Source organism: Corvus moneduloides, chromosome 16, assembly GCF_009650955.1.
Source record: "Corvus moneduloides isolate bCorMon1 chromosome 16, bCorMon1.pri, whole genome shotgun sequence".
In the NCBI taxonomy this organism is placed as follows: domain Eukaryota; kingdom Metazoa; phylum Chordata; class Aves; order Passeriformes; family Corvidae; genus Corvus; species Corvus moneduloides.
Genome location: NC_045491.1, coordinates 3,436,763 through 3,554,720, shown reverse-complemented (window position 1 = coordinate 3,554,720; position 117,958 = coordinate 3,436,763). Strand labels below are relative to the sequence as shown.

Here is a 117,958-nt window from a genome sequence, read left to right as displayed (position 1 = left end):
GGACAGAGAGGGGAACAGGGACAGACAGCGGGACACGGACAGACACCGGGACACGGACAGACACCGGGACAGGGACAGACACCGGGACAGGGACAGAGAGGGGAACAGGGACAGACAGCGAGACACGGACAGACACCGGGACACGGACAGAGAGGGGAACAGGGACAGACACCGGGACAGGGACACGGACAGACACCGGGACAGGGACAGACACCGGGACAGGGACAGAGAGGGCAGCAAGGACAGACACCGGGACAGGGACAGAGAGGGCAACAGGGACAGACACCGGGACAGGGACAGACACCGGGACAGGGACAGAGAGGGGAACAGGGACAGACAGCGAGACACGGACAGACAGCGGGACAGGGACAGAGAGGGGAACAGAGACAGACACCGGGACAGGGACAGACACCGGGACACGGACAGACAGCGGGACACGGACAGACACCGGGACAGGGACAGACACCGGGACAGGGACAGGGACAGAGAGGGGAACAGGGACAGACACCGGGACACGGACAGACACCGGGACAGGGACAGAGAGGGCAACAGGGACAGACACCGGGACACGGACAGACAGCGGGACAGGGACAGAGAGGGGAACAGGGACAGACACCGGGACAGGGACAGACACCGGGACAGGGACAGAGAGGGGAACAGGGACAGACACCGGGACAGGGACAGACACCGGGACAGGGACAGAGAGGGGAACAGGGACAGACACCGGGACAGGGACAGACACCGGGACAGGGACAGAGAGGGGAACAGGGACAGACAGCGAGACACGGACAGACAGCGGGACAGGGACAGAGAGGGGAACAGGGACAGACACCGGGACAGGGACACGGACAGACACCGGGACAGGGACAGACACCGAGACAGGGACAGAGAGGGCAACAGGGACAGACACCGGGACAGGGACAGACACTGGGACAGGGACAGACACCGGGACACGGACAGACACCGGGACAGGGACAGAGAGGGGAACAGGGACAGACACTGGGACAGGGAACAGGGACAGACACGGGGACACGGACAGACACCGGGACAGGGACAGACATCGGGACAGGGAGAGAGGGGAACAGAGACAGACACCGGGACAGGAACAGAGCCGAGGGACGGAGACCGGGACGGGGACAGACACCGGGACACGGAGAGAGACCGGGACACGGACAGACACCGGGACAGGGACAGAGCCGAGGGACAGAGCCGGGGAATGGGATAGAGCGGAGGGACATGGACAGAGCGTGGGAAAGAGACGGGGACAGAGACAGAGAGGGCGACAGGGATAGAGCGGGGGACAGGGACACAGAGGGGACAAGGACAGAGATAGAAGGGGGGGAGCGAACCGGAGTGAGGGGACAGGGCTAGGACAGGGGACGAGGGCGGAGCGGGGTGACAGCCGCCTCCGCCGCGTCCCGGGCCCCTCGGCTGAGCGCAGGGAGGCGGGCGGAGGGCTCAGAGGGCTGAGCCGGTACCGGCAGCGGGGACCCGCTGCTGTATCACGGGGAACGAGCGGTGCAAAGCTGGGAAAAGCCCGCGGGTGGTGGGAGGGCTGAGGGGAACGGGAAGGCAGCAGCGCCGGAGGCTCCGTGCCCGGCCACTTTCACATGTATCACTTCCCCTGCTTCTTTTTCTCTGGAGGGATCAAACAGCACGGGCAGGAAGTCGCCAGTTTCTGTAACAGCGTTATATACTTTTTAGAGTTTATTTATGTTAGCTAATGTGTATATACATTGTGTTCATATTGTGCTTACATGTACTTTACACAACCTCATGTTTTTGTTCTCTATCCTGGTGACTGCAAGGAACACACATCAAACCAAAAGGATTCTCAGGGCCCTTTTCTTGAGTGATCACACCGAATCTGAAGTGCAATAAACTACAGAACTAATTCAAATTATTCTTTTAAAATAGCCCTTTGTTTACCAGCAGAGTTTATTCTCTTGTTATGCTTCTCCTAGCTTGACTGTGATCTTTCGGAGTCCCGTTTCGCCCTTTATTCTATGGGAACCACGGATGTGAATTTCCTGGGAACAGAAGGAATACAAGCGTGCATCGGAGTATTCTTGACAGCACGTGCTGGTCTATGGCTGAGTCCCAGCTGTGACCACACTCCTCATGGCCTTGCATAGAGGTGCTTCTGGGTGTGATGGCTTTGCTCTAAATACCCACGGACAGAGCTGGTGCGCTGCCCTTCCCGAGCTGTGGGTGCACAGCAGGGCTGGCGGCTCCCGTGCCACAGACAGCGCTGCGGTGTGCCTGCCTTGGCTCAGCAGCCTGTCCCTGGCGGCCAGCTCATCATCCATGATGGTCAGGACATGTTTCATGGCCAGGTTGTCCTCTGTGCCCAAGCCATCCTTCCTGGCCAGGCCAGATGTCATAGCCAGGCTATTGTCCTTCATGACCATGCCCATCCTTCATGGCCATGCCCATCCTTCATGGTCTGGCCACTTTACACATCCAGGCTGTCCTTCGTGGCCAGGCTTGTACTTAATGGCCAGGCCACTGTCCATTGTGGCCAGGCCCGTCTTCCCCGGCCAGCCTGGCGGTGCGGAGCAGCCAGGCCAGGTCCTTCCATCCCCTGTGGGTGCGTGCGGTTCGGAGCGGGTCCATGCGGTGCGGTTCGGGGCGGAGGGGTCCGTGCGGTTCGGCGTAGAGGGGTCGGTGCCACTCGGAGCGGAGGGGTCGGTCCGGTTCGGGGCGGAGGGGTCCGTGCGGTTCGGAGTAGAGGGGTCGGTGCCACTCGGAGCGGAGGGGTCGGTCCGGTTCGGGGCGGAGGGGTCCGTGCGGTTCGGCGTAGAGGGGTCGGTGCCACTCGGAGCGGAGGGGTCGGTCCGGTTCGGGGCGGAGGGGTCCGTGCCGCCTCTCGGCGGAGGCGGCGGTGGAGGCCGCGCCCGCCGGTGAGTGACGGTGGCGGCACTTCCTGCGGGCGAGCGGCGGCGGAGCCGGAGCCTTTGTGCGGGAGCGGGAGGAGGGTCCCCGCGGCGCCCCGCGGCCCCGGGCGGGCGGGCAGGAGCGGAGGCGGCGGCGGCTGCAGTGCGGATACCGGCGGGGGAGCAGCTTCCCCCGCCTCCAGCGCCAGCAAGGACAGAGGAGGCGCCGCCGCTCAGCCGGCTCCGGTCACCAGGTATTTACCGGCCCCTCCGTTCCCCGGGCCCGGCCGGGCGCGGAGCGGTGCGGCGGGACCGGGGTAGGGACAGGGACAGGGGCGGCAGAATGGCCCGGCCGGGCTCGGAGCGCTTCCCCGGAGCTCGGAACCGCCCGGGGCCTGCCCCGCACAGCCCCGCACAGCCCCGGCCGCCCCCCGGCATGCACAGAGCCGGGCAGAGCGGCCGGGGCCGGGGTAAAGCTGCCCTGGCGTTCTGGGCTCGTAACGGAGCGGTCACAACCTCGCTGGGGGAAAGAAGGAGGGTTTGGGGCTGTTCTCTCCCCGTGTCACCGAACTTCCCTTTGGAGGGCTCACTTCCCTTCGGGGGGCTCTGCCCGCTCCTCCCCAGTTTCCCCGGGGCCGCGAAGGGTCGCTGGCTGGGAAAGGGAGAGATGCTAAAATTGTCCAAAAATCTCTGTAGCAGAAAGCTGGGTTTCTGGTGACAGGAGGGGGTCCTCACGGGGAGAGAAAAGCAAGGCTTTACGCCGTCATTTAATAGTGTCTTTGGAACTCCTTACCTCGTATGGTTAATTTCACCGGTTTGTTGTTTTTTTCTAAAGATTGATCACTATCTAGGAGTTAAAATCCTCTTTTTTGTACTTAGTGGGATGTTGACCATACAAAGATGACACAGTTCAGCATTTCCACGTACAGCCCCAGAACATTAAGACATTCAAATTCAATAGGTCCTGAATAGGCAACAGGCAATATTAAAATGTTTTTCCTCCTTCAGCTCTCTCTGACAAAGGATTTGGGAACTGTCTCTTATCTCTTTCTTGCACCATTTTCTTACCTAGGTCGTGTTTTCTGTTTACAAGCCTGAAGATGGCTGCTGCTGCTTCCTGCAATGTGGAAGAAGATGAGAGCCTGAAGGGATGTGAACTCTATGTTCAGAAACACAACATCCAACAGATTTTAAAAGAATGCATTGTAAACCTCTGTATAGCAAAGCCAGATCGACCCATGAAGTTCCTCAGAGAACACTTTGAAAAATTAGAAAAGGTCAGTGGTTTTCAGGTGACTTTACATTTCATTTATAAAATGAAAAAGATTGTGTAAAGATTTCAAATGTTTTGGTACATTTCTTTCTTTCAAATTTTAAATGATCGCGCAACTGTGAAAATGCAAAGTGTTAAAAGAAAAACCCCCAACCCTTCATTTGTGGATGTCTAACCTAACATTGGCTATTGTTTAGAAATTTTTGTGCATAACACCAAGATTATAATATCTCATCAAACTGCACTTGTTAAAAATGACCCAAACTGTGAGCATACTTTGTGTTGTGAGACATGGTATCCTGAACTTTCATCTCTTGGAAGAAGCTGCCTGTGCGTGCAAAAGATGTTGTTCCCTGTCTATTCCGGTGTCAGGTGGTGGGGTTTTCCCTTCCCCTAAAACTGAACAAAATCAGGGAACCAGCAAGTTGTCAAAATCTATTTAATTTCACTGCTCTTCCTGTCTGCAGTGCCTATCCTGTGATTCTCTGATGAGGGATGCATTAAGAGAGACCTCACTTACTGTGACTGTTTTCAAAAGCACTGTAGAGAAAGGGAAATATTTTAGAACGTTCCCAGACAAATTCTTTCTAAAGCCTGCAGGTGTCTTTGCAGGAAGAGCACGTTGTGTGAGCAAGTGTTGTTGTAAGACTAAGAGATAAGGTTTAGTAGTTTCTTCCTTCAGGAGTGAATAATACCTAAGGCTGGTATATTACCAGTGATGTAAAACATTTAATACATCCCACTCTGCTTTTCAGATGCATTTTTCTATAGGTAAGTATATGCCAAATTCAGGTAGTTTTAAAAAAATGCAAACATTGCATTTTGGTGGCAGCCTGGGATATCAGAGAGGGGCACAAAGTACAAGATGGTTTTTAATTGTAATGCTTATTATGGAAAAGAAACATTCTCTTAATTCTCTATATTCTAAACTTCTGACAGCTAAGGCCCATTTCCAGAGAGTTGAAATTGTTGAATTTCTGTTATTGAGTTGTGAATTATTATCCATCATAACCTGGAATTTTGGACTTCTTGAAAAGAAGGATAAACACCATTCTTGAAAAAAAAAAAAAAATTAAAATATGCTGTGGTATTATGGAATGTGCTCCATTCCTAGAGGGATTTCTTCAGGAGTTGTACTGGGAGAGTTTGGCTTTGTTGATGTTAACACAGTATACAGACCTGAGACAGGGGAGCAGTTCCTACCCTTGAGAAATTACACCTTCTTTCATGTGATCTCCTATTATTTCCCAAAGAACAGCAGATACCAGAATGCTGTAGGACATCAATCAGGATGCCAGCACGGGAGCTGATGGATGTCACTTGTCTCAAAATGGAAGATGATTTAGAAGCATCAAGGCATCAGCTGCAGGGAATATTGTGCTTGCTGTGGGAGGACACAATCTTGGCACTGCCTCTCTAGAGCAGCCTGGGGGCCAAGCCTGCTGAGCCTGGAGGCTTTAGGCTGCTTCTGGAGGTTTCCAGCACTGTAATTCTTGCTCCTACAGAAGTCTGACTCTCTTGCTGCCCAACCATCTCCGAGGACTTCCTTGGGATGAATTGCACTGTGAAGGATTTTCTGCTGTAGGATAATATTTTGACTTAGTTGGTTGCACGAGAACAGTTGAAGGAAGACTTCTAAAGATAGAGAATTCTTTCAATAAGTTTTATCCTGTTTTTATGCACTTGTCATATACAGGTAGTTTGAGGAATCCTAATGGAATTGTGAATTTAGCAACTGTTCATTAGATTTTTGTAAATGTGCAATACTGACACATCACATTTGCTATTAGCTCCTTGAATTTTGGTCCTTTGTAGGCAGAGGAGTGAAAATCTTTGGGTTTAAGCATGATTTTCTAAACAAAGTCATGCATTTTTCCACCTAAGTGTCATATTTTGGGATTATTTTCCAAACTCATTAAGCTAAACAACACGTTCCAGTGAAGAGAGCAGTAGAAGAGCAGTTTATCTGTCAAAAAATCATGTGGGAAGTTTAGAGATGAAGTGTAGGATATTTTTCAAGTGGTTAAAAAATGGGCTTGTAGAAAACAAGTAGAGCTTGATCCACGTCAATGTACTGGAGCTACCTCAGAGGTTAATAAAAAAAAAAGTGTGTTTAATTTTGCTAATTCTTAACTTCATCTCATAAAATCAACTCATAAAAGCAAGATTTATTATGATATGCAAGATCAGAGCAGATCATAAATGCTTTTCACCTTCTGATGACATCAGAGTTGGGTCCACTGCCTCCTTCAGCCTGCTGCTAAATGAAAATGGGCTGGGGACTAACCCCTGACCCCCACACAGTAACTGGCTCCAGGTATCATTCTTAGGTCTAACATGTCTGGGAGCAGGCTTGTTTTGGCAGGAATTGGTACGAGCAGCTGAGAGCAGAGCCAGGGAATGAGGTAATGCTTGAGGGATGGGGATTGTCTTGGGCTAATGTTCAGCTCCATGGCTGGGCCACTCTTGATTCACAGCATGGACATGGCCTGAGGGGGCTGTAAAGGGAGAACATGAATAAATACTTGTGAATAAAGTGCTGGATACTGAGGTTTGATGCTTAATGTTTGATTCTGAAGGAGTGCCAATGTTAGACACCCCCCAATGCCTTTCTAACTTTGCAGCTTATTTGTATCAAGTACAATATAAAAAATCATAACTCTTAAAATAATTGTGGGAGAACTTTAATACACATTTTCTGTTCACTTAATACTGGCAGGACCTGCTTAAGTTGCCAGTAATTGCTGGGAAGCAGCCTATGTTTCTATATTCTGAAGTTTGCAAGTCACTTTTATATGCTGTGGCCGATGGACTTCAAGATGACATCTACTCTGATCACATTAACAGTTACTTTGTGAAAATCTGTAACATGCCCTTGAGCACAGAAAATAGTTCAAAACAGTTTAGATAATTTAGATTTTAAAACCTGTGATGTTTCCTTTGAACGATCTGTTTTACGTTTCCCTGTGACTGTGTAGACCTTGGTGGATGGAGTGAGGAAAACCTTTCCCTTAGGGATTGTAACTGGGTTTTTTGGGAGTGAGGGAATAGATGTTAGCTAAGAGTCTGTGGCATTATTTTAACAGCTGTAATTAAGTCCTGTTTACTTGAGGACTAAAGAAGGCATAGCAGAAAAAACACGGAACCCATATTTTATCTCTGGTTGTTGTTTTATGTGAAAAAGTTAATTACTGAGAGGTTACTGGCAATGCTTCTGTGTTTTCAGCCATACCGAGACTGCAAAAATTTCATAGTGTCAGGCTGTTTAGAACCATGATTATATGATCAAAGGTGGAGTTGTCTTGCCAGGCTAAGCTCAACTGTTCCACAGCAGAGAATTAGGACAAAGAGCAGAACTAATGAAGAAAATGGCACAAAAGAAGAGGAAGCAGCAGGAACCTGCAGGATGTGTTTAGGCATTGCCGAGGGCTTTGCTGAAGCCATTTGCATGTGAGATATTTCAGAGCAGGGCTGTGCTGGCTGAGCTGGGCTTTGCTGGTACCTTCTGGACCTGAGCTCCCTCCCGGCCCCTTCTGCTGCGCTCAGCACGTTCAGGAAACACTGCCTTGCTCTAAAAAAAGTACAGTCTGTAGATCGGCAGTGTTCTTATGGATCCGGGCTGACGCCGCATTGTCTTACGGTACCATGGGAAAGAGAATTTGGGGGAAACGTGAACTCAAGAATCCGCAATGAATTAATGCAGAAGGCGCTGCCCCTGGCGGCCCCGGGCAGGACAGCGCAAGGCGTGACAGCTCTGCCGGGAGCTGGCCTTGAAGAGAAAGTGTGTAATAAACCACAAATGCGTCCTCGGTTAGTAAAATACACTTTATTTCCTTTCCATAGGGAGTTTCAGAACTAAAGGTGTTCGAGCATCAAAATCGGAGCACCAGGCTTTTCTTCTGCAACAGTATTCTCTCCTAGTGTTTGTATTTTATCACAGAAAGGAGCTCTTCAATCAGTAATTTCCACCAGAACCTGTCTAAACCAACGAAATTTATTCTTAAAAGTATGGGTTATTATTATGCAAAGTATAGCTCATTCCTTTCAGATAAGCTGGGGAGAGGCTAGAGATTAGAAGCAAAATCACATGGAGAAACAACTACAGAAAAAATGCATTAACTAAGCAGTTTTGTAGAGCCTAAAAAGACAAATATTTCTGTATTGTTTCAAGCTTGCAGAGCAGTTGGGTGGTATCTCCTTGGTGGTCAGAATTGTTGGTGAAGCATGCAGGAACATACCTGAGATGCTGATGGAAACAACAGTGGGAGCAGCAGGTGCCCTTGCTGTGTGACTGCACTTCTGAGCAGGCTTGTCCAGCCTCTGCTCCTGCCTCTCCTGTGATATCAGTACTGGGAAGAGCTGGATGAAAATCAGCTCAGGTGGGACCTCTGTGATTGCCAGAGTCAGCCCCAGGCAGTGTTGTGAGAGGTGACAGTTTTCTTGGAAGAGGCAAAGGAAAACGAGGTGAATTTTTAAAGTCCCCTCAGGCAAACTTTCCTACATGCAGGAGGCTGAGGGAAGGGTTGAGGATGAAGGGAATAAGAGCAGAAAGAGAAAAAGCTTTTTCCTAAGAAATAAAATTAGTTATAAGCAAGCCCATGCTCTTATGAGCCTGTGTGGAGCATGTTAGAGCTGAGATCCCTGCTTACTTTTTGTCCACAAGTGTGAGTAGCTTTCCCAGTCCCAAAGTCAAAACCTAACAAAAACAGAGTGCAATGATGGAACACAGAGGGAATTCTGCTTGGAAGCTGTCTTTGTTTCACATCTCAAGCTCCCCTGTCTTACATTCATCAGGTTACTTAATCCACTCTTCTGTGGGCTTGTCTCTTACACAAGCTATGTGTGCATACATTGTTACTTGGCTGGATTTTAATCAGAAGTGTTGGCTATGATTCTCTTTGATTATATAAGCTTTTAAGTATCAAAAATAGGGTCTGTGTTTTGTAACATAACCTCTCACTGCTATGAGGCATATGTAGGGAAGAGGTGGTGATGGGTTGAGATGCTGAAGACGCTGGTGGTGGGGAAGACAGGAAGTGTGAACAAATTGCAGGAGGTAAAACAATGGCAGTGAAGGGTATGAGGAAGGTCAGCGATGCAGCTGAGTGTCATCAGAGTAGGCAGAGCTTTGGCAGGTCAATTTTGCCTAGACTGGAAATTGGGAATGAACTGAGATGGATGGATCTGGGAGGATGCAGAAATAGTAATCTAAGTGGAGGATAACTATGGAGTGGGTAAATACCTTGGCAGGATTGTAGGGAGTGGATGGTAAGAGATATTTCTTAGAAGTGCTGTGGAAGAAAGCATTGCTCATGGTGCATGGTAGCATGTACCAGGGGGAAGGCAGTGGAACAAGAGTTGGGATTGTGTGAATAACAAGGCTGAATGATCATAAAGATTGTCAGTTGTGGCAAAGATAAGACTGGAAAGAACATTAACATCTCCCAGATTTTCCCTGCTTTTAGTGATGGCATCAGTCACTCCTGTGCTTCCAGCAAAGCAAAGTACTTTGCCTTTGGCCTTTATTGGTTGCTATAAATCATCAGCCTCCAGGAGTAGTGCGGGGTGTTAGAAACCCTGCTGGATTGAGAGCATCTCCTCTGGGTCAATTCCAGTGCAAAGGGAGATTAGTTACCTGTGCATGAACTTTCCTGCGCATTTTCTGTGAATAATCCAGGTCTGTCAGTCAGAAAAGTTTATGAATGTGCCTGAGGGGAAAAAAAATCATTTAGAGTGTAGTTGGTGGTGTTGTTTTTGAATTCAATGAATACATTGTAGGAGGCAGAGCAGAGATACTGAGCTTTGATATCAAATGTCTGACTTGCTTTTAAAGGTCTTCTTGGGATGTTGTTGTAAGGCTGCACAGTGATTTGGAGCCTCCTTAGGTGCTTTCCTTCCTTCAGCTCATCTGAGTTTTCAGGTAGTGACAAAGCCTGAAAGGAGAGACTGAGAGAGGAAGTGAACTTCTGTTTAGAAATGCCCCAGCTGATAGGGAAAAAAGCTTCTGGCTCAGGAAGTGTGTGTGCTCTTCAGCAGTGGTCTGAAAGGAAGGGTAAACCTAAAAACTGTCTCAGCATTGTGGCTGCCTCACTTGCAGTGCTTAAACTCATAAAGAACTCATGGAAACATAGTCTGAGAGAGATGCTGAAGACAGTATGCTAAATTCCTGTGGTTTATACCTCAGCCTCTTGTAGCTGAAAGCAGACATTCAAAAGATAAATTGGTCACTGCAATTGTATTTATTGGTTCTTCTTCCTTTCAATTTGAAGCAATGATCAAAGGCAGTTACACTGTCTTGCAGTTGTGTCTTCCATGTGTTTTCTCATTTGAAGGTGGACATAATTGGGCAATATGATTATGGTTTATCAGTGCCATCCAAAGAGAGAGAGAAAGAGATATCACTTGTTGTCATGACAACAAAAGATGATGAGGTGTTTACTTGAATCTGAATTCTGCACAGGGATTCACATCAAGCCGCGTCTGAAGATCAGTGTTTGAAGAACTCTTCTTGAGACAGTTCATTCCTCCTTTCAAACATTTGCTGTGTTTGTGCAGTTTTACCCCAGGATATGTGGAAGACGTCTCTCTGAAAGCTCAGCCCAGGACAGAGCAAATGCTTTTATTTCCAAAAGGCACGCTCTAGCTCAGGAATGGGGATCCTTCCCAGACTACAAATAGCGGCGTGTGGAAAAGCCAGCCAGTCAACTGCCTGCTGTTTATATAAAAGGAGTTTGTAGTGAAGAGACTTCCTTTTAAAATGAATCACACCGTAACTCACTTTTATAATCCTTTAATATCTTTTTGGCTTCTAAAAGTATTTAAGAGCATGCTTTGTAGTATTAATTTTATCTCACTGAGCTTTCTTTTGTATATAAATCTGTGCTGGGGCAGGGGAGATATTATTTATTAATTCCTTGGAAGTGGCTTTTATGCAATGTGTACTGAAAAAGAAGAGTGTGTTTTATATTCAAATGGGCAAACTACTACTCTTCTCTCTGAGTAAATATGCTGTGTATAAAAAGACCTGTGTAAATGCTGCACACCATTAGTTACCGGACTGCCCTCTTGTTGCACTTGCCTTTTAGTTAAATTTCAGCTGTCATTCTTCAGAAAGGTCTTCACTACTTTTCAGTTAAGCCCATGAAGAAGGTGCATTTGGTTGTGTTCATTTAATGTAATCAGAGACCATGAACACTGTCAGGGATGCATAAACTGCAATAGTCAGTAATGTTATTTGAAATTCTTCAGTCATAGCTTTCATTTTTAAACACTAGATATTAAATATAATGGTAATATATAGCACATGTTTTTATTTGAAATATTTTGCTTGATTGTAATTAAGGAATCTTGAGACAGAGAGAAGTAGGGAAGAAGTTGATGAGAATGCTGATTTGCAGTTCTTACACAATAGGAAAATCTAGCTGAGTAATTTTTTACATATCTAGTGCTGTTATTTGAAATTTGAATGGGAAATGAAAAAGTTTCAGTAAGGATTCAATACATCTGAAATTCTGTTTTTTGGTTACAGCACCGAGCTCAGCTGTATTGTGGCCTGGGGATTTTGGAGCTGTAAACCAATTTTAAAACCCAACTGATCTCAGAAAGAACTTGGCACTTTTTGAGGCAGGTCAGGATCTTGAGAAGTCAGATCTTTAGCCAGCCCTCTGCATTTTATCTCTGAGCTTGTCTCCTAAATATTTCAGTGGTGCCTTCTTCAAAACAAGAATGTGTGACTTGTTACTTTGAGTCATGCAGCACGGGAAATACTGTTCAGTTATTTATTTCAAGTAGCAATAGTGCACCAAAGACTCGTGTCAGAGGTTAACGAGAAGGGCAGTGTCAGTGATGGTGCAGGAAGAAACTGGAATAAGACCAGAAAAGGCAAGTGGCATGACTAGATTTGCTGTAAACATCAATGACAAAACATATATTAATCATTCATTTTTCTTGTAAGCTTAGAAGTTGTAAGCTTGTGCCAGTTTTCTGTAGTGCCCTTTTCTGGTGCCATACCTCATGAGCTGTGGATAACTCACTTCCTCTGTCAGTGAGACCAGCTGGTGATGTTGGTGATCTGCCACTCGTGCTGGTGCTCCCAAATGCTCCCTCCTCCACTGACTCCTGTCCTAGCTCTAAATGGAAAGTCTCACTGGAAATTTCCTGTAGGACAGAGGCCAGGTTCTGGCATCCCTGTCAAAGGAATGTTGGGTTATGGGGTTTGCAAGGATCTCAGCGTTGCTGTGTTTTCTTTTGGGTAGCCTGCAGTGCTGCTGAGCTGAGTTGTCTGAAAAATACTGGGGTTGTTCAGGGAGTCGTGGGATGATGGCCATGTGTACATCCCTCAACAAAACACTAGGGTTACCAGGCTGTGGGGTTTGCCTACACAGAGGAGATGACAGCAGATGAAACACCGGGCTGCTGCTGCACCAGCCAGCTTGCCTTCTTGCAGTGCCTGTGTCCTCCTGCTCATGCCCTCTGGTTTCCTGTGCCAGGGAACAGAACATATGGCCCACCCCATCTCTGGCTCTCCCCTGAGTGAGTGAAGATTGGAGTGAGCCAGCCCAGAAGGCTCTGGTGAAGCAGCAGAGGCAGTGTGTTGTGGTGTGGCTGAGGGGTGCCAGGGGGTGAGAAGGAGGTCTGGCTCTGAGCAGACAGGCCCCCGTTCCTCTGGCTGACAGACATGGATGATGCAAAGGAAATTTTACTCCTTTATGCTTTCCCTCGCATCCCAGGAAGCTGAGGGACAGAACGTGGGGCTCTGGGAATATACTATAATTATGGGTAATCTGGTTTGTCTCTGTCCTTTGGAAGTCAAAATCAGTGTATGAATTGACAGTTTTGCAACTCTGACCTCCTTTCTTGAAGGTTTTCTGTACTGTTTCCTACTCTTGCTACTCTCTCTTTAGGGATTCTCCTTCCTATTTTCTTTTCTGTTCCACAAGCATGAAATTTGGAGAATAACCTCCGTATTGGCCAGCTGGTGCTGTGCCAGCAATCATCTTTCATAGTCCTCTGGAGCCCACCTTGGATCTTACTTGCTTGGAAGGAGTCCCTTTGATTATAAATCAGTTGTATGGCAGAAATTCTGGAGTAGGGAGCATCTTTGTTGTTTGTGGTGATAGTAAGCTTGCAAAGCAGAGCAAGATGAAGAAACTTACCTAATACATCAGCGTGTGACTTCTGTCAAGTTGTCTGTACAGGAGACAACGACATGTACAAGCCAACTGAGAAAATAACAGCTGTGATGTTGGAGAGTAAGCAAAAGAGGTTTGTTCTTCTATCTCAGCCAGGAGTAGCTGCAAAGATACGCCTGCACTTTGTATACAGTGGTTGCCATGATGTGTAAGAAAGAGTTGAACAGGTCGAGCCCTGGGGTGATGGTGCTTGTACACACATTGTAGTTGATGCTACTCTCATTAAATTTGTAATTTGCTTTCAGCAGTGCAAATTGACAGTCACCCAAAGGTAGAAGTGAAGGGGTTGCCGATAGTCATAAAAGAAGGGCAAATTGACTGTATCCGTGGGTAAGAGATGCTTTACTGTCTCTTTTTGCCTTGCAGGAAGAATGCAAGCAAATACTGGCTCGGCAGAAATCCAGCTCCCAGTCGGATTCTCACGACGATGAGATCTCCCCTCCGCCTCCCAACCCGGTGGTGAAGGCGCGGCGCAGGAGGGGGGGGGTCAGTGCTGAGGTGTACACTGAGGAAGATGCTGTTTCCTACGTCAGGAAGGTAACGTGGGACCGATCTCTCTGCTTCTGAGATGTACAATACGATCGAGTGACTCAGATTTTGTCCCTAATTTGGACTCCTGGGCCAGCCTGGAGGATGGTGTCTTAATGCTGGCATGAGCAGGGCCTGAGCATCTTCACACTCAAGTTCTTTCAGTCTCCTTGACTGAGGGCTTTCCCCAATGGGATTTCAGCAGTCGCTGTTCCTTCCTTTTTGAGATGCGCTGCTCATCTCTTTCCCTGTCTAACAGAGTCAGTAATTCTCATTTTCTTGATAGCCACTGACTTCAGCATCTTCTGAGTTGGGCCAGAACCTCACATTATTGGAAGACAGCTTTTCTATTGCTCCATTTCCTGTTTGTTTGGGAGTTTTTTTGTTTTTGTTTTTTTTGTTTCCGAAAGTCAGTTCTGCCTCAAGTTTTCTTTAATCTAAGTCATTTAGGTTTCCTAGACCACTCAGGCACGTTTCCCTTGTTGATTGGGTACCACTTAACCCACTGAATTTTGGAAGTCTGTTGACCATACTTGGGTGATTTTGTGTGACCATTGTCTTTGAAGAAATACTATCCCAAGTTAGGTGATTTCTTCACTAGGAGCTCTAATTTGGGCTTCTCTCTTTTTAACTGCCTTTTTCACAAAAATATCTAGCTATGTTATATCTTTGATATCTCTTAATAACTCTGCAATTTTTTTTGAAACTGGCTAAAGCTTTCAAAGATTATTAAAAGAGAGACATTACAATAGCATATGTCATGTTTGTTTAGGAAGCCAGGCTCAAAATATATTTCATAAGGTTGACAGATGCTACTAATGTGCTTTTGTGCACGCCTGGAGTAGCTTTAACTCAAAGAGCTTTTTCTTTATGGCAATGCATTTTGTCAGTCACTGCTTTTTGGCAGAATGCTTCTTGCCTTTGCAGTCAGATGTGCTTTTGTCATCTGCTTATGATACAAGTTCACTGGCTGCTCTGGGGATTTCTGTCCCGAGAAAAAAAGAGTTAGGAGAGCCATTCATCCTAAGAACAAGCGTGTAAGAGTATTCTTGTGCCAGTTAGATAATGTTTGCAAGTGTGTGGTAAATTTTAACAGCACTGTGGTCAAGCTGTTAATGAGTGCCCTGCACTGTTAAAAACTTGTGTGAAACTTCAAAAGCTACTTTAAAACCCTTTTCTTTCTGTGCATTTTGCAATATCCCCCTAAAAAACTTCCATGAAGAGATCACTTTTGTTTCTGCTTATTATGGGTTCCATCTGACTCTTCTGAAAATCAGAGGAAACATCCCTTCCCACCCCCTGAGTAATTCTTTAATGTTTATAATGGAACCTGAAGTAAACTTTGTTTTTTTCATTTCTCAGCAGTGATGTCAGTGAGTCCTGACAGTAGCATGAGTAGGCAAGAACCAGAAGCAGCAATACAGATCATGCTCTGTGTGTTCTGTGACTAGCCCTGTTACGATTTTAATTTCCTAGGAACTGACTGAACTTAAATAATAATAATTTAGGGGATAGTTTCTTGTAAAGCTACAGATGCTGGAAGGAATACAGAACTAGCACTGGGAGGATTTGTGTCAGTGCTTTGTTTTCTGCCATAAGCAAATGAATCCCATGGTGAATCCCATGGATGTGTGTTTGTGACAGATTTCTAGAATACAGAAATAAAAGGAGACACTGAAAGGACAAATTATGGAGCAGATTTAAAAGGGCAAAAAACAAGGCAAAAGTTTTGTTAGACTATTGCAAACAGATGGAATTTTAGATGGTAGTCAGAACCTCTGGCTTGAATTCAGGTGTTGGATAGAAACACATCTGGGTCATAAGCCAGTTTGAAGGACCCCTTGAAGGGGTGAGCTAGAGCATGAGTAGTGCTAGAGGCAGTGAAATGAGTTATGTCCCTGGAGAGAAAATCAAAAGAGATTTAGCTTTGTGATTTGAGCAAGCACATGGCACAGCTCCATTCTGGGGAAGATCTCTGTGGAGGGTTAGTTCATCCTTGATCGAGAGAAAGCAATATTTGTCAACACATCTTGACATAAGACAGTTAACAACTAACAGAACAGGAATCTAGCTCTAAAGAGAGTTATCAGCTTGAAGAGAACACTCAGTGATTATTTGGAAGAGTGATGTAAGAAATTGTCAAGTGATTCTTCCCAGCATTTGATTTCGGTCAGATGCCTGGTTACACCTAAAGAATCTCTCCTGTGTTTTCTGTGTCCCTGCCCCAACAAACCCACAAAGCCTTGTGGCTTTCTCTGCTGCAAATTTACACTGAGAAAGGCTAGTCTGTGCTATTTCATAATCAGACAGGAAGGCTGGAGTTGAATATCTTGGTGATCTGATTATTTACCCTTTTGGCTCATCTGCAGTAAGCTGAGCAGCTGGGGTATTCTTAATAGAGCAAGGGTTCAGGCCTGCAGTTCAATCCTGTGTTCCTCTGATAGGGTAAAAACCAAGACTAAGATACTGGCTGAATTTAATACTGAGAAATTTAAACTTTTAGATAAATTTGGTTAGGTTTCACTCTGATACAAACATGCAGTTTGTACATGTGTACTTCTCTAGACTCAATTTGAGTAATCTAATGACTGCAGCAGTCAGTACAAGTGAGGTCTGAGGCCAGAGTTTAACTTTAGATCTTCACAGTGCAGTGTTTTCCCTGTGACATAAATGTTGATAATTTTTTGTGAGAACTGGTTCTACATCAGCTTTCCCCTTTGAGACATCCTTCTTTTGGTTGGATGGGTAGTACCTTGCCTTTCCAGGATGAGGGAAGGAAAGCCCCTACACATCAACATATGTAGTAACTTAGACAGATACACTATTTCAATCATAAGAAAATGTGAAAGATAAACGCCCCTTACCAGACCTTTGTTGTGGAGTAATTGAAAGACAAACAGATGTTGATTTTCAGATTGAGTAAGGATTATTTAACCCTTAAAACTGCTGTGCTTGATTCTGTCCTGTTACAATGAAACTATTAAGGAAAATCACATTACTAAAGACAATGAATATCTTTGACAGGTCATAATTTTGTTACAAATTTCTTGTGTCTCTCGTAATCTTGGAGTCTCTGATAGAAGAAGATACTTGGCAAATACAGAGATACATTATCTATTGATATTTTACCTAAATTCTTAACAAAATGGAAAGCCTAACTTTCCAAAGTGGAAATACTCCTGAATCTCAACTTTTATTTTGAGCAAATTCCTGCACAACAGGACTTTTAACATCTCTCCAGTTAACAATTAAAGACCTCTTCATTCTCAAATGCAAATTCTTCTTGTCTGCCATGAAACCAAGGCACAGGATTTTGACTCAAGTGGGCCTATCAGGAGCTTGGTTCCTTATACCACAGCCAGTACTGAAAAATATGGTGTAATCAACACATTTTTACCTTTTTCCTAAAGAAATGTTGCTATTTCCACAGTTTTAAAAGTAGGTTGCTTTTGATGTTGTTTGGAGGGAAGAGTAATACAAAATACATTTTCCTCAGTCCAAGGGATGTGAAAGGAGGCTACACAGTTGCCAGTACCTGCTAATTATAGTATTTGATGGATATCCTTCTCCCCAGTCATCCCTGATCTTATATTTCCTTTCTGAGTGTCATTTTGAAAACAAAAATTCTTATCCTCACATTATCAAACCTGTAATTTATTACTTTCTTAGTGGCTTTATATTATAGCCTAATCCTGTCTCAGTGCCTGAAATCAAATTGCATCCATTTTCTAGATTAGTGGAATTTTCTGTAGATGTCACGATTTGTGGAGAAATACAACCAGGCATGTAATTAGCCTTCATTCTTTTCTCTACAGGTTATTCCAAAGGACTATAAAACTATGACTGCTCTGGCAAAGGCCATCTCCAAGAACGTGCTCTTTGCTCATCTTGATGACAATGAACGAAGGTATGAGGTGCTTTATGATTTAAGGGAATCCATAGCTTGGTGTGAGGACAAGAAATAAGATTCCATTTCAACTCAGGGTTCAGAACTGCTCTCACCAATGCATTTGAGTCACATTAGATGCACCCTCCAACATGCTCATGGTATTATGACAGAGGGTAAAACCACAAGGTAAAAAAGGGCAAGAACAGGTTAGAATGTATTCAGACATATTTAATATTTGCAGAACAGTTGGGCCTGATAAAATTTATTCTATTCTTTAATTAGCTAAAGCAATCTCAGAAGCATTTGTCATTAAGGAATTAGCTAAAGCAATCTCAGAAGCTTTTGTCATTACTTCTGAAACTCAGGGAAGACAGGCCAAGTGCTGAATAAGTGGGAAAGAAAAAGCATAATGTCTGTAAAGAGATGAAAGAGAATGACAGGTAAATTATTTTGTTCTTGGAAAAGCTGGAACAAACAAATGATGTATAAGCACCCGAAGGAGACCGAGGAGTTCAGTAACAGCCTATGTGACTTTTAAAGCCTTGAAAGTGTCTTTCTAGAACTGATAGCAAGTTGTACAGATGGGGGAGGCACAAAGAAGGCCAGACAGCTCAACTTCCAGTAATGTTTTTGACATTAATGTTTATGATGGTTTAATAAAAAAATCCAGGGAAGTGTGTCTTCGGTGAAACCAGTGTGGAGCCTGTGCAAAACAGAATTGTACCAAACAGCAGTTATCAGTGGTCCATCATTCCAATGGAAAGGTAACTTGAAGGGGTTGTTCTGCTTTCCTCATTATTGTCATTAGTAGCCTCGGTGGAACAGACTATGAGTGTTGAATTTTTAGCTGACATGAAGATGGGAACGGCTGCTAAAACAGTGGGAGACAAGGGCAGAATTCAGAATTATGCTGACAGGTTGAAGGAATGTTCTAGGAAAAGCAGGATGGATTGACACTGAACCGAGTGCAGAGAAGTATTCCTTAGGCAGGAAGAACACCTTTGTAACTATAAGACAGTTTTGCAGTTTTGGTAGTTCCTTGAAAAACTACGTGGAGCTTATTGTGACTCATGGTCTGAATAACAGTAACTAATGTCAAGCTTTTTTTGAAAATACTAATGTTTTACTGGGGTAACTGAACAGAACATGCAAGATGTCCCAGTGTTGGAAAGATTTCAGCTGGAACACAGTGTCCAGTTTGGGCACTGCACTTCAAGGATAAACAGATGGAGGAAGTTCATGGAAGAGCAGTGGGAATGATCACAGACCTAGACAACATCACTTCTGAAGAAAGAATGGGATTGCTTGGCCTGCAGAGTGAAAGCTGGAGCAGAGGGATGCAATAATAGCTTATAATTGCATGTGAATAATGCTGTATGAGGGTTAAACTGCTCTGTGGGCCAGAGGGTAAAGAACAACAAATTTAAAGTGCAGCAGGAGAGAGTCAAGTCAGATCCAAGAAGAGGTCTCTGACTGCTTGGGTAGGTTGTGGAGTCTCCACCACTTGAGGCCATTAAGGACGGATTAGACTGTGGTCTGCCAGGAATGACAAGCATCAGTCCTGCCTCGCAGCAGATAAGGCTCAGGAACTCATCACCAACCCCACTTTTCTGTACTTCCATGGTTAGAAAGGACAAAAACTTTCTCTACACTGATGGTTTTAGTCCTGGCAGAACATGAGCAGCACAGTCCTTCAGTCCTACTCAAACACTTGCAGCCAAAGCATATTCCAAGTGCGCAGATTTTGCTCCCTCTTGCAGATGTTTACACAGTTTAATTACTTTGCAATCTTAATGATATGGTAACATGCAGACTTCTGGAGTAATTAGAAGAGGATGAACTTTGCACATTTCTTCTAGCTTTTTCAGAGGAGAATTCTTGTACAGAACTGCTGTAAATCCTGATTATACTGTCAGCATGCTGATGTGACAGGCACTGAAAGGAGAGGTTTTAGGGCTGGAATAAGGACATTTCTGTAATATGTTATCAAAGTAGGGTGAGAGACAAACACTGAAGGGCAAGTGCTTTTTCTTGCACTGTGCTGATTGTACATCATGATCATGGTCTCTCCTATCCATTCCCTGTGTCCCATTTTCCTCTGTCCTGTCATGGATATGTGTTAGGAGTGAAGACACATGTGCAGGCTCCCAGGTGTGTGCTGCAGGTGTGTTGTAGACTCTTTGCTTTTGCAAACTATGGCTTGACCAGGTGTATTCTGCCTCTGCTGTCAAAAGATTTAGGAATTCCTGGATCATGTTCAGGTATAGACCATTTCCCTGCTCAGGGATGTGGCCAGGGGCCTCACTTGAGCCTCATGATGTGCACAGCAGGCTGTTGCTGACATGGGGGAAAAGAAAAGGAGCTCACCAGAAGGATGCATATTCTGCTCTGCAAACAAGATTGCAATGAAGGAATGAATTGAAATCATGCTCTTACCCTTGTCTGGTTGCATTTGTCAAGTGTGGAGAAGTCAACAAGTCAGAGCATACCATTGCCATCAGTTCCAGTCTGCATCTTCTTAATGTACATATGTAGTTGAGTAAAGCAAGTGGTAAATTACTTCATTTGGGCTCTTGGAATGGTGGAAAGATAGGTAAGGTTATTTTATTTTATGTGCTGCAGTGGTGCTGTTTATTGGTTTGTTTTCCTCAGTGCTTTTTACACTGAAGATATTGTCATTGTTGCATCTAATTTCATGTTTGACCAAAATGTAGGAGGTGTTCAGGTGGGGGAAGGATGGACTAGCAATTTCTCATTTACCATGGATGACTCCTACATTTTCTCTTTCTTCAAAAAGATGTTTATGTTAGCCTGCTCTGACCTGTGTTGCACTTGCTGCTTGGCACCTCTGAAACTTAAACCCTTATTTATAAAGGCAGAGTGTAGCATATTATCTCTGTGCCAGATATTCCACATGAAGGGTTGATTGCATGAGAAGCCATGCTGAAGTTAAGGTAAACAGGTATCTTTTTGCACTGCTGTTGGAAATACTTTTCTTGAAGTCCTATTTTAGATCACATCTTTTCCTGTGCCATACTTTAAATGGAGCTGCCATCTATGTCCTACACACACACACAGAGTCTCTGGTGTAAAATTATAAGGAAAAATGCAATAAAAGGGAAATGCAACTGCAACAGTACCAAAAGCAGCAGAGCTAATTATCAGCAACTTTTGCCAAAATGTTCAAGAGTTGCTAATAGTGCAAAGAACAGTGCAGCTCTGCAAAGTGATGTGGCAGTCCAGTGTTTTCTCATGGGACTTGGTTAAACTCTGGAGTAAGGTCCTGGTTCTCTCCAAGCCAGTGGCCCATTACCTGAAGTGGGAATGTGGTTTTAGCTGTAAGGAGCTGCTGTTCTCATCTGAATAACCAGGAACGCACGGTTTGTCTTCAGGGGCCTGTGCTGTAGATCCTGATGGCTGGATGAGGGGAATTTCCTTGCTGATCTTATCCCTCCTGGTTCTAATGAGATCTCATGATTCAGGCCCATTCTGAAGATGATTTAGAGCTTGCATCAGCTTCCCCCCTTCTTTTGGTCAGTGCTGCTGGGGAGTTGTGCACGTGGGCGAGGCTGGCGAGGCCGGCGCGGTGCCGCCGCCTCCCTGCTGCTGCTCTGGCTCTGCAGCCACTGAAGGATTTCTGTCTGTGCACAGATAGAATTACACCCATAACTTGGCAGCCTTCTATTTCCTCTCCCACTCTTGGATATCCAGCAGATTAAAGTCCTCTAAGGCCTCCTAGTTGTGAAATGGTGTATAAAGTCAAAACTGGGGACAAGGGGCCGGTCTGAGTGACCTTTTTCTAACCTCTTCTGATGAATCTCTTCTAACCCCACAGTGTAGCTATGAAGATTTTTTGTTGTTCATCATGTAATGCTGAAGTACACCCACTTGGCTCTGCTGTGATGTAGAATAGTAAAGGGGAATCAAGAGGAAAAAATTATTCATTTTTCTTCTGTGGATAAAAATAAAAAGTAACTTTTCATCATTTCATTGACAGGATGTTGTGTCTCTACTGGACAGGGCCAGCCACTGAGAGGGGGGCAGTGAGGAAGTTCAGAGGTGAGCTGCTGTGGGAATGGAGGCTGGACCCAAAGCTGATGATTGCCAAGGAGGAGAAGGAAATATAACTGAAATAACCAGTAGGAGAGAGAGCAGGGCTGAGAGCAGCAGGAGTGTCCCTCCTGCTTCCAGGATGTCACCAGTGCCAGTCTGCTCTGCTGAGTCATGAGCCCCATCTGTCAGTCCCTGTAAGAAGCTCAGTGGCCCCCTGACCACATAAAGAAGTGGAAAGGTTAAATGTTCTCCATATCTGTGCGTAAATGCTGTGTCAAACTTGTTCATCAAGGCATAAAGAGAGTAGATAAATGTTTAGCTAATGTAATTTTTGGAAGCACTTATTACTAATGTACAGGCAGCTGTAAGGCTTGCAACAGCTTTCAGAATACTTTTGTGTATTTTATTACTTGCATTATTAATAAATTGGTTTCTTTGAACAGTATAATGGTGTGAAACGGCTTTGAAAGCAAGAGGCACTAAATGGTATTTAATTCTTTTACTAAAATGTTGAGCTCTTCTAAAGGAATAAAAAAAGCACCAGCAAATGAACTTGAAGACAAAACTCCAGTATTTATTTCAGCAGTACACAGTGTTGCATTTACTCTTGTGTGTTTCCTGCATGGCAAAGGTGGGAGGATAAAGTGCATTTTTTAATATTTGTGCTTGTTGGGACCAAGATGTAAAGATGAGTATTGGCACTTTGCAGACCAGGTTCCTCAGCCTACTTACCATTTTTGTTGTCCTCAGCTCTCCCCAGTTGCTCCATTGTCTTGCTTGTTTCTTTAAATTTTTCACAGCAATGGGATATTTTTGAGTGCTACTTAGAATGTGACCACTGGAATCAGTGGATTCTTTGCTGAAAAAGTGCTACTTTGGCCATGAATCCTCACCATGTATTTATGCAGTTGGTCACCCCTACCCTAATATTCTTAGCAGTTGTGTCTTTACTTAAGTATATTTATTTTCTTAGACCGTCTCTTCAATTTGTAATCATTTTACATCCTAAAGTTTTTTGAAGTGCTTGCAGCTCCATTGCAGCAAGGTATTGTCTTCAAATTCAGAAAACACATTTTTCATCTGGGTCAGTAGTGACTTGGGGTTTCTTTCAGTACAGGCATAATTTATCACGAGAAAAGTTGCTTTCCATAGCTACCATGTGAATTTTGGTGGTTGTCCTGTTATCTCATACTGAAATCTTCTTGAAACCTCTGGTGATTAGCGAATTTCAAGGACATTATTATTGCTATAAGCTTTATTCACTCCTACATAATACCATGTTTTATTAAAGCTCTGGCTGCAGGCCAGCTGGAAAGTCTCATATATATGGAAGAAACTTAAGATGGCACCACTCGGGAGCAAGATATTTTAGAAACAGGATGCCACAGCTATGACATATTCATTACACATCCTGTGTTTTCCTTGCATTTGTAACTTAACTCTTTTGTTAAGAAACAAACACAGATTAACTTCTGCCTGTGCTTCGTATATGCCTACAGCGTGCAGAACAGTGCAAGAAAAGTTCCCTTCCCATGATACTGCATTAGTATTTCTGTACCTCTACATGTTGTGCTGAACACACGTGGGTGTTAAGGTGGGATATTTACTCTGACTGCCGCAGGTGTCTAAGTTTGGTGCTCAAAACACCTTAAAAAACTCAGGGTATGGTTTCACCACTGATTTAAGCTGAAGTCTGAGCTGGAGCCAAAGGATGAAGTGACAGTGAGTGCCAAACCTTGGCTGCATGCTCCTGTTGCTCTCATGGCCAGGTGAGCCAGAGCAGCTCTCTGAAAGGTGATCCTCCCCTGCAGGGTTATTTCCAGTCAGAGCAGGTCCTTCCTCCTGCCCTGTGCCTGGCTGCCAGAATGCTTTGGCAAGGGGAAGGAAGGAGTGGGCTGGGCAGGACCTCCTCTTTGGGCAGCAGCAGGGGCCCAAATCAAACTAAATGATGGCAAAACTGCACCTTAATTTCCTTTACTAGTCACTGGACAAGGCCAGAGGATGGAAATAGATGTGTGGATACCTCTTTAATGAGCCTTGCCAAGAATGCCCGAGATGTTGAGCTAAACCATTTGGAAGATGAGAGATGAAAAGACAGAATAAGAGATGAGAGAGAAATTGCACAGCGATGCACGGCAGAGTGGGGGCTGAGGGCTTTGTTGATCCATAACATGGCTTCCTTGAGTTACATTAGGATTTTGTGACCAGAGTTGGACAGGATTCTTCACCTTGCTTTTTGGGAATAGCAAAAGAGAGAGGAGATGCAGCATGATCCCAGTGTTGTGCAGAGGCACCCCTTGAAGGTTTGTAAAGGTGTGAATGCCCCACCTGTGCTGGAGTTTAAGAGATTGTCAGCAGACAGTGGCAGCTTGGGGGCAGAGGAGGTGTGAATGTACAAGTTATATTATGCACATGTAGCAGGTTTGGTACCAAGAAGCTGGTGCAAAACCACACTGTGTGGGGCTTTTTTCTGATTGTCAGTGGTGTTGGATGATTGGCCTGTCCTGTGAATTCTACTTGTAAACAACTAAAAAGTGGAAACTCAAATTTACCAAGGCACGCTAAACAAAGCTTTTCCTTTTTGGGAAACACCAAGGTGTTTTCCAGGTAAACTGCCTGGTAGTCCAGCTTTTCTTTGTGCCTTTTGTGCCTTGTTTATGGCCTTCATTCCTCATGGTGTTTAAAAGTGTGTTGTTTAACTATGAGTGGTTCCATTGAGTTGCTGTGGATGTCAAAGGAGCTATTCATGTATTTAAGTGGAAGCACATTCAGTCTTGCTGAATCGGAGCTTGCCAATGAGGAATACTACTTAAACTAGAAAAAATTAGGGATTTTGGAGACAAGAATCATCTGGCAGCAGAGATGGAAATGAAACCAGGTAGAGTTGCCCAGCTGTTTGGAAAATAAATGATCCAATTCTCCGTTGAAGGGTTAGCTGTGAATTTAGCACTGACTTTATTTTCCAGTACATCCGTCTCATTTGTCCAAGAATTATTGTCTTTAATTACCATTGTGGTGCCTGCAGGCAGCAGTCTTTAAATTAGTTATGCAAAGTTGTGCTCTCAGCAGTCATAAGGAGATTGTATCTGCTTTGGTATCAATCCCCTTACAACAGCCTGACAGCATCAGCAGACTGTACTTTTTGTGATGTCAGTATTTGGCTTGGTAGGTAGGTTACTCTCTTAAACAAAACTAAGAGCACACACATTTGGTATTTATGGATATTTTTATCTCGAGAAACAAATACTGTCAGTTCGTAGCTTTTTAGGGGCTGTGATTCACCCTCAGTGTTTTGTTAGACAGTTTATATTCTTCATCACAAATACTGGTGGCTCCATGCCTAATGGTGGTTATTTTTAATTCTGCATAAAGCACTGGTTTACATATGGGCAGTATGTCACCCATTCTGAAAAACAGAGTTAAAGCAGAGAAGTTATTTACATAAATCCTTTTTAGATCTAGAAAAAATAGCCCAAGGCAAATAGTATTCATGCACACTCGTGAAACAATCTTGAGTCTAAACTTACCTCTCTCTATATAAAACAGAAAAATTATGACTACTGCTCAATTTAACAGGCCTTGTAAAATCTTTCTACTGCTGCAGTATATATGACCGTGCCTTTGTGTGCTTCTTTACACAACAATTAGCTGGCAGTGGCTCTGCAAATACGTTACTCAATGCTAAGGCTTTCCAGAATTAAACATAAAGGTTGAAAAAAAGAACGTCCACTCTTCTCAGCAAGTCTTTGTCTTCTGCATCAGAGCAGCTGGAAGCAATAATTTGTCTTTGTGCAGGGACGAACAAGGTTTATTTCAACTAAAGCTCTCTAAAATGCTGCTTCCTTTCTCCCACCCCCCCCAGAAGGGTTGCAGATAACCTGTCAACAGTTACTCTTGCTCTCATGAGTCTTCATTAGGTGACTGATTCTGCAGCCTTGCATGGCTTTGAAAGCCTGATGTCTTCAAGTGGGGTATGACCGGTACCGGCACTGGAGGATCAACTCTGTGATTAAGTTGCTTCGTTATGCATTTAGAGGAGGGTGTTCAAAGAGCTTAAAGGAACTGGATATTCCCACTGATTGATGTATAGTGGGAAGTGAATGTTTAACTCCTACAAGGTTCTCTTGAAAATCCCCACCTTGCATTCTGAATGGTTCGACCTGTGCGTTTCCATGATGAGGTGACATCTGCTTGGTAACACCGTGTTTGGAGAGGCAGCAGCTGACCTTCAAACGAAAATATATCCTATAATACTGCAAGATTCAGTGGGGGGATTTTTTTACTGTATAGAAAGAGAGAATTCAGCTCAATAACCAGATGAAATTTCTCTGTCATTCCGGTGCACTTAATGGGAATACCAAGTGTAAGTTATTTGACTGTTAGGCTGCTAACTCTCTTTTAATGAAAAAAACCCCTGACAAACCCAAACAATGACTTAGTTCTTGTTTTACAAGTTCCTTACTAAAGACTTTGACCTGAAGTACATCGCATCTTGTGAGGTAACAACTGGTCTATCATTGTCTTCGGAAAAAAGTAACAGTTGCTAAGATTTCGAGAAACAAAGATGGTCTTTGAATCAATTGGAACAGCTGTAAGAGACTGACACACCATGCACTGTCAGCTGCTAAATTCAGATATTCAGACTGCCCGAAATGGGATACTTTAACCCTTTGGCACCACCAGATTCCTTTTCTCTCTGTTTTTCTCTTTTAAAGAAGACAGAAAAAGGAATTGGGTTTTCAACTTGCTTTTTGCTTTCAGAAATTAAAAAGACCAAACAACACCCCTCCCCCCCCCCCCCCGACTTTGTAGGGATTTGGGTTTTTTTGTATTTATTCAAGTTCTGATTTAGAAATCATCATCCAAAGACGTGCTTGTTGACAGCTGAAATTTGCATTAGAAAAGTACAATGTGCTTCTCTGTGTGGTGCATTAAAATGAAAATATAATAGTGCATATCCAAAAAACAACATCAGATGCTATTTTAAGGCACTCAACATCTTCCCAGTTTTGTGTATGGAGACTTTGTTTAGTTTAATGAAGCAGAATGAAGGTGAATTTTTCATATCTGTGAGGGCAAGGTAAGTGCTAGCAACGGTCTCTTTAACAGACGCGTGTTAGATCCATGCGAGATCCAAAAGCTGGTGGCTGAAGTTGGGCACATTCAGACTGGAAAAGTTTAGTTTTTCATTTTAGAGTAATCAGGGAACTGATCCATAATTTAAATTAGCTTGGGATGTGGCAGATTTTTCCATTGCTTGAAACCTTCAGATCAAACTTGGCTCTCTGCTCTTGCTGGTTCTCGCAGTACTTTCTCAAGTGCTCCAGAATATTGTGAGGGACTTTTTTCAAAGATGGCAAAATGTGATGACATGAAAATTTATTCCACTTCATGAAGAGTCAGCAGCCATCTCTTGTGAACAAAACACTTGTATGACATCGGTCCTCCTGAAAGCCAAGCTCTTACAGCTTGGAGCCCGACTGATTTTTGGATGTCTGAAACAGGCACATACTGGGACTCTTGTTAAGCTATTGTTTTAGTTCAGTTGCAAAGGCTGGGGGTTTATTTAGGAGCCTCTGAGATTTTGTAGCCAGTGTTAGATGGTGTCAGGAAAGCTGTGCACAGCACGGCTCGTCTTGCTGCTGATGGAGAGGGTGAAGCACCCAGTGAGTGGTACCCAGAGCTCCACTGAGTGAGGAGCTCTGCTGCCCAGACCAGGAGCCCAGTGTTCAACACTGAACACAAGTGTCTCAGCACTGAGCACTCTTTTCTTGCCCAAACAGCCAAGCTTGTTCCTAAGCCATTTTCTTCAGTATTTCCCAGCAGTGCATGGTGATGGTTTCTTACAAAAACTCTTTTCCTGACCACATCTAACCTGTGTTCTTGTGCCCTGCACTCCTAGGTCCTGATCCTGTGCCATCTGAGTAATGAAAACATTGGCAATCATCATCACTGTTTGCAGGATCAAGTTTAGTTGATTCTTCTGTTTGTGGATATGACCATGTGAAAAAAATAGATTTGTACCATGACCCCAGAGGGTTTGAAAGTTCTTTGCTCATGTGAGTGAATGTCCTAAAGTAAAGGCTGAGACGTGAATTAAGTAATTTTCCAGATGTGATAATTGAGGTAAGCAGAATAAACTGCTCAGTCTAGAGCTTTAATTCTCATTAATAGGAAAACACTTTTCTGTCCTGGTAGTCTGTTATATATTTACAGTTACTACGAGGTACACATAAAGGCTAGAGCTCCTGATATCCCTCTCTGCATTTGTAATGAAAGACCAAGTCTGCTGTCATTAAGCCAAATTCCAGCTCTGTTTTCCACATCTTTGTATTTTTTGTCTGTCTGATAGTCCGAGAGATCTATTTGTAGTGAAAGTCAGGTAGAAACAAGAAATACAAACCAACAGACTTTCATATATTCTGAATTTAATTTCTTCTTATATTACTCTTTGTTGAAAAGACTTTAAAGGAGATTTTGCTGCTACCTTTGAATTGCTTGCTCTTCTTTCCCCTAGCAGAGGCACATCATTATCGTATGAGGTGAATGGGAATTACTTTTCAGTATCCAGAAATAGACTTTGGCCTTTTGACATCCTAATAATTCCCAGAACAGCCAACTGAACCTTCACCATGATAGACTGGATTTGCTATATTAAAATATTGTAGCAGTGCCCTAATTTCAAGTCCTGACAGTTTAATCACTGCAGCTGACCCATGTTCCTCATACAGCTGCTTTCTGCAATGAGGTTACAACATCCATGCAGATTTTCCTTTGCTTTTAGAAACCTGGTTTAAAACAGTGAAAAGTTGTGTTTCGTCCAAGTTTACCTACTGTTCTCTAATGGTATGAAATGTGTCACATTTCTTCTCTTATTTATTAAATCCTGTGCTTTGACTAGAACTTATTTCCAAGAATATTAAATTATTGTTCTATTATTAGAGCACAAGGTTTGATTCCTTGACAGGTTGACAAGAGCTCTGGAACACTTTGCAGGAGCAGCTCTTCCTAATCAAAACTGTCCTCAGCAGCATCAGTCAGTTTACCCTGGTACCAAAATACCAGTTGAAATGAAGCTGCTCAGTTGCTCCAGCAGCGTATTGTGGAATCTGGGACTTGATGCTCTCTTTTTTCACAGTCACCCCCCCCTCTGGCACCAGTCACAATCAGAGCAGCAGCTACCAACACTCTGCAATGCCTGATCCCTTACATGCATGTCCTGATTGAGCTCTTCATACATTCCAACATCTATCATGTTTCTTGGCCATCATATATAATATTAATATAGGCTCATGGTCATCTGTCTCCTGCCATTTGCTGGTAGTAAGTCAATTGCATTTAGACTACAAAGACAATAAACCTTACTGATTTGGTGCACCTTGGCATCTTCCTTATACTGCAGGGGTATCTTTATCACAGGCTTCTGAGTGCTTTCATTTACTGTGCTCTTTGGCTTTTTGACTTCCTCTTCTGGTTTAGGATTTTTACCAAATTCAGTACTCAAGATCACTTTAACATGCTCAGTGTCGGCTCTTTTTAATTACCTGAGCTCTATGTCAATATGTGAAAATTTAGATTCCTTTTGCAGCAATTTTCTGTGAAAAGAGTTGCCTTACAAATATGTTTATTTTGAATACGAACGATGTGCTTTTAGAATAGTTTCATTTTCAAAGGATGCTTTAATGGAAAACAAGATGAATTTGTGTGGGAACAACAGACATTCTGCAAACAACTCTAATAGGTAGTTCCTTTCTTCCTTTGAAGACTTAGTGTTAGAAATCAGATCAGAGCACCAGAGATACAGGGGAAAAAAAAGTGTGATGTTGTACCCTGACTCCAGAAGCACGTTCTGAAAGCCCACGGGTGAGATGATGAACAATTCATGTGAAGGTTACATAGAGCTTGTTTCTGATAGATTTCTCCACATTTCTTGTTTATCTGTTTTGTTTGTTTTGTTGCTTTGTCCCAGTGCCGTAGTGACACCCTCTGGCAGTGGCAGGATAGTTTCATTGCCACTAGGGAGCTCTTCAGCAGCAATCGGTGAGCAACCTCACGGGACGGGCATTGGTGTGCCCTGTCCTTCCTTCACTCAGAGCTGGTTTGGCTCAAGATTAAAATTCACACATGTAAAGTTAAAGTTAGTGTTGTACGTGATGGCTAATTGATACAAATTTAAGAACTATGTAATAATTATTGTTGGAGATTTTGTTCTGCTGAGTTCGACTTTTCTTCTGGTGAGCAGCTTGAAAAGTTTCCCTTTGTACTTTAATTTGTTTACATCAACTCTAAAGCACACTCTTCTCTTCTGGAGTGCAGGCTCTGAGCAAAGCCTTACCCATGCCCTGGCTGTGGTGTGGCTCTCACCAGAACAGAGATGCCTCACTGATCTCTTCTACTGTGACGTAACACAGGTTCTTAAAGATGGAAAAGCTACTGGGAGTTGTCTGCCCACTGTTAATTTTGTATATTGCATTGGTGATGCTTTTATTTGTGCTGTCCTACCTGATGGGTCACAAAATGCAAACTTCTCACAGCTGACATTTTTCTGGGCGGTATAAAGAAAAATCAGTGACCTGTTGAGGCAGCTGGAGCAGCAAAGTGGGGCAGATGAGGTTTGGAGAAAGGTATTAAGGTGCCTAAGTTCTATTAAAATCAAGGTGTTGGAAAATACTTAATGGTTTTTGTCATATCTAGGTCTGTGTCTCGTTTTGATAATCAACCTTGTGCATGTCTGCAGAGCAAGCTGGTAATACAGAACTATGAGTTGGGGCAAAGCAGCTGCCTGGCTGTGCCAGATCCTTCACCGGGCCTCTCAGCAGCCTCAATGAGCCCAGACACAGATCTTTGTGCTGCTGGGCTCAAGCAAAGTTGAAGACTTGTTAGGGAGACCTCCATGGGTCAATGAGGAGTGAAGGTTCTGAGATTAAAACCTTTGATTGCTCTGTCCCATAGGGGCTTTTATTGACTGAGCCCTCTCCAGTACCATGGCAGCATCTGAGCTGTCCTGGACTCATTCTGGGGACTCTGGGTTGGGACACGGGGACTTTTCAGCATCACGATGAACTATGAAGGCCTGGCTCAGCTCATGAGAGCAGCCGGGGTTGTCTCTGCCACCTGGGGTCACTGTGATCAAGGTTATTAAAAAGGAGAGGTACGAAGTAACAAAGAAAATAGAAGCGGTAAAAAACGTACTTCCCAGCCCTAGCCCCTGGAGGCTAAAATGGAGATCACCACAAGTATACAAATTAGTTGAAATTCTTATTGTGTGTGAAAAAACGAAGCCCTATACTTCAGCGTGTAAACAAGTCTGCGTTAGCGGGTCAGGGATGTGTATAAAGCAAGACATGGACTATCACAAGAGAAGTGTTGCCTCTTTTACACTTTTCTAACTGCATTTTGCCTCAGCTCCTTTACCTGTTGGCTCCTACAGTGTGTTACACCTGACTTTGGAGGTCCTTGTAGCAGGTGTAGCTTTGTGGCTGAGAAATTTTCTGTGGTCTTGGTGCTTATCTTGTTTGAAACTGGAATTGCTTCAAAATCTCGGTGGCTGTTCCTGTTATTTACCCATGTGAGATTATAGGGGAATCTAATAGATGTTTTAAATCTGCACCCATCTTACAGAATTTCTTAAGTGTGCTATTAATGAAACCTTTGTCTCAGCTAACCCCACATGATATATTATGTACCAGCAGTACTTCTTAAAAGCACTTTAGCCGAATTTTCAAGCTGGCTGGGCTTAAAGTTGTCAAAATATGTATTTATGTTAAAACTCCCCCAAATGCTGTGTGGATGTAAATCTTTCTGTGGAGGTGCTGCCTTGTGAGAGAGGAAGGAAGGGCTGTTTGTGCCCTGGCAAAAGAGGAAAATCCAGATGATGCAAATGCAATTTCCAAGCCCATTTCTTGTCAGAGAAACTGCAGGGTGTGAGCTGCTCAGAGCTGGACATCGCTGGTGCTCTCTGAGCTGCCTCTAGCACAGCTGCAAAATTGCTGCCTCGTGCTCTGAAAGTCTAAGCTAAAGCAGTAAGACCTGGAAACCCTTTTTACACTGTCTTCTGTTCACAAATCCTTTTCTAAAGGCCTGTAGGCACCCAGAGAACAGACTTCTACTGCTGTACCTGCAGTGGGTGGCCACCATTGGAGCTGAAGGAGCTAATGCACATCTGTGGAGTGCACTTTTTTTTTTCTCTTAGCTAAATATTGCTAGAACTTCTAGACAATGGGAGTGTACAAGACATCACATGGAATTCAGTCTGTTCCTTAGTATGAAAAATTGGTAAATCAGGTTTTTTAACCTTCTTTTGTCCTTACTAAATGAAAAGTGTATCATAGAATCACAGAATGGTTTAGGTTGGAAGGGACCTTAACTATCATTTCATTCCAACCCCCCTGCCATGGGCAGGGACACCTTCCTCTATCCCAGGCTGCTTCATGTCCCATCCAGCCTGGCCTTGGACACTTGCAGGGATCCAGGGGCAGCCACAGCTTCTCTGGAAAACCTGTTCCAGTGCCTCAAAACCCTCACAGAAAAGAATTCCTGTATAATTTCCTTGTACTGTGTGTAATTTTCTTAATGCTTTTGTTGACATATCTGTGCATTTGATTAGATAAGAAGTGCTTCAGTTACAGGTATAGTTGAAGGAGAACAGGGTGGAAAAAACAGTGGTAGTGTTCATAGTAGTGTTCCTTCATAGCTCTTTGCAAGTGGAGAACATCCATTCTTTGCAGTGCTGGAGGGCTGTACAGTCAGAGCTGCCTTACTCCTGTGCCTTTTCAAATGAACTTTGCGTCACTGGCACCACCTCTAAATAAAACTATTTTTTGCATCTTTTGTAGTTACATGATATTCAAAGCATCTCTCAGAAACACATTTTACTCCTATTATAATCAGTGTTCTTTGGAGTAATTAATTATGTATCCCATCACGAGGTCAGAATCAGAACATTATGTTTTCCTCTCGTGTAGTGAGATAGCTCCTCGTACAGGCTACCATGCTGCTGTACACGTAATTAGTACTATATGAAGAATATAAATTAACATGTTAGTTTCGATGGGAATGTTGATGAGGTTGGAAAGGCGTCATTAATATGCTCAATAGTGCAAAATAATACTTCTGATTTTAGCTTCCTTTGCTTTTCCTTTCAACTAGTTAAGCTAAAAATACAGCACAGCTGCTTTCCCTTTACACATGTGAAAATGTGTGGAATGCGAAGTAAGGGAGAGAATTGCAGCCCTTTGGGTGAGAAAACATGAGGTTCAGTGCTGAGGCACCAGCCTGTGCCTCATCAGGGAGCAGGGCAAAAGGAGGGCGCGGGGGTACCACTGTGGCTGCAGGGATGGACGGGCTGCTCCTCCTGACACAGCATCCCCATGGGGCTCCCAGCAGGGTGGGCTCTGTCCCTGGCTTGCTGGGTTCCAGATAAATTGATTCCCCGTGGAGATGCCACTGCACTTCTTCCTTTTCTAAGGCCCAAGCAGTTTTAAGCACTGTAGAACTCGAGCAGTCCCTCAGATGCACATGGTTATTCCACAGTTAATGCTGCTAATGGGTCAGATAGAAGATTGAGGCAGTAGAAGATCCTTGCAGATGTAAATCAATACTTATCAATGACATCTAACTGTGTCAGCTCTCAGGGCAGAGGAGAATCCAGCTGTAGGATGCGATCTGCAGCTTGATAGAAACTCTATGCACCAGAGCAGTGGAAAGGATGAATGGCAGCAAAAAAGCAAACGATGGAAAGCTTTGTGAAGTGTATTTATTTTAATGTTAGTTGGCTGTTAAAAGGTGCTCTCTGCCTGTTGTGCTCTGGGCTTTTTATTAAGAAGGATAAGCAACCATTATCTGTGTTGAACACTTTTTGAATATGCTTTGCTATTGTGGCTGATGAATAAAATTACAAAGTGAGTATCTGATCCCGAAAGTTGATCTCTGCAAACAAGCTTTTATACACTGGAGGAGCTCCTTGGACATCAGTGGGAGCTGCTACAGGAAGGAGGATTAATCAGTATTAAATTGGTGGCCAAAGTAAAGGAGCTGTCGACAGGGAGCAAAGCAACAGAAAATATTGGTAGGAGGGAAGTAAATTGTGCTGTTAGGTAGCTCTTTTGTGAAACTAAATCAGAAAATCGCTGATTAGTTTTTACAAATTCTGGGAGTTGTTTAAACTTGGCTGCCTTTCATAGTTACTAGAAGTTTCACATAAAGTCAAGTAGATTTCTAATGTGCTTGAATTAATGATTTCTCGTTACTGGAGTCTGCTTTTTCCTTTCCTTATTTTTGTTGATTTAAAATGCAGGAGTATAATATTGCTTCAATACAACATTGCATAGATTGCAATTGTATGACTTTAAACTCAGTAGATTTTCCTTACTGTTATTTTTGAAAATTTCCATCTTTCCTTTTACTTTTCTTGGTGTTTTTTAGTTCATTGCTCCCAGATTCAGCCTCTTGGTAGTGACCCAGCTTTCCAGTTACAGAGGCATGAAAAATCAGCATAATTAAAAACCGTATATTAAAGCAACTTTATAACAATTTTCTTTTCTGAAATGCAAATGAGAGACAAGAGAAGACTCACCCATGTTTGCTCTGTGTGTTGCTTGAAAAAAATCCATTTACTGCACTTGGAGATGTGGTGCTGGTAGGATATTTATTGGTAGTTATTTTTATTGAAAACTCAGGGTTTAACTCAGACAACGCTCTTAGCTCCTGAGTTGCAGTACTGATTATAATTTCTGGTCAACTTGGATTCTCTTCCTATCTGCCACTTTGCCTTTTTCTCTTAAATCCATTGGGTTTACATTCTGGTAATTTTCCACTTTTCTTCTCCTCCTGGCCCTCGGCGCCCTGCCTCACAGCTCTCTTCCACTTTGCAATTTCTGATTTATTTCTGGCATCTGTTCAATTTCAGAAGAAAAAATAATTCTATCCCATGAGTCTTGCAAGGAAATATAAATTCCATTTTTATCAACATTCGTCAATTAAAATCCGATGCTGCAAAGCCTTTTTATAAATAACTTGACTGTTCCAAATTTATGTTGATAATACCTTGCACCATTCGTGCCATATATATAACACTTTCATATGGCAGATGAGGAGAGGTGTTTCTGTGAGACTATATAAATTTGCAAGTACAGAAATAAAATCCATGGACTACACCCCAGTGTCACACTTGCTGCATGTACCTTCACACTCACACACTTGTGCATCTAAGTTGCTTTCAAAGATGAACTTGTATGTGATTATCTGATAAGATATAAAACTGAAGCCTGAAATCTGGGCTGATCTCTTGAGTTTTGGTTCAGGGCCAGATTCTGGAAAATGATTTGAGTTCCGATTCAGGCAAAATCCCCTGAATATGTTTTTCTGGCAATATTTTTGAGAACAGCTGATCTTTTCACATTTTTTCCATTTGGGTTAGAAATCTTAAGAGAGTAACCAAGATGCCACTGAAGTACTGATGTTTGCTGCTCACTGGAAGGAAAGTACAGCCCATATACATGGAGCCGTAATTCTGGCATTTTTCTCTGCTGTGTTTCAAAGCTCTAGATGATAGATAATGACATTAAGGAGAGTGAGTTGAAGTTAATTGCAAAGCACTGCTTATTAGGTTTGAAAGAGATATAATCACAGGGCATTCTAATTCCTTAAGACACTGATTAATATAACAGCTACAGAGAAAAAGCTGGCAGGGAATACGTTTCTAGGGAGTTTGCAGGATTGCTGGTTTATGCATTTTCTTTTACAGCCTACACAGTTGGAGATAATTCAGAATCTTACTGTTTAAGAGTAAGCCAAGTATCTAAAATCTTGTGACCATATTTAGGGATGGATGAAATGTTTTTGTTAAAATAGCTCACACTCACTTACACATGCCCGTATTTCTGTCCGGCCTTCAGGCCGGTGAAAGGAAGAAACAGGAGACCTCAGAGATTTCCTTTGCCTTTCTTGTGATCCATCAGCTGGGTGTTAATGATCTCACACTGCTTATTCCAGTACCCAAACATCTGCCTTCCCTCTGGGCTCAGCTGAATCACCCAGTGCCTTTACCAGTTGCTGTGTCCGTCTGCAACTCTGTTTTGGTTTAATCATCCCATTAGTTGGAGCTGAAGAAACACTTTGTGGCAAGTGGCACCAGTTTGTTCTGCATTTCATCCACGTGATGCTGGGCTGTGACATGTTGGGTTGTCTCCTGGCAAGGGTGGAAGAGAAGGGGGGAAATTCAGAAGTTCTGGGAATGATAGCTTTACTTGGGGATGACATGTTCTTTTCTTGGTACTGATCTTCTCCAATCATCCCCTGTCTATCCAGCAAGTTTGTCTGGATAAAGGCTGTCTGTATCTCTGGTGAGAACGTGAAAAATGTGGAGAGGGCTAGAGCAGTGTAAAAACAACATTTATTAGCAGAGAGATTAAAGGCTGAAGAAGGATGTTTGGGGGAACAGCGAGAAAGGCAGTCCCAAGCTACATCTTTAACAATGAAATTCTTGCAGTAGACTCAGACAATCTGTTCCCAGTATGTACCAGGACACAGAGCATTGCCCATGGCTGTGCCAAGAGCCTGAACTCCACAGAGCTCCTGAGAGTCCCTAATTCTGCTCAGCCCATGCAGTTAGACGGGTCCTCCAGCTCTAATTGGAACCTAGAGGATGCCTGAAAAACTCCAGAAGCAGGCAAATTTAGACAGGCTATAGAGGAGGTGGATTCTGAAAGCCACCAGTGGCAGAATTGGGAGATTGTTTTTGGAGAACGAGATGTCTCATTCCTGACCCCGTCACCTTCCGTGCGAGCCAGGGGGAGAGCGCTGGTGCCAATCCAATAGGCATGCTCAGCAGATGTCCAAGGCTCTGGTTTATATCCAGTGATACTAAAGGTTGTTTATAAAGGCAAGACGTTATTGTTTTGAGCATTTGGCGCTGCCTCTCATCTTTTAAAAGTCGAGAGGAACAACTCTGATGAGGTTTCCAGCTATTTTGTCTCGGTTACACGAAGAGGCTGTCAGGAATCAGTGTGTCTTCCCAACAGTGATCCTGCACTTGTTTCACTCTTCGTTGCCCTGCTAGGAAACATCTTCTTGCTTGTCCTTGGAAATACAGTCTGAAAGGGTTCTCTTGAATCACTGAGTTCAGCCATCTGATAACTGTAGAAAAACCAAGCCATATGATCCCTCATATAACCTAAATGAAGATGTTTTTGTTTTCTCCTGTTTATTGGGCTACAGTTGTTGGAAAGCTGCTGCACAACACTTCTGTTCCCATGGCAAGAGAGCATCTCACTTCCAGACTAAATGTTTATATGTGTTGATTTTTCATGCCCTCGTTGCCCATTAGTTAAAGGAACTCCTTTTCAACTCTGTTGTTCAGCCTAACTCTTGCCTCTCATCCCTATGCATTTATAAATTAAAATGATACCTATTCTTTGCTTTACTGCTGTAAGTGATTCATTCTCTTCTTTTATGAAAGATAGACTCTCCATTACCCTTATCACCCCAGAATACCTTCTTCTGCATCTTTTTTGAATCAAATACATCTTGTTTCTCTGTTTCTTTTGAACGTGGTTGATGAGAATTGTACCCAGTATTGAAGTGAGATCGTTTACAGAAGTGCTTTTTACAATGGCATTAACACTTCCTTGCTCACTTGAAAGTGACCCAGCTTATGCTGATGTAGGGTGAGTTTGCCTTCTTCCCAGCCAAGGGTAAAAAGGGTGCCTTGCAGTTACCCAGTGGTTTAATGAATTCAGGTTAAAGTAGAAATTGTTGCTGTAACTTCAACATGCATGGCCTTTCATGTTAGATTACTGAATTTCATTCCAACTTTATTACTTCGGTCATCAAAAGCATCCTCTGTGCAATCCGTCCAAATAAGCATCTCTACCTCTCAGGAGTGGGCCTTGAAATATTCTTGATAAAATGACCTCTGGGTTTGTTCTTTCACTTCCAACATCAACTGTTGTTAATCTACCTTAAATTATTGCCTTGAACACATTATGGTTCTTCTTCCTAATCAACTTTCCCGTTTTAACCAGCAGTTTGCCTCTTAGCACTGAACCTGCTTGCTTAAGGAATTGATTGGTTTATTTTGTGTAGAGTATCACTGATCAAATAAAGGGAGAAAGCAGATATTGCAGTGTGCCTCATTTTCCAATTACCTCCCTGACTTTCATTATTCCTGACTTAAAAATTTGTTTTCAAGCCTTGCATGGCCGAGGTTGGACTAATGGTGAATCTACAGCTGCCCAGGTTACCTTGAGATGACATCAATGTGCAGACATCAAAGATGATGAGCAAAGTGCCTTTCAACGCAGTCTTTTCTGAGTTGATTAATAAAAGGTCAGACATTCGTGCTGCAGCCCTGATTTCACATCAGGAAAAAGATGCCTTCCTGGGCCTTTCACGATGAGAATTTCAGATTGTGGGATGTCTGACAAATTTAGTTTTCAGCTGCATGAAAATTAACAGCTAGGCAGTCTCCCCCTCAAAATCCTAGTGGAATAGGCAGTATTTTTTAGAAATCTCTATTTCTAATTACAACAAATGAAACTGAAAGGGGTTTATGCTCTTCCATTTTTTCCCCCAGCAGGTCACTGAGTCACTACTTCTCTTAAAATCTCTTCCAAAAGTTTCCTCGTTATTTCCTCATAATCTTGCATGCTGTGAAATAATTGCCATATAAAATGTTTTGGCATATAAATGAGTTCACCATATAAAATATATATGGCATTACATTGAGAATTCTTAGCTGGATCTTCACAGTAGCTAAAAGAACTCAATTTTTAAGGGAATTTTTTTGCACCACTTCAAAGTGACATTAAATGTAAATATTCTTAGTATTGCAATTGTTATCACCATTCACTGAAAATCTCTTTTAGAGCATGCTCACAGGGGTAAATAATTTGCAAGAAACAAAACCTGCCTGTTCTGGACACAGATTTGGCTCAAAGGAGACAGCAGTCCTTTTGCTGAACATTTCAAGGTTGTGCTTACTAATTGAGTCTATTTTGGCATCGTATTTTTCTGAACAGGACTGTTCTGAAATTATCAGTTCTCCTGAAAACCCATAAATGTGGATTTTTGGCTTCTAATTTTGAAAATCTTGGCTATAAGTTTTATATAGTGGTTCTGTCTGTCGAGAGAACACTTAGCCTGAGATCTCATTTAGCAGACAGAGTACAAAGACATTTTGTCTTTTGCTTGTCAGTTTATTGTTTTTCATGTTCAAATTTTGCTAGAGTTGAAAATGGCTTTTCCTTTCTTTGCAAGCTAAGAAATAAATCCTTCTTAAGAGTGCAGCCGTTCTGCCATTCCTTGGATTACTAAGAACATTAATAGAATTCAGTGAAATACAAAGTGTTTATATTAACGAGAGTTTAGAGGCTTCTAAAATATTTGGAGCAATAATATTTCATGGATTATGCTGGAGTACTCTCTGCAGAGGTCAACTGTGATATGATCACTGAAACCTGTGGCTGTGCTGCAGCCTTAAGAAACCTGTGTGAAAATAAACCACATGGCTTTGATGGACCAAAGCAGCCAGCAGGAAATAAGGGCAGAGCTATCCACTCACTGCTGAACACTGATGGCATGAGAGAAGCCATTAAAACAAATAATATAAATGAGCCTGAGCTGGCTATAAGACCTGCAAGGTGATTAATGCCTGTGGTGACAAGTTGGAGGCATAGGAGGAGATTAAAGATTAAGTTAAAGGTAAGAGTGCTAACAGGCCTTTTCCTGCCCAGAGCTTCTAATTGCTCTTCCTTCCTGCAAATCCAGTGGCCAGCACTGCCTGCACAGCACCACATTCCTCCCTGAGACTTGTCAGGCTGGTAGATAAATGAAATACTTTTTTTCAAATACTTTCTTCTGTCTTTTCTTCCTTTTTAAAAAAATTTTGTTCTTTCCCCCTTTATTTCCTTTTTTCCTTTATTCTTTTTAGCCTGCTCTCTCATCCCTTGTGTACATAAGAAAAAATTCAGAAGTCACGAGGAAGCTGTTGCTGTTGGCTTTAGGCAGTGTCCAGCGTAGGGACTTTAAGTGTAGGTTGGTCCAAACCAGCCTCCAGCTGCCCAAACTGGTGCAGTGGGCAGAGAAGAGGCCACCAGGAAGCCTAGGCAAGGTCTGCAAATTTCTCTCACTCAGCTTTCCAAAACAATTGTTCAAGAACAAGAAAAACCTCGAGTATCAGAAAGCCCGATCCCCTGACCCGCTAAGGCTCAGTTGTAGTGTGTCTACTGCCTTATTTGCAGGAGGTTTTAACACTTGACCTGAAAAGTCAACAAAAGAATCACCATCTCCCATCTTAATAAATTAAGTTCTATCTTCTCTAATCACTTCCTACAAACACACAAAGTCATCTGTTTCCTTTTGACTTAGATCTTGTATAATGTTTGGAGGAGGAAGGTCTACTTTTGTCAGCACCCCTGTTAAATTTATTTGCTTTTCTAGTTCAAGGAAAAAAGCCTGTAACTCTGAAAGTCATCCAATGCTCTTATTTATTTATTTTGCTCAGTTTGATTGATACATCTTTGTTCTGAGCTTACACAAAATTGACCACAACTCCAGTAAAAGTGCCTCTTGTTAAAACACTTCCAGAATATCCACGTGTTCCCCTCCTGTGCTTGTCCCGCGTGGGAAGAAACTTGACCCGAGATGGAGGAACATTGATTTCAGAGGTGCTCCATCAGAAATCCTTCTGGCTGACAAGTCCAGAGGTTGATAATTATTCAGACTGCTTTACTGCATCTTGAGTTACAAGCAAGGGTTCTCAAGCTAGGATGGAAATAGGGCAGCTAGTTTGAGTTCCCTTTGTGTCTGAGAAAGATTTCACCTGGCTCAGTGGGCAAAGGAGTCCCTTGGAGAAGCAGAAATGTCACCCTGAGATATCATCAGTGCCAGCATACACAAATAGATGCCTCTTAGCACTGTTTCATAATTGTTCGTGGGTTCTTTCTGGCATAGTTTGGAGAACAAACTGTAAAAGATGAAGCTGATGATCATTTGTGTAAATATCTGTAAATATGCTGGTGTCTATGAATGTTTATATACATATATATTTATTTTTTTCATGTTTCATGGGCCACAAGGATTTATTGTCCTTTGTAGTAAATATTGACCTTGGATTTATCTCAGTCAATGTTTACCTCTTAGGCCAATAAATCTTGAGGTTCACCTTAACAGAAGTCAATATCTGCTTAGTGTTCAGCTCCATCATTAATATAAATATTTTAGTGACCTTTGCATGTATTAGTCTATTTTTTAAAGTCAACTTAGTGTTACCAATCCTATAGCACATCAGTAGTTTATTTTTCAGTTGTTTATTCCGCCAAGATTTTTTAAATAACCTCTGATATTCCTGTGGAGGTGTTGCAGAGAGTGTTTTTTGAAGAGAATCTCAGGAATGTGAGTGCAAGTCTCTGTTTCCAGTGGGAAGAGAGGTGGCCCTTAGCACCCGTGTGTATCTGTGTGGTTCATCACGTATTTACCCACTACCAGGGTCCAAGCATTGCTTTGATTGCTGCCCCTTTTCTGGCCGTTTTTCAAGACGTTCTTTGTAAGAGCAAATCTTTCTGAGATCAGCTGTTTGCTTTTCTGTATCTGTCACTGAGTTTAGGGTTAACAGGGACCTTTAGACCACCTAGACTGACTTTTTATCTCCTGCCATCTTTATCTCCTCCATTTAAGAAGCACTTTTCGCCGCCTTCCACCTCCCCTCTCTTTTGACCCTCACTGAGTGAAATTTCTCTGCGGTGTCCTTATTAAAGTTTTCCTTTTTAATTGCATTTGATTTGGTGTGATAACATCCCAGTCTAGCTTCACACTGAGGTGTCCCAAAGGAGTGTTGCTCTGTGGACCTCTCTGGGTTGCTGCCCCTCAACACATGCGGGCATTGCCCTTTCCTGCCTGGATATTTAGGCAGGAACATTGCGTCTACACGTCACCTCGAGCCATTCAGGCATGGCTGGGGTCCCTCCTGATGTCCTCCCCGTAAAAGTGAGATCTGGAGTCTAAATGCTCATGACCTTTTCTCACCTCCACTGGCCACAGGAACAGGTAAAGAAGGCTCTGATTTGGTCCATGAGTTGTGAAACCCTCTCTTTAACATAAAGCAGCCTGCAGGCTCCAGGGCAGTTACTTAATTCAGGCACCAAGCTCAAAATTTTCCTTGTTATTATTATTATTACTGCACCACAAAGCACACATATAATACTCATGATTACAAACCACTTCACCAGCACAGATAAGAGAGATGTTCTTCATCCCAGAACATTCTCACTCCAAATCCCTGATTCTACCACCCCCTTTTCATTAAATTACTCCTTTTATTCCAACTTAGAGTGCTGACTGTTGGCATGGATAAAAGCTTGCAGGGTTAAACCCTTTGTGAGCCTATAGAAAATGTTCTGTGCATGTGGAGAGGTTTTTATTTTTCGTTTTAAAGGTGCTGCTGCAGTAAATGGTTTAACAACATTGTGCTATGGAGAATTCTGATCCCTGTCACATGAAACAGCATAAATGTCAGACATGGGATTTATATGAATATTCCTTGAAGAGAAGCAAAGACAAGGAATTAGTTGTTCTCTTGTCCTATTTATTCCCTTTAATTGGATTTATTTTTAAGTGGGTTTTAGTATAGAAATTTCTGCTACATTTCTTTATTGTATTTTGGAATTTCATATCAACACAGATAAAGCCTGCTTGCCCTACATTAAAAAATATATTTAAGCCAGTGGAGGTATGTTCCTTAAAGAGCAAAATCTACTTTTTTTCAACTATTTTTTAAACCTAACCTAAATCAGTTCTCAGCTTACAGACAGAGTATTTTAAGCTGCTGGTGTTGGAGCAGTTCACAGCAGCAAGCACAGGCAGGATTCAAGATTCAGAGCAATTATAGCTGCTGATACATCAGGTCTTTGAGGGAAGGAGCCGTGAAGCATTTTTTTTCCAGAGGGATGTGTGTGCTACAGGCCACAGCGTAGCTGGTTTGTGTGTGAGACCTGATAGAGCAAGTACAGCACTTGGCTGCTTTTCGGTGCATGCCTCCAAGTCAGACTGAGGAGCAGCTTACTGTTGTCAACCTTTGATTCATAGAGTTGTGTAAATGGGCAAAAAATTCCTTTCTGTCATGCCAGAGGCCAAATTAAACTGAAATCTATAAACTGGGAGGGTTATTTAGTTGGGAGGAAGCAACATGAGTTGTGTGATAATGTACTCCTGCTGGTTTTCTTTTGCAATTTGTTTTGGGGCTCCGTTTGTCCTGGTTAATTTAATGCCATAAAATAGAATTCTTTCTGCTGAGAAATTGCTTCGAAATTATACCAGCATGAAAGCAAACACAGAGTTAGCAGAGCCAAGCAAAGGTGTTTGAAGGTTTGGACTAAGACTAAGCACACAGGTCTGGGTTAATACTGACCCACCAGCCTGCCCAGTGAATTCTTCATGTCCCCTTTCAACCAGGCATTTAAAAAATGTACTGCAGATATGCAGGAAGGCATATACAACACTGTTTCCCCCCTCTCCCATCCCAGCTATGCTAATGAAAGCCCAGCATAGCTGAGATTTCCAGATCTGCTATCACTGTGGAGAGATAAAAGTAGGCCCGTGCTCGTTACATTGCAGAATTGAACGCTGGGCACTCGTGATTTTTGTAATGTTTGCAGCAGAATGCGGAAGAAAAAGGTGAGTGCAGAGTCTGCTGGGCTGGTTTTAAAATCACACTGAACTGCTGGGTGCTGGCAGGTTGGAAGGAGCAGGTGCTGCTGCCAGGGATATTGCTGGGTGTCTTCAAGATGTCTTTGATGTACATTGCAGTGGTTAGTGAAGGCTCGGGAAGAGAATTAATAAGAAAGATGGAATGAGGCAGTGTAGTGGTGTCTGAATTTATTTCCATGGGTATGAAGAAAGCGTGCCCTTAGGTCTGTGATTGTGCATCTATAGATTTAAGCTTTTCATGCTCAAAAAGCTCCTTTTCCTTCAGAGCCCTGCAAACACAGACCACTTAAGAAAACATGCATGTTTTGCCTGATCTAATCAATCTCTATTTTCTCCTTCTTTGAATTATAGTGGAGCTGTAAAAAATGAAACTGCTTAATTGTGATAGTTCACTAAGAACTCCTACAAAAGAAGTATTTATTGTCTGGGGAAATTTTATCTCTAGTTCATTTTATTGTAGAAGATTCTATCTGGGAAGTGCTGTGAATCAGAGATGAAGGGGAGTAACGATGAACTTAAGGAAAACATAAGGAAAATGTGTGGGTGTATGAGTTTGCACGTCTGTAAGCTATAATAGATATGCAAATAGAAAAGCAAGTGCTTGTGGACATGTGGTTTTGCGTTAGATGTGAGTTTTATTCATCAGCTCTTTAACACTAGATTTACACACTTTTAAAAAACCATTCTGACTCATTCTGGAGAACCTTTATCAGCTCTTTTATAATGATTTCATTTACCCATCCAATTATAAACTAAATTGAATCCCGTCAGCTAACACAGGTTAACGTGTTTTTGTTACAGGCAGCTGTTTGATATCTGCAGGTGTGGGAGCACACAACAGGGATGGAAATTAATTAAGCAAGATGTGGGAGATGGCTGCAGCCGTTGGCTCTGAGCTTGTCAGCCAGGGCAGACGCGTGTCAAACACTCTGTGATTAGTTGCAGCACACGTTCCTGACTCGCAGCAGGCACTGCTCAGGGACTCGGAGGTACAACTCTGCAGAGCCTTGGCTTTGCTCTCTCACTGCTCCCGAGCTTTTCCAGTGGCCCCATATATTGGTATTATCAGAATTACCCAAGGAATTTCCTGATTGCTAAATTGTTTTACATGAACAACCCCCCACTGCACTTATATTGAGCATCTTGTCCTTCTTTAACATTGTGCTATTCTTTAGCATCTTCAGCATCCTTGCAGTATTCTGATTGTTATGTTAATAGCAAGGACCACCAGGCATGGAAGGGTGAAGATTTTAGCCTAACACCTAATAGTTCTTACCTATTTTTGTGCTGATACAGTTGCCAGGCAGAGGCGCTGTCTTGTGGCACTCAAGGTGCTCAAGGATAGTCACAAAAATAGTGTGTAGGAGCAGTAGGTATATGATTTGAAGAAACAATTGTAATTATCAAATACAATTTAATTTTCCTACATATGTATATAGAAAACCATTAAAAGTGATTCCTTCACAGAGTGGGGGAAAAAAGTAAATAGATTAATATCACGTTCATGTCCAAGTTCCACAATCGCAACAGGTTTTGTGTAGACATGCTCTGAATAGAAAAATTGGGTCAGTTATTAGAATAAAACTTTCTGTAGTAAAAAATTTTTAATCATAGGAGTGCAAGAAAGCATAAATCTATGTAATTTCATTCACGTTGAGGGACATCTCCACCATCACCTACTCCAAGAGGTCACATAATAGTGCATTTCCAATTGCAGCCCTCTGGCAGCTCTTTAAATCTGTTATATTTTCAGAGCACTTCAGCTGTAGTAACCACGAGACTGGGGCACAGTGGTCACTTCTATCAGGGCCACTTGCCAAGGGCTTCTTCAGCTGTGTTACCTGGTTCCTGAAGTAAGGATGAGGAGTGCACAGCGACTCTCCGGCTTCATTGGGATAGTCCAGAAGAGGGAGCTTGAAATTAAAGAGTGAAGGGATTTAGAAGTACCAGAAGGAATAAATTGCTCAAATATGGGGGGACTTTGTTGTGGTCACCCTTTATCACCGGTGGAATTTGCTTCATGTTAGTAACAACAGAGCCTTGTTTTAGGGGTGATGATTATTCTTGTGGTAGTGTGTTCCAGTCCATCCACAAGCAATTTTCTTTCAGTTACTAAGTTAAAACACTTATTTGTTCAAGTATTAAATTAAAATACTTATTTTTTTCAGCATGGTATCCTCCACTGCTTTTCCAGAATTCTGAGGAAGTAATTAATTGTGGGGAAAACGAAAAATCATAAACTCGTGTGGGACTTAAAGGGCCTTTAGTCATCTCAAATACACCAATCTCATTTCAGTGAGAGCAGGCAGGAATTTGGCCCACACTGTCTGCAGTTCATGGTTTGTTGTTGTGCTGAGCCTTCCCCTGGGTCACCTCTGTGATGCCAATGCATACAAATAACACCTTTGACTTTGTTACAGTGCCCTTTTCTGCTTCAAACAATGATGCATTTGGGGCTTCCCTGAGGTAAAAGCCTCAGCAGAGCGTGCTTGCAGCAATGCTGTGTTTTTACAGTGTATAATCTCCATAAATGTCTGTGTTTGCATTAGATCCAGTACCTGCAGGCTAAGGAAAGAGTTCCTAAGCACTGTTAAGCCAGGAAGAAGCAGTTTAGTGCTGTTTAGTATGTGTGCTTCTCTAGATCTGTGTATATATATTTGTACATTTTAAGCTAGTAGAAAGTGTATTTTATTGACCCAAGCTCCTCTGGGTTTTTGTTTTTGCTTGTTTGTTTTTCTTTTTGCATTTAAATTCGCCCCTCATCTTGAATCTTAGTTCCAGGATGAAAATCTTGAGAATGCTCACACACAGTAAACAAGAGAACAAACATGATTATGTTCAACTGAAATAGCACTTTCAACAATGCCTTCTTTTGATTTTAGCTTTTCACTAAGAAGTGTTATTTTGAAGTAATTTTGTTGTCAAAAGTAGAACCTCTGAAGTTATCACAGTAGGACAATTAGTTTCAAAACTTTTAAAACATTTTAAATGGGAAATGACATCAGCTATTTTTCACAGCCATACTCAGTTTCAGCAAACTGTATTTTTCCCGAGAAAAGTCATGTTGCCCAATTTCTTCTCCAGGCCTCCTGGTATGCACAGACTTTGTTGGTGAGCAGTGGTATTAGTGATGGGAAGTTGGGACCCAGCCTCTTTGCAATTATTCACGCAGAAGGGCAGATATTCCTCCACCAGCACACAGAGAGCATATTTTCCGTGCATTATGCGTGGGATTTGCTCCAGCTGGCCTCTGACTCACGCTCCCCTGCCTCCCCCGTGTCTGCGGCCGGGCCTGGGACCACCTCATCACTCCCACTGGGAGCCGCTCTGTGCCAAGCCCTGGGCTCCCGGCAGGTGGACGGGGCTTCCAGACATCCCTGCTCCCAGCTCCTGCTCAAAGCCAGGCTGTGCAGAGCTGGCTGCTCTCACCAAGAGCCTTGCCCAGTTTGGAAACAATCCCCTTCCCTGGGCCCCTCTTCAGGGTCTGACCACCCTCACTGGGATTTTTTTTTCCCTTCTTGATCAGGTGGTAATTTCCTCTGTTCCCATTTGTGCCTGTTGTCTTAAAAGCAAGGAGATCTCCCTGATCCTATTTTCAGAAGAGACCAAACAGAGTTCTCCCCCTTCTCTTCGTCTGCTCTGTGCTCCAGGCCCTGGACCATTTTGATGTCCACCGTGGACTTGCTCCAGTTTGTCAGTGTCTTCATTGTTTTAGGGAGCCCAAAACTAGCCCTGGTACTCCAGGCTGTCCAAGAGGGGCTGAACAGAGGGAAATAATCAACTCCTTCAGCCTGCTGGCTACACTCCTGGTGATACAGCCCAGCCTGCAGTTGTTCTTGAACTGCAGATTGTTGAAACCTATGGAACTGGTCTGCTGTGGAAGACTCTGGGGAGCTGGGGCTGCTCGATGGGGTGTCCTGTGCCTGAGCCTGGCTTTGGGCACCAGGTGGGATGGGGCTGAACATCCACATTGTGCAAGGTTCCTCCTCTGTGCCTGCTCTGCTGCAGGGCTTCTTGTGCGAGTGGTGATGGCTCTGCAGCTGGGGCTGGCTGAGGGAACTGTGGCTCTTCCCTCAGCCTTGGGAAAGGTTAGATGGAGCTGATAGTAAGAAGTGGACCTGAGTTATATTTCCACCAAGCCCTGCCTCTTTGGACACGTGTGGTACAAGCAAGGCTTGGCAGCATGATGTCAATGAAGTGATGCTTCTGAGGGGTGGTGAGAGGAAAAGAGGCCAAAGCGAGGTGTGGGATTGGGCCCTGTCCTTCTTGAGCCACATTGTTTGGCCCCTTTTTTACCTCTTAGTGCAGTAGTCCATGGCAGACAGCTTTCCAGATGAAGATCCCTGCAGAAACCCTCTCTGGAAGCTGCTGTTAACACGTGGAAGATGATGTGACCCATTGGCACGTACAGAGCCTGTAAAATGGATTGATGCTCTGCCCATAAAGTTGTGTTCTGTTCATTGGGTGTAACAATTAATGAACCTATAAAGGGACTTCATAAAACAGTAGAAATGGAAATACTTCAGAGAAATAGAAGTTGGTAAATTTTTATTTCTTTCTTTCATGTTTCGCGTGTCTGTTAGTTATGTGGAGCTGTGACTTAATACATGTTATGGAATCAGACATGGGCTTTAGTGTTAACCTGCCATTCACAATGTCCTCTCGTGTCCAATTTATATGATCATTATAGTAAAATCAATGCATGTCTTAATTGTAATAATAACTAATCATCAGCCATTACAATGAAGTAATTAAATACTCTATTAACAAAGCTATTGTTAATAGCTTTGGATGCTGCTATAATTAATTTGTTGCTGTCCTAACAGGAAGAGAAATTAATAAAAGCAGATGCGTAATGTTTTTGTTAAGGCTTCAGTACTGACTCTTTCTTAGGTACATGCCTGCCACACCACATATTTGATTATAGCAATTGTAAACTCAGGGCTGTTAATTTTAAATACCTCTAAAAAGGAATCTTTACTTTTTACCTGGTTGCAACGCTTTTATTCTCAGTAGTCAGTAAATCATGGTAGTGGCTCCTGGTGGTTCCAGTATTGTACATTAGCAAGGACTTGCAGCATTCCTAGGAACAAGCAGTATGGGTTGGAGCCTTGTACTTACACATAGCAGAGACCCTTGCGATTTATTCAGTGGTAAAGTACTGTGTTTATTCCCTCACTACACAGATGTTTATTGAAGCCAGTCTGGTTTAAATTTTGTGCTCTTCATCCTTACAGAGCAGGAGAAGCTGTTGTTAGAACAATTGCTAGAAAGATGTTGTCTTTTCAGGAAATGAATCATAAGAAAATCTCAGAAGTACATAAGAAGACCCTGTACACCCCCACCTCCCACCCCCCACTTTAGAAATCTGAAAATAGTACCCAGACAGTACCCAAAGCTACAGCTAAAGGAAGGTGGGGTTACTACCAGCCCTGTTTACTAAACTTTAAAGGTATGTAAGTAGGAAAGGTTTAGAATACTTGAATCCTGCTGCTAGGGCAGCCTCATTCCAAGAAAATGTTGCGTGTCTTTTGTTGAATTATGCCAGAACAGCTCCATATCTTTTAAAGCTGTCCTCAACAACACAGGGCTGGCTTTGTTTTGCTGGAGAGATAGCAAAAGAAGGAAAAACTGCATAGTGCAAACATTGAAGGCTTTCTGAGGCTGCCTGCACAATGAAATTGTTCTGATTGAACTCTTGACAAATTATAACCTGCAGGTACAGTGAGGATTTTCCATTTTTGCCTAACACATATACATTTTGTCTCTTCCATTTTTCCTTCCCTGCAATGCATTCAGCACAGCAAGGGCTGGAAAGAAATCTGATTGTGAAACTGATAAATTGTCTTACATAGTTTCCCTATTTTGGCCATTGCCATGGTCTGGTTCTGAAAGTGCTTGGAATTCTCTTTCTCTCGTTTTGTTTTAACAAGCTTCTTCTCAGTTGCCTATTGCCAGTGCTATATTACCCACAGTGCACATAATTTTTTTTTTCTATCTCCTATTCTACGTCGACTCCAAGAGGCCTTGGTGTAAAAGCAGATGAGATGATTTATTTTTATCACTCACTTTTTCTCGTGAGAAAGAGAACCCCTTGGCCCTGCCTTCTCCACTGGCTCCCTCTTAGCACAGGCATTTTCTTCTTGGCAAATGGGGTCCATAAAATGCTACTGGAATTAAATCAGCAAAGTGTTTCATTATATTTATTCTGCAATCACTGTGATAGATCCTTTTCTGGTCTAAATAGCTGCAGTCTCATTGATTTGAGTGCAGTTTGCCTTCTTTGCATGAGAAGGGAATTGGCTCAACCTGGCCAGGTGGCCAGGAGTCATCAGAGATGCCAGACAGCAGAGGATCAGCCCCTGTAGTTCCAGGTCTGATTGCAGTTGTTTGCAATTCCATGTACACTCATGGAAGACACTTCATGTGTTAAAACTTGCTGCAAGCCTTTGATATCTTTGACCTTTTAAAAAATAATCTTCTAAATTTTGATATTCCCTAAGCAGACAGCTGGTATTTTTTGATTGAATAGATAGAGATTTCATGTCTAAACACATTTCTTGGTTTCACTTTGCTGCATTAGTTCACTGCTCCCTGTATGTTCTCTGCTGCTCACAATCTTTTCTTGTGATTTTTGAATGATACTATCGAAAGGTTGAAAAGAATTAAAGGTGCAGAAATGCCCCTGGAAAACATTAGTGATGTCCTGCTAGTGTCCCCCTTTGGATCTAGACATGGATATTCAGGTACATACAGTCCCACCTGCAGCTACACTTCCAAGCCAAAATATTGCCCCTGATACCTTCTGACTGGAACAAATGCTTGACTCCCAAGTGCCACGAGCAATAGATAGAACAGGAGATATAGATCCTCTGGGAGGAGGTAGGGAAAGTTTAAAAAAATTGCAAAGCCTGTCAAAGTCTTTGGCTTTGGAGAGGGTGAGAAAGAGCCCTCCAAGTGCTGATGCTGAGCCTGGGACACGCTGGGTGCAGTGCAGCTCTCTTGGTTGCAGTCTCGTGAAACAACAGCTTAAATACCAGAACCAGTGCCCTATTTTCATCATCCGTCACCTGAATAAGTCATCTGGAAAGAGGGCAAATGATACATTGTCAACAAAATAAAGAAATGTCTCTGAGCAGTTCTCATTTACTGCACAATCATAAAAATCCTGGCTAAAAATCAAACCATTTCCATATCAGTTGAGCACACAGCATTGCGAGCGTGGTCGGTGTCAACAGTGCAGGGGCAGGAGACAGAGGCTGCTGTGTTCTTGGTGCTGCAGCTCAGACAGAAGATGAAATCATGGGAGTTCAACATTTGAAGACTTAACTACTGATTTTCTGGCTTTCTGTTTGTGCTGGAATAAAACCTGCATGTGCTTGAAAAAAAAAATTTGGTTGTTTGGAACGCGTTTGCATGTGTTTGGCCCTAATTATTAAATAAAACCTTCAAACCCTAGAAATACACCTACTTTTGCAGAGCTGTAGTTACGGTCTCTGCTTGGTGGTGGGATGGTTGCAGCACTGTATTTGTAAGGGCTCTTTTTGCTGTAATGGCCAGACAACGATTTTGGATGCCTTACAAACAAGTGTGTGGTACAGGAAGAAACAGCAGACCATATTTTTGGCCTTGGCTGTATTGTTTATGCCTTTAGCAAGCACCACTTACTTATTCAGAATTTAAAGCTTTTGTTTTCTCTGCACAGTGCAGGCCCAGGACACATGGCTTGAACTGAATATGCAGCATCAGACCTTTGCTGGGGAGATGGAAAATAGGTCTGGTTTTTTTTTTCAGTTTCAGATTTTGGCTTGATTCAGGGACAAATACTTCAACTTTTGGAAGTATCTTGGTATATTGATCCTTGTGACATTTTTGTGTTTATTTCAGACACTGAAGGTAAAGGCAATAAGAAAAATTTCCAAACCCATTCTACACTTAGTCTGAACTGAGTCAAAAGGCAGATTTCCTGCATGGACCTTAAGCATTTGGTGCTTTAGGAGGTGATAATTTCCAGAAGGGTGGTTTTCTTTGGTGCCATTCTGAAAGGCCCAGTTCTTGGCTGCCAAGCCTGTGGGCTGAGAAACTTTGAGGCTTCTTGTTGATCCATATCATTGGAGATCTGCTGATTAATGAATCTCAAACTGAGCATCCAAAAGCAGAAACACTTCAACTCAATCACTTTGAGACATCTTGGCCTATCAATTAAGAGCAGTAATTCTTCAGTAGAAAAGGAACATGGTGATGTGTTTTCAGTGATAGCTGTGATATTACTGGTTGCTTACATTTATATCAGAGACATGCCCTGGTTTCACCTTGGAGTTGTAAATCAGTGTCACTGTAACTTTGGGTGCCTTGCATGTCTCTGTGTTCTTAGGTACTTCAGAATAATTTTTGATGACATGTCCTTCAAAGGTCTCCTTAAAAACCCAAGTCTTGGTCTAATAAGATTAAGTTTTCACTGAAATAAGATTAAGACTTCACCCCATCATATATGGGGTGCTAGAATATTTATACTGATATTTCCCTACACAGCAGAGTATCAGGGTAAATCTGCTGTTGCTGCTGATAGACTTTGGGTTTATTACACTGTCAGCTGAAAGTTTTAGTCTGTGAGTTTTAAAGAGTTTTTTTGGTTTTTTTTTGATAAAACTAAAAGATGATGTAGAAATAAAATGAGGAACATTTTGGAGAAGGGTGCAGTGCTATACATAATTTATTGGGCACTGTTTGTACAGTCAATTGTTAAGTTATAAATAAAATAGAGGATTAAAACAAGGATGAAAGGGTGAATCTGCGGGTAGTTATGTCCTCTGTATTTCTATTTAAAAAAGGGAAAAGTTTCCCAGTTTGCTCAAACAGCACATTTTGGTTTGGTTATTGATATGCACTGTGTTGTACCTATTTTTGGATGTATCACATTGAAGGCTGCCTCACAGGGTGCCTTTTCCTCAGTAAATGTTCTGCAGGCGGCAGAGCTGTTCTCAGAGCTCAGTGAGGTGCCCCAGCACAGCCAAGGGGAAACCAGAGGGAGGCAAACGAGCCCCTGTCACACTGAATTCCCAGTCCCAGAGCTGCTGAAGGACAACTGCACTTCCCTCATGGACACAGAGTCCCTCGGTGGCTGTTCCAGTTCAACACCCACCAGTGTGGCAGTTTCCCCATCCCACTGGAACCTCAGCTCCCAGTTCCAGCTGGAGCATTGGCACAGGGACCAGCTCCAGAGATTTGTCTGTACCAGGCAGATGGTTTCTGCCAGCAGAGAAGTCCCTTGAACTGGAGAAACGCTGAAGCTATGTAAGATCACAAAAACGAGCTTAGGGGATTTAAGAATAAGGTCCATAGGCTTTTCAAAAGAATTTATTGTAGATCTTTGCATTGGTGCTCAGAATGAGGTGAGGAAGAAGCTTCTCCTGGATGCCTTGGAGCAGGCTTTGTATCCATGGCGGAGGTGTTTCCTGAGTGTGAGTAGGAATAGCATGGAGTGGACCTGATGAAACAACAGGAGTAAAATATATCATTTTGTTATATATAGGCCATGGGCTGAGCATCTCTTGCAGGTGCTGTGGGAGGTGCCTGGTTTGAAATCTCCCAGTTCTCCTACCGGTGGTGCTGACGCAGAGCTGTGATCCTGAGCAAAAACATTCAGACTGATGAAGAGGAAAGACATGAGCAATTTGAACTTAGGAATGAAACATTTCCTAGAACTGAGCCTGAATAAAGTCTGGAACAGTTGAACAGGAAATAAGCTAATAATGGGATTTTACAATATGCATTTCCCATATAAGGCATTGAAATGTAGCATAGGTTTCATGGGTTTGGTGGCTGATCTTCTGCCTATTTTGATGAAAATTTTTGGTTTCTTCCCTGTTTGTGTTGTTGTGTGTGTGAGGTCCTTTCTCCACTCCAGACTGAAGTGTTTCATCTCACCACTGTCGTCAGTGGTCCCTGGATGGACCATTCCTAGGCCAGACCAGGGAAGAGAGCAGTTAACAATCCCCTCTTGCTGCCTTTTGTTTTTGTTGGGGAGCTATTTCCTTTAGCCCTTGAGACTGATGCATAGGAAGGGGAAGAGAGGTGGGGAGCGCCCGTCTTGATGTGGTTCATGCTTCTGAAAATAAGTTCCCCAAAATCTGATGTGGGGAAAGGAAGCCCTGGCTCCACGGAGCCTGCTGTCTCCCTCAATAAACAAAGGACTGGGTTTGGGCACGTTGCCCGAAGTGTTGGTGCAGGGTGTGTTCCCATCCCTACTGCTCTGCCTGGCCTTTTAAGGCGATGTGACAGTGAGCTGGAGACGTGGAAAGGTGTGTAATTCAGCTGTGATTAATGAGCACGAGGCTCCTCTGCAGCTTCCCTCCTTCTGTAGCATCGCTCAGATTCCCTTCTCACGAGTAACTCGCTGAGATTTTCAGACTTTGGCCTCTTCTGCACTGTGAGTGCAATCTCCTGCCAGCTCTTATGCTACATTAATTTAGAGCCAACTACCTTTCCAAATGTGCTCTGTACTGTGGAACAGGTTTTGCTTGTAAATGCAAGGCCAGATGTTCAGAAGAGGAGAGCTCCTGTTTGGGCATCTGGCAGTCACTGCTGGGCCACAAACCTGTCACAGCTGAAAATCTGAAATCTCTCTGCTTAGACAACACAGTATCAGGCTGACCAGTTTGTGCACTGCTGTAAGAGGCATCTTTCTCCGTATAATTCAGGAGTTCTTTCAAAATAGCACACACCGAGTCATGGTCTCACTTAGTTTTAAACCACAGCTTGTGCCTAACAAGTTATTTTGATTTCTTGCCGAGCAGGGGTTCACTTTCCAGTTACAGCTAATGTTTTCCTTTCCTTTTTCTGCAAAATCTGTTAACAAAAGCTAAATAAACAATGAAGGTAGGTCTACTGGCTAGATAAGAAATAGGTCTGATCTATTAATAAATGTTTCTTTTTTTTATCCAGTGACATATTCGATGCCATGTTCCCCGTCACGCACATCGCAGGAGAAACAGTCATACAACAGGGTAATTCTTCCTGCCATTTTTTCTCCTGTATGTTTGCTAAGGTCCTATAATTCGCATCTCTCCCTCTGAGATTTCACCCTCTTTGCTTAATGGGAAGAATAACCATATTCCAAAGGCCTCTGAGTGTGCAGCTATATGATAAATTCATCGATGCAGGTCCCTTGATACACGTGCAGAGGACTCCACTCTGGTGGACCTCCAGGGTTTCAAAGTGCTGCAGTTAAATGTAGATAAACAGCACTTCAAATTAAAATGTTCATTCCCTAACTGAAGATAGCCAGGCAGTAAACCCCAGCTCAGGATGCATAAGGGTGGCACAGGCGAGCTGAGAGTAACTAGAGATGGAAAATATTTTTTATGGTTGTTGGGAATATTCAACACCTCATTGTGCTGTATCAGAGTTATCACACTTGGCAATTTACCTGCATGCCTGCAGCACGTTGTGGAGGACTTCATTACCCACAGGCTATATTAAAACCTCTTGAGTGTTTACCCTGAATGAAGTATTGAATCAATCAAAAGAGATAAATTAATGCAATTGAAAGGTATTAATAGCAAGAAGTCATAGTGACACTGATTTGTGAAGGCAAATAGGCAAGGATGTTTCAAAAAATTAATCTCTCTGTAAGTAATCTGGTGTACAAACCTGTGCAAATATGTACAGGATTAAATACAGGGACAGGAAGTTATTGAATAGCTTGGCAGACCTTCAGGAAACAATCACCTTTTGTGTTTTGTGTCCAGGTGATGAGGGAGACAACTTCTATGTGATTGACCAAGGCGAGGTGGATGTAAGTATGCTCTTGCAGTGTAATATTTATTTTGAAGCTACAGAATAAAATTGTGTGCTTTGGCAGAGAGCTTGAGCCAGCCATGTGCTGTGGGTCTGTCTCTTTTCTTCTTGAACTAGATTTCACAGGATTGGTTTCATTACTTTGCTTTTGTTGTGTTATTTGTTCTTAATTTTAAATTTGGCATGTGTTACATCCTAGCTTATTTGTCCATTCCAAGCAGGAAAATGGTATCAAAACCAAGCAAATGACATTATCTTCAGAGCCCTAACCACGCCTGGAGGTGTGCAGTCTTTGGCAGAGCAGGCCACCATGCTGGAATGCACCCGAGGGTTCAGATCAACCATAAAGAAAATATTTTCTTTAATCAGTTAGCTTAGCTCATGTGTTGTTTGGTTTTGTTTTGTTTGTTTTTGTTTTTTTGTTTTGTTTTGGGTTTTTTTCACAAATTGAGATACAGCCTCAGGCAGTGAGTTTCATCTTAGAAACCTTAATTTGCTTTTAAAATTAGGTCCAAATATAAGAACAATGCAGCATATTAATAAAGCAGGGGTTATTATAAGAGTAAAGTGATCTGTTAGACCACAAAATGTTTACAGGAGTATGCAGTGGTTTAATCAGCAAGTCTTTGAAAAGAAGCTTCTTTCTGAACCTGCCTTCCAAATCATAAACTATTCACCTCTTATCATTTCTCTCCTCTATGAAACTCACCCTTTTGCAGTTTTGCTGCAAGTTCCTACACACATCTTATGTACCCACAGTTGTCGGGTAGGACAGACTTGCTCATTAGCAGCTTTGCTCTTCAGATGCCCACATGAATTCGGTTTGGCATATTTAAAGAAGAAGGTGATTTATTTTAAATCCAGGCAGGAGGCACAGAGTTATTTTAGTGAAAGTTATTTTTTTTTAGCAGTCTGTTTGTGTCAGGAGACCATCTAATTGGTATTGTTGGGAATTGAGAAACCTCACATGCTGCCTCTGCCTCTGGAAGTTGCTCCTCAGGAAATCCGTCTGACTCACTGTTCCTATCAGACAACCCTCTCAATAGCAAACACTGCCACATCCACGGGGCCAGAAAATAAAAGGGTAATATTTATAGAACAGTGTTAAAATTTAGTTTTAAAATAATTGACTTGGGACCGATAGGGAGCTAAATGAGTTCACTGGCTTTGAATCAGACCCACAAACATGCAAATGCACATGTTGAAGTTATAGATTAATCCTCTTTAAAAATAATGTGTCCTCTCTCAACACCTTTAGGAAAGCTTTCTGCAGTGTTTGGCTCAGGGATAGTGAGGGAGTGAATGACACCAGAAAGCAGTCTGCAAAACCCTTGCAGTTAATTGCATGAGTTAATATTCTATATGCACATCTTAAAAAACAGTGACAAAATAGAGTAGATTGCAACTTTGATTTCATGAGCATTATCACTCCCTAGTCTCCTAAAATCAGCCTATAGCTGCTAGGACAGATCAAAATGGACAGATCCACCACAGTGTCACCCTGACACCTCCCAGAGACACGTACAGACATCACCTGTGGGACAAATACTTCCTAACAAGACTTGAAAATGTAATCTGGACTGTGCCTGTCCAGAGACCAGCGCAGCTTCTGACCATCTGTGTCCGGCCAAACTCTTCTGTGACCAGCTCTCCTGCTGCCCCACTTCAGCAGCCCCTAAGGTGCCTCCTGAGGCACCTTTCCACGGCTCTCTCCATCTGCTCAGCTTGGTTCTTTCTCCTTCCTAAGCTTTTCCTAAAACTTCAGCCAAAACACCCCCTGAATTCCAGTGCAAGGTGCCGTGGAAGGCGTTTGCTCATGCAGGAGCTACACCCTGGAACTTCCCCGCATTAACTGCCCTGCTGGGAAGCTGCAGGGAGGCGATCCCAGTTTTCCCCTCAGAGGAAAGTCTGTACCAGGGCACCAGTGCAGCGTGAGCTGCTCCTGTGTAAGGCAGCAGCTCCCAGAGCTCCTGGGCATGCACCATCACCCCGTACGTGGTGCTCCCCAGAGGAGTTCTGCCACTTTCTGGGCAGAGCTGCTAAAATCCTTGTTGTCTGAGGAGACTCCGGGCCACTAGTAAGCGAGCTGCTTTCATTTAAGCCTTGCCAGATACTTTTTTGGCATGCTTCCATGCTTCTCCAAGAAAAAAAGCGACTTGGAGTGGAGACAATTGACCCCGAGACTTAGAGCCTCGAGCCATTTTCTGCCTGGTTCAGCTGGTGTTGGCATGTGCATGGAGGCTTTAACCCCTGGCCAGGGTCTCTGCTGCCATTCCCTGATCTGCTTGGAAGTGTCAGGAATACCAGGAAAGGTGGATTCAAGGAGCAGTTTACTCTGATAAGCACCCAGATTTTCCATACACAGGCAAAGACAGGCGTAAAGGAGGTCGCAAGGGTCATCATAAAATCCCTACCCATGGAAGAAAGTCATGACAAAACTGAAAAAAACCCCCAATAAGATCTATCAACCAAGCAACCAAAACCAAACAGAAACCACCAACAAAGTGAGAATAACAGTGTGTGGTGTTTTGAATTTAAAAAACTGCAGCATTTAAAAGGAGTTTTGGCACAGGCACCCCAAAGACAAAGTAAGAACTTTCTAATATTTTCCCTTACAAAATAATCTGAGTCAAATTAGAAGCGCCATAAAACACTTTTTTAATATAATAACACTTCATTCTCAACTCTTACATTTTCCTGGGGAATGAACGAGCCCCGTTACCACAGAATAAAGTTATCTGTACATTTTCCTTCTGTGGGACAAGGGAAGGGCACAACTTTCATATGTAAAAGAAGGATTTTAGAATGAGGAAGAGGTAGGCCTTTGAAAACCTGGCGTTTCCCTCTCTTGTACTGTATCCTACACACCAGGTACACTTTGGCCAAAGCTGGCATTATTGTATTATCAGTCACAGTCTTCCTCCTTAGCACATCGGGGTTGAGGAGAATTGTTACCTCATGGCCCATCCCTGCAGATGGGTGCAGTGTGCACGAGGTAGATGATGGCACAAACTTTGAAGTCTTAGAAGTCAATTGTCTCCTGGAAGCTTTCCTGCTCAGACAAATGGGAGTGTGTGCCAAAAAGGAGCTGGCAGAGCTTAAATTATAGTTTCCAGTAAAGATGTTGAAAGTACCTGCTAAAATGTGACTTGCAAAAATCTCTAATCCATATTTCTAAGTATAAAGTGACTTCCTGTTTGTTATTTTAATCTCATAGCCTCACATTCTTTACTTTAAAAAGCACCATCCACTGCCCTTTTCTAACAGATGTATTTTTTTTTTAGACCCAGAAACTTCCTATTCTGTTTAATGTCACAGCAACTTTCTCTACAGGCATTCTCAGGTTTTCTTCTTGTAAGACAACAGCAGCCAAGCTGTACTACGGTGAAAATCAGAATAAAAGCTTTTCAGTGTTTTTTTCTTAAATTTCTGTATTTACTGTATAAATCTCTATGTGAAGATATACATGAATATTGTGGACAATGAATAAAATTATCTATTGATTGTAGGTCAAATCTTCCTGAAGCCCTTATGTGTATACACAAACTGTCTAATTTGTGTATACAAAGATGAAAATGACACAGCGTTTTATGTGAGAATACTGTTGGATTTTAAAACTAGTTATATTTCGTGGTTAGATTCCATAGATTGCTTCTGGTTTGAATTCTTCCATCTTCAATGATTTTTCTAAATTTGGAAGGTTGCCTTTTGAAATTTGAAGCAGAACATTTTAAAGTTTGGAGTTTTTCAGCTTGAACTTTTAAGGATTCTTAAGTCAGTCTCCAAGCTCATATGTTCAAATTCAAACTGGTTTTAAAGCACTGTCTTCATTTGAGGAAACTACCCACATATAAATACCCTCCATGTCTAAGGCTTCTTTGTTTTTCCAAGAATAAATAAAACTCATCTTCATTTTTGGATAACAAAGCCTTGACAAGAACGAAGCACAAATTATTACAAACAGACCCAAGGGAGGGGATTCAAGACATAAGAATTGTCATGCCTGGAACAAATTAGATTGTCCACAGAGATCACAAAGTGGCAGCAAAAAACCCCCAACCAAACGAGAAGTTAACTTGAAATCAGTAATACAAAATTAAAGGAAAGATAAATTCACTCCAATGAAGCTCAGAGATAGATGTTCATATCCTGCCTTCAAGGTGAAATGCTCATGGCAAGGTTCCTTTCTGCATCTCCAGAGAAAGAACCTGGAGATGAGGGAGGCCCAGATTCATTCCTGTGGCACTGAACGTTGTGTGACTCTGCATCTTCTCCCACAGCTAGGTGCCCATGGATATCACAGCCCATTTGCCTCCTAAAAAGATAATGAAATGAACCAAACTGTGTGATTCTCAAGCCCCCAGAAGTTGCAGTGCTCATATTAGATGATGGAAAACTATAGAAATCGAAAGTACTTTTGCTCTGTGGAAAGTAGATGGTCCTGATGTGTTGGTCATATTTGGGCATCTGCACTTCTGCTTCTCCTCTTCAGCTGCATGAAAGAACATTCCAGCTGTTACGGATCTGTGACTGGCAGGTCAAGTGACAATTAGGAATAATTCATTCATGTACTCACCACTTTGGTGAGAGTTCACAAATGCCTAAAACTGGCTGAGCCAAAACCTCAGCCCAGCATTTTTTAGGATAAATAGGGAGATCATCTGAGCTGCTGCCATATAAAATTGACTTTCATAAGCTGTTCTGAGCCTAAAATAGCTTTGCTTCCCACACCTTACAAACAGAACTTCTTTCCTTTCCACTTCTTTTAAAAAAATCTATTTTAAAGGGATTTAGTGGAGCTGAACTCTGTTAAAGGGCAGGATGGCTTTGTAGTGTGCCATCAGTGCACTTTAACTTCATCACGAACCCACAAGTTGAGTGTTGACTTAGGCCTTTGCAGAGAATGAAGTCCAATGGTTTTGCTTCTAGAAAAAACTTATTCTCAAACTATTTTCTCTTTCAGAGACTGATATTTGAAATGACATTTTTATTGGAGGAGTGAATGCTGGACCCAAAGACTGTCAGATCAGTGATTTGGTTTCACCTCAGAGCACTTTAAACCTGACACCCTTGGGGTGGAGGAATGACCATTTGCATAAACTGTTTAAAGGGAGGTGTCAAACATGTTTTGTACAGTCTTGTCAAGCAAGACAGCAAAATTAAAGGAGTCTTAGAGCAGTTCAGTAGCAGCCTCTCTAAATAACAACTGCAGCATTAAATGTCCATCCTTCACTTGCTCAGTCTTGAGTTTTACCAGCATAATTCCCCTCTCTGGGCTGCAGTGACATTCTGCACACTGCTTTAACAAGAAATGTCACCATGTTGCTTAAAGAATGTGTGTTGGAATAAGTTTATTTCCTGCTTATAATGCAGACCCTTCTGCAGTAACAAAATCTGTGCTGTTCAAAAGAAGAGCATGTACTCTACACATACACATGTATTTTTGGGGTGCTGAAAAAGAGCCAAGGGTACCATGTCAGTTGACATTCAGGGTGTGACTCCAAACTCATTGGAATTATTAGATTTTCCCCACCATCCTTGAGACTTTTTACTGAGGACACACAAATTACTGTAGTGTAGCAAACCCTGTGAGACCATGCAGTGAAATTCCCACAGAAGGATGGTAGCCCTATGGTCAAATATGCATCTGGACAATTTTGCAATGAGCTAATAGAGTTTAGAAAAGTTCATGCATCCTCACTATGTTACAAGCCTTTCAGAATCCTCATTTTATTCATCCATTTCTCCTGCTCGTCTCACAAAAAAAAAAAAAAAAAAAAAATAAGCCATGGAACTACCCACTTGTTTCACCAGGAAACTGCTTGGGTTTGCCTGGCTTTTTTAAACTTCTTTTTTTGCTTTCATTTTTTTCACCATGAGGAGAATCAGAAGTAGATTTAATGTTCTATGAGATTTTCTTTCTGTGGTGAGTGTGAAAGTTTGAAAGGGAAGGCTGTTGCTGTTCTCTTGTGTGATATTCTCCTGGGTGACATTCATTCTGTCATGGTGATGAAATGAAGCTATAGCTTTAGTGGCTCGAGCTTTTTCTTGGCCGTCTGCAACCACATGCCTGTTTGGGGTTATTTTTACCCTTTGTTTTTAAGCCCCTTGATCCTCAGATGTTCCAGGAGCACCAGGAGCCTCCACATCGCCTGGAGTTCAGCTGCTCCTTTTCAGCTGATACCCAAGAGGTCTCTTGATCAGCTGAACTGCTCCGTGGCCTCATCCATCTCCTACTGAACCAGCATTTCACTGACCTCAGTAGGAGTTGGAGAAAATCTTAATTGAATATTATGAAGACAAATTGGGATTGAATCCAGCTGTATTTTGTAATAAGCCTTTTCACCATAAAATGAAGATAGAATTAAAATCAATACTGACAGGTTGTTGAGTTTTGACCCCAGTTCATTTATTTTGGTCACCATCTTCTCTCATGCACAGCTTGAGCACAGCTCCAATTTAAGCATTTTTTAAAAACCTGCTAGTTTATTTCTCAGTAATTGGTGTCAGGTTATGGTCTTTGCCTTTGCAATACTTTTCTGATTAAGATGAGAATACCTGCCCTTTTTTTTCATATTATTTTTCTTCACAGAACTTCCAAGCAAATGAAATTAACACTGATTGATTTCAGCTGTTACTGGTCTGTAACAGGTTGGGATATATTCTGCCCTGGGTAAATGCACCCAGCCTTTCCTGCCCTCCAAACTCACAGGCACAGTAACAGAATTAAAAGGGTTTATTGTGTAGTTTACAGCAAGCTGCAGAATGCCCAGTCCACAGCAGCCTTTGCATGCACTGTTATGGCTCATGAGCTGCACTGTCCGTGAATAAATAGTGAGGAAAATGCTGCCCAGCAGAAAACACCTGCTCGAGTCCCCTTCCTCCAGGGAAGGGTTCTCATAGCATCAAGTGTAGGAATTCTTCTCAAATTAAAAATCGTCCAGGAAAAATATGGCAATAGTGGTATCGGTCCATACCATGTTCCAAGAAAATATAGTTCCTTAATAGGTTGTGGGTCAAACACTGCCTCCTGAGCTCTCTAGAGCTGGTGTTAGAAGCAAAGGGTAATTCTGCACAGAGCCTCTCAAGTCAAAAGCCCTTAGTCATCTTCACTGAGGGAGACAATCTGTAAAATTTAAACGGGTTTTGGAGGCACTAGGCTTAGGGAAAGAAAAAAAAAAAGTTCCTTTTCAAAAGAGATTTCCTTGTTTTGGCTGTTTTTCATTTCATGGCCATGGCACATTTCAGCAGTGCTCATTACACATATCAACAAACCTCCTTCCTTTCCAGTCTGACAGTGTTAATAAAAAGCCAAAGTTGTGACAGTTCTGCTTGTTGACTGCCTGAGCCTTGAACACAAGGGGGAAAACATGATGCCAGCTAACCATGGGAGCTGAAAACCTGGAGAGTAAATAAAGTCATTGTACTGAAGCAAGACAACTTGAAATTCTGTCCACAGAGCAGGTTGTTCCCCTCTTTGGGGACCAACTGTCGGAAGTGTCACGCTCGTGTTTTCCTTCTGTGTCCCCAACGCTGACAATTAGAAAGGAACTTGCTAACAGCCTTTTGGGTAACTGGCAGCAGGAGGAGAGCTCCAGCTAAGTCCCCAAACTGCTTTTGCTTCTTTTGTCTTGTGCCGTGGTAGGTTTATGTCAACGGAGAGTGGGTGACCAGCATTGGAGAAGGAGGCAGCTTCGGGGAGCTGGCGCTGATCTATGGAACCCCCCGGGCTGCCACCGTCAAGGCCAAGACAGACCTGAAGCTCTGGGGCATCGACAGAGACAGCTACAGGCGCATCTTAATGGTGAGTTTATGGGCAAGGGCTTCTCTGTGGAGCTGGTATTTTCTACTTTCTTTTGCAGCTCTGTGTTCAGAGTACTCTGGTGCTTCCACATGAAAGAGAGCGGACATGACAAAATCACTGAGTGACTGAATGAAGCGAGCTGAGAGAAAAGGGGACAGGATTGAGCAGAAAGGCGCTGAGTCAGAAATGCAATTGAGAAACATTATGCATAAGTGTTCTGTGAATGAAAACCTCGGGAGGCCTCCGTTACCCACCAAAGCTATGCAAATCCTCTCCTTGTCGTGAGCCTGGAAATATCTCTCAGCAGCACCCCTTGCCTGTGAAGGCTTTGTCTGATCTTGTATTACATTCCTCAAGGCAGGTGATAGAAAGTAAATCCAGCTCCAGTAAAACAATAAAAAGTCTTGCTTGGACTGTGCCTTCCACCTTTGTTAGCCAGCGCCCTGCCACACATATCATGGGGTGGTAGCTGCTGATGATTCATTCATTCTGCTCCTTTCAAACTCCCTCGTCCCCGCAGCAAAGCTCTACAGGCCTTTGTGGCACCTGGGGCGTGTGCTAGCTTATGGATTTGCTGTTGGTTCTTCAGTGGTGAGTTTATAATGGAAACTTTGACAGATAATTAACTTCAGCAAAGACATAACTTTTTTATGAGTTTGTTTCCAATGTCCATGTGCATATCTTCCTTCTCCATAAAATATTCCTTTCTTTTTGATAATTAACAGACATTACTCTATGTAAAGCTTGTTTCTCAGTAGGGCTTGTCTCTAAAAGCTGCAGCATTGTTCCATCCTGATCTGAAGGAAATGACTCTGTGCTCTCAGACTAACAATTTTGAGATCATCTGTATTTCCAGTGGGTGTCATAGAAAGCAGAAAAACTAGCAAAGGAACTAAGTAGATTTTACCCTTAAATGATTAATTCTTAAGCAGCAGAGTATAAAAGTAATCTTTGTTTACCCTGTGTGATGGCTGTTGGGTGTCTGTATGAGCACTGCTGGTGTTCACTCCCTATTTCATGGGCTGAGTTCAGTGTCCCATAAACAAACATCACACTGACATTTAGGAGAGTACAGCTGATGGAAATTTACTCTACCCCAAAATATTCAGCCTGATTGCTCCAAGACAAAATAGAGGAATAATTATGAGAAGTGTTTTATCTTCTCTCTTGTGGGGAAGCAGGATGAAGAGTTTTGAAAGGTTCCTAGTGCAGGCGAGCAGGCAGAGCTATTTCTAAAACACAGAGCAGGAGAATTTCTAAAGAGATGTAAGAGGCACATCCAACTTATTCATCCCATTCCCTACAAGGATGCAGTGGAGGGGTGTCTGGGGTAACTGGTGTGATGAACCTGCAAGCTACAAGGAAGAATCCAAAATACAAAAGAGAAGGAATGTAGGAGGGAAATAAATATCAGGACAAGGCACATATTCCTTGGCTCTTTAGGCAGAGCTTTCTGCAGCTGCCTGTAACCTTGTGGTGAGGAACTGAAGGGACAGGGTCACAGGCTTTGCAGCCTTGAGGTGATTTTAGTGTTGGTGCTGGTGGAACTAGAGGTACCTAAAATCAGCCAGCCCTGTGAGCTGTCAGGGTTGGCCATGTGTCCATTATCATCTGATAGCACATTTCAGAAGATGAATATTTGATGCAGAGACAGGACTTTGCTAAAAGGATTTGAAGTCCCAAGTGGAAAAGACTGTGTTTTTGTTGCTAGCTTTGGTCATACATACAAGCTGAATATTATGGTTGTACTTCTGTTTGATTCTAGTGTAGTGCTAAGTGCTTTTCAAATTAATTTACATGTTCTCTGGACCAGTGACTGCTCTACCTTACCTAGCAAGCTCAGTTTCTGCAATCAACGAGACCTTTTGATTAGCATGGATATATTTTCTCTCCCTCTCTCGCTTCTTGTGGTTTTTTTTCACAGATGGGGCCACTAAAAATTGGTGTTTGTTGCATTGTGTTAGATACCCAGACTGCATTATTGTAGTATTCCCAGTATTCAGATAGGAAATATTTCATGGTGAATTAATTGCTGCAGGTATAGAAAATGTCCAATTTTAAATGCAGTCCATGGTGAATGCAATTTACCCATCCTCACTGAGTGAATCCTGTCATCTTTCCATTTATTTGTAGGTGCAGGGTGGATAATTTCATTGCTGTAGGTGAAATAAAACACCTGTCTTTGTGCAGTCATGTGAGGGCAGGTTACAGTGGCTCTCTGCACATTTCCTCAAGCCTAAGAATTAATTACATCATGTTTCAGTGGCTGCATTTCATACTTGAAGCTGACTCCACCATTATGGGGCTGCTTTTGCTGTGCTCACTTTAAGTGCAGTAGTAGATGCCTTTCAACTCCCAGAAACATGGTGTCCTGCCATTTGGCCTCTAAGTGGGTATTTTGAATGTAGAAATGCTCCTGCTTTTAAATAAGGAGTGGTAATTCTTAGGGTACCTTTTGAAATGTATAATTTAAGATGGTTTTAAAACCTGGGAGCAAGCAGGTTTCCCTTTTCTTATTTTCTGCTTGCAAATCCTTTTGTCCAAGGAATAAATGACCTTTATCTCCCAAAGATTTTTGCTGTAGTCAGATAAAGCCCCTCCATAACCCCAGATAGTTTTTTCTCTTGTCTGCATTCCTTCCCTTCCATGCCCAGCCTCATGTTTTCTCAGTCAAGTGTTGAAATTTTATTTGAGTTGTAAATATTTATTTGCAAATCATGCCTTCAGATCCACACTTGCCAAGAAGATTTTATCCTGTCATGAGACACTTGACTCTCCAGCTCATTTCTCCTTGCAGGCGCTATTTTGGTCCTTTGCTTTGCATTTAATAATTTTGTATTTTATTTCTGTTTAGTGCCATTTCCCCCACTTATGTGTCTCATTGATCCTGACTGGTTTATGGCATGAATAAAATGTATCTCAGGAGGTTTGGAGTTTGGGGTTTCCTTTCTATGGATGGACAAAGCCTGATGCAGAGAGTTCCTGCTGGCTTTTAGTTACAGTTGTCATCCATTTATTATTTAGTCTGTCCCAAAGGAAGTTTGTTGAAACAGATCTATTTCTTTATATTTCATAGTCTCAGCTTAGGTACCCTGATGGCTTGAAGGTCACATTCAAGTTTGTTGTAGCAGCTGTGATGATTGTAAATGTTGGGATAGGTCTTTTTTTTCATTATGTGCACTGAAATTGCTTGGCTTTCACTGCAGTCCTTGACAAAGTATAACGCCATGAAATTCATTGTGCTAGGTGGGGTACAGAAAACCACTTCAATGTGTTCCCTCTGTGGTACACTCACAAATTATCTTTCCATCTGTGTGTTCCATTTATTTCATCGAATCATCTCTCTAAGTTACATACTTTTCACTCTGTTGCAAATTCTTTTATGTGTATGTTCTCTGTGTGTGTGCACACGGGCACAGACACACACACTCGTGCATATATTCAACATTTATTTACTTATATTCTTCTGGGAGAGAGCAAAGGATTTTTTTTTGCCATAGGCTTCTCATGGAATTCAGTTGCTGCTCTCTTCTTTGCAATTTGGATTCAAGAGCATCACGGAATGGGGAACATCCCAGGGTAGTACAATATTTGCGTTCTAAATATAGCAAATGCCACAAATACCAGAGAAGCAAATGTCTGTATCCCAACATCAGATTGATCCCCTAGACAATTCAGTTCCCAGACTGAGAAAATTTGAAGTATTAATTTCTTGCAATTTCTTCTTTAGGAAGACTTGATCCAGGATAATTCAACTACCCTCTAGTTTCCATGGTCCAAGATACCTGGCTCTGGGAGTGGAGTTGTGTGGGATTCAATACATTTGGCCTATTTGGCAAACTGCTCACTGAAAGTGAGTTATGGCATTGGTTTGTAACTTGTGACAAATCAAGCTTAGCCAGTTCCTAATGCTGTACTTCATTTTATTTATGCTATTTTGGGTTTCTTCTACCATCTTTTCACAGCTTTGAACCTGAGAACAAATTCTTTAATGAGTGCTTTTATTTCTGCTCAGATAAAATAGGGTCAGAAGGATTTTGGGTTGCCATAAATTGGAGGTTGTCTAGTGCCCAAAGCATAAAGCAACTCCAAAGGCTGCAATCCACCTGACATCTGTGGAACAGAGTACCAGGACCGTGTGGGCTGCTTGGTGTTCATGGCCAGAATGCACAGGGGCTCTTTCTTTCATGCTCCAGCAGGAATGAACACCCAAAGCATCACTCAGGATCAGGTTAATCAGGGATTAAATGGGGCTGTGCAGTCCTGAAGTCCATTCCGGCACCTCCTGCCAGCATAACTCTTTCTTTGAAACTCGAGTCATGCTTTGCCTCTCAGTAGACATTTGTTTGGCTCCTTACTGAAGGTGGGGATTCCTAGGAAGGACTCAATCAACTCCACCTGAAAAAATGAATCAGAAGCAAGACACAGAGTTCTGGAGAGACAAGGAAAGATTGGATGGGAGGAGTGAGAAGAAAAAAATGGACGAAAACAGGGAAAAGGCAGTTGGAAATGAGATGAAAGAGATACTGAGTAGGAACTCAGCAGGACCTGTTCCAATCTCCGGGGCATTCGTTTTCCCTAGCCTGTGTATTGCTTAAGCTAAGCCTGGGACTTGCTACATTAAGTGGTCCAAAAATGGCTTTGAGGCCTTCTCTGTGAGGATTTGATGAACGAGAGTGATCTTGTTTCTCCTTGGGACTGTCTCAGGGAGGAGCCCTGCAGCTTAGAATATTAACGAGGCTTTGTAGTTAATGGGAGCCACTGCCTTTAAGGAGATGAGCTTGTGCCTGACAGCTCAGAACCAGGGAGAAAGTGAACAAAGGAGAGGGGGGAGAGGGAGAAGCAGTGACTATTGAAATAAGATATTAATAGGTTAGAAAAAAGCAGAATTAATAAAGACTTTTTAAAACATGCCATCAAGAACCCTGCCAGTGCAGAATTATTCATGTACATTTACTATTGTTTTTATCTGGCTTAAGCTGTAAGATTTCTACTGCTTCCCCTGGGAAACTTTTCTGCAGGAGAATAATTCCTTCATTGGAAAACTTTTTTGATATTGATCTTAAATTAGATTTTCTTAATTTTCTCCTGTTACTTTCAGTTATGTCAAGTTATGCTGTACTGAATTGCCCTCTCTTTCTGTCATATATCTGTAGATAATTATCACTGTCTACTTAAAACCCCTGCTACAGTGCTGCTAGCCTTGAGGGTGACATACCTGTGATCCCAGTGCTGAGCCAACAAATACAGGCTGGATTTGTTTCGCTCCTTCCTTATCAGCTCTCCTGAGTGTTTTAGCATTTCTTCAAGCTCTGTTGGATTTGGGAGCACATTTCTGGAGAAGAGGTACCGAGACAGAATGTAGCACACCAGGCGCCGTCACATCTGAGCCACGGAGATGGAGCCTCTAAACTTCATTCCTGGATGATATCTTTGCCTGTGCAGACCAAAATAGCCTTGGCTGCGTTCTTGTTGCAGTCTGATGCAGGTCTCACCTGCTGTCTGTGAATCTCTTGCACCTTTACAACTTGCAGGTCTTCTGTTTGTCAAACATCTCTGCTTTGGATTTTTTTTATTAGTTGTATTTTCCAAATGGATGCTCATTCTATTATTTTTCTAGTCCCATTTCTAACATCTCCAGATCCTTTCTTGTTATTTTTCTGTTCTGGTGAGCTTTCACAGCATCTCATAGACTGTAAATGTTGGTACTGTCTTATTTGCTGCTGCTTCTAGAAGATCCAAAATACTGCATGAGGACAGACTTGACTTCTGTGCCAGGGAATGTACAGGTTGGCACTTCTGCAGAAGGTACTGAAGGGTAGAAGAGGAGATTGGGATGGTGTACATATTCCTGACCTCAGCAATTTGGGAAAAGCAACTAAATAAAACAAATATAAAACAGGACATCAGAAGTCAGAGGTGACATTACACCTGGGGAAGGGGATGAGTGAGGAATATCAGGCTGGTTATAGAAGGAGGGAAGGAACTAAGTGATCTTTAAGGTCCCTTCCAACCCAAGTCACTCCGTGATTCTATGATTCCGTGTTCCCTCTTTGTTTCATGGGAGAAAAGATGGTTAATACCAATGGAAATAAGCACATGGTTGGTTGTTTGTAATTCCACTGCTGGGTTGTCTTTAGCTTGCACTACAGTACTGTTCTCTCAAAATCCTTCCCCTCACTCTGCTCGTGAAAGCTTGAGCAGGAAAATGCACTCAAGTAAAAATAATGTGCATAAGGGTGAGCCAGGCTTCTCCTACCTGGAACTGCAATTGGGATCTGGTTGTGCCAACCAGGATCCAGCCTCGGATGCTCTGAAAGAGCAGAGGAAGCTCCTGTGCCTGCCTGTGGCACCCTGAGGTGAAGCTCTGCTGTCGGATGGCTCCTGCCACCCCAGAGGCTGCTGTTTGTCTCCTCCAGGAGAGAGAGAGGGAGGGATGGATGGAGCCATCCTGCAGGATGAGTCAGGAGCCATCAGCTGGGTCACCTTGGGCTTCAGTGCATATGCTGGGGAACAGCAGCCCCAAGCCCCAGTCACTAGTTCTTCCCTGGGCCCACGTTCTCCCTTACCTCTGCGGGATCATCCTGAGACAGGGGATGTTTAAGTCAGTGTAGCTATGCATTAAGAGGAGCTCTAGATACTATGACAATACAAAAAATTGTAACAGCACATTTAATTAATTATTTCCACTTCAGCGTTGCTTTCGCACTTGGCTTCACTGTGGATTCTGTACTGCTGCCCTGGCTTAGTTTAGCCAAAGCATAACACACCTGTGTTCCTGTAGGAAGTGGTGGGCTCTTTCTCTCTGGGCCAGGTGGGATGGCTGCAATTCCCACCTTCCTGGGCCTTGTCTGCATCTCTAAATACTCAAAGCTGTGGTCAGGCATCTCTTATGGCTACTGATTACTGCTTCTTAAAATTCATCTGTGTCCGCAAGTCATTTAAAAAAGCATTTTCCACATCTGTCCCTGGGTGTCCCAGCCCATCAAACTAAACCACCAATCTCCTTTTCCACAGCTGTCAATTTTGCTGCTCTTGTTTCCACTCGATTGCAGGGAGGAAAGCAACAACTGTGCAGTGTCCAGTTTTCCATTCTCTGTCTCCCAGCGAGCTGTCAGAAGCTGGCGTGGCTTGCAGAGCCTCCTGCGTTTGAAGTTCTTTACTTTTTTTCTTTCTGGCACTTCAAATGCTGCTGGGGCCCCCCGAGGTAGAGAACCAAGTTTGTCAGACACAGAGGTCAGACGAGGGTTAGCGATGCTATCGCTGAGGAGAACTGTCATCACCAGCTCGGAGTTATGGCCGGGGTGCACAGGGAGAGACCTCGGGAGCTGCTGCTGCTGACCCACAGCTACCTGGGAAGAGTGGCAGCTCCTGCTGGGGCTGTGGCTGTTTGGGAGCAGGGGTGACCCCAGGACAGGGGCACAAACTTGAGCTGTCCCCAGAGGACAGCACCTGGCAGCTGCAGCTGGTGCTGTGGTCCCCAGCTGGAGTCAAGCCTGTTGATGCTGCTGGAAGGATTCGTGGTGCTTTGGGGGTTGTTGCAGCTCCACCTGCGCAGCACGTGTGGGAAGAGGGATGGTATTTAATTCTTAGTTATACCACTGCCCTTGAATACACCAGCCATTCCCGTTTTCATACCCAAACCACGTCTGAATGCTTTCACACTGGAGGGCAAAGTGTTTCTTCTCCTTTTCCCTTCTCTATCCCCATTTTTCCAGCACTTACAGGTGGCCACTTGGAGGAGGAGGAATAGAGAAGTGGCTTTTTCTATGGCAGACACTGACATTTGCTTCCATCCTCTCTGTCCAGTCTATGAATAAATGGCATCTTTGTTCTCCTTTTCTTGAGAAGATCAGTGTATCATCCTTGTGTTGTGCCTTGTAGATCTGAGTAGGAGGCACCAGGCAGCCTTTGACATCCCCAGGAAATCTGCCCAGGCAGAAGGGATTTGGGGTGTCACCAGTGTGGAACAAACTGCATGGAACCAAGGCAGGCCCTGGAGTTCCTCTTTGGTACCTGGGAAGAACTTCCTTATGAGTCTTTTGTGCCACTGCAGAAGGAATTAAGGATGCGTTCATTATTTTTGTGCTGGTAAAACTTCAACATAATTATTCCTACATGAATCACCTTCAAAAACGCGTGCTGCAACAGCAGCTTGTGGTTTCTGTCTTGCTGATCAAACACTGTGTAAGGAGAAGGTGTCTTGGAAATTTATCACACAACAAAATCTTAGTAGAGTGGGAATGACTGTGCCGGTGGCTGCACATACATTGATGGATTGTCTGCCCCCAAATGCTTAAATCTTGTTAAAAAAATGATATGAATGGATTGCTCAGCATAACAATAGGTACAACACTGTACAGAATATCAGCCAGGTTTACAGATAAACACATTTGGCATTGAAGAGTTTTTAACCTACAAGGATGGGACTCATGAGGGGGACATTTTAAATTTTATCCTACTTCATAATTGCAAAGAGCCTCATTGGCAACGAGATATATATTGAATTAGCTAAACAGTTAATTGATGAAGTTCAGGCTTTAAAATGAATGCCTGTAAATGGATACAATTCATCTGCAGTGTCCAGTAACACCAGTGAAGTCAGTGAAATTACAGCAGGATTGAATTTGAGTCCTTCTGTCTTTGCTTATCAGCAATACAACTTGCCCAGACATTTTATGGGGAAACGTTTGCCTGAGGCTGTTTACACTGGCTGTGCCTAAGATTTGGAAGGAGAGGGGGAAAAAAAAAAGAGCAGCTGTAGGAAGAAATCACAAAAATACTTTGTGTAATGTTGTGCCTCCTTTTTCTCTCTCCTGTAATAACAGGGCAGCACTCTGAGGAAGCGGAAGATGTACGAAGAATTCCTGAGCAAGGTCTCCATTTTGGGTCAGTTGCCCTTTGGAACTTGGCTGTTGGGTCCTCTGTTATTTGTGCTTGCAGGATGAATTTTGATCTTTGATGGCACGGTGAAAGCAGTGGTGCTCACACAGAAGGTCTCACTTGTGTTGTTTCTGAAGGAATGGAAGTGTAAAGGGCCCTTTTTGTTTTTCCCATTCTTTCCTGTGCACTGCCCATGTGTTTGGAGCACACATTAAAGGTGGAGCAGGCATGCACTGGTACTTTCAGTAGCTGCCACTGAGTAAAGATCATGTAGATAGAGCAGAAAGCAGTGCAGAGATACGAATTTGTCATGAAGTCCAGTTACATCCTCCCAGGGAACAGGTGAGAAGCTTTTTCCTGCACGAATACAGCGTTTGTGTGCACTAAACAAACCAACCTTACAAATCAAACCAGACTGATCTTTTTTCTTCTGTGCATTTTACAGCCCCTGTCTCACATTCTTAAAACATCTGTTTAGCTTCTTGTCCTTGGATTTTGTTTCCCTTTGATTAATGTGATAGCCACGAAATTTGGACATGTTCTTGATGGCCTTCAGTAGGAAAAACAACAAACCCATAATGCCTGACCAATCAATCACCATTAGGAGAACAAAAGCCTCTAATAAGGAGGACAGTGTTAGACAGTACAATGAGTTGTTGATCCTGTAGGAGAAACATCATGTTTCTGCTGGGGCTGTTTGGAAGAAAACAGTTCAGGATTTATTTGCTATGTAATCAGAGTATTTATATTACTACTTAAAATTTTTCTGGTTTTTTTTGTATATGATATTCACCTACCATTCAAGCTGAGGTACCTGAAATATGAGAGTGTCTCAGTGAGAGTATACTTGAACTTCTGACAGGTCCAATCCATGAGATTTTCAATTATATTTGTATGCTTAAAGTAAGGCTAAGTATGTTGTTCACTTCATTAATGAAGTTTTCATCTTTTAAAAACCTTCTTTTATGCTTAATTTAAATCTTCCTAAATTAAGAGCACAAATTATACCAAATTACAATGAGTATTTAAAGAAAAAAAGGATCTGTGCACCTGCACTAATGAGGAGCAATTACAACAATGAGACATCTCAAAACAATTTCAGAGTAGAAAGGTTATTCAGAGATGTGCTTCCTTAAACATGCGGTTTGCCATGTAATTAGAGCCTAATTTGTAGTGTGGCTTTTGAATCTCAGTAAAAAAAAGAGGAAGGACTTAAGGATTTGGACCTTTTTTAAGTACAGAAAAGCAGTGAACAAAATAACACGTCATTGCAGGAACATGGAAATTTAGGTGAAATGTGCAAGGATCTCTTTGACATGTCTAAAAAGTAGATGACACCTGCGAAGCAGAAAGATATTTTAGAAATCTCAACATGGCACTAAAAAGTCAACTTCTCTTCATCCCTCAATGTGGTCAGAACTCAGTGATTTCCTGGTGGAAAAATCTCTACCTGCTCCTTATATTTCTTTTTTGCAAGGCCTGTCTAGTGGCTGTAATGAGCCATATAATTGCAAGAGTCATGTTTTGGTTTTTAATCCAAGGATTCTTTTAGATAATCAGTAGTTGTTTAAAGTGTCTCAAACAAGATATGAAAGAAGTGATTGTTTTAAATTTTTCTTCTTGGGTTTAATTAAATATAAAGCTGTGACATGATATGTACAATGTAGACATTGCAAAAAAAATTGCATGTGGTCTAATCTATCTGGTACTTCAACTCTGCAACTAAAACTTGTAGAATATTCTATATAATGATCTGTTTGCAAGGATTATAAACCAATGTATTTGTAGTGGTACAGTTCCCTTATACAAAAGAGAGACACTTCGTGACTAGAGCTAGAATTAGCTTTGAATTTTTCATAAAGCCAACTGAAGAAGAAGTTTCAAGAGACTCTTTCTTTTCATTGTTAATTACTGAGTTCTTAAAAAAAAAAAAAGAAAAAGTCTTCTCTAGTCTGTATGAAAGAGTTTTATGCTTATTTTTAGTCAAACAGAGCAGTTTTTGAATGTTGCATTGACAATATGGGCTTGGTCTTTGACATTAGTTCTTCTGCAGCAAAGGTCACAAACACACCAGGGAAGTGCTTTAGGTGGGGAAAATGTTACAAACAATTCATTTCCCAAACAGCAACAGAAAGTGGCATAAAAACATGCAGATGTGTCAGTCAACTCAGACCTTACCTTTGGTGCTTTGAGCCCGTCAGTCTGGTTTTGTCACCAGACTCAGTGTGCCCTTCTGAGCTCAGCCAAAAGGCATTTTTAGCTTCTAAAAACCAGCTCTTTCACCCTCACACAATACTTCTAAGCAATATTTTTGACAAAATGGGGAAACCAGAGTCTGATGGAATGGCACAGATCTAATCCTGGTGTCAGAAGCTGTATCTTGACTTACATTAGTTCAATAATTCATAGTAAGTAGGAATCAGCAGAGCTCTGGGACATGAATTTCAGCCCAGCTGTTTGAGGCAGTGAAGAGTATTATCTGTTGCTTTTAATAACTTTTAAACCTGTAATTTTTCAGTCAAATCTGATCAAAGTACAAAAGTTCAAGTACAATTCACTGTCTTGAATTCTCATGCAAATGGGTGTTGGAGAGAGACACAGGTGGCACCCTCCTCTCCGAGGGCAGGACAGGTGGAATCCGTCCCTCAGCAAAGGCAGGGGAGGGCAGTGGGGCACTGAGCAGCTCTGGATGTGCCCTGTGCAGGGCATGTCTGTGCTCCAGGGGGTTTGGGGTAGGTGCAGGTGGGTGGTGAGGACCCCCTATCACAGGCTGCATTCACTCCAATAATCCTAAAACAGACCGGCCATTTTTAATTACAGACATTTTTTGGAAGTTTTATAACTTTTCTCCCTTAAGTGGGGTCATGAAGAAAAACACTTTGCAAGCCATCCTGCTGGCAAACGAAGCAGAGGTGCCATTTCAATCATCCATAAACCTGGATACCTCTGGTCTCCTGCTGCTCATGCCACCAGGGTCTGGCCATTGCCTCCGGTGGTCTCACCCATCCTTGAGATGGACTCTGCATCACCCACCCCGCAGCCCACCAGGAGCTGGGAGCAGCTCTGATGAAAAGACTGTAGGGCTTGTCCTGACACCTGGTGTGGGATGTGGAAAGGGAATCTCAGTGTTCCCATCTCTCCAGGCAGCTCCTCAGCTGCTCCAGGCTGTGGCAGGCCAGGGCAGTGCAGATCAGATCGCAGGCGCAGGGAACCGGAGCCAACCTTTCCTGTCCAACTTTTAAGATTGCTATCTGGGTGATTACTGAAGGCTAAGACACAATGAATAAATACATTCATGTTTCCCCACTGGAGGTTCGTGCAAAGTGCCTGGATGAAAGAAATGTTTCTTTTATAACAGAACCAGGCATGGCAGAGCTGTCAGTTTAGATAAGAATCTTCAGCCAAAGTTGGAGTGTTTTTATAATATAGCTTTATGATCTTCAATATTTTAGAGTCCCTGGACAAATGGGAGCGGCTGACAGTGGCTGATGCACTGGAACCTGTCCAGTTTGAAGATGGAGAAAAAATTGTTGTGCAGGGAGAGCCTGGTGATGACTTCTTCATTATTACAGAGGTAAGATTGGCACCCTGATAAGCTCTGTCATCTCCTGGTAAAGATCAAGGCTGTGTATTAAAGACATTTGGGTTCAGTTCAATCTCTTACTTCAGCATAAATCTAACTCCACTTAAACCAGAAGACCTACTCAAAATTCAAATGAATTCAGAGACCAGTTCCATGGAATTGTCTTAAGCTGGACAATCTTCTTTCCAGTAAATTGAAAATGCTGAGGAATTTTGAGGTGTGTCTGGTGTCTTTACTGCTTGCAGGTTTGTTTTCTACAGGAGATTTTTCTAGTTCCAAATTTCCAATACTTCAGCAGGGCTGGACAGCCACAGAGTGCATTGATTGTTGTTCCCAAAGGGACTTACAGGGGATATCACAAATGGACATCTGTAAACTGGAGCAGGAGACCTGATCAGAAAACAGATAATTTGTTCTTTCTTTGCCTTAAACTCAGTCCAAATGGTTGAGCCATCTTCTAGTTTACGCTGACACAGGCAGACAGATCTGTCAGGCAGCTGAAAATGCTGACATCTTTTTGGGAGATTTTCTGACACTTCAGTTCCACCACCTCACTTCTGCAAGCAGATGCTGACAGGGTTTCCCCCCCACCCCCACCATAAATATTTGGATCCTTGGTATCTCACACAAGTACCAAGGCACTGTGATGTACAACAAGTTACACAGAGGTATTGGAGAGACTTGGACTGAATAACAAGAGAGCATTAGGATGTGAGTGTCTATGGATTGTGAGTGTTCCCGTACAAATAGAGACCAGAAATAGCCAACATATGGCTGTGGTGACAGCTCCAGTGCACTGCCAGGCCAGGTGGTACATGGCCAGCAATGAGTTCCAGTGGTGGCACAGGAACTGGGAGGGAATTGGAGCCCCTCACTGTGGGAGAAGGTGGGTCAGAGGCGTGTAAGAAGCTGGTCATTGTGTGGCCTTGGGATTCAGTTGTACGTGCACAGAATGCATCCCAGGCTTTGCTGTGCTTGCTCCTTGTCTGTGGATATTTGGACAGGTGCCTCTATGCAAAGCAGCCAGAATTTAGTTCGTAATCAAAATCTGACACTTAAAATTCCATCCTTCTTTCCTCTTGAGTGTTGGAAATATGTATTTTATTTATGAACATAGCTTCTCTTCAATGCTCACAAAATTGTCAGTGCAAGTAACTGCACCTGTCTATCATACAGGGAAACAATTCAGAACTTTAAATATGTGACAAGCAGTGTCCCTTCAAAACAATAGTGTCAGAATAAAAGAGGCTAGATATTAGACAGGGAATCTTTTTAATTAAGAAGATATTTAGTATATAAGGAAAAATTAGGAAGTAGAAGTTTTTTCAGAAATATGGAATTTTTATTTCTCCTAGTGTTACTGAGTGTGCTGTTATTCCTTGCACCAGCAGGAGACTAGGGAAATCTAATTTTCTTAGCCATTGAATCCCATGTGGAAAATTGGCACCTTGCTTAAGTTACCAAGGGCCTTTATTTTCCCCCTCTTGCTGAAACAGCTGTTAAGACTTGAGTGGGTAGAAAAGCATTAACACTGCATTCTGTAGAAAGTATCTGCTCACCTCACCCTTCCACTGCAAACCTGACATAGTTTCTCACTTTGGAAGTTGCCTATATTTTTTTATTTTAGAGAATGAACATCCAATATCAACTATTTCTTGTGCTGCAGTAGTATTTCTGCCTGCTCCCACACAGTTTAAGCTTCGTATTTTAAACCTGATTTTTACAGGAGTTTACATCTTTGATGTTAAACTTTTCTGTAGGAAAATTGCTGCAAGTCACCAGGAACACATTATTCTACAACCTGGTTGAAAGTAGTTTTGGCTGGTTTGTTGTCACAATATGTTGAAAAGCCATTAGCTTCTTTCATATGCTTTTTGATCTTTGTGGTCTTCTAATCCAAACCACTAGAAATGCAGCCAAGTTGTTTGGCTGCTGTATATGCAGCAAACCATTTCATATATCACTGAAATGCAGCCTCCTTTGCAGCACAGCATGTCCAGTACTACAAAGCTAACTTGGCCACATGATTTTTGCACAAGGTACTCATTTACCTTTTTTTTTACTCATTTTACATTTCGATGCAGCCCAGAAAGCCCCAGTTGTTTCCTGGGCTGTGTCAAAAGCAGCGTGGCAGCAAGTCAAGGGAGGGGATGCTGCTCCTCTGCTCTGCTCTCTGTGTCCAGCTCTGGGGTCCCCTCCCCAGGGGAGGCCACTGAGATGATCAGAGGGACGGAGCCCCTCTCCTGGGAGGAAAGTCTGAGAGAACTGGGATTGCTCAGTCTGCACAAGAGAAGGCTTCAGGGTAACCACACTGTGGCCTTTCAGTAGCTGAAGGGAGCCTGCAAGAAAGATGGAGAGCCTGGAGTAACAGGGCAAGGGGGATTGGCTTCAAAATGAAAGAGATTAGGCTTAGATTAGATATCAGGAAGAAATTCTCCCCTGTGAGAGTGGTGAGGCCCTGGCACAGGTTGCCAAGAGAAGCTGTGGCTGCCCCACCCCTGGAAGTGTTCAAGGCTGGGTTGGACAGGGCTTGGAACAACCTGAACTACTGGAAGGTGCCCCTGCCCATGGCAGAGGGTGGAACGAGATGATCCTTAAGGTCACTTCCAATCCAAACCATTCTATGATTTATCATAAACCACAATCATTCATATCGTGCCTTGGACAAATCAGTTATCACTTTATAAAGCTTTGGTGCATCCCAGATATTGGTTCCAAGTGGAATCTTGTGGCTCTGAGCATAAAAACTTCTCTAAGACACCCAGGACTCACATGTGGATTTAAAACTGTTGAACTTCATGAATTAGTCATTCATTTCTGGTTAGCCTGCCCTGCTGCCTTGCTCTGTGCCATCCCTTTGGGACAGTGTAAGGACATTGGTTCTGCCCAAAGACAGCCTGGGAGTGAATTGGCACCTTCAGGATTTGCAGACTGAAGAGAAACCACTGAAACCTTTGGAAGGGAGACTGATAACCCCAGTGATGATCAGAACAGCAATTCCTGCTTCCCAAAACCTGGGATATCATCCTAGTTAGTATGGACAAGACTATTTAGTCTCCCCCTTCTATCAAGAAAGCACATTCACCTTTTCCCTGTATTTCTTACTAGAACATTTTTCTCATGGCCTTCTGTCCACCTTCCATCTCCAGTGTTGCACAGTTTATTTGGGGTGCAGGTTATTTGAGGTGCAGGCTGTGTGCATGGAAATGCTACAGTGCCTCTTGGAGAGTAAGGCTGCAGCAGGAGCTCAGCCAAATTATTAGAATAACAGAAAATTTGCAGAGGGAAGAACCACAGGAAACCAGAGCTTTTTAAGTTCACTGCTCACAAAGCTGTTTGCGGTTCATTTTTTGCTAAAAAGTCTAATGAGAAAAGTGTATACCCTGAGATTCCAGGACAGCTGCAGTTCTTCTGCCATTCTAAATCTTCACAGGCACCAGTAAGATGTTTACTTGCAGTAGTTTGGGTTCTTTTCTGTTTAAATATCAAGCAGTCTTCAACAAGATTTAGTTTTAATATTTAAAGGCTGTGCATTTTTTCCCCAGAGATAGAATTATTGTAATGTTTATACCATATTCCTTAATGTGAAGATAGGATCAGAAGTGAATGTCTGCTTACAAAAGCAAAGTAACGACTTCTGTGAGATCGATTTACTGCATTTGAAACTAGTAATTAAAAAAAAAAAATTACAAAAAAAGAAGCAGCCCTGCAGTTTCTGTATTTTCAGATATTTCCAGGTCTTACTTTCCCACTACAGTTTTCACACAACAAACTTGGGCTTTCCCAGACCAGACAGATGTGGAATGTATCTGCTGGATTCCAAGGTCATGGAATTATCCCATATGAGATTCCTGGCACAGAGGTGAAAAACTTTAAGCACCATGAAACAATTGTTGCCATAAAGAATTATATTTTGGCAAGCGTAAATCATAACAGATGTACGGTTTCTAACAAATAAATTTGCAGTTGTGTTGTGCACTGCCACACTGTGTACCCAGCAGTGGGGAGGATTTATTCATCTGACTTCAGATAACGCAAATATTTTTAGCCAGCATTTTAAAGTGGTGGATGCAAAGGCATGTGAGCTTTGTGGAGTTAAAAGTCCCTTTAAATTAAATGCCAGTTGAACAGGGGCTGGTTTTATTCCCAACTCGTGCTTTCCCACTGACTCCAGCTCAAACAGTAGTTCAAACCAGTGTAGTAGTGCTCTGAAACTGGAAAGAAAAGAGGTTTTTGCTGTTGTCTAGGTTACTGAGAAAGGTAGCGACAATAGTATTAAAAATAGCGGTTATGATCATGTACCACTCTCTTAAGTTCAGCTCCCAGCTTGGCTGGGTGGCACAGTACCTCGAAGTCTGCAAGGCAGCTGCCAAGAATGCAGGGAGCTGCAGCCTGCTGGGATTTCCAGCTGCCACCCCTCCCCTGTCAGATCGTTGGCATCACTTTGTCACGAGCGAGCGCCGTGTCCGGCGCACCGACCCTGTCACGGGACTCACCCACTGTGCTCAGGGACTCTTTGAATCTCAGCTGCACACTCAGAGCTTGCTGAGCTGCTGCCATATGGCCCTAATAGTCATAAAGTTTGACATGGTTTAAGAAAAATGTGTGCACAGACACAAACGTGCGCAGGTGGAGGAGGAGAGAGCAGCAAAAGGTTTCTAACAGAGCCCGAAGAGCACAGCTTGTAGCTGCCCTTTAAATGTGCAGCCTGTCATCTGCTCCCAGGACAGGTTGGTTGAAGTGGTGCAGAATGCATAGAAATAAATCTGCATGAGAAGTAAAACATTTCCAATTAATAGCTGGTCGAGCTGCCCAGCAATCGCATGCAGCAGCCTAAAAATAAAAGACCTAAAAATAGAAGATAATTCACAGGAGACAATTCAAGGAGAAATGGACCCATGGTGTCAAGGAGTTTGGCATTAGATTTTTGGTTTTAGTTTTAAAACCCAGCATATTTAATTGCAGATTAGTGGTAAATTACAGGGGGTTGTTGCACCCTCCTCTGCAACTCCTTTGTGAAAAGCACTTCAAAATACCTGGGGATTTGTGTTCTTCCTTATTATCCTGCTGGTCAGAGAGGAGGCATGGTCAGGGCATCTGATTTTCAGTCTCACCTGTTTGGTCTGTGGGCAGAGCATTGCCCTCCCCATTTCCCCATCAGTGGGAGCAATCCTAACAACACTTCTTAAAGGTGAACAAAAGCTTAATGGGAAAAGGCAGGAATATCTGTCGCTACTGAAACCAGGCAACAGGAATAGCAAAACTGACAAATAAGAGAAAAAACCCCCATTGATAGTGCAGAAGGCCTTTCAGAATTAATGCATAGAGCTGCCTCATGGACAGAAATGAGTGAAATTAATTGGTAATGATTAGTTTTCCAGCACTATCCTTGGCTGATCATGTTGGAAACAGCCCATTAATCCTTGGCGGGGGGGCTGTTCCTTCCATGCTGCTGTTGACATTTCAAGTCAGGGCCACAAACTGGCTCTGGTCTGGGCAGGATCCGCTGTGAGTTCTCGACGAGAGTGTACTTGAGATAGTGTCCTGTAGGTGAAATCAGTGTTTCCAGCCCCGCTGACACTCTTGGCACGCTCTGGAGCGTCTCTGCACAGATGCAGTTCAAAGCCTGTAGGTGGAACAGTGTTTGTAAACTCTTCCTGCCATGGTAACCTGCCCCTGCCTCAGAAGGGCACCCAGCCCTGCACAGAATTGGGCCTTTCTGTAGGAAAACTCGACTTGAGTCTTAAATTACACAACAAGCATCTGAAGATTTATGATTTAAAAGCTCCTTAAGAAGGAAAAGAAAAAAAAGAAGAAAAATAATAGCCCAATTGTTTCCTGCCCTAAATCGTTGCTCTTTGACATTCTAACCTAAGAGAGACCCCTTTGGCACCTACCCCTGCGACAGGCAGGAGAACTACAAAGTAAACTCCTTCCGTAGGGATAATGAAGTCACTGCCTTAGGCACACTCTGCTATCACACCTGATAATCTCTTTAAAACACTGTGCGATTAATTATTAATTAGGAAGATGAATGTTGTCTAGAAAAGGAGTTTCAAAGGCTACAAATCTGAACTGCTTAGTGTCACCAGGATTTTGTTGATACCGAAAATGTTTGTCAAAGGCAGTCTGCAGCGACTCCTAATGTACCCAATAAACAAAATACCCTGAATAAACAGAGCCAGCAGGCACCAGGGCTCTGTACTCTGCTTATTTTTAACTGCACAGACATTGTTTCCCACAGAGCTCTTACAGGAAGGGGACGTTCGATTTTCTTGATATCACCCAGTTGTGCTGGAGCAGCAGCATTTCCACTGGCCCTTCCACAGAGTTCTTCTGCGTTCAGGATCCATTTTTAATGGCCAGCTGACGTCAAAGATGGAAAGTTGGGTGTGTGATTGGGTCCCATCATGACTGGGGATGGAGGTGAAGTATTTTGCTGAGTCAAAGGGGCTAAAATGTCAGCTAAGTCCAGCTCTTGTTAAACTCAGTTTAACTTAGACTTCCATGGGCAGTGGGTCAGGCTGCATATCCATGGGATAATGTTTCCTAGGAAGCAAATGGCTGCTCCCTTTCCTCTTCCCACCAGCCATGGAGAACCTGTCAGGGACTGCAGCTTTTGGCCTTTCCTTCCAGCTCTGTCTCCAGCCCCACTAACAACCACTGCAGTGCAGTCACCTCTGGTGAATTCTGAAAAACCTGAAACCTCAGAAGTGATGTACGATGGAGCATTTTCCTACCAGTTTTGTGAAACTTTAGATTAGCCACTATTTCTAGTCTATTTTAGAGCTTTGCAGATTTTGTTCCTCATTTGTGGCAGAAACCAGGACAACTGTATGTAAATTCCGTGAGTTGCTATGAACCCAGAGAGTGGAGAATAAGATATAATCGTTTGAAAATGTACAGTTAATAAAATACTGTCAAACCCAGTCATGACTCAGTCTTGAGTCCACAACCAGAATTAAGTCCTCTTGCTTCATCCTTCTGCTAGACCATTAATGTTAGATAGCTTTTATATTAGGAAAATGAATCTTTTTGAAAAAGAGGTCTGATGGAAAGGAAAACAGCGTAAAAGCAATGTACACAGCCAATCATTTGTGATGGAAAAGAGTTTTCACCTGGATTGGCTCTCCAAATAGTTTGAGATAAATAACTTTATAAATAAATAATTTTAAGAGTTGTAATTATTGTGGTCTATAGTACTTGTAACCTTTTAGCCAGCTCATTCCTTCATACCATGAACATCTCATGAAGGTCACAGGATTTTTATCCTCACCACACCTTGTGATGAAGTGTGGGAAGCAACCTCCATGTTGCATGGTGTGATTTGAAGCACAGGGCACAAGAATTGGGATAGTTCTTCATTCCTGCTGAAAACAATCGATGGGAATTAGACACTTTGAAGGTCTGAACCTTGGTGATTTTGCTTATGGAAGGTCTAAGGCAGAGAAACAGTGGGAGCCTATGGCCAGCATCCCACCATTAATGGACCACCTTTATTCCTTTAGGTTAAATGTCACCACCCAGAAATGATGGGTGTTATTTTCTACTGCAGGTTACATGGAAGTCACTTGCACTTTGTATTGCTGGCAGAAATTTGTTGATTTCTTCCCTTGTTTTTGTAGAAAGGTCTCTTTCATAAATCACAGGTTGGCAAATAATAAAAATCCAAGATTATTTACTGGCAAAAGGAATATTTGCAGTGTCTTTGGCTACATAGTTCAAAGGGTTTGTCTTCTTTTGGAAAGCAGCCCTAGAACTGCTGATCCTTAGCTCTAACATGAAAGCTGTCCCAGGAATGATGCTATCAGCAGTCCCTGAGGGCTGAAATGGCAGCTGAGGAGTGATGTGCTGGTGGTCTTCCAGGACACTGGGAATGAGGACATTGCTTATGTCAGCACCATGAGGTACACACAGGACCTCCTGGGATCCTCTGTGTCTTTGGGATATTGATAAACTTAGGTCTTGAAGCACAGCTCCCAGGAGGATGCAGTGTAGCCACACTGCTCCCAAAGGCTTGGAAGTAGTTTTTCCCAGCCTCTTTCACACATGCTATACCCAGCATAAAAGCAATGTATCCCCGGTTCACTTTTGACATGACAACTTGTGTAGGAGTCTCCAGTCTCATTCAGCTGTAAATTAAAACATCTGATTTGTAAACCCATAAAATTTGAGTTTGTGCTGGAATGACAGACACACCCTGGGCCTGTACCGCTATGGGATATGTGGAAATCAGGGAACTCATTTGGTGTGTGGAGAAGTAAACCCCAAAGTTAGTAACTGGCAGTTTCCTTCTTAATATATGCATGCCCCATTTGAATTTGCATAAAAATCAGTGTGCAAGATTTTCTCCATGTTGAAAGCATCCTGTGGCTTTTTCCTGAGCTAATACCAGCTTTAGGGTATGGTTGGTGCTCTTTAGTCCTTCCCAGTAGTGTCTTCCTACCAGGGCAGTCTGCAAAAGCATTGGAGGTTCACAGGTAATGAAAAGCCTCTCCATGGGAGTAAGGAGAGCAGCACAGGCTGTTTACCCCTCAAGGTTTTCAGGATCCCCATAAGCTCCTCTGGCACTGGAGCCTGAGCTCACAAGCCCTTATTCAAAGCACTGAGTCAATGTGAACAAGAACTTTATGGCCCCAGGCACATTAAATCTGAACTGAAATTAAAGGCATCTGCTCTGTCAGGAGCTGGGAGCTCTGTCTTGAGGAGAGCTTCTCTGTCTTCAAGCAAAAACACTGCAGTGTAAACAAGACCTGAAATGTGGTGGTGCTCAACCTAGAGGAAGGGAAATTGAGAATTTCCCAATCCCTGCTGGAGTTCATCCCTTCCTCTGGATCATGTTAAAGCTGTCCCTTAGTGGAATAGCTTTTGTCCCTCCTCTGCAAAGATATCATTGAGTTGACTGCAGCTTTGCTGCCCTTAGGGCTCCTTCATTAGCTTTGCAGTGTGGATTTTCTGGAGCATGCAAGACCCTTCTCAGTGTGCTCCAGAATGAGGCAACTTTGAGTTTGTGAGGTTTTTCCCTTCTGAATTTCAGAATTTGGTCCTTTGAGCACATAAGATCCACCAACTGAAAGGACTCAAAGAGAGCTTTCCATGGGGGATTTTCCTGATCTCTGTGATAAACTCTCTGCTCTCCTTCCTCCAGTTTACTCCAAGTTTTATTTCTTGCTCAGAAGCTGCTGCCCTCGCTGGCCACAGCTGCTCTCCCAGCCCTGGTCACAGCATTAGTTATGAGACTTTAATGACAATGTCTGTCTCAGCCTTTTGCTTGGTCTGGTTACTTCAGCATCTACAGAATGTTTTCACAAAGAAGCAGATGGTGGTAGGAGTAATTGGGCCATAAAACAGCATTAACAGCTAAAAACGATTTTCACCAGAAAGGATTTTGCGGGCAGGGTGAGGGAGGTTCAGCACTGTTTTCGTGTTTTCTCTGCCATACATTCACCCCTGCCCTGGCTGTAGGTGGTAGCTCTCTGCTTCCAGGAGATGAGCCCTGTCAGGTCAGACACAAATATGAACAGTTGATGAATAACCCATTATAAAGTCACTTTTATGTTGACTCAGTGGACGTTTCCTGGCTTCAGAGAGAGTCAAGATAATGGCTAGCTTTGTAGAAAGAAAGAATCTCTAAAATGCAACATTTTTTTTCCTTTGTGACTTTTATTGCTTTGTACGCTGACATGTCTGAGGGAGAAAAACAGGGCCTTGTTGCCAATAATCCACAGCGCTTGGCACAGACGGTCTTTAAAATCTGGCACCAGGATGAATATTAATTCAGTTGTTTTCCCACAGAAGCTACTGATTAGTCAAGGCCAAGTATCCCTGAGATGATTCATTAAAACCAACATCTGAGCCCACCTTTACTGAGTAGCTCTGCTTCTTGTCACCCCTGCAACAGGTGACTGAATGTGTAATGGAAGGGGCGACCAAAATCCCAGAATGGGGTAAAGATAAAAATGCAGAGGAACCCCAAAGGCTGTGGTGCAACTGCTTCCCAGCTTTCTGGGCATGGAGCCAGGACAACCAGCCAAGGAGGATCACACCCCAGGCAAGGGGCTCCTCCCATGGCTCAGAGCTGGCATCCTTATTCCTCTGTCACCATCCCCTTGCTCCCAGGATTCCCACTCCCAGTTGGCAACTGGTGGTTTGAAGAAGTGTGGGACTACCATGGTGCTGGGGCTGTGGTGTCCCTCTGTCTGATGATGGGGGATGATGATGGTGGTGATGAAGTCGTGAGTCCCCCAATGTGTGGATATGCTCCTACTGGACACCTGCGTGGTCTAGCCAGATGTTAGCTCTGCTGCTGTGGCTCAAGGGCAACAAGTTGAAGTCAATATATTATCAAACTTAAAGTTTTGCTCCTGTAAAGTCTTTCAACAGGAAAGGCTTAACAACAACAACAAAAAAAAAAACCCAATTTTTTCTTCTTTGTGCAAAACCCACTTTATTTCACCTGAGTATTGCAGGGGGTCTCCATGTACAAAGCAAATTGCACTTGGTGCAATTTCTTTTGGCTTTTCACTGTATTTACTGGTCTCTGTCTGTCTGAATCTTGACTTCTTCCACTTAATAACAACATTTGTTTCACTTCAAGAAGAATACATAGGTACAGCACAGGTTTAATGCAGGCTGTATCAAAGAAACATTGAATGGAAAGATTGTCCAAGGTACTGTAATAGGAGGATGAACAAAATGACTGAAAAGGTCTTCCCGTGTCAGACATCTATGATTTTAAATACTGAACGATCAAGACAAAGGCATTTCCTGGTGATTAATGATGGGCTGGGTGTAGTCATGTCTGGGCCTTAACCCTGGCCTCCTGTATATCCCTAGGAAATGCCCTGTGGCTTAGTTCTTTCTGCTGTTTTAAGCTACACTTGGCTTATGATTGATTGTCATTTTTAAAAGTACCCTAATGTTTGTGGCTATTTTGGTGACTGCTCTAGACAGCTTTGTTCCTCTCTCCCAGGTCTGGGTGTTATTCCTAAACCAGTAGTCCTAAACTAATATAAACATGTCTGAATAGCAAAGAGCTGGGAGTTCAGGCATATGTAGGGCAGTCTGATGCAGGTGTGATATAAAACACACAGCAAACTGCAGGTTGTTTGATATCAGTCACGGCTGTAGAGACGATGTCCAGGACCTCTGCCAGCTGGGCAGTGACAGGTGCTTTCCATCTTTGCTAAAATGTGATGTGCTGCTGAGAATGATGGCCAATAAGATTAATGTTATATTGACAATGTAGTGATGATCACTGCCAGTGTAAAGGTGCTTTTGGCAGCACAGCTCTCTTAAGGAGGCTGGATGGGTATCAGGGTGCACAGCTCGTTACTCTAACATTGCCTTTAGAGCTTCTCTGACCTTGCATTATTAATCCTAACCCCATTCCCAAGGTGCTGGCTTCCTGAAGGTCCCCTGAAATCAGTGCAACTCCAAATGTACTGAGTCACAGCCAAATTAAAAAAGCTGGATGTGTAAAATGTTGCATATTTGTTCTCAAAAGCTCTCAGCAGCTCATTACCTTGGGCACTGCCTTGTGCTGTATTTGTAGTGGATCCTAATGGATGCAGAAAAGAACTGACTTGCTGGAGATAAGCAAAGCAAACAGCCACCACTCTTCCAGGCAGTGCAAACCTGGAGCTGCTCTGGCAGCCAGGTCCCACCATCACAACTGGCGCATCAGGAGGGATAGCCATGAGAGGAGAGTTTTCCAAACGGGACCAAAGTTGTTTGAGGTTTCACATCAGACAACTGAGCTGATTTGTATTTTAAAGTGGAGGGTGAAGCATTGGCTGAAAGATCTCCCAGATTCACAAGGAAATCAGTATTTCATAGAATCACAGAATGGTATGGCTTGGAAGGGACCTTAAATATCAGCTAATTCCAGCTCCCGGGAATTTCCAGGAATTTTGTAGCATTTTGAGCTTTTGGCTCTCTTTAAATTAAGTTAATGATTTGGAGGTGCTCTAGGAAGCAGATATGATTAAATAAGGTGCAACTTAATATGGTTGTAGCTGTTACAGTGTAAGAACATGGCCCAGACAGTGTTTGTAGATAGGTGAATGGTGGATTTTATTAGATATACCTGGAAGACAGACATGTGCCCAAGAGCTCTCCTCTCTTTTTCTAGCTCTGCTTGTTGATCTAATAAAATATATTACTTCCACAAACCTCATCTTGCCTGCAATTAAATGAAATCCTCCCAGAATCACACTGTGGGACAGATCTTTGAATTCATTTCAGATCTGCTGCAGCTCCATCCAGTCCCTCTGCTTCGCCGTGGGAGCAGCAGCATTTTGTGCCACTGCACAGCCCCTTCCTTCGCCTTTTGTAGTAACTGTGCAAAGATTTAATAGCAACACATTAATGAGGGTTTGTGTGGCTGTGGAGTGAGGGGAAACTTATCTTTTGAACGTGTGAATTATGGAGTGTGCGGATTAACAAAGTGAGAAAGAGCAAAGGTATGTTCAGAGCTGCCATTGATGGAGTTAATGGCAACTGCAGATGGATCAGCCTGACCTTTCCATCTCTCATTCCACACACTGCACTGCCCTTTGTGCTGGGTGGTGAAGAGGAAAATAAAATAGGCTACAAAAACTTTCTAAGCTCAAAACTAGGATAAAAATGTCACATTTCAAGGCCATGGGGAAAAAAAGTCACCTGTGCTTTTTTAGAAAAAGCAGTAAGTAAAAAAAGTATGAAATTAAACTGGAAATATAAAGTAGTAACTTCCTGATTATGAAAACTGGAATTATTTTCTTATAATTTTAATAACTTCTCCTTTTTAATAATTATCCTTTATCCCAAATGGAGCCTCACTATATGTTTTATTGATGGCTATATCTTTAAAATGAGTGGTTAGACCAGCAAGACCAAACAATCAGTACGACTGACTTTTAAACCAAAAAGTTTCTAAAACAGTGCAGGGTTTCCCATCGCACCCCCTGCCCCTGGTGAAGCCCACCCTGCACTGCCTGTCCCACCAAGGGGTAACAGAGGCTACCACATTTTGCCTTGTGCTGCCTGGGATGATCCCATCTGATCCACTGAGCTGGAATAGAGGAAAAAAATACAGGATTTCAGTTTTTAGCACCATGAATCATACTTGCCTTTTGTAGCCAGGCTCCTTAGGCCAACTGCTGGCTATAGGATTCATACCTAAATATAAAAACAGGGCTCCTGAAGCAATGAGTGCCCTTAAGACTCTGTGGGATAAGGCCTGGGAATCCCAGTGTTGATCCAGATGGGCCATTGTCTTCACGCTGTAGAATGTCTCCCTCATCTTTCTGTAGGGTCTGAGAGTTTACAAGTGAAACATCTATCAAAATCTCATTACTTTGGAGAGGATGGGAGCTCATGGATTATAAACCCTAATTTATTTTTTATATCTTAAATCATCATGCCATATCTAAGGCATAAATTTTTGCAAAACAAACTGCTGAAGCATTTTGAAGGAGTTGAATAAACACTCCCAGCACTGCTCCAGAGCAGTGCCAAAGGGAGCAGGCAGGTGCGTGGGGTGAGGATGGCAGAGAGGTGCTGATGGCACAGTGCTTTGAGAACTCCTACTCTTGTTGTTTTTGCAATAGGATGCTCGTATTTACTTGGAGGAAAGCAGAGAAGGTTAATGCTATCAGTTTCTGGGAATACAGGCACTCCCCAGTGACTGAAAGAGAATATTCCTGGATCCCCCAAGACCATAATTTCACTCCCAAGTGTCTGCTAGCAGAAAGACATGCCTGTCTGCCTTCAGTTTAATATCATCACAAAGGGCTGATTTATTAAATGGTGTCAACCTTCTCAACAGTCTTCGAGCTCGTGCTCTGTAGGGTTTGCTTGGTGGTGTAGGAGGCTGAAATGGGTATCAGTGTACACGGCAGTATTTTAAGTTGAGCAGCACTAAGCAGCCTGATCCTGCAAATCTAGGATCATGCAGCTTGTTTCAGAGATTCATCTTGCCAAGTTTTGTGTGTCATTTAAGGAGAAGTCTTTCCCACAGAGACAAAATGCATTTGGGAGTGAGAGTGATGTGTCCCTGAATCCTTGCTAGATAATGCCCTTACCTCCTGGGACAGGGCCCAGAGGATTTATTCAGTCCTATCCTTTGTGGGAGGTGGGGTTTCCTAAAGCACAAGAAGGACAGAAAGCTCAGAAACTCTATCAGAAGGATGTGACAAGTAAAATAAAATTTAAAACGGCCACAAAACTTGGGATGAGGGCAAGGGTAGAGGTCAAAATTGAATTCATGACAACTTTATCAGATATATGGCTAATGAAGGCCTGCTTCTGTAGTATTTTATACTGTATTATTTTGTTCTGTAATATTTTATTTTATTCTTCATTATTTTATTTCTGTATTATTTTTGCCCCATTTATACTGTTTGCTTACAGTTGGACTCCTTCTCTACCACAGTCAGAATAGTGCTGATTCCAGAGATAAGACACACAAAGTGAAGGTGATACAGACAGGCAATTATAAAAACATCTTTGTTTCACGGGGTGGACAGCCTTCCCGTGAAGGTCACTCTGACAATGTTCCAGGATGTATTGTGGAGCTGGTGGCTGGTGCAACGAGGGGCCAAGCACTGTAATCAGAGCTGACATCTGGGTGCTCACTGTCAGGGCTTCAGGAAACTTGTTTTGCTCTGTGATAGACCTGCTCTCACTGGGCAACGGGAAAAGCCTATGTGACTGTTAAAACAAGAGTGGAAAAAATATGGATCTGGAATATGCATTGCTTTATCCTGCCAAGCCAAGTGTTTATTGTGGAGGCCAGACACATCTGTCCTTCTCCAGCAGATATGGTGTTTCTTGGATTAAAAAGGCTGACTGTAGTGGAACAGTGGAAGAAATTGCTTCAGAAGGCTGACTTATTGGAGTCCTGTATCACATGGACCCTGTCAGAAAAATATTAACCACAATAAAAGCTGACACTCGGGGAGATGAAAGCAATATTGCTTGACATTGTGATTACCTTTATAGCAACGTGCTGAAGGTGAGCAGTGGGGAATTGAGTCCTTTCTTCATTTGACCTGGGTGGTCACTATGATTACTTCAGGGACTTTTTTTTGTTTTATGTAATAAAACATCTGTAATAAAAGATTTTTTTAAAAAATTGGCTTTAGGAAAGGAACTGGAGAGACATGGATTGCAGACAGCTATTTGGGTCAAGGGGTGAGGTTTTTGCCAGGCTCCAGATGGAGATAGAGAGGAGGACAGGGGCTGGAAGTGACTCTGAAGCTGAATCCATCTACACTGCACAGGTAATGAGTACAGCACCAATTTAGTGAGCTGCACCTGATCCAAAGTTTGGCAAGAGAGAGCTCAATGCAGGCATTACTCCCTGTGTGGGGTATTTCTGAGAATGCTGCTTGTGAATGTGGGTCTGTTCTGAAAGCTGCAGCAAGTGTGAATAACAACACTCATCACACTATCTCTGCACTTTCATGCCCTTGCAGATTTACTGGAAGATCTTGGAAAACCACAGCTTTGGTGGAACAATTTAGTTATATCAAGGATAAGGATTTTTTTTTTGGCAACTTGACAGAAGAAATAAGATTTACCTCCTGGAGGTGAACAAGTTTGTTTTGGTGGAAGGAGGCTGCAGGATATTTGCAGCCAGTGAATGTTCACTGAATACTCTGCACTGGAGGGAGGTTTATTTTTTCAGTTAAAATCAAAATAGGTTAACATTTGGCCTTTCCCTATGCTTTTGGTTTAGACTCAGAAGATATTCTCATATGTTACTGTAATTTTTTTCCAGAAAAGCAGATATCTACTCTGTTCCTCTGCAGAAGCTTTATGCCACAATAATTTAAAATTTCCTCCAGGTCAGAATATTTCTGCATGTAAAACCTCTTTGAAGGTTTAAATAGATTGTAACTGAGTTTTGACATGTATTAGCACGTGTCAGGTACAGCAGTTATTAAGGGTAGTGGAGACAAGGCACATTCCATCTCTCCAGAGACTGACTCGCAGGTGTCCAGATCACTACAGGCCACGAGCGGACAAAGCCACTAAAAAAAAAAAATCACCCTTTGTTACAACAAGCACTAAAAACTCCTTTTACCAAGGAATAAGCTCTAGTTACAGCTTAAAAAATCATGTTTCAGTGTTGTGACTGGGAAAATTGCCTTTTTATTCCTTTTAATGTATATCTTTTCTGTGTCTCTTGTAAGGTTCTGCATCCACCCAGAACATATTTTAAAATTATATTAAAGCATACATTTACATTAAAGCATGATGTGCATTAGTTAAAGAGGAGTTCCTGCGTTCTGTCCTGTTCCTCTCCTCTTTATGAGCTGAATATGTCTGCAATTCATAACAGAGAAATTTTTTGATGGACTTTTTTTTTTAATCCTTTAATTCCTTTCATTCATACACCAGAAAGGAGTGTGATGTGCAAAAGGAAATACTGAGGACTGGGTACTTTTTAAATCAGAACAGGTTTGAGCAAAGCCAGCTGACTGCCTGCCCCTCTCTTCCCAGGGTACAGCCTCCGTCCTGCAGCGCAGGTCCGACAACGAGGAGTACGTTGAAGTTGGAAGACTTGGTCCATCAGATTATTTTGGTAAGAAAATTCAGCTAAGCATGGTTCAGAAAGACAGGCACGTCTGGGTCAAGTACTTATTGTCTTAATTAGTGTTCCACTCTTACATGCAAGGGGTTATGCGTAGGTCAGCCGCTGCTCTCAGCGATGCTCACAGATTTCAGGGAAGCTGAATCCATTCCTTGGTTTGCACCCGTGTAGCTGATGGGAGACAGATCCAGAATCAGCAAAACAGTCTGAAAGCATTTGTTTTCAAAGGCATTTTACACGCATGCATTATGCATGTGCAATGCATTTGTACTGTCAACAGAATTATGTAAAGTGTCTATCAAGAGATATATAAAGGGAGATGTTCTACAAGCAGAGCGACTGGATGGTGCAATATGCACCCTCTGAAAGAGAGCAGGGCGTGTGACAGCGTGTTGTCTCTGTTTCCAGGTGAGATAGCCTTGCTGCTCAACCGGCCCCGGGCGGCCACGGTGGTGGCACGTGGACCCCTCAAGTGTGTGAAGCTGGACCGGCCCCGCTTCGAACGAGTGCTCGGGCCCTGCTCCGAAATCCTCAAGAGAAACATTCAGAGATACAACAGCTTCATTTCGCTCACTGTCTAAATGATTCCTCTGGAAAGCTGCCTTTGTGTGACCTTGTGCACTTAAAATTTGCTCTGTGCAGCTCCATAGCTTTATGAAGAAAAAAAAATAAGAAGTGTGCATTTTATGTGTATTTTTTTCTGTTTATGTCTCGTAGTGGACGTCAGCACAAATCTCATGTATGATGGAAGTGGAAGGATAACTGTCTGGATAAGACTAGCTTTGGGGCAGATTGGGGCTCTTTTGGGCTCTTGGCTTGCAGACAAGGTTTTTACCTATTGTTGGTTCATATTGCTTAAAACTGTGGGTTCAACTATTTAAAATGCATATGAATTTCTGTTTCCTTTATTATCTTTAAAGCTGGTCTTATTCACCTTTTGTTCTTTGATCAAGTGATGTGAAAGGTGTCCCTGCCCATGGCAGGGGGTTGGGACTCGATGTCCTTTCAGGTCCCTCCCAACCCAAACCAGTCTGTGATTCTGTGATCTCTCTCTGCCTGTCACTTCTGAAAGACTTTTCACTGGTTATAGACTGGAGAGGGTTCTGAAATCCCATGGGATGAGTGGCAGTCTCATTCATGAGATGCAGTTTAAGAGGGAAGGTTGGAGGAAGGTTTTGATCATTCCAGCAAGCCAGGGAAAAGCAAAGCTCTTGAGTGATTTTGTTTGTGGCTTAGATATAGGGGCCATATTCTTCCGTATCACCCTTTTCAGTCTGCTTTGTAGGATATGCTCAGGCAAACAGCCTGCTCCAGTCTTCTGGGTGAAGAGGTCAAGGGACAGTGTTTTGTAAGAATTCAAATGGAGCCTTTAAGGACCTAAGTTATTTGTCCTCAGCTTTTTTCAAATGAGGGTTTACATTAGAGTCCTTAGAAGTCCAGTGGGAGCTTCTCTGCTGAATTAAGTTGGCTTCAAAACTCAGCAGAGTGTCCTCAGCCACTTCTCTGAACATTATATGAAATGCTGAAGAGATGGTGCCAGGTGCACTTCAGGGACAAATACAGCAGCTTGTTTTTAATAAGGTCCACTTAATTAAATTCAAATGTCTTTCTTCTACTATATGACTAAATTTTAGAATTTTTAAAAATTTTCTGAAAGCCAAATAAGTGCTTCAAAATGCTGCTTCTCCTCCAAAAGACAGGTATTGTGCAACAGAGCACCAGGATCCTGGAGCCCAGGTCCCTCCAGGTGCTTCACAGCCTTGCTGGCAGTCGTTGCTGCCCTGCCTATACATGGGGCTCCTCCTGAATGGAGCTTTTTGCAGATCCCTCAAGGCTGAGGATCTTCACAGTCCTCAAGGATGGGATCATTTGGATTATGCTTTACAGAGCTTTACCTTTGCAGGTAAACTTGTGTCATAGGTTAGCCAGCACCAGCAAAGCTCTGCGTCTCAGCCACCCTCAACAGCACTGCCTGCTCTTCAGTTGGGCCAAAACTCCATTTCTTCTTTACAATGACATTCTTCTGAGTAAATACAAACTTTCTGTACCTTTTACATGCCAAAGGTTATGCAGTGAAATATGACAGCAATCTCCTTTTTGAAACTAGAGGTGTAGGTGAACTTGGCTAAATGGCTAAAATGAGTCCTACTGACACACAATATGCTTTCTTCTTTGGAATTAACAGATACTAATTGGACACTTTCCTGTTGACTCCCACCAAGGGCCCAATATTCCAGTAGCTGCCCGCAGTGGTTCTCACAGAGCTAAAAAGCTTCTCAGCTTCATGCTCTTCTCATCACTTAAAGGTGCTTAATTTATTTCAGCATAATTTCAGTGGTCCCGTTAGTGTATATTCGTTGCTGCTATTTATGATGATTATGTTATGCTTCTTGCATGTGTTATTAAATATGACCATTCACAGTTTCCAACCTTGCAATTTTTATCACGTACATTTATATAGGCAGACCCCCATTCTATATAGATAGGTCAATGTATATGCACTTGGTTATTTGCTGCACTGTTTTTGTATTCTCTTGTGCAATTTTTAAAAGAAATATTTTTTAAAGGTTACCAGTCACTCAAGTATGTTCTTTTACCTGTTGCATTTCTGTTGTGTTGGTAAAAAAATTGTGAGTGTTTCGCATATTATGCAGGACACATCTCTTGTCAAACACCAAGTATTAGCCTCACTGTTTAGAAGTTACTCGAGCACACAGACACACTGCAGATTCTTTGCTTTAAACCTTTACAGCTCATGGAAAATACGTTTGAATTATGGTTCTGTTATAAGCAGTCTCAAGAGAAATGTAACTGTCTAACACCAGGATTCCTGTGCTTTAAGTGGAACAAAATGATATTCAGTGACATTTTGAAGATAATTGTAATATTTGCAGTGGATGATGGGACAGGATTATGGTATGAATAAAATTCTTCTACGTTATAAGTGGCCATTGTGGGTTTATTGCTAATGGAAGTCTGTGTGAGTAGATGTCATGTTCCAGTTAAAATCTGCATATCATCAAGACTTTGAGCACTACTGAAAATAATCAGATGCAAAGGGACAAAAAATAGACCAAGATTCCCAGTGCTATATATAGTAATGGAAACCAAACTGGTTTTGTGGAGGATTAGCATGAAGGAAAAAAATTTATCTGTTTAAATGTAACCATATATGTCTATATAAATAAATAGAGGCCCAAGGTGTCTCTGGGACCTTCCTGTTGCTGTCCAGGTGCCAGCTGTGACACCCTCAGGACTGATGCTGAGCCTGTCATACATCCAGGGGGTACACCTGGGGAAAAGCAGGCTCTTTCCTTCTCAAATACCAGTGCTGCTCCTTTTCCCCCAGCATCACAGGCAACGCCCCTGGTCCCAACCACACCAGGGATCTGTCCCAGTCATTCTTCTCAACTTTTGGCCACACATGGATTTTTAGAAGCGTGGCTGTCCTGGGACTGAAGCACAGCCCCATTTTTGGCACCAGGGATGTACTGTGCTGCTTCCATGGCTTGTGTTCGTGCCGTGGGCTGGCCAGGAACTACACTGAGGACAAACTTCAGAGAAGGCAGAGCCTCCAAAGGAACCACCTGTACCTCATGCGTCAGGGTGCAGGCATGGGTTGAAGAACTGGAGAGCGTGGCTTCTGGGTGAGGAGGTGTTCAGTGTGCTGTTAGTGCCATCCTATCTACCAGAGCTCTGGGTGGCCACAACAGTAGGTGTGTTATGGTCCAAGCTTGGCTCCAGAGCTGGAGCTGTTGCCCCAGAGCAAAGGGCAGGGCCAGTGGCTCACTCTTTGCTGCTTCTCTGTGGTAGCCCCCGCACAGAAACCTTGGGCGGCTCCCGACATCCAAGGGCTGTCCAGCTTTCCCTTTTTGCAGTGTGTTATTTTTCCCCCCTTTGCTATGATTCAGGAGGGAAGGACTGGTCTTTCCAGAGAATTACTCACATTATGTAGTAATCAAAAGTGACCACTCTCTCTGAGGTCCTTCCAGAAGGACATTACCAGCCCACACTCTCCAGAAAAGGACATCTCACCACTCCTCATTGTCATTCTTTTTTCGGGTTGGTTTTGTGTCACAGCCATTTCAGGACTCCTGAGACAAAAGAAAAGACTTTTTTTTGTTTTAATAGAAACTAATTGCACCTCAGGTTTTTACAAGGCCATGTGGCTGACCAGGCTTTGGTGTGTGTATCACATTACTTCGGCTCGCTCAGGCATTCCCACTGCTTCGTGGCACTAGAGTGGTGCTAAAGTCAATGAGCCACATGAATGCTGTAAATCCTTCCTTGATCATCAAGCAAGCACAGTCTAACACCATGTTACCTGTTCAGGTGTTGGTGGGAAACAAGAACTGTTGGAGAACCAAGTAACCCCAGCTTATTGGCTGCTGGGTTTTTTGTCTTGTGGTCAGTGGCCTTCAGAAGTGGAGCCACCACACAAAGGGTAACCTTTCTCCTGTTGTGAAAGTTGCAGGAGGTGTGTGCATCCCATTCACTTTTAAGTCTTAAATGGTGCATAAATCCTTTCACTGACCTATTTATGGAAGAAGTGTTTGTTCTTTGTGCCCATTTCTGTAGAGCAGAGAGAATATTATCTTGTGCATCGGCAATACCATGATGACCTCCTTGAAGAGTAGGCAACTGAGCTCCAACCAGCTTAAAGTCTCACAGCTGATATTCCAAACACCAGTTCACTATGTAGAGACCAAATTATCCCCTCTTACATTGCCAGGCATGTTTTTTTCACTTGTTTCCAATGATTTGGCAGCTCTGACTGGAGCTTCGAGTGCACATGACTGCTCAGAAACTCGTAAGAGCATTTCCAGCCAGAGTCACTTCTGTAGGTCCCTCTTCCCTCTGGAGAAGGAGAGCATATTTGGATATGAGCATATGTGTAGCCTTGAAAATCTGATGTTACGGGAATATGTTGGCTTGGATGCTCCTCCTCCTCCAGGGATTTCTCTGTGGCTCTTTGCTGCTCTGCAGAGTTGTATCTGGGATGCAGCACTCTCACAACAAGCTGGCCTTTTCTCTCAAAACACTGCCTGGCCAAAGGAGTTGGCATCTGCATCCATCTGGTATTTTTCTGAAGGCTGAGGATGTTTTTTGTGCTTGATCGGGCTCCAATACCAGAGTGATTCTTCTGATGTCTAAAAATCTGGATTGAGTTTTTAGGAAAGAGGCTGCACTTTGGGCAAGGAAAGCAAAGCATGAGCGTCTCCTTGAGCTGCTCTGACTCCTATCTCAGATGTGCAAGGGTAACTTTTCCCTTCTGTGTGTGTCAGCCCCTCCCCAGCTGTGCTTTAATCCTTGTTTTCAAGTCATTCTCTGCACAAGTACCACAGAGAGCCTCCACAGCCCAGACCAGCTGCAGCACATGTCCCATGCTCTTGTGCTTCAGCAATTTGAAGTGTGCAGAGTTCTCTTTAAAAAGTCGTGAGATCTCAGGAAGGAAAAAAATAATCATTTTACCCAAGAAGACTGCTCCTATTCCAGTATAAACTGCCTCCAAACGTGGAACAGTGGCGTGCCATGTTGCTGCACAGGCCAGCAGTGCTGAATGAATTGGCAGATGCTGTGCTGCTGTGTGATCTCTGGGAGCTGGGCTGTGAGAATGCTGCTCCTCTACTCACAGCCTCAGTTCAAAGCCGAAAGAGTTGTTTTGCCAAAGAAGTGCCCCCCACCCAAGCTCCGATGGGATAAATGGAGCCTCGTGCTGCCAAGACTCACTGGGTGCATTCACCTTACCCTTGGTGGGTGCTGACAGCCTCCGCTCTTCCCAGAGCTGCCAGTTGGAAACAGGATGTATAGACTGATGATGAGGTAGGGAATTTCTCACCACTGCCTGCTGTTACTGGCGCTCTGGATGTTCATACTGCTGGCTCCAGGGAAATCAAGCCTTTCTGGGAAGTGGCTACTCCCTATCCTCTTTATACAGAAAATGTATTGTTATTATTTGAAAGCACTTTTGTATTGCCCTTAGACTACAAGCATGGCGATTGTTCCATTAGAAGACATCATGGTGCATAGCAGTGAAATACGACGTACAGTACCATGCAGTATGTATTTTCCAGATAAACTGGGAAAACACTGAAATGGATCTGCAAAGTGGGGGTACAATAGCTGCTTTGCATTCCTCCACATGTGTGGAATTCATGTGCACTACAGAGTGACTCTGTTTTGTTCCCATGTGCTTACAATGATCGGATGATCCGTTGTATTTTCTATCCGGTTTCATTTTCTCTGTGTGTTTGTGGGCCAAGCACAAAGTCGCAGCAACTTCAGATTGAACGTGGCAATGAATTAGTGCTGGCTAAACCCTCCCACCATTTATTTCCACTGCAGCAGCGAGAGGGAACAGACTCAGCAGCTGAAAAACACAAGAGATTGTTTCTCCTCGTCAACCAGGGGCAGCTCAAGCCGCTGGCCAGATAGAAGGAGTTGGCTGCGCTTGCAGACTCTGGGTTGTTTGATTGAGACGTCCCAGCCCGGAGGTGCATCTCCTCCTCACCCCACCCTGCCTGGGGAGCTGAGGTGCCGTGGGAGTGCGGAGCAGGGAGATGTGTCACTGTTCACAGTTTAACTTGCATAAAGGCGACTCTGGAAATTGCTGCCGGAAGGGAATCTGCATCTCTCAGCACCAGCTCCTGCGGGGATGGAAAAGCCCTGTCTTGGCTGTGCCTGGAGGAAGGAGTTGTGCCCCTGTGCATGGTTCCTACAGCTCTTGGCGAGACTGAAAGTGTCTGAGAAAGCAACAGAGCTGCTCCCCAGCCTGGAAAGCCTGTAAGTCACTGCTAATGGCCACCACAAGCACCACAAGCACCACGAGCTCTGCTCCATGAGCCAAATTCCCATGAGATGGCAGGATGGTTCATATCCTTGACACATATCCAGTAAAGCATCACACCCTCTCCCATTGCCTTGCATGTCTGGCTCTTAGCCCAGGATCCAGCATTTAAAGAATAACATGATTAGCAAGGAGGGCTTTTTAAACCTTGGGTTTGCAGGGAGCAGGAGAAAGTACCAAAACGGGCAGAGGAACACAAGAACCAGCCCAACAAAGGCGTCCTTGTGCAGGCGGGGAGATGCAGCAGAACCTGTGTCCGGATGAAAGCTGCCCTATCAAAATAGCCATAAACAAACCCGCCTCCTCCACTACAGAAAAGCTGTTGTGCCAGGAGCATATTAAATTGTATATGCTTTTTCTCAAGGCAAAAGAATTGCAGCAGTGACGGCAGCTGTGTGTGCTGGAGCCGAGCCACTGTATTCAACTCGTGAAGGCCTTGCTGAGGACAGGGTGGGGGAAGGACTGTGGATGAATGTATTATTCAGAGGGACCCACACTGCAACGATCTACCGGCACTGGGGATGTGTGAACGGGGAGCAAATTGACTGCCCCGACACCAAAGGCTGATGTGTTTGCCAGAGGGTAGCAGAGGTGATGGGCCAGGTCCCCTCCCAGACTGGGAGCCACGGTCCTGCCAGTGTTGCTGTTTATGGAAGGACACAAGGTGTGTTCTGCCTTCCCCAGGTTTCTCTGGGGAGGTTCCAGGTCTCAACCTCCAGAAGCAGAGCTGGGCTGCAGCCACTGGTCTGACCTGGATGGAGGAGCAGGTTGCAGGCACGGGGTACCCAGCCTTCCCAGTGCAAGGGGGCAGGAGATGGGATTTAAAACAAGTGATGAGCAGGGAGCCGCAGGCAACCCCATCTGCCACCTGGCTGGTCCCAGGTGTGGTGGGTAAATGGGAAATAAAGTGGCCACAGGATGGCTTGTTTCAGCCCCCTTTTCTCCCAGCAGTTACCCACCTGGCTCCTGCCTATGTCCCAGAGAGACAGGGTACAGAGGGCTCAGGACTCACCCATGCTGCAGCCAGCACCTTGTATTAGTGAGGCCACCTCTGTGTGAGCATCCCCACACCAGGAGCCAGCGCCTGGAGGGATTCCTCACCAACCTTTGAATATTGGTGAAAGCCACAGAATGGGATTTTATCACCATTCACACCATCTCTGGCATATGTTAGCTGAGCCTCCCAGACAAGCTTGTTGCTCGGTTGGTTGGAGGAAGATCTCAAAGTTTTCTGCCCAGGCTTTGCCCTTCAGTCCTTGGGCTATTAGAGGTCCAAGCCTGGACCTTATGGCCCAGAGGAGACACATCTGTCCCACGGATGCCCACATCACCCAGAGACCTTCTGTGTAGTACGGTGAGTATCTAAAATCTTTTTGCATCTTGAGCTGCAACTCTTCTGTGAACAAAGGTGAGTTGTGAGGAAAGGATATGGGACGCTTTCCTTATTAACTCAGGAGCATGCTAGGTAGAGGCACCTCCTGTAGAGCTCCTTAGAAGGGAGTGAAATAAAACAGAATAAATTCAGAAAGGATGACTTCTGTGCAGACACCGTGCAGGTGCCTCATCAAAGCTCAGTTTATCCCCAGGCGATACAGTTCAAAAGCTGCAGCAAGGAAATGGGATAGAAGAGCCTGACACTCATCTCAGCTTAAATTCAGTCACTGCAGCTGTCCCGTTCTCTAAGGCAGAAGAGGAAATTTATGGCTCTTCTGCAATGCAAGCAATGCTGTGAGCACCCACAAGGTAAATGCCCTTTTGTGCCTGAATCCTTTCCCTATCTGAAGTCACTGCATACACAGGGCTAACATGATTCGGTGAAAGAAAACCCATTTCAGTTACTTTTTAAGTAGATTACAGCAGATTAGCTGACTAATCTATATGGAATCCTCTCTAACAATTTCAAACTGTAAACAAATCCAGCCACTATTGCACTGCACATAAATATTTACTGTGGATTATATGAAGATTAACTTCAAATGATATTTGCAACAAAGGTTTTATTTTGTGACTTGCTACCTTGAGTAATGTAAAACCTTTGGAAAGAAATATGCCTCCCACAAAGTGTGAATTTAAGGCCCGTCAGCTGTACAATAGCATCTACCAGAGCATGTACACAAGCAGAAACTGAACACAGTATTGATGACAGAAGAAGGAAGGGGATAATAAAAGCTACTGGTGCCAAATAAAAATGTCTGGGATTTTCATAACATGGAAGGAAGGTCTTCCCTAGAAGATGTGACTTGGTGTTAGTAGCTGACACCTCACTGCTACTCACGTTGGTTTTCCAGCTGCAGAAAAGAGCTGTGCAAGGTTTGCAAGCAAAGGGGGTTTGAGGGATGCTGTTTAGCATCCTGAGACATCACGCTCCTCAGGTGGTCAGTGGGGGTGGACCTGCCCTGGTGGCTCACGAGAAACAAGGCAGCCTCTGTGATGAAGCTGTTCCTCTTCCTGAAAACCTGGGGTTCTCATCATATCTCCTTCACTGTACCTCCAGCCATGTGGAGAAACCTCAGAGCCACCAGATCAATGCTGCAGAGGCTGCTGCTCACCCAGTGAGGTCCCTACAACCACAGTGATTCCTGGTGTGAAGGAGAGGGCTGCATAGAGCGCCTTTTCCTTCCAAAAAAACCCAGGCCAGAGGCCACTGCTGAAGAACCACAGGCAAAAGCCAAGGCAGAACCGCGTCTGGCAGCACACCGTGCTCTGAATGGGGTGTTGCAGGGGCAGCCAGCACCAGCCCCTGTGGGGCTGTGCCCAGGGCTGTTCAGGCTGGCTGGCTCGGGTACTGCTGCTCCTTGCACAGCACTTGGTTGGGACATGGGGAATGTTGTGTCTACCAGGCCAGTGAAGGAATGCTCAGTTTACAAGACAATAGCTTTTTAGGAAGCCAGAAGAAGTTAAACAGCCTTCCCAGATGGAAGATTGTCCCTTTCCACCCTTTGTATAATTAGGGCAGCTTCATACTCCTGTAAAGAGATATCTGTTTAATATAAGAGATTTCCAAAGTTTTAGCAAATGACTATCTGAGAACTGGCTTCTGATGTGGTTTATGTTCTTTTTGATAGATTTAGGTTATGGGAATGTTGGTTACAGAGGCAGTGAGTGATTCATGCTGAAACCATCCGGGTGCCGTCTGATCCACGCTGTCCACCCGAAGGTAAAGGGAGGCTGCAGCCTGTGCTGTGTTAATGCCTGCAGTTTGAGCTGTTCAGTGTAAGTTATAATTGCAGAAAAATTACTGCAGCAGAGAAGAAGAAAGGTTTGTGTTTTGCAGAGAGAAGTAATCCTTCCCAGAGCAACATTTCCATAGCGAGCTGGGGTCTGACAGCGATGCCTCAGGACCTCAAACTGCTGTGCTCCGTGTAAGGAGTTGTACTGGCACCTTAGGAAAAGCAGGTCTCCCTGGAGAGTCTCTGGCTGCTGCTTGTCAAGCACAAAACAACACAGACTGGAGCTGATTGCTCTGTGCTACTGCCCACCTTGGAGTGGTCTTGGAAAACATCATTTCCCCCGTGGCTGTGGGTTTGTCTCAGCAGTACTTGCAGGATCCAGCCCTTCAGCAGATGGGGGAAAGAAGCAGGGGGAGAAATAGCATTCTCCTCTACGATTTTTGTCCTACAGTCAAGCATTTGTAAATCCTGTCTCCATCTGAAGAACATCAAAGCAACTAAAGTCGCAGAGGGTGGGCTCTCCAAAACCTCAAAGGGGAGCTGCCCTGCAGCCCAAATGTGCTCCCTGCAGTCCATCTCCCATCACAGACCCTTTTTGCCTGGCTGGGGCTTGGCCTTGATGCTGCCCAGGCTGCCAGCTGAAAAACCACTCCCAGAAGAATCTCAGTGCCACAACAGGAGAGCGGGCACTGAGCATGGAAAATTGGGTGGACAAAGCCAGGGAGTTCAGTGCAGTGATCACTGCCATCCAGCTGCCTTGCAGCATATCTCTGTGCTGCCTCCTGTCACAAAGGCATGAATAGTGGGAAGCAGGGATACTCCTCATCAAAATTCATGGCTTCCCTTTGCACTTGCGTAACTTCTCCAGGACTTGTGTGAGAGCAGGGCGAGGCCACAAGCCAAGAGCTTTGCAGCATCACATACCTTTGTTGCCATGTAATAAGCAGAAGACTTGAGGATACTAGTTTTGTTTGCAGGTTTTCCCCCTCTATTGCTCATGTTTCAGCTGTACCTAAATCCACAAGAAACATTTGCATCATTTTTATATCAGATTTTAGGTGAATTATGGGGGTTCCTTGGCCACTTTCTGTAATGTTACAATAAATTCCGATTCCCTGGAGCAGTGGCTTGTGGAGCCATCATGAAAGCCCCAGCAACGGGGTACGAAGCTGTGAGCACTGGAGCAGCAGCTCCAGCCCACTGCGCCCTTTGGATCATGCTGGACACTCACCAGGGCTGTGCTGGGCAGCCTGGAGTGGCTCCATAAGGGGCTGTGTGCCCCTCCCAGCCCCACGTCTGCCTCCTGTTTTCATAGACTCATGGGCACACAAGGATCACCGAGTCCAGCTTCTAAACCCACACAAAACAACCCAAAAATTCCACCCTGTGCCTGGGAGCGTTCTCCAAACACTTGAACTGCGTCAGGCTTGGTGCTGTGACCACTCCCCTGGGGGGCCTGTCCCAGTGTCCAGCCACCCTCTGTGTGAAGAAGAACCTTTTCCTCATACCCACCCTAAACCTCTCCGACACAGCTTTGTGCCGCTCTGCAGCATTTTGCTGGCCGTGTGCCTTTGGGGTTGGTTCACACACCCCAATGCACTGCAGATGCTTCCCGCTCTGCCTGGGAGGGAGAACAGCTGCAGCAGGAGGAGGGACGGGCATCAGTCCCGATCCAGCAGCCCTGTTCTGTCGGTGGCCTTGGCTGAAGGCCGGCCCTCGGGATAACCGGGCACGGCCGAGGCCTCCCCGGCCCGGCGGAACGCAGGCCAAGGAGTAGCGCCGGCAGCTCCTGCCCGAGATAAGGCAGTGTGCTTTCAGCATTTATTGCCTTTATCCCCATGTATTGCCAGCCTGAATGTTTCAATTATCTTTTTCTGCGGTGGCATTTCCCTAACAAGCAGCGTTATTTTGTTGCTGCTGTTTCGGCCTGGACAGACGGGGCCTTGTTTTCCAAACATGACACACATGCATTGAAAAGCAAGCGGCCCATGGTAAAGCATATTTGGTCTGCCTTGGTGGTTTGAAAGGTTATTATCTGACCCCACGCTCATCACCTCGGCCCCATAAATCTAGCAAAGAGGCCATTCTTAGCGCTTTAGAAATGCATCCTGTTTCCTCTGCAGTGGACTCATGATTTCATTGCTGACCCTACCGAGTAATTCCCCTAATTCATTCACTCTGAGTTTCTTAGAAGTTAATCCACTCCCAGGCTTGACTCTCTTGAGGCAAATTCAGCCTTGGGGCAACTTCACCCATAGCTGGGATTAACATTAGCACCAACTTTAGCCCATGAATCCTCCTTTTTGGGTCAGGCAGCGTCTCAAATTGCATGTTGGCATCAGATGATTGTTTTTGAGATCTCACATAGCTCCAAGTCCTCCTCTCTGATGCTGCATGTGCTGATAACGAGCCCTGTTAGCTAATCCCCCATCAGGATTCATAATGTCAGGAGAAAAACCTGGTAGAAAAAATGTTCATCACAGTTTGTTCTGCAGCACAAAAGGTCATTCTGGCTGAATGGTTTGTCAGAAAATTTCCATTTGGTGTGAAAGTTTTTCAGGGAAAATTGTGAGTTTCTCCTCTGCGACAATCAGAATATTTCAGTTTTCAATAGCTACCAACAGTCCCCTGCACCAAAGTGTAAGCTGGCATGCAAACACAAAAGACCACTTTCTCCAAAAGTGCTCATGAAAAGTGTCTCCAGAGCTCTTCTTTTGACCCTGAGCTATCTATTATCTGCTGAAACCCCTCCAGACAGTCTCTAGATCAGCGAAGCACCCTCATGTCTCCAGCTCCTGCAGGCAGCACACAGATTTCCACAGGGCACAACCAGAGTGGTGTTAACTGGGGGAGGATTATCTGTATCTGGATTCCACACAGTGATGTACAAAATTAGATTGTTAAAGGGAAGAAAAGCAGAACTATAAACTGATGAGAGCTTGCCTTATGTTGCTGCCAAATATGATCCTTTTGCATTAAGAGATTAACCTAAAAAAGTTCTGGCCTCTGCTTTTTAATCCATTTTACATCCCGCCCATCATTACAGGCGAGGCTGCTGGCAGACCTGGAGGTGTGTCTGAAGCAATGGGACCAGTGAATGTCCTCAGAAGAGGATGTGTGTCGTGTGGGATCCTGGAAAAACTCCTCACCTTTCCACCGAGCAGGGTGTGATGGAGACAGAGTGCTGGCATGAGAGAGGATGGATCTGAGCTGATTTCAGCCCAGGCAGCAGGTGGGGAAGGAAAGACAGTTGATACAAGGCAGGAGGCTGCTGCACCACCGTGCCCAGCAAGGGATGTGCTGCAGCCTGAGCAAAGCCACAGGCTGCCCATCACCCAGGATGTGTGGGAGCATCCCAGGGAAGCCCCAGGAGAGACCTGTCCGTGCACCATGCAACACACCCCCTGAACACAGCCTTGCAACAGCCTCTGGCAGCCAACATGCTTCATTTTACCAACAGAAAAACACTCACAACCTCAGTTCCCAGGAGTGCATGATTAAAGGAATGTCTTTTGGCCAAAGGGTGGGAATGGATCAAATCTGTGCATTTGCCAGGTCTGCTGGGTGCTGGGCAGGTGAGGGGAGGGAGGGCTCACTGCAGAACAGGGTTCGCCTGGAGCTGCTGCTAAACTAATTTTTTAACACAGCATTTTCGATTATTTCCTATCCACTTGATACACCACCAAAACAGATCCAGTTCTCCCCTGTTTTAGCCTCTGCTAAAACCCTCAGACCACATCTTCTCCTATAACAAAAAGTATGTGGAATTGGCTAAAAGAGAAACATTCCTGTTCTCACAACACTTAAAAAAAAATCCACTCCTTTCCTAAAGAAAAAAATAGCACTTATAAGACTTTTAAAAACTGCTTCTGTCCAGAAGGCTCCTGCGTCAGCTCAGCTTCATCCCTTTAACCACTGCAGTGCCAAGCCTCGCTGTGAATTATTAATCACCCCAAAATAGCTGCTGAGAAAAGAAAAAGGGAAGGCTTGATAACAGCAATGCATATGGCAAAATTTATTTTGATCTTACTGAAAGTCTTTAAGAAAATCTTTAAGAGGGCAGGATGAGGGAATGATGAAGCTGGAGGGATGCAGGCAGGCTGGAGCCCATGGCCTTGTGGGGGGACTGTGGGACGCCTTCGTAGACTCAGGGAGTAACCCTGAAAGGGAGGAGAGAGAGAGGGGAAACTGAGCACCGAGCTGAACTTGCAAATGTTTCTGGCATGAAATCATGAGGGCAAATGCAGAGCTACCCGCCCACCAGCACATGTGTGAAGCTGCCACTATATGGGGACAGTCCTATATATATGCTTATATGCAAGGGAGAGAATGGAGAGGGGCTGTCATGGGCTCCTCACCCCGGGGGAGAAGGCTCCTGGCCCCGCTGCACAATCCCAGTGCTGTGCAATGGCAGAGGCTAAAGGGCACCAAGGCTCTTGGGATGAAAGCTGGGTAAAGGCCCATTTTACAGCAGTGCAGTGACTCCAGCAAGGTGCCCAGCCCCTGTGGACAGGGACTGTGTGTGGGCATTCTGTGCCCAGCCTGGGGTGACCCTGTCCCTGCAGTGCTGCTGCTCTGTGCCCAGCCTGGGGTGTCCCTGTCCCTGCAGTGCTGCTGCTCTGTGCCCAGCCTGGGGTGACCCTGTCCCTGCAGTGCTGCTGCTCTGTGCCCAGCCTGGGGTGTCCCTGTCCCTGCAGTGCTGCTGCTCTGTGCCCAGCCTGGAGTGTCCCTGTCCCTACAGTGCTGCTGCTCTGTGCCCAGCCTGGGGTGACCCTGTCCCTGCAGTGCTGCTGCTCTGTGCCCAGCCTGGGGTGTCCCTGTCCCTGCAGTGCTGCTGCTCTGTGCCCAGCCTGGGGTGACCCTGTCCCTGCAGTGCTGCTGCTCTGTGCCCAGATGAGGGGTGTCCCTGTCCCTACAGTGCTGCTGCTCTGTGCCCAGCCAGGGGTGTCCCTGTCCCTGCAGTGCTGCTGCTCTGTGCCCAGCCTGGGGTGACCCTGTCCCTGCAGTGCTGCTGCTCTGTGCCCAGATGAGGGGTGTCCCTGTCCCTACAGTGCTGCTGCTCTGTGCCCAGCCGGGGGTGACCCTGTCCCTGCAGTGCTGCTGCTCTCTGCCCAGATGAGGGGTGTCCCTGTCCCTACAGTGCTGCTGCTCTGTGCCCAGCCTGGGGTGTCCCTGTCCCTGCAGCGCTGGCAGGAACAGAGCTGAACAGACTCTGCGCCTCAGTTGCGGGGGAGTGTTGGGAAAACCGCACCCAAGCAGAACTGCCGAAGAGAGAAGGACATTTTGTTGTGAAGGGGTTTTTCTTCTTCTTCTCAGATTTTTTTTTTTTCCAAGTTGCATTTCTTTGAGAGGCTTTGTGGACAGTGTGGGCAGAGCCATGTGGAAGGAATTTAAAGGGAGAAGCCAGTTCAGGGTCACGGCCCGATACGCAAATATAAACCAAACAGTTGTGGATAGTACGAAGCAGCTCCCCAGGGCCGACACGGGGCTGTGGACACATGGGATGGGACCAGCTCTCAGGGGTGCAGAGAGCAGCACTGGCTGGCTGTGGGCATCCCGCAGCCAGGAGCACTGGGGGATACCTGGGTAGGCAAAACAAGGACCACAGGATGAGAACGAGCTGCACAGGGTGGCAAGGCAGGACAGGAACCCATGTAACAAGGAGTCCCTTTGGAGCACAAGCCTGAGGAGGAGCTTCTGAGGCAGCTGGAGGGTTCAGCCTGGAGAAAAGGACCTTTTCGCTCTATACAACTACTTGAAAGGAGGTTATAGCCAAGAGAGGGTCAATCTTTTCTCCAGCAAGCCATAGCACAAGAGGAAATGGCCTCAAGCTCTGCCAGGGGAGGTTTAGATTGGATATTAGGATACATTTCTTCACCAAAAGGGTTGTTAAGCATTAGAACAGGCTGCCCAGGGCAGTGGTGGAGTCACTGTCCCTGGAGGGATTTAAAAGACATGTAGGTGTGGCCCCTGGGGACACCATCCAGCTGTGACCTCGGCAGTGCTGATTTAATAGTTAGACCTGATGATCTTAGAGGTATTTTCCAACCTAAATGACTCTATGATTCTAACAAGCCTGACTGAGCTGATTTGGTCTTGGCCCTTAAGCTATGGATGGAGTTCCTGGGCAGCTTTCCAGCAGGGGCAAGGGGAATCTGTGAGAGAGCAGCTGAGTGAACACGGGCTGAGGACAGACAACATCCACACCACGAAGCCTTGCAAGGAAAAACAGTTGTTTGCTCTGTTGCCTTCACATACAGTTGAAGACTACCGCTAAGGGGTCTGATGCCCTACCAGACTATTATGGCTTTAGTAAATGAAACCTGGGAGGCTGGATTGCTCTAGTCCTGCTCTGCAATGACCTTAGTGCCATTTCAGAGTCACCTCTTCTCTGGCACCTGCTTCTTTCCAATTCCTGCACAGCGAGGTTAGAAAATAACCATCAGCAGGAAGGAAGGCTGTGCTGCAAGAAATTGTAGCTTAGTTTAGTAAGGCTTTTGGCTCCTGTGTGCATGGCCAGATTTTGGTCTCACACTGTTTTGAGCTTAGGGATGCTCCAGACATAAATTCTTGCTTGCTTCTTATTCTTTTATTGACATTTTGACAAAGTTCTCTCACCTCTGAGGAGTCCCTCACCAGGTACACATAGGATCAGTCAGACCTCTGGGACTGCAGAATTACAGTTTTCATGAGACTTAGCCATGAGGCAATTTTAAAAATGGCTTGAAAGATAATTTAGGAGAGAAGGAAATGTCTTCCCTGTGGAAGCTGGCCAGGTGGGCAATGCTGCAATTAGAATTTCCCTTGCCACAGATGGTGCACAAGCATTGCTGGGGACTGCATCATCCATGTGCAGTAGGTGACATTTCCTCTGTTTTAAGGGACCCTCACACACCTCCTCAGGCCTCCCAGCCAAAGCAGGGGGTGTTTATAAGGGAAGTTTTTCTGTCATGACACTACGTACACTAGAAATTGGACTGAGCCCATGAAGTTCGCTGTGGACCAGAGCTGCATTTTGGAGCAGTGATCTCGAGGTTACAGACTCCATCAATCTCTTGAGCCATCTGGCTCCTTATCTATTTTATTTTTCTCAACTGCTGCGAATGCAGAGGCCCTGCTCTGGTGTGATGGCATTTTGAATTGAATCCACAGCCAATTTGGATTGAGCAACCATGAAACAAAGAAACAAAACCCTCCCAGCAAAAGGTGTCTGATGACACTTATGGAGTAGGTGGCTCAGGGCCTTCAGGGGAAATTCCAGATGGACAGAAAGCAGCAGTGATACAGCAAACCTTTAAAAAGGGTGGGACAGGGAGCACGTGGTGAACCACCAGAGGAGCTGTGGTTATGAGATCAGATGGATGGCCTGGGGAAAGTCAGAGGAGATGTGTGGAAAACCAGTGGGCAGCTCAAAGTATGATGCCGAGATAAGCGTGAGATGGGAAGGGTGTGGTAAGACAAACTCCAAAGGACTAAATGCTTGCTTAACGCCAGGAAAAGAAGCAGGTCTATCCTAATGATGTCGAGAGAATACTCCATGCCCTGGGTTAGTCATGTCCTAAGTGCTGGGCTGAATCTGGGCTGTGTTTGACCCTCCTGCTCCATCCCCCAGGAAGCCAGGATTGAGCAAGACCACACATCACACCGAACACCTCCGGAGGGAAGTGATTAAGCCATGAATAAGAGATCCACCAGCTGTTGTGCTTTGTGTGTGTGCATACACCATGGAACTACTGCAAAAAGCTAAACCTAGGGCCAAGAGAGCCTGGGACCAAAGGTGAGACCTCCATGAAGGACCATGACAACAACTACACGACTAAAAGCATGAGCAATGGAAACAGACACCATGCTGGCATGGATGTTTGAATTTGGCATCTTAATTTTAAACAAAGGAGGATAGAAGAGTATTTTTCAAATCCTCCTCATTAAGTAATGCTCTGAACTCCCCTTTCAGTGGGAGTTACACATACATATCTTTGGTGCCCTTGGAAATTTCAACCTAGCTTTGGTGTCAGGTCTACAGGGGATTTTTGTAGAAGTCTATGATAGCTGGCTTCAGAATCAGCCCTTCCTTGTTTCTGAACAGCTTTTATGCCTGGCCACAACATAGTTTAAAATACTTGATAATTACAACAGAAGACTAATCCCCAAAGACTGCTACCACTGGCTTCTGTAGAAACAGGCTTTTACACTAAGGGCACATATTTTCCCCAGTGGCTTTGGACTTGGACTTGCTGTCTGCCCTGAGAGTAGAAATTGAGCAGGCCTGAGCTGGCCTTTTCACTTCCACAGCAGCTACTGTGAGCATCCAGAGTTGAAATGGTGGCATCCCCTTCCAGCAGCCCCCATGGCACTGCCCCCAGACTCCAGACACGCACTGGCTGGAGGAGTATCCAACCACTCTGGGGCTCTTGGAAGTGTGTTAGAGCAGTTGGGGTTGGCTGGCTGCAGCTTTCCTTCTCCCTGGCATCCACAGAAACTGAAATGAGACAGGAAAGACACGGCAAAAGATAGAGAAAATAAAGAGATGGAGAGAATCTGAAAACCACAAACTGGGGAAAAGATGGGCAGGAACAGGGAAAAATGCAGCGAGAGGAAGAAAGAAAGAAAAAGTCACAGCAAAAGAAGTGCAGCAGTAACCCCTGAGATACAAACAGAAGCAGTTTGAGGTTTGTATGCATTGTGGCTGGGCTCTTGCCCGTGGTATTTAACTCCACAAACTAACCCAGCCATTATGCACCGAGGGATCGTTAGTGCAGCAGATGCAGCCAGACATACATAGGAGTGTGTTAATATAAGGCCTGATGTAAAAAACACCTGCTGGCTTGGCAGGGTGTCTCAGGAAAGACACTTGTGGCTCGTGTGAGGGTGCAGTATTTACAAAGGTATCTGCTGCTTTCCCATCACATCATGCGCGATTCCCATTTGCGTTACTGGGAGCTTTGCACAGTGACAGAGACTCCAGGCTGAAGCTGGATGGAGCTGGTCCCATTTACACTAGAAGGGAAGCTGAGATTAAATGTTCTCCTTCTTTTTCTCTCTTTTTTTTTCCATCCAAAATATTTAGGACATGGAGAGGAATTCTCTCTCTACAACACCTAGGCTCCAGGGCTGCCTTGTTTACGAAGGCTTAAGCTTTTACAAGCCTGAAGGAATTGCACTGATGCCATGCAAGGGGAAGAGGCACTTTGGGAAGATTATAACAATGTGGCTGTGTTATCCCAATCCCTGATGCTGCTGAAGTGGATGTGTGCCATTACTGAAGTCTTAGAAGGGCTGGCACACTGTCCCAGGATGAGATTCTCTTACAAACCAAAGATGGGGCTGGTACAAGGCAATTAGGCAGCAGTACAGTGCCAGGCTGCTTCCAGGAGCATCCCAGGGATGGAGGGCTCTGGCTCACATGCAGAGTGCAGACAGCTGCAGTGGTTTAAGATGCTCCCCCACAGCTGTGTGTCCCGCTCTCAGTGGGAGGCTGCCTGCGAGCAGGGCTGACGGAATGGGAGGGATGCCTGTGCCTCAGCTGTCCCAGCTCAGGGCCCAGGGGACACATGGAGAGCACAGATGGAGAGCTGGAGCGGCTGCAGCGTGGGCATCTCCAACACGAACTGGGGAGGCACCTCTGGCACAGATGCAAAGTGTGATGAAGGAAATACCACAACGGTCCCACGAAAACTAATTATAGTTCATTTGCTAGGGCCCTCAGCAAACAGGTTTATTCTCTGCTTCCTCATTGTTCCATGAGATTTCTTTCCCAAGGTTTGCTCACTTTTGCCTCTCTCCTTGCCCAGCTGTCCTTACTGGAGCTCTGGTGTCTCCCACTTCCCACCTCTCCACAAGGTGCACACACAGGAAAGCCTCTGGCACCATGGGAGCTGGTTGTGGACAGCCAGCACAACAGCCAGCCCCAGCAGTGAGCTGAGACACAAAGCAAGGATGCAGGGAAAGCTGCTTTTATGTCCTGTCTCTTGCCTTTCTTCTTGGCATTTTAAATCTTTCCTGCTCACCTTTCTCTTTCCAGATTTTTTTCCAGCCCCAAATAACTGCAGCAACACAACCCACTGCCTCGCATTTCATTCTCAGTCTCGCAGTCGCCACTTTATTTTGCCTTTTCTCAGTTTCATGAAAGAACGCAGTCGCATGAATAACAGGATTATTTATCATCCTCTCTCTCCCCTTCCAGGATGACTCGCTGTTTATGGAAAGCACTCGAGTGCAGGAGAGATCATGCTACAGTTAAACAGACAGGGCTTAAAGGGCCATTGCCTGCTCTCTGCTTTAACACTGTACTCCTCACTGACTTCCAAGAAAGAAGGAGTTCTGTATCCCAATTGATGGGAATGGCATCACTGCTGAAAGGTAAACAAATGCTACATCCAATAGGATGGAGAAGATGGCTGGACTCAGTGATCTTAGAGGTTTTTTCCAACCTAAATGATTCTACAATTCTATGGTTCTGCACTTCACTTTTTGCAAAAACCAAGAAATTTCATTCTGGTGTAAATGGGTATGTGGTCCCTCTCTAGCCCAGCAGTGTACCAGGGACATGCTCCCAGGCCCCACGTGATGGTGGCTAGCAGGTGACAGACCAAGTTAAGACATCTCCATGCAGCACAGCCAAATGATGTGACCAGAGGTGCTTCTCAGAGGTCTGCTGGACCTGGAATGTAGCAGGGCAATGGTAACACTTGTCCCGAGGTGGTGAGAAAAGAGCTTTGGAAATGGTTGCTCCCAGCTTCTCACCTGCAGTTTGGCCACAGCCCCATGGCAAGTTCTCTACATCCTCTCTGCATTTCTGATTACTGATGAGCCCTGTGCCTATGGAGGATCTTTATCAGCTCTCAGGAAGAAATCGCCTAAGTACACAGTGTTGAGAATTTTCAGCTGGAAAGCACTGAATTCCCCAGGAATTTCTGTCAAGGAGCAGATGCCATCTCATGGGTTGCCTGCTCTGGTCCGACCACCACTGACAGCAGGTCTGCGGGTACCAGTGTGTCTCAAAAGGATAGAAGTGCTCAGGGAGGGAGGGTGGGTTTAGAGACTCAGTGCAGGCTCCATGAAACCCTTCTGGAGAGACGCTGCACTGGGCTGGGGACTTCAGGCATGATCCTTGAATGATGTGCAGCCTCTGAGGACCAGGCTGCTGTAGGTGTAAGAAAATGAAAAGAAAAATGCACAGAACTCTACACTGGAGTTTCTGTTAAAAAAAAAAAAAAAAAAAAAACCAGAAAAAGCAAACCAATCACCAATCCTTTACTTGCTCTTCTCCTTCCCTTATAGTAACTAGGTTTCTGTGACAAAAAGGGTCAGAAATTCAATTAGGAAGCTTCACAGCCATTACAAACATTTGCAGTTCAAAATTAGCAATTCCACTAGAGCAGCCTCCAAATCTCCCATGTCCTTTAGGTACTGCTGGATCCTGCAGTCTCTGGTGCGCTTGGAGTTGAAAATGTGTGTATCATTCTCGTGAGTTTTTATTGTAAGGGAGGGAATCTCACAGGACAAATGTGTAATGTTGTAAGAGCAACAAGGTTGCATGGATACAAGGACACAAACGGGGCGGCTCGCACTTTGAGAATACAAATTCTTCGGGAAGAATAACTATCTCACTGTGTTTGGATGGAGCTTAATAAAACTGACTGCTCCAAGCTAGGCCTCTACAGGCCTCCAAGCTACAAACAATGAAGAATAATATCACAGTTTTATGGTACTTAGCATGGCTGAGTTACATCCTGGATGGTCTCCACAGAATCACTGCAACTGGCGTTGATTTGAGTCAGAGGAGAAGAGCTTTACACCCCCAGTGCTGAGGAGACATGAGCACACCACGCACAGGACCCCAGGGGCTGAGCCCTGTGTGCACTGCTCTCATTTACAGCGTGTATCAGCATACCTTAAGCTGGGCTGGTACTTTTACAGTCATTCAGCTGGATGAACTACGTATTCCTGACAAAACACAGCCCATTTTTAATAGCTTTATCCACCAGGCAGAGGATATCCCGCACTCACAGCAGCTCCCTCGTCCCACAGGGGTGGGGAGCAGGGATCAGCTTCATATACCCACTAAAATAGCGGCCAGTGCTGGTATGCAAGTGCCCTAGTTTAATGCCTAAACATGGTATCTTGCCACCCAGGCTGGCAGGGCTGCCAGTTCGTGCTCCAGCCCTGAAGGTGAACTGCGTGTCACTCACCAGTGGCTCCGGCAGCAGGGAAGGTCAAACAGCCCCTCACTGTCAGCTGTGCTGCTGAACCTCCCGGGTAAGGAGCAGCTGGGCACTGGGGGAGAGAGGAGCACATTAACAAGAGCGTTACTAACTGTCTTTGTAGCTATTACAGCAAGCAATGTCTCCAGGGTCAACTGGGTCTAACCCCCACTGAAGTCAAAAGGGTCCTTTGGGCGGAGGATTAGCCCTACAGGAACCCTGCCCAATTCATAGGAGGGCAAAACACCTCCAGAAATATTGTAGCTTTAAGTGTCAACCCACATAAGTGGATGCTGGCCATGGCCACCCTCTGTGTTTGGGGCAGGGACATCATAAAACTTTTCCACACCACTTCTGATCACTCCACTTAGCCAAAACCTTGTAGCAGATTTGCATCTCATGACTATTTAAGAAAATTATCAACCGTGAAAGCATCTGGAAAGCTACACTAACAAAAGTTTCAAAGACAACAAAGCTCAGCCAGAAGGATGGAGCCAGTGCAAGGATCCAAAAGGAAGAGCTGGAAAAGAAGGAAATCATATCTGTAGGTGTACCAGCTGGAATAATAACAGCCTTGCTTGTTCTCCTTGAAGCTTTCCTTGCTGCTCTTTATGGGCTGGGATTCAACAAAAGGAACGGCGTGTCTGCCATCAGTGCCTTCTGCATTTGTAATCCTTGCCTGCACTGCACCTGCACCTGTGCCAGCCTCATGCCTTTCCACAGGCAGGCAGCAACCGAGCTGCAGAGCAGGAAAATTACCTCCCCCCCCATGGCCACATGCCCCTCAGAAGCTACAGGCCAAAAAAATGTTCAAAACCAGAGAGGAACCACCCAAAGTGGGTGAACTTCCTGTCCAGCTTTCTGGATTTTATGTTCTTCACTTTTATCCTTTGTTATATGCTGTGGGGCACTGACAGAATGGTGCAGGTCCAAATTGCTGAGAGTATTTCCTATGGTCCCTTTCCAGAGCCAGGACAGCTGTGGTGGCAGGATGTACCCTGCAGAACATGCTGAGCAGCTTTGGCCAGCCCCAAAACCACACTGCAATAAAAGCAGGCCATCCTTCCAACAAAAACCCTTATCCAAACTCATTGTTTTGTTAATTTTAACTGGATTATCTATGAGGGAAAATCCCCGCTAAAATCACCTTGGAAAAAACTCAGGTTTCCTGAGACTCCCTGAGCAGGAATGTCATTGCAATGAAATTATTCCTCTTGCAACCTCAAGACTTGTCAGGAGGGTCAAACAAGCGTCGTTCCAACCTGAGCTCTGAATAGATGCCCTGGGCTTCAGGTACCATTTTGGAGCCAGCCCAGTGCCCCGAGGCTTCAACCCCCTCCGAGCACCACAGTGCCCACCTTGCTGGCCATCCCTGTCTGCACTTCTCCCAGCGACCTTCCCGCAGCCCAGCACGCATCTGTGAAACGTGAGTTGGTCCTGTTACACTGCCTGGCCTGTGCTTCTAAGAACTGAGCCAGGAGAGATTTCAACAAGTTCTGTAGTGGGTGCTGCAAGCCTGACTTGGGGCACCCTGGCTTCAGGCGACTCCACCCGCAGAAAGCAGCACTGGTGACACTGAAGTGGTCTCATTCTGTGTCAAAGAGCTTCCACATCCCTTCCCCTATGCCAAGTGCTGTGCAAACCCTGGGAATCCTCTCTCTCAACACTCTGTCATGGTGTAATTCTATTATAATTCCTGACATTTGAGAGACTTAGTGCGTGCTTTAAATTAGACAAGCAATATCTTGCTTGCTGCTCTCAGATAAATAAAAAAGTGCAAAACCTAATTTTCTGATGCTCTGTTCTGTGTACTGATTTCCTTTTAAACCTGCAAATACCATCCTGTCGCTCTTTCCTCATGTGTGGCTTGTGGGTATTACATAAAAGGTGGTATTTCATGTCTGGTGTACACATGTGCAATAGCTGTGCAGACTGCAGGAAGGTGCCATGCTGAAGCAAACATGCACTGGTATTTTGTTTTTCACACAGCTGTATGTAGGGACTTTTAGATCAAACAATAGACAAGGACAAAATGTGTTTTGTAAGCAGACAGACAACCTAAGTATAAAGTTGTTTGCAGAATCTGTGTGAATTTTATTTATGTTCCCTGGTCTTTGCTCTCCTCTGGGATCTTACGTATTTTGCATTATTATCAAATATTTGTAACGATCCCTATAAACAGCCTAATGTTAAAAGCTACTCCAAGTGTAACTTGACCCAGAGGAAAGATGCTTATCTGAGCTCCACAATGACAGATTAAAAAAAGATGCTGATGCAGTACATCTCTTGTGAAATGAGGGAAATATAAGAAAAATCAAAACTGCATAGATTTTTTTTCTTTTACCATAAGATAAAGCAGGAGTTATCTCTGATGGCTTTTGCAGTGAAATACCACTAGCAAGAGCTACAAATATACTGCACTTCTGATACCAAATGCGCTAGCCAGCCAAGGAAGGAAGGAGAGGAGTAAATGCTCAGCCAGCCGGTACTGTCAGAATCTTTTTCACTGTTTAGTAATTATTTTTTTTATTACTATGACAACACAGACCATAAGAATTGCTTCTTTAACCCCAGCAACTGATAAGTGCAGATGAGACTTAAAAACCGAAGTAATCACTTTTTACTTCTGCCATGTAAAAAAGTGATGGCACTACCAGAGTGTCCTGCCCTGCTCTGCCTCCTCCTGCCCTGCATGGATGGCTCTGCTGCAGTGTGGCACTTGGGTCATTTTTTTAATATCAGGAGGCATTTGAGAACGGCTCCACACTGGCTCAGCATTTTCTGTCTTAAAAAAAAAAAAAAAAAAAAAAAAAGCAGCATTCTCCTTTTTAAAGTGCTTCCAAATCTTTTACATCTCTTTTCCTTTTCTCTCTTTTCAACCCCCACCTTTTTTTTTCCCCCCTTGTGGTCCTGGAGACCACCCTGTAAGCCTACATGACATCATGAGAGAGAATTAAACGTACTTGAAAGGCCACTTCTGTTTTGGTGGGAACTTCTATGCAATTGCAAAGTGCCCATTAAAGCACAGGTTGTTTCCTAGAAGCATGTCCAAGCCAGTAGCGTGCAAACCCCTTCAGGGCTTCTAGAAAGCATTCGCTTTTGAAATGCTGAAGGAAATTCAGAGATGAAAGGATAAGTCTCCCTGGCTGTGCATTTACAGTCTATTGTCTTCCATGAAGGATAGTATCACTCCTCAGTTGTGTTATTGCAGTTAATCCACTTAAATGCTATTGGATTTTCAGATGAGCTGAATTCTTTGCATCTGCTATTAAGAACCTTTGTTTAGATGAGAAAGGGCTGTTATTTAAATCACAATGAGTTCAGGGAGATGTCAGGGTGCAGCAGGCACCTTGTGCCAATCCGCGACGGGGGAACGGGGGCAATTTCTCGCCGGGGCGGCGAGGAGGGAGGATGCGAAGAGAACGCGAGCTGCCCCCGAGGAGCGGCGGGGCCGGGTCGGGGCCGGCTGCGGGGTTCGGGAGCGGCTGCGGGGTTCGGGAGCGGCTGCGGGGGGGCCCGGGCCGGCTGCGGAGTCCGGGTGCGGTTGCGGAGGGTCCGTGCGGGGTGCAGGGCCA

The 117,958-nt window shown here is 44.0% G+C and overlaps 1 protein-coding gene across 1 annotated transcript; it reads left to right on the top strand.

Annotated features, from left to right (window-relative positions):
• Positions 1–2,931: 2,931 nt before the first annotated feature.
• PRKAR1B (protein kinase cAMP-dependent type I regulatory subunit beta) lies at positions 2,932–95,104 on the top strand. The gene is made up of 11 exons (XM_032125809.1): positions 2,932–3,130; positions 3,949–4,153; positions 13,707–13,877; positions 17,684–17,775; positions 54,457–54,518; positions 55,263–55,309; positions 62,957–63,115; positions 71,944–72,004; positions 75,451–75,572; positions 92,073–92,154; positions 92,572–95,104. Exons 2-11 carry the CDS (start codon positions 3,977–3,979, stop codon positions 92,742–92,744), a joined length of 1,146 nt encoding a protein of 381 aa, XP_031981700.1. The 5' UTR covers positions 2,932–3,130; positions 3,949–3,976; the 3' UTR covers positions 92,745–95,104.
• Positions 95,105–117,958: the final 22,854 nt, after the last annotated feature.

What these genes read in the sequence shown, in the direction of transcription:
- PRKAR1B (XM_032125809.1), top strand. Translation starts at nt 3,977, where the DNA reads ATGGCTGCTGCTGCTTCCTGCAATGTGGAAGAAGATGAGAGCCTGAAG. An exon ending in GCTACAGGCGCATCTTAATG is followed by an intron (nt 63,116 to 71,943) that starts GTGAGTTTATGG and finishes CTGTAATAACAG; the next exon opens with GGCAGCACTCTGAGGAAGCG. An exon ending in GAGCAAGGTCTCCATTTTGG is followed by an intron (nt 72,005 to 75,450) that starts GTCAGTTGCCCT and finishes TCAATATTTTAG; the next exon opens with AGTCCCTGGACAAATGGGAG.